This window comes from Crocodylus porosus, unplaced genomic scaffold (genome assembly GCF_001723895.1).
Source record: "Crocodylus porosus isolate Cpor-Errol unplaced genomic scaffold, CroPor_comp1, whole genome shotgun sequence".
NCBI lineage: Eukaryota > Metazoa > Chordata > Crocodylia > Crocodylidae > Crocodylus > Crocodylus porosus.
In genome coordinates, this window is record NW_017728912.1 from 23,485,909 (window position 1) to 23,621,578 (window position 135,670).

General features: G+C 45.0%; 2 protein-coding genes across 12 annotated transcripts in view; one reads left to right on the forward strand and one right to left on the reverse strand.

Moving 5' to 3' along the window:
• Positions 1-7,589: 7,589 nt before the first annotated feature.
• Positions 7,590-103,880, reverse strand: CSGALNACT1 (chondroitin sulfate N-acetylgalactosaminyltransferase 1). Of its 6 annotated transcripts, none has more exons than XM_019534157.1 (11): positions 103,510-103,685; positions 102,925-103,011; positions 59,857-59,940; positions 53,407-53,496; positions 40,598-41,525; positions 22,944-23,160; positions 21,601-21,702; positions 16,953-17,131; positions 16,366-16,460; positions 11,929-12,010; positions 7,590-9,506 (listed from the first exon to the last, which is right to left on the reverse strand). In XM_019534157.1, the coding sequence occupies exons 5-11, from the start codon at positions 41,229-41,231 to the stop codon at positions 9,217-9,219; spliced, it is 1,599 nt and encodes a 532-aa protein (XP_019389702.1). In that variant the 5' UTR covers positions 41,232-41,525; positions 53,407-53,496; positions 59,857-59,940; positions 102,925-103,011; positions 103,510-103,685; the 3' UTR covers positions 7,590-9,216. The 6 variants fall into 6 exon arrangements, 5 of the variants coding, with proteins under 5 accessions (XP_019389702.1, XP_019389705.1, XP_019389704.1 ...); XM_019534160.1 differs by lacking the exon at positions 103,510-103,685 and adding an exon at positions 103,419-103,501; XM_019534159.1 differs by lacking the exon at positions 103,510-103,685 and adding an exon at positions 103,200-103,407.
• A 21,934-nt stretch (positions 103,881-125,814) lies between these two features.
• The window catches only part of INTS10 (integrator complex subunit 10), a 61,644-nt gene continuing 51,788 nt past the window's right edge, over positions 125,815-135,670 (forward strand). For 5 of the 6 annotated variants that reach the window (XM_019534166.1, XM_019534163.1, XM_019534167.1 and 2 more), the window contains exon 1: positions 125,837-126,001. In XM_019534166.1, coding sequence (XP_019389711.1) covers positions 125,873-126,001 — 129 coding nt within the window. In that variant the 5' untranslated portion in view covers positions 125,837-125,872. Of the gene's footprint in view, positions 126,002-135,670 lie in introns of all 6 variants that reach the window. The other variant, XM_019534165.1, reaches the window with a different exon arrangement.

A 135,670-nucleotide genomic window follows, 5' to 3' on the forward strand; every position in this document is an offset into this window, starting at 1 on the left:
GTATTCTCCTTCCCTCCTCATGACTCTTAATAACTCTTCATCTGTGGCTATCTCTGGTTGGTCTCTCTCTGTGGTCACACATCCACGTAGCTTTCCAGGCCTTCTAATTTGGTCTGTTCCCCCAAAACCAGGATTCGGGTCTCTAGATCGCCTCCTCCAATTTCTGACCACCTTCACAGTTAGAAAGTTCTTCTTAATCTCCAACCTAAATTTCCCCTGCTGAAACTTAATGCCTTTGCTCCTAGTCCTGGCCCCCAGGACAAACATCCATTCCTATCCTCTTTATAATCACCCTTCAGGTATTTGAAGACTGTTATCAAATCCTCCCCTAAATCATGCTTCCCAGGCCTCTAATCATTTTTGATGCCCTCTGCTGACCTCTTTCCAATCTGTCTAGATCTTTGTTGAAGCATGGAGCCCCAAACCAGGCACAGTACTCCAGGTGAGGTGTCACCAGACTGAATACAGAGAAAGAATTACTTCTCTTGATTTGCAAGAGACATTCCTGCTAATACAACACAGTATGCTGTTGGCTTTTTTTGCAACAAGAGCACACTGTTGGGTCATATTCAATTTCTTCAGCTATCCCTCAATATGAGGATGATGTCTGCTGGTGTTGGGATGGGGATTATTGGTGAGTTTTAAGATGGCTCAAGAGTCCAATCCATGCTCTGCAAGTTTTTCTGCAAATATGACAAGTGGTGCCTTCAGGGCAGGGGGGCACATGTTTTTTAACCAGGTTGTTGTGCACTTTCCTCCTTTGCCATTTCTCGGCTTCCTGAGCAAGACGGTTCTCTTCAAAATGGGCTGTAGCTTGATGTATGGTGCAGCACCACTGAGATCTGTTACCAGCCAGCACTTCCCAGTCTGTAAGGTTGATGTTGCCTATAGGTGGATTAATGGACAGACCAGCTGGGCCCAGGCCCAGGGGCCACTACCAATCAAGGACTCCAAGATCCTCATCAGCTGGGAAGTGAAAACCGCAGGTTTAAACTTGGCACTGTTTTCGTCTCCTGGCAGGGAGACAAAAATGGTGCCAAGTTTAAAACCACAGCTTTTGCGTTTGCTTCCCTGAGCAAAGCGGGGCCCCACCACCAGTGGGGTGGGGTAGGGCTGGGAGTGCTGCACCGTGCTCGGGGTGGGGAACACACCAGGAGATAGCCCAGCCCAAATTCACCTTAGCCCCTGTAGCCACCCCTCCCAGCGCCACCACCCACCCGCAAAGACACATTATAGAGCTCCTGTGGCCGCATAGGACACAGCTGGGAAGCAGCTCCCTGCAGGTAAGCATAATAGGGGCCAAGCAGGGAACTAGACAGAGCCACAGGCAGCTTGTGGCAGGGTGGGGTGGGGGGTGGCATCCTCAGAGTGATCAAGAGTGGGGGAGGCAGGAAGGAGGAGGTCCTGGGTGGGAAAAGTGTGTGTCTGGATGTGCGTGTGTCTGCCTCTGTGTGTGTGTGTGTGCACGCATGCCCAGCACTGTAGGGAGGGGCCGGGTCAGCCCAGAGAGCTCCCATGTGGGTGGGAAGGTGCCTCCCATTTTCCCCTTGCCCAGGGCCCCAAAAATCCTTAATCTGCCTCTGATGCTGCCCTTCTTAAGGTATGCATTCAGGGTGTTCTTGTAGCGCTTCCTCTCCTCCACAGGTCCTCTTGTGAGAAGAGGACTTGCGTTGAGAGAAGAGGACTTGCTTTGAAAGATGAGTGTCAGCCATTCGTACACAGTGACCAGCTTAGCAGAGTTGGTGGTTCATCATCTTTGCTTCAGTGCTGGTTATGTTAGCTGCAGAGACGATGATGGCATTGGGGCAGTGGTGTTCCCATCTAATGCAAATGATCTTCATGTGGCAATGCTGGTGAAACCATTCCAGGCATTTAAGATGGCTTCAATATGTCACCCACATCTCACACCCATACAGGAGTGTTGGAATAACCACTGCATTGTAGACCAGGATCTTAGTTTCCATCTGCAGATCTCAGTTGGTAAAGACACGGCAGAACAGTTTTCTGAAGGATGCACTGGCGCAGCAAGTCCCATGTTTGATTTCTACATCAAGACTGACTGACTGGGAAAAGTGGCTGCCAAGGTATGGGAAATGCTTTGTGTTTTCCAGGGGTTCTCCACCAATGGTAATATGTGGGGGCAGAGGGGTAGGTTGTACTGGGGCAGACTGATGGAGCACCTTTGTCTTCCCAATATTAAGGAAGAGTCCCAGGCTATGATAGGCACCTAAAAAAAGGTCAAGCATAGACTGTAGATTGGTCTCAGTGTGCACAAGGATAAGACAGTCGTCAGTGTACTGAAGGTCAGTGATGCCAGTTTTGGTAACTTTTGTTTTGCTGTGAAGGTGCCCAGGTTGAAAAGCTGACCATCCATTTGATACTCAACCCCAATTCTGGGAGGAAGGCAGTCATGGATGAGAATCAAAATCACAGCAAGACAGATGGAGAAAAAGGTTGGGGTATTGATGCATCCTTGCTTGACACCAGTATGGATAGTAAATGGTTTTGTCTCTGGCCCATTGCCCTCCATCAGACTCAACCATTTTTCAAATGCAGGCGTCTGTGTATCCTGCATCATTGTCTTCTCGTGACACTAGCTTCTGTGTCAGGAGAAATGTCAGGCTAAATGTCAGCGCTTGATGTTTCTGGTAACTAGCAGTCTGCCAATAACTCCATATTTTGGGGTAATTCCAAATTATAAGGCACGTTTGCAAAAACGCTCAGCAACCACAGCTGGAGCTGGATTAAAAACACAAAACAAAATACAACAAAAAAGCTCCTTTCCCAGGTAAGCACTTATTTGAAGAGGCCAGTGAAAAAGGGGTACATTTGAAAATCTGGCCAGGATTACATGACGTCCATAGATCTTTGGTTCTAGTTGCAAAAACAACAAAGACTCATTTCTATAGAGACATCAACAGCCCAGAACCATAAAACAAGTTTTGTTTACTTGTGGGGCAATGAAGATACTTCACTTAATGAGTTACCTTTTCAAGAGATGACGGTAGAGTCAGAGCTTTAGACCCTTTGCATAAGCAACGCACCTGCTAAGATACTATAACTTAGTAGAGCTCCACTGAAGTCAGCAATACCTGATGGACAACAAGGGCAGAGATTGTGAGCCAGCCCATGTAGTCTGGGCCATGTTTCCAGCTACTGTAAATTGACATGGCCATTGGTGATGCATAGGGGGTGCATGTGGGTGCACGTGCACCTCTTGAGAGAAGTGCTGGTGGCACTTTTGGGCTTGCGGTCAGCACTTTCTTAGGACAGCTTGCCACAAAATAAAGAAATGCTTCAACTTTGATGACCCACTTCTCACTCACTCACTGGTGACTTATAGACAGCAATATAAAGTAAATAATAAGATTTATTTGCATGTTTATATGCATGCTTTTTAAGTGTACATCGTTTTTCAGCAAATCCGATGATTTTTGAACTTCCAGTACCATAATTTCATATTTAAGGCCTGGCAATGCTGCTCCTCCAGAACCAGGGCCTCAAAATGAGGGTGAAGTTGGATCCTTATTCACAGTTCCTGGTTACTTTTTTCAAATCTGATCTCTACACAATTCCAGGTTGTCCACAGTGAATTCAAAACACGACAGAGATGGAATTTCATCACCAATGTATATTTACTAATAAAAATGTAAAATAATATGATGTATCAAGTACATGGCCTTAAATAAGGAGCTGAGTTTAGGCTAGGATTGTGGGGCACAATCCTAACCCCAGGCTCTGTTAAAGGGGCAGAGATATTGTCGTAAGGGTTGTGGCTCAGGGCAGCTGCCAAGCCCTTGCCTAGGAAGGAGAACCATCCGCCTGTTCTAGGCTTTGCTAGAGCCCTTGCTGCACACAGTAGCTGCTGTGACATCATGCTTTGGAGAAGTAATGAAAGGAAAAAGCAGCACTCAACTTACTGCAGTTTTTAATGGCCCTATTGGAGCACCTGGGCCTGCAATACAGTATTGGTCTGGATTAAAGAAGCGGTGGTCACCATTTTGCTCTTGCTTACGCAGTCTGGTCAAGCTGAAGTAATGCAAAGATACTGGCAGCTGAGAACTACATGGGTTTATCACATTCAACACCTCTGTCAAATCTGCTGCAGCTGTACACAGCATCATAGATAATGAGGGTTGGAAGGGACTTCAGGTGGTCATCTAGTCCGGTGGTGTTCAACCCTTTTTGTACCAGGACCATTTGTAAAAATTGATGGCCAGTCCTCTTCACTCCCAACCCAAAGCCCCCAGCCCCCCAGTGTGTGGGGCAGGGGGGCCTCAAGCAGCCCCTTGCAGGCTGGAACTCTGCCAGCCTGCAAGGGAAAAAAAATAGTTTCTGAGGTTTTTCCCCTTTAAAGGAGAATCCATTTTTAAACTTTGTCTGTGACCCTTTCATATTCTTATGACCCACTCTTGGGTTGTGACTTCATGGGTTGAGAAATGCTGATCTAGTCTAACGCCCTGCTCATGGCAGGACCATCCCCAGCTACATCATCCCAGCCAAGGCTTTGTTTACCTGGGTCTTGAAAAACCTCTCAGGATGGAGAAACTACAACCTGTCTGGGTAGCCTGTTCCATGGCTTTGCTGAAGTGAATGCAACTGGTTGGTTTATTCCAGCAGAGGAACTAGGGCCTGCTGTAATTTCAGGTTTCCCTAAGATTGCCTTGCTGTCAAATCTGCCCCCTGCTGGGGTTTCTTACTGTCTTGTGACTAAGTCACACCATGAGCCTCAACATCTTGAGATGCTCTTGCTTCTCTTTAAGCTGAATATGATTAAATGGTCAGCATGGTTGAGATGATCTGTCCTCTCCTATGCCCTACCTCTCCTGTGTGCCATTGGCCTCAGGACAGTGTGTGCCTATGTATCCAGAGGAAAATGAGAGGCTGGGGTCCACTACAGAGGCTCCGTCCTTTAGCAGGGATCTCCTCCCAAGCATGGCTGCTGTTATGTACACTTTTAACAGAGCACCTTTCACATTTTCCTCCAGTCTTACCTGGGGCCCTCTCCATTTACTACGGCAGAGGTCAGGGCTTGCAGCAGAGCTACTGTGCCTAGCTTCTAAGCAAAGAGGCTTCTTGCACCAAAATAAGCAGGAGGACACAATCAAGCCCACAATCCCAAGGGTGTTCTCAGATATCAACAGGGTAAGGGGCCTGGACTGGCTCCTTATGATCAAGGGCAGGTAGATGGGGGTTCTCGGGAGGTGGAGGAAGAGCACAGGCAAAACTGCACATTACCAGCTCATGAACTGCATGTGTTCTGGGTTGCTGCTGCCTATAACTGTGCTTGAAAACCTGCTACCGTTTCACATGGCATCACAGGAGGACAATTATTATTATAAGAACAGCAGACAAGGATCTTTTTTGCCTCCTTCCACAGACCAACCCTACTGCATCTCTAACTTTCTCTGCAGTAGGGCAGGCTGCAAAGCCCTTACCTCTGCTGTAATTAATGAGCAGCCATTCTATAAAAGAGCACCATCCTAGAGCACTGGCTGGCTCCCATCCTTATGTATTCAATCCCATCCCTTTCCCAATCAGGCTCTGCATTGTGAGGGCAGTGAGCCAGCAAGGCAGAGGCAGAGTGGAGAGCTGAGAATCTGAGCAAAGCTGTTAAAAGCTTAGCTTGCTTTACCCTAAAAAGGGATGAAAGAAAATATTGCTACATTGGCAAGGATGGGCAAATATGAAGTTTTACGTATACCCAGGTCTGTCATAAGCACACAGCATAAGGGGGAGGATGGCCCATAGGACCATATTTCTCATGGGAGTGAGGATGCAAATAGACTTGCAATGAGTCGCATGTATTCAGACCCTTTTTTGGCAGGATGCAGACCCATGATATATTTGCATATGTGTAAGTTATACTGGTGTCTGGAGCAGACAGAGGACTAACTCTCATCAGATACATGTCCACAGGAGTTACTATTATGACAACTTGCCATGAGGTGGCAGGCAAGCCAGCAACAGCTTCTTCACATTGAGGAAAAGAGCTGGCCTGGAATGAAATCCACTAGCCCTGCTGAGACTGTCTAGCGCTGCACACCAATGTGTTGTTAGTCCTCACTTTTGAGGGGTGACTTTATCCCAGAGTGGAAGGACTCTAGGACACATTGAGGTCTGTAACTCATTTGTCCAGTCCCCATTTTTACTGTTGCAAAGACAAAATGCACAGGTGCAAACGTACTAAGTATCCGTACCTTCAGATGCTGCACCTACTTTCAGGTCATTTTACTGAGCCTGGGGGTGGGGGGGGAAGCAATCAGTCTTGCACGAATGAGCTATGTACAAGGGCTATGTTCAAACAAGTCTCTTCCTGTGTCCTCTATTGGTGTATCAGCATTATTTCTATGATCTCTTCATTGCTTTGAAAGCAGGATGTGTTCTAGAGCTGCCATGCATGGGTAGAAAAATACCTTTTGTAGAGCCTAACAAAAGGGAGCTTGGATATTCTTTTCATAGGTAATGTACTTTTTACAGAAATTGATATTTTGAATACCTAATTTGAATACCATATCTTTGATCCACTGGATACCAACATACTCTTCAAACAGGCTAAATCTGGGGTCTTAAACCCTTGAATCTCTATAATTCAGTGGGTCTAGAGTACAATAATGCCTGGTGTTCTCTAAGACCTTTAGGCTAGGGACACAAGTTACACATAAACCGGTTTAAGTCATCAGAAACTGGTTTAAAGCTGTAACAGAACAGTGCACATAAACCAGTTTAAAAATAGCTGAAACTGGTTTAAAATAAACCTGGTTGAATGTAATATCAGACTTAACTGATTTGGGCCAAACTGGTTTATGGACCTTCTGTCCCAGATCCCTTCCTGTTTTAAGTTAAATCAGAGTCCCCCAAAATCCCAGCATTTTGCAGCCTGGGCTGTGCTGTCTGCTCCAGAAAGCAGCGCTATCCTTGCCCCTCTACTGCCTAGCTGGAGCAGTGAGGGCTGCCTGACAAGGGAGTGGGGGGGAAGGGGTCAAGCCCAGCTAGGGATGCAGCCCAGTCTACAGGGTCGGGGGACCGGCCCCCTCCAGGCAAACCCCAGCTGCAGTCTAAGGCCAGGGAGGGGAGTTAAACACCCCTTTGCCTGCTCAAACTTACTGCTGACTGCAACTATGGACTGACTACAAATCCCAGAGGCACCTGGAAGATGAAGTGATCAGCAACCCTGCAGAGTCCTGCTGCTGTAAGTCTGGACTGCAAATCCCAGACACCTCAGAGGCAGCAGGAAGAGGAAGTGATAGCACCCCCAGCTTCTGGCCTGAGTCACTGCAGGCATGTGGCTGCACATCCTGAGTTAAAGGTAAATGTTTGTTCACTTCTGTTTCAACTCAACATGTTCAGCTTAAACTAACCTGCAAAGACTGAATAAATTCAGTCTGAGGCTCTTTGACTATCTGGTCTTAGATTTTATGAAAAAAACATACTGTTCATCTCTAACAAGTTAAAAAGAGACAGACACTTTTACTGGCACACAGTATACCAAAGGAGTATGTGGAATGATCTATTTTTAGCTTGCACCTTCTGCAAGAGGGTGCTTCCAAAGAGTTAATTATCTGGGTGGTATTTCCTGTTGCACAATATCAGTATAAATCATATTTTATTCACTGTTCAGTGCTATCTTGCATTTTCCTTCACCTGACTTTCTACAGGATAACAACATCACATCATTACAATGCAGCTGTTTTTCCCAATGTCCTGAATGAATCAGAAGCTAACAAACAATGAGATCAGAGTCAAACACAAGATAAATAAGCAAGCAGATAACTACCCCATGCACCCAGTTTTTGACTAATAAATATTAGAACCGGAAAGACACAGCAGTCAGCGTTCAAACAATATTTATAATAGTAATAGGACATTTTAACAATGCAGTAGGAAATTGTCAATCAAAAAATATTAAAAAGTATACCAGTTTCTTGGAAGTACTTAGGAACGCTGTCAGAGGATCTAACATAACAGGCTCTAAATTCTTTCACAAAAACATTTTTCATATTAATTTAAAAAAAAGAAAGAAAGCCTACTATGACTTGAGAAAGACATTACATTTGGTTTATACTGAATACTTTGGTATAAACAAGTCACAATGTGATCCCTCATTCATTTTGGCATCTATAACATTCCTAATTTAAAACTTCTTGCTAAATTAAGATCACAAAATGGTATTTGTTTCCTTTTCTGAGAATGGAAAGTTTTCTCCTTCTTTTCCAGTGCCCAGGTGCTGTGTTAAGAGCACTCTGCTTCCTATCAGTGAATCTCTATCTATATATCAGAAACAAAGTGTGCATTTCAGCTGCAGGGCAGATGCTTAGCAAGAGACACATTTGGATACAAACTACTTTCAAAATATCCTTGAAGTTGTGCTATTTCTTAATAAGGCCTGAAGTAGAAAACTTAAATACGCACAAAAGAATTCACCAGCAAAAAAGCTCTCAAAAAAAAAAGACAACAAAATGAGCATGTAGAACAGAACACATAGTACCAGTTTAGTCTGGATAAAAGTTCCAAGATATGGCTTGACATTTTTTGGTTTAATACAATAGTGGAGTATAACACTATGCTCCAGTATTTGGAATTTCACATTTTATTGTGAAATCTTCCTGGGTTCTAGAAAGCGTTGTCTGAGATGCTTATCTCTATGAAACTAAATGCGAATGCCTCTATTATCCAACATTAAGAGCACCAGTCTCAAATTCTCAAAAGTGACTACTGATTTGGGGCTATCTTCACTTTTGTGACTTTAGAGTGATTCTTCCCCCTCCCTGCCCAACTCCCGAGCGCAGGTGCTCTGCACATTTTGTAAAACTCAAGCCCCTTTTAGTGTTTACAAACATTTACACCCAAGGTATGTTAGAGGTGGACCCATGTCTTCATAGAATCAGGGCTGCTGTCGTCAAGCAAGAATACTTCAATGAAATGCAAATTCTTTTGTTGCTGCACATGTCATGCAAGTATCAGATGCAAGCTACTGGTCTCTGCAACCTTGATTCTCAAGATCATCTCTTGCCTTTGTTGTCAACTCCATAGCAGGAGCCAGTGCAGGAAAGCAGGATAAATGGAAAACTGGCAAACCGTCATAAGACAGGAAAGGAAGTGTACACATTTCCTCACCTCTTCCTGCTGCCAGCACCAACTTTTTAACACTGTCACCTTTTCTATTGAAGCAGCTGCTTTGAAACTTCAAAAAACCCCACCTTTCCCTCTCTGGGCTCATGTCTTTTTACTGATCACTTTTTGTTTCTGTTTGCGTAGGTGAGCCTCTATCTCATGTCTAAAGACAAGCATCCCCAGCTGGCCATGGGAGGCCTCATTCATGGCCTTGGATTGCATACACATCTTGTACTGTTCTGGGGTCAATTCATCCAAGCACTGCTTTTCATGCCAGAGATGGAAGAGGCCCCGCACAGGCGTTCTGACCACAATGAGGTTACTGTGGAGGTATTTGCGGTACAGATGCACGTCTTCTCCTCCCCAGCCTTTGATATCCAGATCAAAACCACCTGGCACAAAGAAGATATAGAAAGTTGTACTCTCTGAATGGAAAAACCCAACAGAGACAGACACATCTCCTGGTGAACTTAATACTGGCATTGTCTCTCAGCCCTTCCCTATAGTCTGTGACTTTCATGCTGGTCTTTAAAGTTGGATTACTTTCTGCCAACAGTAGGAAATGCCCAATTTCCTTGCTTTATAAAAGTCCATTTTCACTGCCCTGTGACAAACAAATTTGCTTTGTTTTCACTAAGCAGCTCTTAAAGTTCATGTCATGTTTCCTAAGTGACAGATCAGCTTAAGGTTGCAGCTGAATTTTCTTTATTCTTGACCTTTGCAACCAGGCACAAAGTAGGGTATTGAGAGCAAGACACACATGGACTCAAGAGAGAAACTGTTGTCTGTGATCTGCACTTATGATTTTCAAACAAGCCCAGTGGCTTCTGTGGGAGGCAGAGAGAGGGCATTCATTCTCTGTGTTCTGGAACAACCTTCCCTTCTGGGTCTGAACTAGTCCCTAGTACTCAGCAAAGCACATCCGTTTGTGTGGGCTGCCCTGAATGAGAGGCAGCTGGGTCCTTGCAGAGAAGGGAGTGATTTACAGAGGGCTGGATCTAGTGGGCAAGCTACTGAGCAACTTTGCATTTATAACAAACAAGCTGAGACCAGAGGGAGCCATTTCAATCTCATGATAGTCTATAGGAATAAGCAGATGGGAATGCCTGGCTCAGCCTGCCACAGCCACAGACCCTCCCCCATCATCATCATCATTACTCAGTGGAGTCCTGCTTGATGATGGGGATGTAGAAGACAGACTTGTGAGGTCTGCCTTTGTGATATGCTCAGTGCTGGCTTTCCTGGCTGCACTCCGCCATCTAGTGCAATGCTGATTCATGGGATGCACCTGCAAGGGATTCCTCTGCTTGCTGACAGCAGCTTTCAGTGGAGCTTTTTGTGCCAGAAAACAGTGCCCGCATAAGCAGCTTCAGGGGAGTTAAGGACTTCCAACTGTTTGGGGCAACTGATTTTCTAAGGGCCTTTAAACTTGCAGAGACTCAAGTAACTGGTGGAGCTCTAGCCAAGGAGTTGACAGCCTGCTGGCTCTATGTCACCTACCCCTTGCCAGTTCTTGGAGGTGGGGGGAAAAGTACTGGGGAAAAAAACTAAAGGGCTGTCTGGAGAGACAGGGGGAAACAGGAAGTAGGCACTTCCCTGCTCCTCCAAGCGTCACTGGATTGTGTTGACTGCATCTCTGTTACTTGGGGCACCCAATTTACTGCCCTGAGACATTTAAACTTTGCCATAGGTGACTGGTTACCGTAAGGTTTCTAAACCCAATGATAGTGGTTAATGGATCAACTCCAATCTTGGCTCATGAGTTGGGGTTGAGATGTGGAGGGGTGGAGACATAGTCTAACCAAGACTTCCTCCAGGGCAGAACTGGTGTTTGCTGTAGAGAGACTTTTACTTGGGACTAGGCTACCACATTCTTAGCTGGGTCCCCATCAGGACAAAATGCACAGCTCTTCTGCTTTCCCAGGCCTTGGCTTTAAGGGCAGAGAGTTGGGAAAACTGTGGGTCACTGGCCAGAGGTGTTACTGCTGAGCCTGTACTCTCAAGGCCCAATCCAGCATCACTACCAACAGAAGCTTTGCTTTGGAGTCCATTGTGGCAATAGCTGCCTCTTTAGGTACAACAAGTTGTTGACAAGATAATGTTAGGTGAGGTTTGATAGGCCATGTTCTAGCCAGCAGAAATGCTCCAGGGACACAATCAACGGGCTTGGGGTTGATTGGCAGTTATAAATGTCCATGACCCTGCCCCTGTTCAGAGATCGCACCTGACAAAAGCTAACCAGTGGGTAAGGTTAGCTATGGAGCGCAGGCCCAGAATTAAATGGGTGCCTGGAGCTCAGTCTGATGGCAATCAGGGCCACCTATCTGCCACAAGAAGTGAACTTAGATGAATCTATTATTTTGCTTTGAAAATGTCAGAGGAAAGCTCTGGATTAGTCAATGCAGGATTTATCCAGCAACTCTTCTCTTAGCCCTTCCAGAGACAGAAGCTACATGGAGACTTTAAACACAGAACTTGGAAACTGCTATCTCCTCAGAACACAGCTCTGACTCTTGATCTCCATTAGCTCAGAGGAACATGCACAGATATCCAACCCAATGGTTCAAGTTCTTACCTGTGTCTAAAAACCCTTGGATGTAACAGAGTGGGTTGGGGAACCCAGAGCACCCTGGAGTAGTTTAGAATAGTTTCAGAGCTGCTCTAAGGTGTGCCAACAACTGGCTGTGACACCTCCCACCATTAGTTGATATGCCAGCTGAGATTAGCAGAGGGGCATACAGTGACTGAGCGGCAAAGAGAAGCTGATCCTATGTGGCAGTGCGAAAGCATGATCTCTTAAGCAAATGTTCTTACCTATGTTGATAAAATCAGACCTGTACTGGCAAGTCATTCCAAACCCAAAGTCTCTCCAAAATCCAGTTTCCTTTTTTATAACCTGGGGGGAAAGGCCATTTATATGTGAGCAATTATATTAACAATTTGAATGAAAGAAAAACATGCCCCACCCCCCATTAGGATGAGGCCAGAATGGGGACTGCTACCCCACTTTTTGGCTACATTCCCCCCCGCCACACACCCATTTTTGCTCCAGCAGATTTCTGCTGGATGCTTTTGCCAAATTACCATTAGTTATGGGAGTTGACACCCCAGTAAGATAAATGTGGGACAGTCCAGCATTTTCAGAGCTATTGCTTCAGTCTGTCTTCAGACTCACAAAAATATCATGGGAGGCACCTTCTAGAGACCTTTTTGTATGTGACACATATCCTCCTGTTATTTTACAGAGTAGCTTACATTTCATGGGAGCTGAATCAGTCTTGGGTAATATTTTAACAAAATCAGTGAACCAAACTTACTCCACAGACAGATGGGGGATGGGGTGATATCTTTGACCGTAAGTTCCAAGAGCACTGCCCAAATAGAGTGATATTGAGTTTTTTCTACAACAGAGTCACTGTAGAAGTGCTAGTGTGACTATTATGTACTGTACCTACTGAATGTACTGTACTAATGTGACTAACGATAGAGCTAGTCTGACTGGCAGAATAATGGCTTAAAATCTTTCACAAATTACCAAATAGCAGGAAAGCCTGTGACAATTATTTGTATTCAGAGAGGCCAGACGTAGTTTAAAATAGCCTTGGGACTACTCTAAAGTGTGGATCCAACCATGTTTCTAAGGTCTGACTCTCAACCTTGAAAGAGCTTGCAGTTTGGACAAAGTAGCCAAGAAAGTGGTATTGCCCCCATTTCACAGATGGAAAACTGAGGCACAGAGTGACAGCCCAACATTTTCAAAACTAGTTCCTTGAAATAAGGAATCTCACAAGTAGCCTAATTTTCAAATGTACAGAGCCACTCAGCAGCTTCACGTGAAGGAGCTGTGGGATGCTCAGCACTGTGGAGATTCTGGCTGCTTATTTAAGCATCTAAATCTGATTAGGAGCCAAAGGCATATAGGATGCTTTGTGGCTTGCACACCAGGGGTGATTGAGGCAGAGACAGCAGCTGAACCAGTAACAGCTGTCATTCTTGTGTCCCCTCTAAGGCAGTGCCCCGAAGCTGGTGCCTCTCTTACCTACCCTTAGGTATGCTGCTGTTAGGAGCCTTGGCAGCTACTTTTGAAAATCTTGGCCTAAATGCCTTATCCAGAGGTTATCTATGACCAAGGTGGGATTTGAAACCTGCATTCCATATCCCAGTAGCTCCTTAACCCTCAGGCCATTCTTCCTTCCCTTCTATCACTCCTTTTCACATATCCATTCATTGCTACCCTTCACCTGTTTTTTCCGTTCTTTTTTCTTTTCTGCATGTATGGCTTTTAAAAGAAAAAAAAGGAACGAGAAAAGAAAAACACTGCAAGCCCATTAGTGAGCAAGAAGATGACGTCTGTCAAGCCTACATTGTAACAGGAAAACTCCATCTCAGTGGCTTTACAGCAAGCTATTTGTATGCATTAGCATTATTACTTCCCATTAGAACTAATGGCTACAGCACAAATCAATTTATTTCAAGGCTTGATGCAGGCTACTTTCTCAGCTGCACAAGTAGCAGGGGTAGGCAGCCAACTCTGCTTGTTTAAATGGCACTTTTCTGGCTGTTTGCCCAGGAAGCAATCTGGCCTGAAAATATGATTGACTAAAGAAAAATTAGGTTGGTGATGTCCCTTCTTTAAATTAAGAAGCTTCTCCAATCTAGGTATCATGTCTGACAACTCGGATGCTACCTATAAATATTTGTGCAGGCCCCACAGAGTGATCAGTGGGATTCACTTTAACTTTCAAACTAAACTCTTTGTTTCCTTTCCTGCCTTCAGTGTTTACCAGCTTGAAGTTCTCTAGTTAAGTGTGCACTAGAAAGATAAGAGCTCAAGTGAATCCCCTGGTGGGAACAGGAGAGGTTTTGTTTGTAATAAACCCAGATAAATTCACATGTAACAACATCATAAGTGTTTTACTACTGTTTAAAAAAAATCAATAAATAAAAAGAGGAAAAAGCTTTTTATCTTGGACATCCTTCAAGGAGTATGGTTCTAAATTAAGCTCCAGTTATACTTTTACAATAGACAGGAGAGTATCCTGAACCTATCTGAGGTTGAGACTGTCAGCCAGTTTGGAATGTATTCGACATGTTAAGGGCAGTGACAGCGGACAAATGCTATAAAATACCATTTTATAAAAGTAAAAGTAAAAGTAGTTATAAGAATACTGACCCTTTTGAGAGGCTTGTACTAATATTAGCATGTTTATAGTACAAAACTGGATGTGGGTGGTTGCTTAGGAGCAGGGGCTTTATGCAGTTGCATGTTAGAGTGGCCTCACAAGTATCCCTGCTCCCCTGCCCCCCCGCCCTTTGGTTTATTTATAACTAAAGTTAACTTGCTGCTGAAAATCTAACTATGGCTCCTCTAGTGAATCAACAACCAGCACAGTGTTCAGAGAGTCACAGGGCAGGAAAGGACTTCAAGGGTCTCTAGTGCAGTGTCTTTCACAGATGCAGGATGCGCTATTACTAACCCACCAGCCTTTGCTTATAAGCCTCCAGGAAAAGGAGATTCCAGAGCCTCCCTGGGCAGCTTGGTCCAGTGCCCTTCTGTTCTTACCCTTTGGCCTTTCTGCAAATCTCTCCTTTTAAACTTTTATCATGGCTTAGCTAGAATGGCTGCCTGCTGCAGTAGGCCATTGCACTCAGTAACCCAAGACAAATCTTGCAGTCCTACCTTCCTATCTCTTGGGTATGAAGTAACTCTTTATGCAGATGACCCCCTGAACAGCTACTGTTTGAGAGCCGCTGCTGAAGCCAGTGGTTACCACAAGCCTAAATGGAGCTGGGAGGTTCCTTGACAATCAATGAGTGGCAGCGACATTAATGCCTTTTTGCTGGCTGGGGTCAGAAAGCTAGCTAGCTAAATGTGCCACAAAGCAAGCAAATGCTTTGATTCAGCAGCTCTGCTGGAAGGGATGCTGCTTAGATTCTGAGGGGTGCCGAGGGAGCCACGGGTGGAGACCTATTTGGGTGGGCAGTGTTTGTAGACAGAGAAGCAGGAATGCACTGATTTTCTGTGTGTTCGTGGAGAAATGGGCAATTGCTTTCTTTCACTCCACCAAAAAGTGCAGCCAGAGTGCCAAAGAAAGAACACTGCTGCTCGACTTTGTCACCCAGACTCTTCCAGACCCTCTATGCTCTACTCCCCCCTCTCCTCAGCTGGAGACATCTTACCATAACTAAGATGGCACACCCAGGGATAGTGTTTAGATTTATAGATGCTTAGAGCAAAGTGGAAAGCAACGGATGATTGACACTAGCAGAGGTTCTGGTCCATCAATTTTAAGGCCAGAAGGGACTGTTATAAGCTTGTAATCTGACTCCTGTTGCACAACATAATGCGTAGCACCTCGCTTGGTGATTTCTGCAGGGTTCCCAACAATTTGTGGCTGACCTAAAGCAGTGATTCTCAGCCAGGATGCCATCAGATATTTGTAAGGCTGCCATGGGGTGCTGTTGTGTCTGCAAATATCTTCACAAGATGAAACCAGAGATTTCAAGTGGGAAGCTATAGTGTCAAAACCATTCTGATCTGTATGATCTTTCTGAGTTCTTTGCAAGAGAAGTGCTGAATTGTTTTTTCTATAGTAAAAAACAAATGAAACCTAAGAGCGGACGTTTTCTGAAGGGTGCCTTTAGTCTAACAAGAAGTGTCTTAAGTCTAAAAATATTGAGAACCACGGAACTAGAGCCTCACTTTTCTAAAAGTGTCTCATCTCAGTTTAAAGACCCTCAGGTAATGGACAAGCCACTGGATTCCTAAGGAAACTGTTGACCAATTACCTGTTTCATCATCTATCCATGAATTGCTATGGTCTTTCCAAAACTCATCCAGCTTAACTTCATAAAACAAGAGGCTGAGAAATATTCAGTTCCCTGTTTCCCAAAGAAGTTAGCATCAACAGGTTCCATCATCCCAAGCTGCCCCGAGGTGGAATTGCTGCGAGTTGATCATAATGTAGCTTCTGGCAGACACACAAGCTGAGCTGAAATTTTTAGCTTCCACACATAAATAGCAAACAAGCTTTAAAATAAAGCAGCACTTTAAACTATTTGACTGGAAAGCATTGCCAGAGAACTCACTGAACACCACAGTCATGAGGGGAATAAATAAACTCCATTTTCAATGTGTCGCATCTCTGTGTACACAGATCAGTGAAATTTCATTCAAGAGCACATCCATCTTTCTGAAGGGGAAATGTTATGTACAGTTGAGAGCATGCATTTTGAGAGCTAGTTACTTACCAGCTGCTGTTCTAAGGGTGGAATAGAATCATGATGCCCATAAATTATACCTGGGTTATATTGGCTGAAAAGAACTGGATAAAACACTTTCTTCCCTAGAAATCACAATAGTTTTAAAAAGAAAGTTATTTGGTACGTTGTTTTATGCTCTCAAACTGCATCTAAAATGTACTCCCCTCTGCTCTACAGGCTCTGGCCTTGGGCCAAGCTCCACTGAATTCAACACAAAGACTTCTGTTGCCTTGCATTTGGGGGGGAGGGAGTTAGACCCACAGTCCTGTGGTCTGGGTGCAGAATGTGAAATTGGGATATAGTTGTACAACATGGCCTGCAGGGACCGTAGAAAACCAAGCAACAAAAGCAAGGTGTTGCTTGTAGGGGGAGCTGAAAACTTTTTACCTTCTCCTTGACTGAAGTATGACAATCAGCCATGTAGGTTCTATACTGTTACACATACCTTAGGGAAAACCCTGGAATAGCTGAAAACCTTGCAATAGCTGAACTTCCCGTCTCCTTCTGCCAACACATAGTTATTACAAAATTAAATACAAATCTGCCCAAATGGGTAAACCTCAGAGCAGTCATACCTGGCTGAGTGTTGAGTCTACAGGTGTTGAGAAATTCAGCTGTGAAATATATATCCACATCACAAAAAAAGAGAACAACATTGTTTCCTTTCCAAACTCGAGCCCCTATGTCTAATCCTTTGCCTCTTGAGAATTCTTCGTTCAGTTGGATGAAGGTAAAATTCTTGAAGTTAGCTGATCTAGGAGGAACAGCCCGGGAGAAGAGGCTTAAGGGATTCAAAGGCATAGCCAAACCTTTGGGTTTCTTTTACCACATACATAAGCAAAATTAAAATATTTTAAATGTACATATTCAAATGTTATGGTTTTATACATTTTTTAAAAATGTCACAACTTGATGATGTTTTTCTGTGCTATACCAAACACCAGGAAATATGGGAAGAGAAACCTGTCACTGTAACATTCAGAATGTTTCTGAGATAATACTGATGGACCATGAAAAAAAAAGAGAACAAGCGTAGGGAGGAGAAAATAGCTCTACCCTCTTTTAATACAATGATAGACTATCTGTTTTAAATCTAATCTGTAAATTTTAACAATGTTTTTTAATAGGTATCGACATACGTTGTTGTATATATTATTGTGTTTGCATCAATGTTCTTCTTGATACCTAAAGTCAAAACTATTTAAAAATTATCAAAAGGAACACAATCCAAAACTCAAGGAAGTCAATGGAAGTCTTGAGGTCAGTCCCAAACCACAAGATAAACCTGTCAATTTTGCATACTCTGTGTTCTATAATATCACTTCTGCTTAAATCCAACCACCTGGAAAACTCTAGCTTGGATTCCCTGCCTGTGATGAGATATCATTTGGCTTGCTATAGAAAAACAGATTACTTCAATACTTCATGTGTGAAAAAGGACTGGTGTGCAATAGGCAGATTAAGATTTCACTAAGAATGACTTAGCCAAGGATAACAAGAGACTTGGGGACTGATTTTCAAACAGCTGCCATGGACTTCAGCTAGAACTCTGTTTTTTTGCCATTCTGCAAATTAGGTATTCATACAATAGGAAAATCAGAAGAAAGGCATTAAGAGGTTAGAGGTCAGTTTTTAAAAAAAAGCTCAGTGTCTTTTTGTAGCCTCCAACTGTGCTTTTCAAAGGCTCAGTTCCTGATCTTTTGGAAGGCTGGCCCTTGAAGGGTAAATTTTAAGGTCTTATGAAGGCATTTTTCCATGCAAAACCTTGAATTAAAACAGTATTGGTATTTAAAAGTCATATAGAGAAATTTTAAAAGGAGAAAATGCAAAATTAAAAGTTTGCCTGAGTGTATGTACTCAGGGCTCATCTACACATGTGCTTTAATGCACATTAGCCTATTTTAATACGCATTAAAGCATCACTGAAAAAAACATGCTCTTTAGTTAATGTGCATTAGGACAGGCTAATGCGTGTTTTCCTACTACCTCACAATGGAGGTACTAGATTTAATATGCATTAACTAAAGAGTGTTAATGCACGTGTAGGCATGGCCAGTATATGGCAAATTGGACCTGATAATAAGAAAGGAGAATGCAGCACAAGCTAACGCTCAGTTTACAGAAGCAAACCAACTCTAAAAAGAAACACCCAGTTAGCACCACCAGATTCTGAAGCATGTTGGATGCCTGAAGCTTCAGATTCCTGTAGCATGTGCCAATGCCAAGAAAACTCCCATCCTAGTTATTTGGAGGCAGTCAAGTTTACTACCACTGGCCAGCACAACATCATAGCCCCCAAAACGGCAAACAAAATCAAACTCCAAATGGTCATGGTCTTTGAAAGCTATACACACTCCTCCAATGGTGGCATGGCTATATATAATATCATCACACAATTATATTGGCATTTGAATGTTGTTATTTGTTCCATTTCCTGTTCTGTAAGGTGTGCCCATTTTCTTCCTGAAACATTTGGTACAAAAACCTGGCATGACCCAAATTTCATGGAAGAATTACAACTATTTTGAAATTCCCGGAAGCATGCCAAATGTGATCAAGTTCCATTATTTTATGGTGGTTAATCAGCATTTTGTTGATGCCTGTTTCTTAATTCACTAGGCACTAATTAGGGATCAGCATACAGAAGGTGCATAGTGACTAACCTCATTAGATAGAAGAACCCAGTATGCTATTAATTCACGTTTACAAGAGCCTTAAGTCGAATGCTTTGACATCCCATCTGTGTTTGACAGTAAAGTTGCTGTGTCATCATTTGTGAGTTGCAAGTGTATCTGCTAACTGCAAATGGTGCTATTTTTCTCCTTTTAATTATCACTTGGCCTTTGTTAAGCATCAGTGTAGCTGGAGCTGTACAAGACAGAGGAGTACATATTGTCTGTCTCAAGGAGCTGATAAAATAGGCAAGCTAAAAACAGGTAATTGCTTACTGAGAGAATGCAGTGATAATCATTATTAGTAGCTTGTTAAAAATGCCTCTGGGATGCAATCTGGAAAAACATGGTGCTTTCTTATCAGTCATTCTGAACCAGCAGTGTAAGGAGGATTCTGCTAAACTAACAAGCTCTTAGAAATAGGGAATCTATCATATCTGGTACCTTTCTGGCTCTCAGCACCAGTGAATGTCACAATTTTTAATGCATTTTTCTTCACCATCCCTGTGACATAGGTTAGCACTGTTATCCCCATTGTGCAGATGGAGAACTGAGACAGAGAGAGTCAGAGGCAAGGAGACAAGATCCTTTAAAGTGTGACTGGTAACACCAGAGGCCATGACCTGAGATGCTGGAGGCAGCTGGGTGGGAATGGAAGGTGGGTAAGAGCAGGTGTGGAGAACAAGACTGAAGCAGGATCTAGGAAGTGAGGCTAGGAATATGCAGAGTCAGGAAGTTGCTCCAGGTGTGAAATACATTTTGCAGCTTTTTAAACTGTCCTTAAGCCTGTGTCAAAGCCAATCAGGTAAGACAGCTAACAGAAAGACTGGTCAACCCCAGCTGGGACTGAACAGTCCATTGTGGTTCTTAGCATGTGACTCGTTGATCTCAGCACCAGTTGCGGGGGTTCAACCCCTGCTCTACTGGCATCTTCAGTCTGGCTTTGCTGCTGCTCCCAAACCTAAAGGCTAGACTAACTTTCCTACACTTCCCAACTTGCAGCCTAGTCCAGTGGTCTCCGAAGTGGGGTGCTCAAGATGATCCATTGGGGTGCGGGAAGAAAATATTAGAACTTCAATTTATATATATATTTATATAAATATACATATATTGAGGGTGCATACTCAAAAATGTTTTACTGATGGGGTGTGCGAATATAAATATACATATATTGGGGGTGCGTGCTCAAAAATGTTTTACTGATAGGAGTGCGCGATCAAAAAAGCTTGGAGACCACTGGCCTAGTCCATCAAGCAATTTCACCCAGGGTATGGAGCTGGGATTTTGGCAGCATGTGGTGGCAGCCAGGTTGCAAGCAAGTCAGCAGCAAGTTGGTGGGAGGGGAAGCGGCAGCGGCCTGGTTGCATGCAGCATCCTCCTTTGGGCTGAGCTGTGTTATTTTGGACTGCCCCTCCTAAAAGGCTGGTAACCCTGGAGCTAGACCATCAGAGCACACAGCCATATGGACCATATTGTCATTGATAACACTGTCAGAGAATGGACTACAGAGATGTGCTCCCTGGCGATACTATCAACATTTTCCAAAATCCCATTTTATGCCAAACAATATTTCAGCATGCTCTTATGAAAGAATAAGCAACTCGTCCCTTGAACAGTACAGACTATCATAACAGTGCCATAAACATCTGCCATATACGTGCCCAGTGATCTCAGTGGAACAGTGCTAATTTGCGTTAACTCAGGATTTGGCCCTGTGCAATAATGTTCATATATCCATAGGACAATAGTGTTGTTTCCTCCACTTATTCAAGTAGCACAAGCTCAAATGAGTATAGAGTATCCATCTAAATCAGGACAGTGGGACATTGATCTGTATTCAGCAGTTCTGACCTTTCCTGTTAGCTCATAATACAAGTAGAGAAAAGGCAAAGGGCCTTTCACCAAGTGTAGAAAATACTTAAAGTTAGGATTTTCAAAGGGGCCTCAAGGTATATCAAATCAGCAGAGCACTCCATACCAGTACAGTAAAACCAGACCCCACAATGCAAATAAGTTACAGCAGTAGAAAATACAATTTTGCTAGTATAAATGTGTCTACAGTAGGTGTTTTTTGCCTGTAGGAGCTATATCACTCAAGGATCACACCTCTTCACACCCCTGGCAATGTAAACTAGATTGACACAAGCTTGGACTTGGCCTTAGGTTCTATTACAAATCCCAAATTTTAGGGTCTCTCCAAGTCAAACTTCAGCCCCAGTTGATAAAAGCCGTTTACCTAAGGATCAGTGAAATTCAGGGCTGATCATTTCCAGACTGATCATCATTTCAGCTGTGAAGTGGAAGTTACATTTTGCTGAGTTCATGAAATGTGCCCCAGAGCTAGAAATGCCAGTGTTGTGCAAGCACAGGTGGGGAATTCCCAAGGTAATGTTATTTTAACTGACAGTAAGTGAAGGGCAATGGTCCTTCCACTGCTGTTAGCGCCTTCTGACAGGGCTGGGGAATGGAAATCAAATGGATGTCTAGTCTCTGGTTTGTGGGTCCCCCACTGCATGTGACTAGTCATGTTTCAAAAGAGGACCATACTTACCTGGAGGTGTTTTCCAGTATTGCTTTTACCTCATTCATTTGCTCTTTTCCAAAGTAAACCACAGTGAGATGAATTTTCCCATCTTGCTGAATGCCCATTTCCCTAGAACAGACATAACAGATTCATGAAGGTTTGCTTTCCCAACTGATGCTCAGCATATTTAATTGAGATGGCAGGTTGATAATGGGAGTTTTCAGGATACACTGTCTCTTAGTGTAACTCCACTGAGAGAGAGAGCGAGACCTTTGCACCCAGACACAAACATGTTGTTTCTCTTATAATACACTGGCAGGATGGGGTGTCATATAATTTATAGTGGTCTATTAACCAGGAGAGAAGTATTATTACTAGTTACCTGTGTTATGATTTCCAAACATTGAAATGGCCCATCCAGCCACATGGAAGTCAGTGTGAAGGCCACTGGCAGGAAGCCAGCAATTATGTGGCTAACTAGTAAAGCCAGCAGGTGCTACCTCAATACTAAAAGGAGAAAGGGAAACTTGAAGAGGGGAAAAAAAAAATCACATGACTTCATTTCTACTTCTTCTGCATACTACAATCTCTAGTTATGCCCCTGAAAACCAGGTAAGGGAGATCTACACAAACAATTCCCACGGGTGAAGAAATCAAGCAGCTAGTAATTTCTGCATCTCTCAACATTTGAGTTCTTCTGGACAGCAAAGTTATTTGGAAACCTCACAAACTTCTGACTTATCAAAATGCAAACCTTGTAGCTGGCCAGGTTATTATTAGTTCACACTTGGCAATGCACCTTAATTAAATCCATTCCTGCAAATGCCACAGCCGCATTTTAAGGACAAGAAAATAAAAAATGAGCTTTGATCAAAAGTAGCAAGGAGACAATATCCTTGAGTTCAAGAACAGTTTTTATTGTTTCTTTGTAGCTAATCATCTGTCCTTTCACTGAGGAGCTTGGCAAGCTGTCTGGGGATAATAAAATGACCCCTGTTTTCTAGACAGTATTTCTATGGAGTGAGATTGACACATGTATTGAAGTGTCGCTGACAAGTGCTTTCTTCCAGATGGAAATACTGAGTTTCAAATGGGATAAAATGTTGAGTACACATGGCACCCACTTCAAAATGATTGATAAATGCTATATAAATCCTTCCACTGGTTTCCACTAGTAAAGCTAATTGCAGTTTAGGTGCAATATTATGTTTTTCTAAGTGACTGCCAATGAATTTCTTCGTAAGAAAGTAATTTGAATTTCGGCAAAAAATAGGATTTTTCACTGGAAACATCCTTGGTATTTACTTTAACTGCAACATGCTGTCCAAAAAAGAAAAATAGCTATTATAGAGTCACAAAATAAAACCCACCTAAAATTTTGCATAAATTGTCGGAACTTGCTGGTTCTTTTGGCCAACGGAACTATGACGTTAATGAGTGTGTTGGCCATGTTGATGTTTTCATTCTTTACTTTCATGACGGGACCAAATGGTCTAAATAAAACAATTCGTTTGAATTCATGTTTCCTGTCACCTTTGAAAGTCAGCTCATACAACGTGCCTTTGTCTTTTTCTGTTCGGTAGATGCCTGTTGGAAATACATGAAAAAAGGAAAATGTTAGTATAATATTCAACTCAGGAAGAAGCTGCAGTACCAACTATTCAATACTATTCATCTAACCTAGATTTGACTAAAGATAAATGAGACATCACTTTTTCCAAAACGGGATGTGCTATAATTCCTTCACTGTTCGGAGTCAGCTCTCACCATCCAGCAAGCAGACAGTCTTAGACTGAGGGATGTGATCTGTCTAACCCCTATGAAAATCTGGCCACATTTAGCTGTGTTGTAAGTACCTGAATGCCATGACAATAGATCTGGCTATATATTTGTTCCTTACTTTTCAAGAGGATCTAGCTGCACATAGCATCCAGAACGCTATATCCATTCTGATGAGACTTGCCAGGCTGTATGTTAGGTGCATCCCTGAGAGAAATGGTTTTCTGATTGCATTTTCAGATTCTTTCCTTCTGAAGAATTTTTATTAGGCATCAATGAAAAATCCTGCATTGAAAATGTCTAAGAGACCGTTCCTAGCAGCCACCAGAATTTCTATCACTAACCTGAACAATCATGAAAAGACACAGAAATTATTTAATGTATTTATTAGGCATGGATGTCTGTACTTAGGTGACATCCCTATAGTTAATTCAGAGAGATCTGCCTATTGGAGCAGAGACTTCTAAGATGTGAAGACCTGTGGACTTCAGAGAGTACAATAAACTTTTAAACTTTAAATTCCTTTTGTAATGGGATAGGTTAGTATATATCAATGTTGTATTTTAATTGCATTCCCTTACCATGGTGAATTTTCTATTCTTGTCCACATCCTGAGGCACACAACAATAGACTCATGGGGCAAAGACAGAAGTTACATTGTTCACATGATCAGCCCCCCTGAGGTGCTCTACATACGTTCATGGCTGCAGAGTGCTTTTAAAGTGGCTGACTGAGTGAAAAATTAACCCTCATCAAATGAAATGTCAGATAAAGGCACTCTTCTTTAGAGGTGGGACAGCTGGATCAGAGCCCTCCCACCCTGAAGCCCCTGACAGCCCTCTCCCTCCTTCTCAGGCCAGGCAAGCCCCAGCCAACAGCTCACTGCTTCTGGCTTCCCCTTCCCCTCTTCCCTCCCTTCATGCTGATAGCCATCCCCACCTCCCCAAGCTGGAAGCGGGGGGTGAGGTTGGAGAGACAGGATGCCCCTCCCCTGAAGGCGGGTGCGATTCCCCTGCCCCCCCCGACTCAGCAGGTAAATGTCTGTTGGGTCGGGGGTGGGGGGAGGAACTTTAACTCATGGCGCTTTATGTAAAGCACCATGAATTAGAGAGGGGGCCTGCACATCTGTCAGTGCCTATGAAGTTCAAGAGTGATTGGTGAGGAACCTCTGGTATGCATAGTTCTTGCCCAGTGCTTTCTCAGTGAATAGCTTTGTCTGGTACTAAAACCACTGGTCTCTTTCTTAACAGGGGTCGTACACTATGCAGTTGATTGTAACAGTGCTTGGTGGTATATTTCTATTCAAATTCCTGTAAGAAGTTTTCTTTGGATTCACAAAATGGGTGAAATCTACCCGCTTGTGAGGAGCCACAGGAAGTACCGGGCACTACTGAAATTCTAGTTTGAGGCTGAAAGGCAGACACAGTAGCATGCAGACCTCCCCCCCAGCTCACCTATTCTGCAATAACATATGAATCTCCACAATGGGCATTTGAATAAATACATTTGTTGTAGCCAGGCTCATTAACATTTGAATTGTTCTTTCATATTTAATTCTTAAATGTAATTTTCAAACTATCTTAGCAATTACAGTTCACATAAGAGTATGATTAGATTTCTATTTCTTAAAAGAACTCAAGAGAAACAAAACACAGGGATACATAATTGTCTAAAAGAATTCTAATAAAGGCCCTTTTTTTTCTTTTTGTGGGGGACTTGTACACATCACCCGATTCAAATAATCATTTATTATCATGCTTTCTTTTCTGTATTAGTCACTGTCTAGTCCATAACAGTAGTTCTCTCTCACCACACGGCTGCTTAGTTTCCCTGATATCAACTTGTTTTTGTCAAAATAGTTCCAATCAACTGGCAATGGATGTGGCTCCTCATCCTGTTATTTCATTGATATGTTCAGAGAACTTCAAAAAGATTAGTGAGATTATTTTCCTAAGCAGGAGCAATGCTGGTTCATTGCTACTGAATCATCACCATATAGGTGTCCTTTTTGTAATCATTTCAGCTAACTTACTTAGATGTTTTTGATTTGTACTTCCCTGCATCCCTTGTAGCACTGTTTTACAAATAAACACATTTGTGGCCCGATCTTATTCCACCTACTAGAAGCCTAAGTATAATCCTGTTCCAGCCTCCTCAAGTTCCTGAAAAACACTTCATACAAAAGATGGGTGTATCTTCCTCCTGCTTGCTGCTTTCTGTGATGTAAGCTGATGATGTGTTATGAAAGCAGATAGGTCAATCTTTTTTTCAGGGCCTTGAGAAGGATGGAACAGAACACACATTTTCATGTATGGAGAATTGAGGGACACAGAAACTAAGGGACTCATATAAAGGCCACAAAACACATCTATAGCAGTTCTAGGACCTGAGCCCACATCTGAGTCAGGGGCTACTCACTTAACCACAGGAACATCCTTCCTTTCTGCTTTAAGGCTCCCTCAGTTCCCTAAGGAATGACTTGATTACTGTCATCATGACTAAAAACATTACAGATTTTTAATAAGGTATGGGATTTTAGAGAATACATCAAGAGTGAGCCATCTTCTCAGAAGATGAGCCATGGCTAGAAACAAGCCTTACTAAAAAATAAACAACATATCACTAAGCAGTTTCCAAGAAAAACAGAACTTTTTTTTTTAAGTTTGACAGTAGCTAGATATCAAAAAGGATAGCAAATTCTTTTTATTGCTTCTAGTAGATCAACTAGTTTCAAAATTTCCATTTCTCTACAAAGCAGCATGCTTAAGATTTGCCAGAATGCTTTCAGTAAATTTATGCCAAAGAAAACTAATCCGAGATTTTTTAACACCAGGGACGGGCTGCATTGTTAAACATAGAGGAGACTCTGAAAGACACTCAGAAGTCTACTTTGGAAATGACCAAAAGAAACAGCTTTGGGGGAAAAACTGGGTTCTAACATGAAGAAGGTGGGAGACAGAAAAACAATAGGAATACTGGTATAAGAACAGTTAAAACCAGGGAAAATAATCTCAGGGTTTTAGTTTGCCAACTGCATTCACATTCTGAGGACATGGAAAAAACCTCACTCTATACTGCAGTTCAGACAAATTTGATTTCATCCTAATGGATAACAGTCAATGCAGCTTCTCAGATATTTCTTACAGTGCTAACCACAATACAGTTACTGAGTCCTAATGAAATACTGTTCAATGCAAGATAATTATGGACTCAGTCAGCAAAGTAGTTAAATACAGGCTTAAGTCCTGTTGACTGTAAAAAAAACATGCAAAAGTTCACTTGGCTTTATCTTTTTTTCTGCATCTGTGCTTACTACTTACTTTTTATTGCATTCCCTAGCAGCAGTAATTAAGATTGTGTTCACATATATTTCTCTCTAATTTTAGTCCAACCATTTCATTCACTTTCAGAACTAATTTTAAATTTTCATTACAATCTTCCTCATGCTACCTATGAACTAAAATATTGCCCATACGAACCTCAACTCCCTACAGGAAAAGATTTATTCCTTGTCCTGTGTAAGATCTTTATATACCTGCAATGCATATTTGATATCTTACACAGCTGGCTGACTGGTTGTATAGCAAGTTTAGACATTAACTCTAGGCTCAGACATTAACTGTGATTTGCCTGAAAGTCCTTGTGTAAAATCCCAACTACAAAACAATTGCTTATTATGTTCTTACTGACTAAAACCAAAGTCACAATGCTCCTCTTGTTCTTTCTAGGCTCTTGCCCCTATTGATAAAAAGTACGTTCGTTCAGTTGTTAGTTTTTGCTTTGGGAATAGTGTTCTGATGTATTAGGAAGAGTATCAAAACATCTATTCTTATCTCCTTCCTGCATTAAGGTGAATGATTCATAAATATTTTCATCTTCACTTCCCATTGTGTAAATTGGAGTTGCCATGAGTTTTGCCCTGCCCCAGTGAGCAATAGACTTTCATTAACCCATGTTGGCTAGAATCACATTGTACCTAGGACAAAAGGTGTTTGCTTGCTGATGATATACACTAAAAAATGCCTTTCTCTGTTGCCTTTTAACACTCCCAAACCTGGCAGAAACCCAAAGAACATAAGAGAGGAAGGGAAAAAAAAGAGGGGAAAGAATTATAACAACCAGACAGTATGAATCCCAGTATAAAAAGAGAGGCAGCTCAAACATCAGCAATATGGGGGGAATAATTACAAGCAGAAGAGTGGAGATTCTCTTTTATTTTTGAACAAGGAAAATGGAAAATTCCTGCACACGCCAACTATTCCTACTTGAAGTCAAACTGTCTGGAATTATGGAAAGTATTCTCATGCAATAGCAAAACTGTAGAGAAGTTGTTTAACTCAAATGCAAGGAAGTAGGTTTGCACTCTGATCCCAAACACAAGTGCTTCTGTCTAGAAACTGTGGGGGAGGCAGCAATTATTTATTTTAAAACATCTAGATCATACAGCAGAAACATTTCCATTTAACAAGCTTCTGGCAGAAATGCTCTCCGTCCATTAAGAAAAGCAATGAAAACATGGAATGGAGCATAGGGGTATGTGCTAAGAGGAATTCTGATGCAATAATCCACATTCACAATTTCAGAGCAGCCTACTGTTGCCAGTCATTGATTTGGGATTGGTGTGGACAACAGCAGTGACAGATACCAGAGGCAGAAGTAGCTCACAAGACTGAAAACATCATAGTAGCCTAATATTATTTGTTATGTCAGTAAGATCCTGAATCAGCAGAGTATTTTAGTCAAGGGGACACCGACTCAAGTGCTAACCTGGTTTGCTGAATTTGGACTTATATCATCAAGGAAATACCTGGCCTTATTGAACCAATGGCAACATTTCAAGTGATTTCGTGAATATATCTGAATTCTCACCCTGACTTTGACAGCAACTCCCTGTCTTACCTTTGGTATGGTGAGTTCTCTGTTTCCATCTACCCAAGCTGTCGGACACAGAGACTAACCCTATATACCCTACTGCACAGGGTATTGGCAAGCATTCATTTGCTGATGTCTTTGAAGCAGCTTTCAGAAGAATCAGGCTAAAATTTTATTTCTTTAGGTGTAATAATGGGCAAGATTCACCAACAAGTTCCAGCTGATTTACACTGCTCCAAAAGGATACAGCAGCTATAAACCTGGCTTTACTGGCTGGTTAAACCAAGTTTACAACTACTCTGTGTTGGCAGGTAACACAAAGCAGCCAGAAGATATCAGTGAATCAAGCCTGTTCTCAAAGCAGGCTGTGGGTTGCAGCACCTGCAAAGCCTGCAGTCTCAGAGTCAAGTTCTGTAGTGAGGTATGAAGATCCACACTTCAACGTAAAGCTGGTATGCCAGCTCCTCAGTTTCAATATAGGCAAGACAATTGATTTTTGTGCCACGTAAATTATAGTTGTTCCATTTACAAATGACCAAAAAAAATAAAGATGTCACAGAAGCTTTCAAAATAATTGTGTGCATAAAGACATTTCTCCTACACATTCAGATGGCTTTTGTAGCTAAGTCAGGCTGCAAAATCAAACTGGAGTGTAATGATTAGGGACTGTGGATGCAACTGAATAAGCCTGCTGTCCTGATCAGAAGGAAGGAGAAAAACTTTGCTCACTTGAGTGTAATTTAACTCCATACAGAGGGGCAGTAGGTCTTTCATCCACGTTGAGACAGGGGTGCAATTCAACAGCTGCTACCATGACTGAACAGTCCTGTTCAGGATCTTCTCTGCTTGCCCCACATGGGAAAGGGGCTGGAAAAGGTGCCCTAAACCTTGGCTGTCTTATCTAATCCTGGCTGGATAACCATGTCCAGTGAAATCACTCTCTCTGCAGTCAAAAAGATGATAAGGAGACAGTGGCTTATGCAACTTGGAACATTCACACTTTGATGGATAACCAAGATGCCAAAAAACCAGAAAGAATTGTCATCATCTCTAGGCAACTAGCGAGATACAAAATTGACACTGCAGCTCTGAGTGAGACAAGATGACCAGATGAGGGTCACCTGAGGAAAGAGGGTGGAGGCTATACCTTCTTCTGGAAAGGGAAACCAGCACAGGACAGATGCATTTACAGCTTTGGGTTTGTCATGGAGAATTGGCTCAGTCAATTATGAAGGTCCCTGTGGGACATTAACAAATGTCTTATGACCTTCTGTCTTAAGTTCAATAACAACCAGTATGCCACCATCCTCAGTGCATACACCCCAATGCTTAATGCTGATGATTATATTGAAGACAATTCTCCAACCTTGACCAGGTATTAATACTCAGAAGGAAGACTAGATTACTCTCCTTGGTGACTTCAACACCAGAGTTGCACATGACTTGGAACTTTGGAGTGGCGCAATTGGGAAGGAAGGAGTAAGGAAACCAAACCAACACATCCTCCTTCTGAGCAAATATGCAGAGCATGCATCAAGAACACCTTCTTTAGACAAAGTAACAAATACAAGACCACCTGGAGACACCTTCATTCTAAACACTGGCACCTCAACTGTGTTATGGTTAGAGTCCACGATCGAATTGATATCTGTATCACATGAGCCATATGAGGAACGGATGACAGCTAGACAGATCACCATCTTTTCTGATCCATTATGAACATCTGGCTTGCTCCAAAACACCAAAAACAGTCAAAAGCAATGTCAAAGGCTCTCAACACCAAGCCTCTTCGACACCTGAAGTTCTGTAAGGATCTCCAACAGTGTCTTCATGAAAAGCTCTCTGCCCTGTCCACAGATGAAGGTAACATTGAGAAACTCTGGAAGGGTTTTAAAACTGCTGTCACAGCAGACAGAAGTGCAGCTCCCAGCTGGAACTCAGACCAATTTTTGCAAAGCCTTCTGAGGCAGACACAAGTTACAAAAGATGCTACATTTTGAAATATCTTTATCTGATACTTCATGAAATGAGCAGTTTGATTTTCACCAGATCAGCCATTCTGAAGCTGTCTGCAGTGGTGCACTTATGTTTGGTTACAGCTATAAACTCCTTTCTGTGGTCAGATTGGGCAAAAATTGTCACTTCTGTCTGCACCCATATGGCCTGTGCTGAATCTATTGAATCCATCAACACCAAGATTGGTTTGAAGAGAATGATGCTGAGATCCAAGCACTCTTCAACCAGAAGAGAAGAGCTCATTCTGCTTGGCAGATGATATCTCATCCCAGCAGAAAAAGGAAATGTATCAGCTCCTCAAAGCTGAAGCTTAAAGGAGGATCAGGGACATTAAAAATCAGTGGTGACAGAAAACAGTGATCCTCAAGCACCAACTTCACTGGACCACTCATTCTGTGTGGATGCCTTACTCTCAACTCCCAAAACAAGTGCTCTACTCCCAGCTTAGGAACAACTCGAGATCTTGCGATGGCCCAAGGAAACACTACAAGGACACATTGAAAGCCTACCTCAGGCAAATGAATGCTGACATCAAGAGATGGGAGGAGCTAGCTTCCAAACAACTTCAATGGTGCTGCAACCTCAACCAAGCAACAGCCCATTTCAAGGTAAAGCATCTTGATGCCTACCTTGCTGGGGTCATCTCACCTCAGCGGTCTTTCCTGCTCAAGTGCAGAGGGGCAGGACCTGATGATCTTTTAAGGTCCCTTCCAACCCCTAACATCTATGAATCTTCCTCTCAAAGCGGAGAAGAAAGAGTAGAGGAGGAAAAGAAGAGAAATCCTAGCCTGCAGCCTACTCTCCCCCGTGGAAAGACGTGCAACTTCTGTGGGTGGATTCATGGCTCAAGGATTGAACTCTTAAATCATCTCAAGACCCATCAATGAGCTGTGATAGAGATTATACCCAAATCAAAGAATTGCTGATGATGCCTCAGGTTCCTACCATTGGTGAACATCAAAGCCAATGGGGGCCTTAATTAATAATATATTAAAAATGAATTATATAAGCACAGTATAGCAGCTTTCCCCATGGTTACTTTCAGTGGATTAGATTCTGCCTTGCCCTTCGTTAGCTGTGCCTTGGGGTCAGGGTAGACTCCCTGATCTTGTACAGCCTGTACATTGGCCAAATAATACAACAGCAATGAAGACAGAGTCAGTGACAGAGCAAATCCACCCTATTCTGGTCTTACTTATATCCCTGCAATTGGGCCTGCCCTCTGCAATAACTTGAAGAAATCAAGGAAGCCAGATAATCTTTCCGTCTTGGGGCCCTGCACCATGGCACCAAGGTACTATGAAACACAAATACACTGATTTGAATGTCCTGCCCCTCTCCAACCCAAGGGTGGCAGCTTTGGCATGGTATATAATGGCTGTTGTGAAGTCGAACTGGATTCTTGGTAGACATAAATAGGCATAGTCTTGCTAATGGAAACGGAGCTTGTGACAGGTCTGTGCTTTGGTCCCTGCCTCTTTCTGCCCATATTCCCCAGCCTATTCCACCTGCTACTCCTCACCTGCCCTGATTTGATGGTGATTGGTATGTATTCAGAGGGAGGCTGCCCTTAAGACCAGGGTAATCCTTTCCTTGGTGCCTTTGGACTATTTTTGTGCCCTCCTTGCCATCCCTGTAGCCATGCCCACACCTCACTGATGACACTCCATCTACCCATTTGTAGGGACTCTCTTCCTTAAGCTCTCTTTCTCTCTGCCCAGAATCAGCACTGGACCTCTCAAGCCCCAAACCCTGGTCAGGTTTCAGCCTTTTTAGTTTGTTTCAAATTTGGCTCAGGTCCACTATTTCTGGCCCTGGCTCTCTTGATCTCAGCCCTGCAGCAAAGGGTGCCTACCACATACCTTGCTCCTTGCCTCTTCCACCCTTACAGCCACTTCCAGTCCTCCAATCCTTTAACTCAATTCCAAAACACAGAATCAGAACCAAAAGGGTTAATCCAGTTATATGCTATTTCCAACCCTCCAGGGTTACAAAAAAAAGGTTGCTGCTATCTGGATCTGCTGAGACTTCCTTCCTCAGCTCCCTGGAGTTCCTCTCACTGGAGTTCCTCCAAGCTAGAATTTTCCTCCCTTCCCAGCTCCTAAACCCTGGCTTTATTTGTCACCTGGCTGCTGTCCACTTGTTGCTGCTAAGCTTAATGGGCTGCCTGGCTTGCCCTGCTTTGCAGCCTTTCCTGGCTCTTTAGCTGCTCCTGGCCTCCAGACTTGAGTCTCTTTTGAGCTACCTGCTGCGTCCCCTTCCCCCTGTGATTCCCAAAAGTTCATCTCTCAAAAGGGGTCAGCCTCCCTGTCCACTTCCCCTGTTCCAGGCAAGTAACGGGGCTTGGGTTTCCTGTTACAGAGCTCCACTTATGCATACTGGCTGAGACTTTGACCTCTGGTTTGGATGCTTTGCAGCAACCTCTCTGAAGGCGGGTTTTGCAGGACATTTTCACAATGGTTTAGTCCAAGCTTATCTAACTGGCAGCCCACAGGCCACATGCATTCCTGAAAGAATTAACCTGGGGCCCCTGGGCTCCCAGTCTGGCTGCCATTCCCCGCAACACCCTCTGGCAGAGTCTTTGGAGCTTCCACTCCTTTCTCCTGTTTCCACTTCCTGCCTTCACCCCTCGGGATGATACAGCACCGAGGGAGCCTGTGACTGGGGGTTCAGGAAGACCCAGGGACCCCATGCAGTCTGGGAGCACATGTGCAGTGCCTTGAGGGTGGGATGCCCGCCACTGGTGCAGCACGGCAGAGAGAAACCCATGCAGCACAACACGGTGTGTGGCCTGCACAGCAGGTGTCTAGAGGGCCTGTGGCCCTCAGCCAGTATCAAGTTGGAAAGCCCTGGTTTAATTTTTTCCACAAGACACAAGCCTGAAGCATCTCTTTTTTTATCTGCAGGCCCTTGACAGCTCTTTGTCAGTACCTTTCTTGTCTTATTTGCTAGCCAGGAACCATATGATTGCCAGCTGGTGTTTGTATGTATATAGAGTCCTGGCCTCTGACTAGGGTGCCAAGGCTCTGTGTGCTAATGAAGAATTGTAGTGAATTTTCAAATGATAAATTAAACATTTACAAACTGGGTTCTGGGCTGTGAAATAAGTAGCTCAGGGATGAGTTTTGTTTTAGAGGCAATACCACTTAGAGTGGGCTGGGTTTAATTGGCACTGATAAGGCCAGAGGGAAGAGCTGCAGGGATTCATGTGTTACAGCCTCCCAATCCACTCTTCTAAATGGCATCTCAGGGACCCCAGGAAACCACTGCAGTCATTTGAATGTCATGGTCTCCCACTCTGCATTTTATACTGCCATGACCAGTGAAGCAAGCAGCAAGGCAAACCACTGCTAAATAAAGCTGAGATGTGTTGCCTTCTCCACTCCCAGGAACATGTTAACTTTGCCTTTGCCAGTCAATATCAGATGAAGAAAGCCAGCCTCAGCAAATAAAGAGCTATGGGGTCCAGAAACTATTCAGTGTAAAGGAAAGCACCAAAGATGCTTTTGCCTGAGCTGCCAGGCTCAGCAAACTAAAGTGGTCACTCTGGAAAAGGCAGGAATGTAACCTCTTCTCCAAATGTCATCTGCAAGGCCACAGCACTGGTGCCATGATCAAGGAGACAAATTTCTTCTCTTATGTTATGTTCATCTGGGTTAATCAGCCTTGCAGCTTCAGTCTCATTTACAGGCTATGGCATTATACAGAAAAGGGCATGCAGCAGCATAAATGAAGTGAATCCAGGACTATTATATTACAAGCTGCTTCCTAGCACTCTTCTTCCACAGTTCTTCACCATCAATGAATGAGTAATGAGATCAATTGGCTGCAATATGCCCTCCTAGGTTTGGCTCTCTGCTACTGCAGCACACTTTCCTGTGGGCTGGAAGTTACCACACAGCAAGGATTACTCTGTACCCCTGTGTAACAGGGCACTGGGCTGTGCCTATTCCATTAAGAGGGCAGGAAGCCTGAAAGGCCACTTGCAGGTGATGAAAGGAGTTGATTAAGGATTCACCTGACCAGCAGCAGGCCAGGCTGGAGCTATATACTGCATTGGGCCTGAAGTAATTAGGCAGTCTCACCTTGAAAGTCATAAAGACAGGAACTATTAGCAGCAGAGCTCCTAACTTGATCACAGGACAGAGCAAGCAACCCTGCAGTCCAAAGAACAAGAGAAAGATACCTGGGATAGACAGGGGTTCATTTATACAGGCAGGTGGCCTTGATTTCATGTTAGATCCAGAGAAAGTTTGGGGACTGCCAGAGGGCCTAACTGTTTTATTAAGTTGTACTGATGGATTAGCCTTGAGCCCTGCTGGGACTGAGCAGGCTGAAAGGGACTGAGCAAGATTAGAGGGTCTGAGAGCCCAGAGAAGGGTGCAGAGCCAGACCAGGGGGCCCAAGAGCCCAGAAGAAAGGGGATGCACATGGGACCAGGGGGCCCAAGAGTCCAAGAGGGCTGAATGTGTAAAGCTAACATTATGAGTGATAACACCCATGAAGCATGGGACATGGTGTAGGGAAGGGTAGAGCCAGGCACTAAGCCCTTAACCCTACAGGTGCTAAGAGGGCCTGAGTAACTTAAGTGCCCAGCTGAGATTAGCAAGGTCCAGGAGGGACCTGGTATGACTTGCACACCTTAAGGCTCATTCTAAGGCCCATGGGCAGCCTCCCTTACATAATCCTCTGTAAGAACAAGTGGCAGATAAGCAATTAAGGGAGCTCCACCTTGGAGACTGAGTCAGGCAGGAGCTGCCCAGCCACCAGAGAACATCATGGCTGCCAACCCTGGGGCTCAGATTTGCCACACCATGTCTTCTACATTCATACGTGCTCCCAGAGTTGGATTATCCCACATCTCTTTATAGCTGGGCACATGCACAGTTGGCTGACAGCCTAGGGGGAAAAACCCAAAACAGGCTCAAAGAATGCCCCATTGTCTTGTTTATACCAGTATAAAGTGAAAATAAATCCAGTGATTTCAGTGGAGTTCTTCCTAGTTTGTATCAGTATCAACAAGAACAGAATTTGTTCCTAAAAAGAAGAGGACAGGAATACAAATGCTGCTCTGTCTTGCAAGGAGGTGATATCTAGTCAGGGTCATCTAGCCCAACCTCCTGCATAGGTGGGGGATTCACTGTTCCTAAACCAACCCAGGCAGATGCCCCTCCAGCCTCGCCCTGAAAACTTCCAGCTAAGGCAATTCCACAACTTCCCTGGGCAGCTTGTTCCACTACCCTACAATTCTAACAGTTAGGAAGTTTCTTTTTTTCCTGAAATGTAATCTAACTCTGCTTTGCTGCAATTTAAACCTGTTGCCACATGTCTTACCTGTAATTGGGCTCCCTTGTTCCTCTTACAAAGAAAGAAGGGGAAAAAGAGAAGGGCCCATTAAGTGGGACAAGTTAGACTGAGATAACCTGCAAGGATATGAGAAGGGGAAAGGGCAGGAAGTCCCAGGCAGTGGAAGAGAAAGGAGCTGAGCCTAGGTCACAGTGATTGTGAGCTGGCCTGGGGAAAAGTCAGAGCTAGGAGAAACCCAGCCAACATGGAGTATGCCTGAGAGAGGCCAGAGCTAGTGAGAGCCCAGCAGAAGAAGACCCAATACCAGATCAAAGGTATGGTGAAGTGCAGGGATGGCTTTAAAATGGAGTTAGGAAGCCACATTTCCTAAGAGGCCCCACAGATCCTTGGTTGTGGGATGCACTTCAGCCCCAAGAGCATTGCCATCTCTTAGGAACTTGAGCACTGAAAGAACAACAGGTCATGGGAAGTGTGTTAGATAAGGAAGCCAGGAGACAGATGTGGACTTAATGGGGGCCTCACAGGCTGCACCTCAGCTGGAAAAGGTGACATTGCTCACTTACCCCATGGCAGAGGGAGTTTTTCACCCTTCTCTATGGCAGCCTTTCAATATATGAAAACTGCTATTGTGTGCTCCCCCCACCCTCCAATCTCCTTTTCTCCAAATGAAGTATACTTAGATCCTTCAATCACTCTTCATTTGTCTTCCATTCCAACCTCTTGATTATCTTAATTTCTTGCCTCTGCATTCTCTTCAGTTTTCTCTATATCCTCAAGATGCAGTGCCCAAAACTGAACACAGTGCTCTCACCAAAGCATAAACAAGACCAGGCAGAGCAGCACTCTCACCTCCCATGTCTTGCCTACAATGCTTCCTGCAATGAAATCCAGCGCTGCTTTTGTTTTTGTTACAGCAGATGCACATTGCTGTATCTGCAATGCAGAGAGACATAAAACACCACACTGGGATATGGAAAGGGCTGCAATAAAGATTAACAGATGTAGAAGCTTTCAGCAGAAGACAAACATAAAGGAAACAGACAACAAACCCAAGCAAACATCCAGGGACACCTGAGTCTTCACAGCTGCTATGGGCAAGCCTCTTAAGAATTTGAGGAGTGTGGGGGACACGTCTCCAGTCTCCTTATTCAATGGTATTACATGGGGCCCAGACCCACCATGAACACTGAGAGCTCATAGCTCTTCATATAGGCAGACACATCAGTCTGACCTATCACTTGTAGATGTCTCTGTTGAAAAAGCAAAATGCAGCCTGGAGTCAAATGTGTTTTACTAACTAAAATGCACTAAAGAAAGAAATGGCCGGATCTCTACATTCTGTCAAAATAGGCCTCCACAGCCTCTTCTAGGCTCCTAGACCCAGTTAGGTCGTGCTAGGAAGGATCCCATCATGATGTCCCAGAAATTGTGTTTCAGCAGCTAGCTGCTGTCCAGTTTTAAATGGCTGAAGTGATAGAACAGCCCTCTAGTGGCTGGGGAATGGACTTGACACAGTAGAGGTTGATATTTAGCATCATGGGCGTAAGGCTGTGCGAAACAGAAGTGTTTCGTTTCAACCAGCATTTCGACGTTTTGACAAAACAGTGTTTTGTTTCAACTTCTGTTTCAAGCTAAAATGTCTGTTCCATTTTGTTCCATCAGAGCGTTTTATGGTTTCGACCCTGTTTCAACGTTTCGCCCATAGGATATAATGGGGAAGGTTGAAACATGCTATAACTTTGTCATTTCTGGCCAGATTTGGATGAAACTTCCAGGAATGGTAGCCCCTTCTGAAGGCATAATGCATGCTAAATTCCAAGAAGATAGATGCAGGGGATTCAGATAAAATTCACCCCACAATCTTGAGAGCAAAACTCATGTCATGTGTATGTATTAAGCCACAAGGGAGTCAAAACTGCAGGGATGCTATCCCCTACTGAGACCACAAATCCTGCCATGTTTCAAGGAGATAGGTGCAGGGGGTTCAGAGACTCTGCACTCCAAAATCCTGAAAGCAAAACTTGTGTCACGTGTAAGTGTTAAGACACAGGGGGATCAAAGCTGCAGGCTTGCTAGCCCCTGCTGAGGACACAAAGCCTGCTAAATTTCAAGAAGACTGGTGCAGGGGTTCTGGGGGAACTGCACCCCAAATTCTTGAAAGCAAAGCTCATGTCACGTGTATGTGTTAAGCCACAGTGGGCTGAAAACTGCAGGGGTAGTGGCCCTTGCTGAGGCCACAAAGCCTGCCAAGTTTCAAGGAGATAGGTGCAGGGGTTTGGGGGAAACTGCACCTCAAGCTGCGGACAAGCAAAACTCGGGACATGGGTGACACTGTGTGTGTTAAGGCGCAGCAAAGTGAAAGCTGCAGGGATAGTAGCCCTTGCTGCGGCCACAAGGCCTGCCAGCTGTTGAGGAGATCAGTGCAGGGCTTCTGGGTTCTGAGGCCCTGCACCTCTGGTTGCTGACAGGTAAAACTCGTGATGGGTGCTTGTGCAACTGTGTCTATCTTGGGGCACTGGAGAGGGGGTGAGGAATACTACTGCAGGCCTGGCTGCTAAGCTACTGTGTTACCAAATCATAGTTCACTCAGGACCTAGCTACTACATAATGACTTAAGAGCATGGATTAACACCTACAAAACCAGGACTAGGGAGAAGAAATAATCAATACAGACAATCAACTGCCCCAACACAAAGACAGTCAGTTGTACAAGCACCCAGTTCATGAGTTTTGCCTGTCAGCAGCTAGGGGTGCAGGGCCCCAGAACCCAGAAGCCCTACACCTATCCCCTTGACAGCTGGCAGGCTTTGAGGCCACAGCAGGGGCTATGATCCCTGCAGCTTTCACCCTGCTGCGCCTTAACACACACAGTCACCCATGTCACGAGTTTTCTTGTCCACAGCTTGAGGTGCAGTTTCCCCCAAACCACTGCATTTATCTCCTTGAAACTTGGCAGGCTTTGTGGCCTCAGCAGGGGCTAGCATGCCTGCAGTTTTCAGCCCACTGTGGCTTAACACATACACGTGACATGATTTTTGCTTTCAGGATTTTGGGATGCAGTTTCTCCAAACCCCCTGCACCTATCTCCTTGAAATGCGGCAGGCTGTGTGGCCTCTGCAGAGGCTAGCATTCCTGTAGTTTTGACTCTGCTGTGGCTTAACACATACACATGACACAAGTTTGGCTGTCAAGATTGTGGGGTGAAGTTTCTCTGAACCCCCTGCACCTATCTTCCTGAAACTTGACACACTTTATGCCCTCAGAAGGGGCTACCGTTTCTGCAAGTTTTATCTAAATCTGACCAGAAATGACAAAATTATAGGCTGTTTTGAGCTTCCCCATTATAGCCTATGGGCAAAACCTTGAAATGGCAAAACATTTTGACTGGCCTCATTTCGTTTCGAGGCTGTTTCAAAACATGTTGAAACAGCATTGAAACAAAACTGGTGGTGAAATTTCGGATAGCCCTAGTATTCAGCTCTACCCCATCTTACTTCTCTGATTTTGTTCATATTCAACTCATCCCATCTGCTTTACAACAAATGCTGGGTTAAATTTACCCCTCTTGGCTGCTTCTCCCATCATTCCTACACACCATCCCATAGGCATGAATACCATCCCTGAGCAGATCCATAAGGCTGCATACTCTCCTCTGTTGCCAGAAGTAGAACAGCTTGAGAAGTAGCTAGGGAAAGCAGAGCAGGGCTTATTCCTTTTCTTAATGTTAACATTATAGCAGGGCCGTAATTTTCAAAAAAGGCTAAGTGACTTAGGAGCCCAGCTCTCAAGAAACACCCTGAAGCTCCCCTGAACATCCCAAACAAAAAGCAATGGCATACATACATGTTCTTTCAAACTGATCACAGTCCTCTCCCTAGTCCCAACAGGTCACTCACCCTGTGTGGATGGAAACTCTTCAGGGAAGAGATCCTATCTATCTGTCTCTCAGCAGCTCCTCAGCAGAATACCTTGGGCCTTCCACAATAGCTACACTATCAGGTGTTTTCATCACAAAGCCATTGCCTCCAGATCTGGCACACACAGGCATTCCTGTTGGCAGTGGCAACCAGGAAGTCCAGAATGGGCAGACACCTTAATAAGTAATTCTGCTATGAAATGTGATCTAAAGGCAATGTGTCCCAATGAATAAAGGACTAAACAGGACAACCTAGGAGAGCTGAGTTTTATTCCAGCTCTGCCACTGGCTTGTTGGGTAACTGCAGGCAGGTCACTTTGCTTCCCTGTGCCCCTTCTGTCACATGGGTATAAGGATACTGATCTCTTGCAAAAACCTCAGAAAGACCACAACAGGTCAGACTGTTCTGGACATTATGAATTTCTACCGGGAATTTCTGGGTTTACCTTGTCTATCACATATGTGTTTGTTAGTACTGTGCATCACCCGTAAAAAGTTTTCCAGATTGAGAATCACTGGTCTAGAGGTTAACCCTGTGCATCCTTACAAATAAGGAATGTTCTGGGGGGAACATTTGACCTTTTTCTGATTTACACCTGTGCAATTCCATACTGTATTCAAATTCAAACACATTTTAGGTGAGCAACTGCAGTCATTAGAGTCTGCCTCTGGTGTATCTTGCAACTTTATTGTCATCATCACTGAAGTTACACAGGTGTAACTGAGAATACACAAAGGGACTGCAGGGGGCTAATGGAGAACAAAGCAGAACTTGCATTTGAGATGTAGTTATCAGTGTGCAAACCAGCATCCTTTCTCCAAAGCTCTGTTGGCTCTGAAATTCTTCACTAGAGTAAAAACCTTTAAATACACACAAACCACGGATCTGTGAGATAAAAACGTTCTGATTTTACCACATCATTTTTCGAAGAACTGTGCATTAAATTATCCATGATCCCTGTAAGAAGCTCCTTTGAGTCACAGGGACAGTCCTGGGAAACTATGACTGATGCTTCCTGAGGTCTATAGGTTCAGTGGTGAGAATATCCCTCTCCCCATGACAGTAACATCAGAACTTTTCGTCAACCCCAAACTGACTCATTCACCAAGACTCTTGGTCCTCCAGATACAAACCTTCAATGAAGTCAGAGGCTGCATACAGACGATGTTTTGTATTGCTGTCACCCTCTGGGCTATTTAAAGTCTCCAGTGCCAAGTCAATGGCCTCCACAAGCTCATCTCGCTTGTCTTTTCTCACAGGCTTCTCCTCAGGGTGGCGTGTCAGTCCTGTCTCCAACTGGTACACCTTCTGCAGAGTAAAGCTCTCAAAGGGCACAGCTGCATACTCTGTGGACAGCTTCACGCCTGCATGCACCTCTGCTTTGTCAATCTGGGAATGCAGGAATGCCAGCAGATCAGTCTGGGTTTTCTCGGGGTTGCTGCGATCCAGCCCCACACCCAGTGAGTCAGTGTAGTGGTCCTGCACATTCTTCAGCTGCTCGCTCCGCTCCTGGAGCTCATCTTTCAGCTGTGCAATTTGCTTCTTCAGGCTGTTGATATAATTGCGGTGCTGCTCTTCTCGCTCCTGCAGCATAGCCTGGTAACCCTCCTTGCCTGTGGGGCTGTTGGCCCAAGGGAATGCCAGCTGTTCATCATCTCCCTTTGGTGTACAGGCCAACATGTAGACAAGGGATACAGCACAGAAGACAGCAACAAGCAGGCCAACCAACCGAGGAAGCCATGCAGTCAACCCTCGCCGAAACATCATCTCTCGGGGAGCTGCTTTGAGTATGTCAGGACCAACATCACTTTGTATGTCCAAGCGCAACAGCTCCTGTGCTTGAAGTCATCTTAAATAGATGCATGTGTGCACACAAGTTGCTTTACCACCTTCGTCCTAACATGCATGCCTTGCTTGGATATTGGGCAGAGTCTTGCGTACTCTTGACGGTACAAAAAGCTGAACTATGAAGCAGAGGCAGTGAGCCAAGTGATACCTGCCACTCCTGTCTATAACTCCCATTGTAACCTGATCAGCTCATGCGTGTTTGCAGAAAGTGACCTGAAAGACATACGACAAAAACCAGTTACACAAACACATACTCTACAAAATCAAGTCAGTGGTTTTGGAGACAAGGGTTCCAAGGCTTTGCGCACATGTGGCGGCATTTGCTATTGTCCCTTTCAGGCCTGTCTAAAGCAGCTCAGACTGTTGTAAAGTACTTCCACTTTGGATAGTGCTAAAGCTGAACATAAGGCCTCATCCAGGAAACCCTATACATACATCCTTAGCTTTGAACACATGAATGGTCCCATTGATTATGAACAACTGACCTGAGCTTAGAACTCTACTTTCATACATCCACAGCAGTCAGCTTATAGCTAGATCTTCAAAAGAGCAGAGTGCAGATTTTCCAGAGAGCTTAGCTCTCATGTACCAACCTAATCATGATGTTTAAAAAGGCATGGCACCCAGCAGTTCCCACTGGGATTCTTACAGGAAAGTTTCCCAAGCTGGGCGTTAAGGTCTTGAAAATCTAGTCCCATCTGAGGGTGACTTTTGAATGCCAATCCCTGTAACTGGTCTTCATGACAAGTTGCATGTCATATTTGTAACTGGAGGGCAATAAGCAGATCTGGGTGGAATTTTCACAAGTGCCATGCAATTTAGTCCCATTGAAGGTCAACAGGTGCTTTGCATGTAACCAACTTCATTTCTTTCAGTACACCCATGCCATATAGGTAATGATGCCCCAGAATTTTCATTCTAAGCCCTTGCTTTCAGTTGCTGATAATTTTAAGAAACTTCTACCTCTTCAACTTATATTGTGATGTTTTCCATGCCTGGTCTCTTTCTAAGGCTGAAAAATATAGAAGGTTTGAGCCAGTGGCATAACTAGGACAGGGGAGTAGGGCAGCAGGCTGGAGCGCCAACTTGGGGACAGGGGGAAGAAAAAACTAGCTGCTGCTGCAGCCACTTGATCATGATTGTCATCATGGCAGCTGTGGCAACCAGAAGTCATCAATGCCCCCGTGTGTGGTGGCTGCTTCAGGAACCTGGTTGTCTTCTTACGCTCTGGTTTGAGCAAAATGGTTCAGTCATTTTTGAAAACAAGAAAAGTGAAACACAAACACATGTGTGCACATCTATCATTATGGTTAAAAAATATTGTGAATTCTTATAACAGAGGCAGAGTAGTCAGAAATAGGAACTGATATGAACTGTAGAAAAGATGTGTCTTTCAGTGTTTCTCTAAGACCAGTTTTTAATTTCAAAATTAAAGTGCAAGTAGGAGTGAGATGTATATAAATTGAAACAGCAGGACTTCTTAACAGCAGACAGAGAGTGAAGTTCCTTGTTCTGCCACAGAACAGCTGTGTGGTCATGGGCACATTACTTCTCTTTGTACCTCTAGTCCCCCTTCCATTTACTGTCAGTCTTGCCTAAACAGAGAACAAAACTCTCTGAAATAGAGGCTCTCTCTTACAAAGTATCTGTTAGATGCCTTTCATAATGAAGATACAAGCCCAAGGCAGGCCCACAGACAGAATAATAATCTATCACTCAAAGTTTTGAATCAAAGTTGTTTTGCAGTATGCACGGCTGATTTACAAATCAAGGGACTGATGCCACTGGAAATACTATGAACAGGGTTTAGTCCATGTGGCTAAAAGTGTTCTGAAAGCTTCACATAGCATTTTCAATCACGTGACTTTCAAGGCTAGTTTCATTTTTGCTAATCTGATAGTGTCTAAAGAAAGCTGTTCCCATTCATATATATACATATCTCTCTATGACGAGGGGGAGCAGGGGGGAAGTCTTTGAACTGCTCAGTGTTTATCTTCCATAGTTCCTTTTGAAGTAACTCTATCATCAATTGCATCAGAAGTAAAGTTAGGCCAATGCTGAGCTGTATTAAAAACTCCACTCTGAATCTGCATGGTTAAACTCTCAAAGATTATGAACTCAAAGTGAGCCTTAACACCACTCCCCTGTGTATATGTGTTCTGATAGAGCCTTTGATTATAAGTAGCAGGATCAGTCTTCCTATTTATCCCACCCTCCCTTCAGCAGGTGGGCTGAAGTGGTGAAGGTGTCTGTCTCACTACAGCTCCAGAGGCAGGAGTTTCAGCCTTTGTTTGGATTCACTCCAAAGGCTGGCCTCAGGTAACTGTAAATGGGTTTGGAGCCATTCAGGCTAAGGACATCATGCTTTTAGCTAAACAAACTGGCACATCTAAACCTTTCTAGCCCACTAAGTCACCTGGGCTTAGATAAATATATTTTCTCTGTGAGAACTGCTCCCCTCTCAGAGCCATTTCTATGTCTTTGTTCAAAGCCCACTGAATTCCCTGAGACTCCTCGTATGAACTTCCTCAGGCTTCTGGATGTCCGTCTCTCTAATGTGGTCCCTGGTAGGCAATATTGCAGCAGCTCTTTACTCAAGTGGCAGGGCCTTTAATGTCGATTAATATCTTAGCAGCCTGTGATGTCACTAAGAATGAGGGTTTGTTTAGGGAGGAGGAGTTGAGGGGGCTAGGGAAGGCTATAAAAATCCAGCCTCACTTTTTCAAAGTGACACTGAACTGCTGCTAAAATATTTATAATATTCCCCAGAAAAAGCCAGTGGTTTCAATGGAGAATTGTTGCAGTAGAAAAAAATATTCAGAGCAGCAGGAAGAGAGGGATGAGAAGGGAGCTTGCAGTTCAAAAGTGTCGTTGCCTTTACTCAAAAACCTCTTCTTAAGGCTGCCTTACCCAGCTAGCTTTCAGCTGGCCATAATCATCTCTTGTTTAATTGCCTTCTCTTCACCTCCCCTGAAAATGCACGTACTGTTCTCAGCGCTGTCAGGATCATAACACCTCTTCAGTGTTTTCACATTTGCCAACTGCCTACATCTTTAATCTGCCTTTTGTACAGTGAAAGGCTGTTGCATAGATGCCTCTTATGGATGCCCCATGAAAGCTCATCCCCTGAAATGCAAGGGAGCTTTTCAAGACATGGAAATTAATCTAGAACATAGCTGGCAAGGGGACTGCAAGAAGGCAGTGTAGTGTATAGTGAGACGAGATCAGGAAGTGGTAGGATGTCCTGCATAAAACACTGCTGCATATATATGCTTCACTTCACACAATTAGTCCATTGATTGTATTAGCAGAGGCTGAACATCAGTGAAAGGAGTAGTTGTGCTAGCAGAGTAAAACTTGAAATTGCAACTCAATGGCTTAAATAAATAGTTTTATTTTTGAAAAACAGCATTAGGCTTAGACTTTGGTTAAAGATCTGACCTTGGTTAAAGATCTGACCTTCAGAGATGCACGCACGTGTGTGTGTGTGTGTGTGTGTGTGTTCATGTGCATGTATGTGCTGGTTTAGGGTTACCTTGTTCTCCTCATCCCCCTTGCTTTCTAATTGTTAGTTTCATTTGTCTCTTGTTCTCCAAATACACCTCAACGACACTGAATAATCTGAACTACTTCATTCTACGAACCAGCACAGCAATAAAAAGAGAAAAATGGATGTTGCTGGAATTCCAGGTTCTTACACCGGTATCATAACAGCTGGGGGTGGTGGATCAGCAAGTGGGTGCTTGTGGGTGTGATTTCTTGCCTACAACATGTCACATGCAACAGCTTCCTTGACTAGCTCAGCTGCTGGAAAAGCCCCACTAAATTGGTTTAGGGTGACAAACATTATGCTTTGATATGTTGCTTATGTAGCTTTCATGCTTCTGTCTGATATAGCCATGGAAAATGCAATGCCTCACTCACTGCTTCTGTAGCAGGATGCTGTGGACTTGTTTCAGAAAAGACAGGACTTTGGGCCATGAATCCTCTCATGTGCTCCAGAAAAGAAAATCTGTCTATGAGACTGCTCATGACTTATCCCCAGCACCCACTCTAGAGCCCTCAGTCTCTGACAGGTCTGAAAGCAGACATTACAGGGTGAATCTGGAGCAGCCCCATGGACAATTTTCCACTTCTGAAGTAGACTTGAGGAGCAGGGCATACTCTGTCTCAGACTTCCTTAGACCAGCTGCTGACAGGGTATAGATAAGTCCTACCTTATGGGCCACAACCCTTGGGCTTAAAGCAGGCTATGTAGACCAGCCGGTACCTTCTGGGTGCTCTCCAGAAAGTGAGGTTAATAACAGATCATGGAATGTACTGAATCTCCACCTAGGGAAACATTTTGCTTACCAAAATGCAAGTGCTATGCTTAAGGAAGCAACAAAGGAACACAGAGGAACCATCCTGGGTTAATGGGAGCAGCAATATCCCCAGTCCATAATGGCACACACACTTGGCCAGTAAGAACACATAGGGATGTTAGCATTGATACTCCTGCCTTTTGCATGTGGACATATGTAAGGAATAGACCAAAAAAAAGGGTAAAAAACATTTAAGAGAAGCTGGTTACACAATACCCCTACAGTCCAGAATTCTTTCCAGGTGCCACCATTGAATGATTCCTTCTGTGCTAGCAGTACTTTCCAGCATGGGCAACTGGTACCTCCCAAGTTTGGGGGGCACCAGATCACCGACGAGGGGGAGAGTCTCCCAGCAGCCGATCGCCAGCCAGGGGAGAGGGTGAGTCCCCCAGCAGCCAATTGCTAAGCCAGCCACGAAACTGGAAGTGCACTTCTGGTTTCACGGCTGGCACTTCCAGGGGGTACTTGGCTAATCTCAGGGATTGCACATGCACCTGCTGCACATTGCCAGTGTTTTCCAGCACATGGTTAGTGGTTAGCAAAGACTACCAAATGCTGTAGCACAGACACCTCAGTGCTCAGGGCACAAGTGCTAGCCAACTTGGAGAAGGCAAGGCCTGATACAGTGAGTCTACGGATCCAGTGATGGGGTAGCACAAAGGGCATCTAAAGCAGAAACAGACATGAGGTTTCTTGAAAACCACTGAATTCTGGTGAAAGGTGAGGGGTCTGCTGTAAGCTATGGCAGGAGACATTTGAGTCCATTTATGGATCTCTCACATCAGACTCTTTCAGGGACGCAAGTTTTTTGAATGGATGTGGTCAGGTAGCCTCTATGTCCTGAAGAGAGTCTTGCTGTAATGGATTTCTGGACTGGAGCTTTCCACAAAAGTTTTTAAACACAGCATAAAGTCACAGGACTTAGACATGGAGAGGATATGTAAAATGATCTAGCTGAGTATGTTGTACTCTTCAAAGCCTCAAAAATCACTTTTGTGTCTTCTCAGTCTTACCTTACCCTCCCCTGTATTCACAGATTTAGTGAAGGGCCCATCTGGGCCATGTGCAGTAAAGTGCTGCTCACCTAGACCTGGGCCAGTATGACTGGGCCTTAGACCAGTGACCCAGGACGGATATCTTGGGGAAGCACGTCTACTGAATTCTACTAGAAATGAGTTTCCTGTGCTGTGACTTATCTGAATCAACCCTTGCAATGGAAGTGTAACTTTCATTTCCCATGAGTCCTTATACTGGCTCATGGGCTAGGGATAGACATTACGCATAACCTGGCTTAAGTGATCAGAAACCGGTTTAAACCTTTAACAGAACAGATGTTCTGTTCTATGTCTAACACAGGAGGTATGTAGTCCCACTAAGGGAGATGCCTTACTTGACTTGGTGCTGGCCACAGGGAAGGACTTGGTGGGGGAGCTACAGGTACAAGGTAACCTAGGGGATAGTGACCACTAGTTGATAGGATTCACTATCCGGCATAAAGTGGGAAAAACAACTAGTAGGGCAGTAGTGCTAGACTTCTGAAAAGCCAACTTCAATGAGCTTAGGAGATTGGTTATGGTGGGACTGAGAGGTAATCTCATCTGTGAGATGGGAGTCCAAGAAGGCTGGGAGTTCCTCAAGGGACTGATCCTACAGGCACAGAGGCACACCATCCCAGTGCATGTGAAGGGAGGCAAAAGAGCCAAAAACCCTTCTTGGCCGAGCAGAGAAATCCAGGAGAGCCTTCAGAGGAAAAAAGATGGCTACAGGCTGTGGAAGCAGGGGGCAGCCACCAAGGAGGAGTATACCTGCTTGGCTCATGCTTGCAGGCAAGCAGTGAGAAGGCCAAAGCAGATACAGAACTCAGGTTGGCAACAAAAATTAAGGATAACAAAGAGTCCTTCTTTAAGTACATAAGGGGCAGGAAGAAGGTGCAGGGTAACATAGGGCCACTACAGACTAGGGCAACTTGTAACTGATAGGATGGAAAAAGCAGAGCTCTTAAATAATTTCTTTGCTTCTATTTTCCTGGACATGGATAAAAATGCACCTCCCAGTGAGTCTTTAGTCTGGAGTGAAAGTAATACCAATCCACCAATGGTTAGCACTGACCTAGTGAAGGGGCACTTCAAAGGGTTGGATGTATTTAAGTTAGAAAGCCCCAATGATCTTCACCTAAGGGTACTAAAGGAATTGGCCAATGACATAGCACAACCACTGGCACAACTGTTTGAGCGCTCATGGCACTTGGGACAGGTCCCAGAGGACTGGAAAAGGGTCAATGTAGTCCCTATCTTCAAGAAGGGGAGGAAGAAGGACCAGTGGCCTAATTATAGGCCAGTTAGCCTCACCTCTATTCTTAGCAAGACCTTAGAAAAAAACATAAAGGATCACATTTGCAGTGGGTAACTCAATGGTAAGGGGAAACCAGTGTGGGTTTATAGCAGGAAGATCCTGCCTGACTAACTTGGTCTCTTTTTATGACGAGGTCACAAAGTGCTTAGATGCAGGAGCGGAAGTAGACATTATTTCTCTGGATTTTAAAAAGGCTTTTGACACAGTGTCGCACCCAATTCTTGTGAGCAAACTGAGTAGCCGTGATGTGGATTTTCTCACAGTAAGGTGGGTGAAAAACTGGCTTACGGGATGCACCCAGAGAGTGGTGGTGGATGGGTTGGTTTCTCCCTGGAGGGATGTGGGCAGTGGTGTCCCCCAAGTCTCTGTCGTGGGACCAGTGCTGTTTAATATCTTCATCAGCGATTTGGATGAAGGTGTTGAAAGCACCTTGTCCAATTTCGCTGATGACACCAAACTATGGGGTATAGTAAACACAGTGGAGGGCAGGGAGCAAACTGAGGCAGATTTGGATAGACTGGGAAAGTGGGAGGATCAGAATAGGATGTAACTCAACAAGGATAAATGCAAGATGCTGCACCTGGGGAGAAAGAATCTCCAACACACTTATAGACTGTGGGGTACCATTCTGAGTGCCACAACAGTGGAAAGAGATCTCGTAGTCCTGGTTGATGCAAAAATGAACATGAGTTGCCACTGCAATGAGGCAATAAGCAAAGCTAACCACACTCTTCCTTGCATCAGCAGGTCTGGGAAGTGATAATTCCCCTCTATGCGGCATTGGTGAGGCCACAGTTGGAGTACTGCATCCAGTTTTGGGCACCGCACTTCAAGAGGGATGTGGATAACCTTGAGAGGGTTCAAAGGAGGGCTACTCATATGGTTGAGAGCCTGCAGGTAAGATGCTGTGAAGACAGACTGAGGGACCTGAATGTCTTCATCTTCCACAAGGGAAGGCTGAGAGGCAATCTTGTGGGTGCCTACAGTCTCATCAGAAGGATCAGCAGGGAATAGGGGACACTCTGTTTACTAGAGCACCCCTTGGGGTTACCAGAAATAATGGCCACAAACTGAAGGAGAATAGATTTAGATTGAACATAAGGGAGAAATTCTTTATGGTAAGGGTTGCCAAAATATGAAATGGGCTTCCAAGGGAGATGGTGCTTTCCCCTACCTTGGAGATGTTCAAGAAGAGATTAGACAGGCATCTGGCTGGGGTTACTTTACCCCAGCACTTTTTCTTGCCTAGAGCAGGGGCTCAGACCTGATGATCTACCAGGTCCCTTCTGACCCTGGAAATCTATGAAATCTATGTTTAGTGCAAATTAAACCAGGTTGAAAATGGCTGAAACCAGTTTGAGATAAGCCTGGTTGAATGTAGTATCAGACTACTATTAACTGATTTGGCTCAAACTGGTTTATGCAATGTCTGTCCCAGACCCCTTGCTGGTTTAAGTTAAACCAGACTCCCCCAGCATCCCAGCATGCTGTCTGGACTGGGCTCTCTGCTCCACAACAAAGCTGGCCCCTTCACTCTGCTCCCTGGCTAGAGCTCTGGCAGAGACTGCAGGCATCTGCCTGGCTTCCCCCTGCTCCCCTGCCCCTCCCCTCACCATTTCCTGCTAAGTAAGCATTCCTTCATCCCCTCTGCCTTACACAGACACCTTTCAGCATTAGCTAGCAAACTATATGCTGGCTACGGGTCCTGTGGCAGACAGGACAAAGGCAGAATCAAAGGGTAGCTGGTAATGTCCCTCTGTTGTTTTCTTAATGGGGTGATAAACACTGTGTTATCAATTTCCTGCTGAGCTGGTCAGGAGACGGGGGAACCCCTCCCTAATCAGAGCATCTTGCCAGGGCCTGGCCACATGCCCCTCTGTGCAGTATTGTCGAAGGGAAGGGAGGGCTGCTCTAGCATCCCCTGTTTTAGTCTGAGCCACTGCAGGCATGTGTCTGCATTTTTGAGATGTCTGTATGGTTACGAACTGATTCAGCATAGCCAGGTTGGACTAACCTGCAAAGACTGAATCAATTCAAACTCAGGCTTTTTGAATCACTGTCTCTAGCCATGAAGTTTAGACATTTTATCTGAATTGCTCACTTTAGAGTATTGTTCTTGTTCTTTTCTTTTGGGCAAGATAGCAAAATCCTTACACACTTTGCTGAGCTGTTGCATAATGTGTTGTGCCACTGAGATCACTGCTGTGAGTAATTACTAATCAGCTGGAGTAAGAGCTCACCATCTGGCCCTCCATGAGTAAGGCTCTGTGTACAGCACTTAGATCCATTCAATTCAGAATTAAACATATTCCATCTACTGCTTAGACATGTAGGGCCATAGCCTCAGCTATTGTAAATAAAAGTGGCTCCATTGATTTAATTGGCACTATGATGATTTGCACCAGCTGATCTGTGTTGTCCTATGCACAAGGACTGAAATCTCTATTTTTCCATAAGCTGCCATAAAAATGCCTGCGTTTCACAGCACTCAGTATTGCATTAAGTAGCATTAGTCTATTTGTAGCAGGAAGCATTAATACAACACCCCCAATTGTGTGTTAGTCAATGGAAATGTGAATGTTCTATGTCAATTTTAATAACTTATTGATGCAGGGGCATTTTTATTTTTACTGCATTCTGTCAGCCTAAGTCAGAAAAGGGTTGTTTAAAACCAATTTACTGGGTGTTTTCCATATTCTTTAATGGACTGTCTGCCATTCTCAGAGCTGGGTGCCAGTGTGCTCTAAACATAGGTTCAGATTATGTTGCACTTACGCACAATGATTAAAACCTTACACTGTGAATCATCCCACCAAAATCAGCAGGTCCATTTTTGGTGTAAAGCACTATTCAAAGCAAGAAAGGGTGGTGAAATCTGGGTCACAGTTTGTACAGGAGGAAATATGGATAATCCATTCCAATCACTATTGCTTTCCAGCACCTGGACTTTTAAAAGTACCTAAAGGCCACAAGGCATTTGTCTCTGGAAGTTAAAAAAAAATGTAGCAAGCCACATACTGGGCTGTAAATACCAAAGTCAGGAATCAGAGAAATAAAAACAAAGTTTGAGCTGGATGCTGTACCCTCAGCTTCTTCATGGGGAGGGCAGCAAAGTGTGAGTGAAGAGCTCTTGTACCTAGGAAAGAGAGGGCTGTAGGAACCACAGTTTGGCAGCATGGTCCTACTGTCATTAAAGGGCAGAGGGTATCTTCTGCACAAAAAACAGGGATGAGGCTGTGTGGGGCGGAAATCAGTTGAAGCTTTGTTGCTTTTGCTCTACAGAACACAGAGGTCCCAGTGAAAATGTGTGTGTTGCTCACAGGTGACTTGAAGACTCGGAGCAAACAGAAGATGCATGACATGTCCCTCCAAAGAAAGGGGCTGGGCTCTATCTGATTCTGTATGATCTTCCCAGCAGATATACTGGCTGTATGAGCCATAACCCCCCTTCCTATGCCTGTACAATGACAGATTCCTTTCTCTTCCAACCCTGCCAATGGCAAGTCTCAATTTGTGGGGTATGGCATAGGTTCTTCTTTCTTTACACCATGAGCTCTGTGTGTCCAGGATCACTTTTTCTTCCATGTGTGCAATGCCTGGCACTAAGGGGCCCGGATTAGCTTCCCTAGGCATTTCCACAATACAAATAATACCATATCTAGTTTAAAGTAGCATGTTGGCTTATGTTATCCCTCCAAAGCTGTCAAGTCCACCCAAAGGGAAGCATTGTCAGTGAAACTATATCTATTCCACAAAAGATATGAGGACATGTGAAACCTTCTCTGACATGGGGGCAGGGGAGTATGGACTCACAGCATCTGTGATACAGAGACTTGTTAAATATTTTAACAGGTTCAGTGATGCCATCCATACAGTAGCTGCAGTCTCGTCACAACTCAGCACTGGCTGGCTCTGTTACTGCTGCAAGTAACTGCTGCCAGTCCCTTGCTTTAACTCACAGAACCTGCTGAGATCCTTTAAAAAAGGCTTGGGATAACAGCAGCTATGATTAATTTATGTGTGGGCGTGTGAAATATCTCTACCAATGAGCAGCTCACATCAGAATCTCTAAGTAAGAGCTTTTGTAAGACCATAGCTGTGTCCTCCCTCCTCCCTTACACACACACACCAGCTAATTTTACTCACACAAAACTCAAAAGGTCTAACACTGAAAAAGGTCCTAACCCTTTGAGCATCTGGCTTTTTGCTTGAACTTTTAAAATTTCCTAACCTACTGCAGAGGTCCTATGCACAATCCTAATACTTAAAATGTTAAGGGCTTGATTCTGGTACTCCTTGGTCATGGTGAACTGCACTGTGCTCTCCTTATTTCAGTGGGGCAATTTGTGGAGGAAAGCACTATTCAGCATGAGTAATGAGACTGTAATCTGGTGTAACAGGAGGAAAAAACAGAAAATACCTCCACTGGGTGTGAGAAACCTTCCCAGGCTTCTCCTTGCTGACTGATCATAGAGAGTAATAATCCTTGAAGAGAATCCTGTCTGTCTTGTCTGATTTATCTAAATTGCCTGTCCAAAGGTGAGGGATAAGAATTTGAACAGAAGGAGAATAAAGAAGAAATCCCACTGATAAATTTACTGGACCCTCATTCTTCTCCTTCAGATACCCTTTATAGAAAGACTCTTCATACAAAGCTTTTCTGTATCAATCTGCTTATTAATGGTCTCAACATCACTTCATCTTCTTGAACTAGATCCCAGGAAATGGCTCCTGTTAGGTCTTCATTCAAACACTGGTGCAGAGACAGTTGGCTAGATCCTCAGTTTGTGTAAACCAGCACAACTTCACTGATGTCACTGCACTACAGGTTTACACTGACTGAGGGATCATATCCCTTGTCCTTCCACATTAGCTATAGAAGTCCCATGTGCATGTTTGAAACTATATAATAAGAGTTTTAGTTTAGATAACATGAATACATAGCCTAGACTGCTTGTCATAAAATGCAAAAACGAAATAGCTTCCACATTTTTAACTGCTTTCTCAGTCATCCCGGCCTTTTTTTTTTTTTGTCTGCCTGAAAGCAATAAAATAAATAAATCTGTTTTCTATCACAAATTTGTTTTTCAGAGACATTTGTTCCTGCTAGCAAATTGCTCTTTTTGCAAAGCAGTAGAACATGTTAGACAAGGTGCACAAAGTTATTAAAAAGACCTTTGGATAAGAATATTGATCTCTTAGTGCCATGCAGCCAATAGATACTACTAATCATCTGCACAGTTAAAACTCTGCCATGCATGGTTAGGAATTAACTCAGCACCTAAATGCAGGTGCAGGATTATTATGAAAATAAATTACCCAGAACCAAAATATAATATACTACATAGCATGCTTTTGGAGAAAAGATAGAAACTTACTGCTTAGAAATCTTCTTGCTCTTTTAATCTTGGGTTCCAGATTTCTTCACCAGTAGAAAATCTCATAATTATGTGTTGCCCTCTATAACCCTAAAGAGAGAGAGAAGTCTGTTGTTACATATGCGTGTTAAAATGCTCTGGAACTGACTCCTCCCACAGAAAGACAATTACATTGTTCTCTTCCTCTAAGCAAAAGTTATAGTGGAGTCTCTCTCAAATAAGTTGTAATAAATATTTAAATGTGGTGAAACCCCACAAGAGTATCATTAGCCATGGAAATATTATTGCAGGTTTTTGTTCCACTGATGGAAAATGGAAGTAAAAAGGTACTGGTTTTAAATTTAGTATAATGCTTTCTAATTCTGAGCGGGAAGAGTCAGTGTAGAAAATATTTTGTTTTCGTACACCAGTATGCTTTATATGCTTGTGCTACAAATGTAATTGGTTTCCCATTAGTGAAATAGGTCTGTAACTTTAGCTAGACTGTATTGTCCGCTGCATAGTTTAAGATCAGCTGATAGTTCTAAGGCCATGAGAGCACTGTGGTCAAAGTGTACATTTAGATGCAGGCCAAATCATTATTAAAGCAATTCTCTGCCACGCTGCACAGCAGCAAAGAACAAGAGGCAATCTGAAAGTGTGCTGCCCATTATGGGTGACCTTCAGTAAACAAGTGGCAGCTGTATTAAATATCAAAGCCATGTTTCGCACTCATTGTTATTATTTCTCTTACAGAACTGCCACCTCACATGTGATTATTGAAGAAGACAATCCCTACCCCAAAAGAGCATATAATCAAGGTAGATATTTGTTTATAGCTTTTGCTCCATCCAGATAAACCAGCACTGGAATGCTGCAAACTAAATAAGTCTTAAAGTCAAGAATAGGTTTACACCTCCCCCCCAAAAATAAATAAACCCAAAACATTTCTGGGTACAAGACTTAAACTCTAGCTGGAATCTACCAAACTTAAGGTGTCCCATTTTGCTTCTGGGTGTCATACGGGGTCCCACCCATCTCCCTCCTACACACCAACAATTTCAACACATCAGTTACTTCACAAAATGAGCTATTATTTGATCTTAATGACATGCCAAAACAACTCCTACCACACCAGAACACTTTTGTTAGTAAAAGAATCAGCTGTTTTCCACCCATCAACCCACAAACAATTGAATAATGTACCCTGCCTTCTCCCTGATTTTAGAATAACTACCTCTCAACATCTGTACTAGTCAGGGAGAATTGTTTTTTCTGACACTTGCATTTTTACCCTTTATTCACACTTTCTCTGCTAAACTCTCTGAAATTCAGTGCCCTCGATATATACATCCCACAGGTCTCAACACAGTTTTTAGTCCTGCTGTTCCTGGGAGACTTCCAATAGGTAAATGTCATTGGATACCTCCAGAGGAACTCTGGAAGCCGAGGGTCAAATTTCCACTACTCTCTGGGAAACCCCCATAATTTGTCAAGGGGTGTTCCCACGACTCACCTGGCACTTGCTTCATTTCTATAGTATGTTTGCAACACAAAACACTAATCAAACTACAAAAGTGAGGGTTCATTCAGCTTTCTCCCTATAGTAAGCTGCAAGCAGCTGAAACCCAATATGGCTCCCTGAGCCACAAAGAGAAGTTGAAACCTACTGGATCCTCAGTTTCCAGAGATAGGTCTTTTAGCTTAAACAGTAAATATTTTTGTTTTAAGATCCAGAGAAGTTATGTTCAATCCCTGCTATCAACAAATCCAATTCTACATACAATTTCTGAACAGGCTTTTCAGGAAGCTTCAGCCACTTCATTCATTCTCTTTCTGCCATACAGTGTGTGAAATCGCATATTCTATCTAACCCCAAGGCAAAGATCCTTATAACATAGAACAAGTGAGTATGGTTTCCTCTGAGGTGCCATGCTTCATATAATGCCCATTTCCAACAAACAACCTCACGCATGCAGCTCTGAGATACAGGCTGTTCCAAAATTGTTCTGAGCCATTATTTATCATGTTACTTTTCACAATCTGTATTTTGACTGACCTGGAATTTAGCTCAATAGTTATTCTGGATGTGTTCCAAGTAAATTAATAAACCCTCCTTTGCTGCCAATTCTAGAAATGAGCACTTTGCTGAGCTGCTGCAGTTTGAGATGTCTGATTGCCATCCATCTTGGAAAACTGCAGAGTCAATCCCTTTGATTTGATTTCATGTGGGGATCAATACACAGGTGCCATCTCAACTTCATGCACTTGCCAAAAAGGGGGAGCTTAAATCCAAGGCCAGTGAACCTTCTGCAAATGGGAGGGCAATCGTATTCTTAGTGCAATGGCAGCTGTGACTGTAAACTGACCAAAAATTCTGCATTTTAGAGATGACTTTTGTCATTAGCAAATAGCATGTGCCCATCTTGTAGGCTGTTCTTGTTCCATTAAAGAACAATACTTTTGTTACTTACTTCCTTTTGGAAGCTAAATCAAGTATTTCTTCTTTACAAAACTAAACCAGGTTTAAGAACAAATCCAGCTACATAGGTGTTTCACATTATGTGGATGGTCATTGTGGACAGAGCTGGGATATGGATGTTTTAAAAACAACAAAAATCTTTGTGCCTCTAATGGTTAAGCTTTTGGGCATATTTGGGGGCATATTTTTACTCTGGTTTTCAATGAGATGGGGTATGTCTACCGTGAAAATAGGATATGCACACCCGTTGTCCTTTTATTGCCTCTGACAAATGTTCTGTAGTTTTGTTCTACTCTATTCTCCTCTACAATTTGATTCTACGTAGGGAAAGGCCAGGTGAACTCTCTCAAGGACAGGAATGACGTCCTATTTAAGACTGAGGCATGATGGTAAATCAGAACTGTCGCCAATAGAAGAACCTAAAACCCATCTGGGGAAACTGTTATTCATAGTACATCCTCAATATATGTCTTAATGGTGTGTAGTTTTTATACTAATAAATTAGAATTATTACTAAAATTGCATGTACTGAGTCAGTGAGTTTTATGCCAGCTCTAGGGATCCTGCCAACTCCACATTATCTGGTCTTTAAGGGTCTGTGTCAGAACACAGATAAAATCTGGAATCCTAAGCAAACCTCTAAGGCCAGGGCTTGCGCCCTGATTCACTAAAGTACTTAAGCATGCATATAATTTTAATTAGGGAATATTTCCCTGAACTTCAATGCCCTTTGTGGTAGAGGACAAGCTACTCAAATATAATGCTATTATATATCACAGCCTTTCTCCACACTTGGATGAACGAGGTATGTACATGAAAATGCATTTCATAAGCTAAGCCCCAAAACAGGAAAAACTAACTACTGCAGTGTGTTGTGAGGAATGTCACAAACATGTGCTACTGTTTTATTTATAGTTGGTTTAGATAAGTATCAGATGACAATCAATTATGTGCCATCATATTAGTATTTCAGCTGGAGTGGCAAAAAAAAAGAGCTATGAAAGGCAACTGCCTTGAAAAATGCTGTTATGTCACTTTGCTTTATTGCTTAGCTTAGCTTTAAAAATCCTGTTTGAAAACACTCCATGAAGAGCTGTAAGAAAAGTTACAATGGCAGTACTGGGCTGGGTTCTCCAGGCCTTTTAAACTGGCTGAAGATTTCTTCTGTAGAATTCCCACTGTGTTGTGAGAAGCTCTGCCAGGGCAAGGCTGGCACATGTAGTTAAGCAGTCTCCTGCACCATCTGCCTCCCCACTCTGTTCTCACTGTATGCAGGAGTGGCGGTACTGAGGAGACATACGGCATAATGGAGCTCTGTGCCCTGCCTGAGTTAGAGAAGACTGTCTGCTACTCTAGCTTCCACTTGGGCTAGGCAGTTTGGCGTCAAGGAGCTGCAGCTGGGTACCTGAATGTACCACTGTCCACTGCATACAGTGAAGAACTGAAATGGAAAAATGTAGAGACAGCCTGTTAAACACACTGTTAATTCTAAAACCAGGAGTACCCAGAGCTAAATAGCAAGGAATGCAGACGGGATAGAAGAAGAATAACTGTATCTCTGCGTATGAGGCAAATAGCATTTTTCAAGAAAGGGCTAAGCAGGCACTGATGGGTCTGAAGGTTACTTACAACTTAAATTACCAAATCAACCAATTCTCATTCTTCTGGCTATGAGCTAATCATACCCCAAAATCAGGAGGTATTTTCCCTGTGTTGCAATATTGACACAGATTGCACAAGTTTTCACCCTCCTGTCAAATATCTGGAACTTGCAGTTGTCAAAGTTCAAGTCTGTGGCTGCCATGCCATTTTAGTATGTCAGTATTGACTAAGAGGAGGAAGAGGACAACCTACGCTAACTGCAGCATCCTCATTCCTTTGATAGATTTCCCCTGGCTACAAAATCACAAACCAAGCTGGTCCACTGCTCCATGTTTAATTCGTGGATAAGTTTGTCACTATTCTGGGTAGTTCAAAAATATGACAACAGTAAATCTTGAGCAAAGCCCTTAAAAACTGATATTTAGGAAACCTCTGTTACTTTAGCTCAATAGTTTTTCTCTTTAAGGTTCTAATTCCCAGAGATATGGTTAACTTCTGTAGACTTTTTCTAAGGTTCACCTAACAATTAAATCTTGTCTTTAACACTTTCATGGCAATGTGGAAACAAGCAACCTCTTCCTAGCAGTTGCAGAAAGGAAAAGGTAAATCACAAGGGTTGCTGAAGTACTCTTCTCAGGCAAGGTTAGCACGGAGCAAAAAGAAAAGTCCTCTGCATTCAAGACTCTACAGTTTGTCCTTTTCATTTGTTGATTCAAAGGGTATTCTTGTTTTTACATAAATACAGGAACCTGTTCGTTCAATACACATGACTACACTGCAAAGACAAAGGGAATATTTTACTGCTAACTTTTAAGAATGAACATGATTAGGGAGTAAAGATTTCAGAAGTATTTAAATAAGGAGTAGAACTCATAATTGGAATTTCCATACCACAAGAAATCCCTGCATTTTAAATGCATTTTTGTTCTGAATTAGGATGACAACAAACAAGCAAAAAGCTAATACGTCTTGCAAAGCAACTGTTTTTTTTTAAAAAAAGGTAAGTTTGGATCAGCTGGACTTTTTTGCTTCATTAAAATGGATATATTTCATCTTTATTTGCTAGAATGTTACCATTTGTATTACACAATACATTTGAAACTGAAAGTTGATTTTAAGTGAAGATACATCCTCAGCTTCTCTTTAGCTAAAATGGAATGTTTCAAGCTCACTGAAACACTTTGTTTTGGCTTTTTTCCCAAAATGAAATCTTGTCAAAATATGTGTGTGTCCATGAAAAATACAAATTTGGGGGGAAATGACATGTTTCCAATGGAGAGCATTTTTGACCACCTCCAGTAAGCAGCCAAAATCCCATTATTAGAAATGACTCAGACAGGGAAGAGTTTAAGTATATTTGAAAGTCAATGGGATTTAGACTCCTAAGTAACTATGTCACATCTGAAATGGGATTTAAGCTCCTAAGAAACTTAGGTGCTTTTGAAAATTTTATCACAGATCAAATACATATAATGTACTATGCTAATACTGGCCATTGCTTTGCATTCCCTGGACTGGTAGTGCCCTTGTTCCTCCTGCTCTCGTCCTGTGCCCATTGTAGGTTTGTAGTAAAAATACTAAGTTTCTTATGGAATGTAAGATAGTGCTTTGTAGCTAGGGTGTGGATGGGTGGGAAACCAGTGGATGTTCTTGTGGACCCAATTCGGGTAGCTGTTTATTAGACAGCTTCCTGTGGGCTCAGGAGAATGGACTCAAAAGCCCACATGGTCCCTTGCCATGCGATGGTCCCAATCTATAATCACATAAATGGCTTACATTTTAGCTGAGTACCAAGAATTTGCAATTTCCTAACTTACTGTCATCTGTCAGTCTCCAGACTACAAAAAAAAATCTATAACTGCAGTTTTCACAATGAATTTTAAAAGCTGCTGAAATTGTCAGTTATTCAGTGGGGAATCTGTATTAAACCTCAGTAGTTCACCCGGACGTCACCTTGCTTCACTAATCCAGACCTCCTTCCTCAAAGAAGAAAAGCCAATTTCCTTCCTCCAGTAATGACTGGAATGTATTTTTACCATGTAAAACAGGACAAGTACATTCTGCCATCAAGTCCACATTTCCTGAAAGGCTTCTATGAGTGAAGCATCTTACAACTTTAAATCATGAACAGAAGTGGATGCATAAGCAATATATTGCAAACACACACTCAAAAACCAAGCCAAAGTGCCACGGGATTTATAATTCCACTATAAGAGAACTGGCTTGGTTCTGTTTCGCAATGCAGCCTCAAAGTGGACACAAATCCAACTTTTTTAGGACACTTACCCTTCTAAAAGAACCAATTTCCTGGAATAAAATACATATGCTTAGTATTTCCAAAATTAAAACATACAGGGGAAAAAAGCATACAAATAAGTACTACCTACCAGAATTGTTGAAGGAAAGAGATTTCTTTATAAGGTGGAGCATCGTGCTTGCAAGTCTTTGTTTCTGTTCATATGGAAACCTGCCTGCAAATGACAGCATGTTTTTTATTTAACGAGGATTGGCTAGAATGTGTGCTGGCACGGCTGTGTAAGCAAACGGAGTCAGAAAAGAAGTGATCGCCACTATGCCAAAATAGATGTTTTCCCTTTTTTAATACAGTTTTTCTGCAGCATGTAAAATTATACCATTTCCAAAGCAAACTCATGACAGCTTAAGTCAGAGAAAAAACAGCTAAATAGCTGCTCCCTTTTCAACTCCGTTCAAGAATTCATCTGTTCTTTGGTCTGCCTGCTTTTTAAACTACCAGCAAAAACTATGACCTTTTTCTATGGCCTGTAAAAAAACACATATTCTCATATTTGTATTCATTCTCAGGAGGGTGCTTGCTGGGACTGTGCTGCATTTTATTGATTACAAGGACAACCATTTAGAGCTCTTCCTTGCATTTGTGAGCACTTATTCCTGCAATTAGTCCCATTAGTTTCAGTAGCACTGCCTGAATAACTGCTCAGCTAATGAGTAAATGTGAATAAGGGTGAGTAAGGGCTCCACAGTCTGGATCCTAGATTTTATCAATGTGTCAGTATTTCCGAGGGTAACATTGTGGAGAACAGAGGGAAGAGCTGTATTATTTATTATGATGATATGTACCTCAGTTAACCTGTTTGATGGTATTCTACCTACCCAACGCTGTTGAGAAGAGCAAGCAGAGAATGAAATAATGGCCAAAGATGACCCTAGGGAAAATACTTCAAGGATCCTTAAGAGAACAGTGAGAATGTTATTTATTGGAAAGCACCTATGAGCCTAGCTGAAACCAGGTTTACAGGCTTATTTTTCCTGGACTGGGGGCTTAAGATCAAAAAGGACACTGAACATTAAAAAATCCTGCCGCGACAGGAGGGGGGAAGGGCTAGTGGTCAGCAGCTGCTTTGAAACAGATGCTATGGAAGAAGGAATGAAACAACAGCATGCAGCCAGCCCAAAACTAGAAAGGATAAGGTATAGATAAAGCTGGGGCTTGTAGGCCTTTTGTCTTTGAACCCCTTTCTTTGCCTGCTGCATACCTCTGTGTAAATAAAACCCACTTTGCTTTGAAAGATGCATTTCACGTCAATCTAAAGTGAATTCTCTTGCAGGGACCAAACCCAGCGGGATCTGCTTGTAGACCCATAAGAGCAAAACAAGGGACCTGCCTGAATCTATGGACAGGTGTTATATTTGAAGCAAGGATGCAGATGTACATATCTGATGAATAGTTGGAAAAAAATGTTTTGCAAGCTTTCCGGTGCAATCACCCTTCTTTCTTTCATTGCTCATGCCTGGACTCACAGACCCCTGCCCTTGTTTATTTACTTTGTTGCGATACATACTTGTTAAAAAGATCATGGACTAGACTGTACGGGCAGGCCATAAGCCCAGACCTTTGGGCCAACCTGTAGGGTTTTTACTGCCTCCCATTTGTCACCCACCTCATAAGAAATATTTCTAAAAGTCTTTCTTTCTTTCCTTCTTTCTTCCAAAAACTTGCAAAAAACTTTTTTCCAACTACTTAGTTGGTCTTATAAAAGATACCCAAAGAACCTTGGGTGCCTGTGTCCTTAGACCAACACAGCTACAACCAAAACCCCAGTATACCTGATGAAGCACTTAAAAATGTATGATCCACTTTAAAAATGGTCCTTGAGAAAACAGGAGCATCTCTGAAGCATTTCATTGTGAAACACTTCACGTAATGTTTGCATACTGCCCCAAAGAGTGGTTGATTGGTTGGACCCCACCCCTGAGAGAGGTGAAGGAAGCCAAGCCTGTCAGCTAAGTGGTGTCTCAAAGGAATCACATGGACCACTGAAGTGCAGCTTCCCCTCATCCTGTAACCATGACAAATGTGGGAGACATAAAAGGAACTCTTCTTGACAATCTGGGATGATACAGAAATTCAGGTAGTGATTCATCTGCTGGCTGTCTTGTCTCTCATAGTAGATACTATTTGCTTTAGGGAAGGGTGGAAGAAATCTTGGAGCAGACAATTACAAAATAACGGAAGATTTCTTCCTAACCCATCTCAGTTAGGGGTTATTCCCTGGACAATAATATTCTGTATCCTTTCTAATATCAATAAGTAAATACATAAATAAGCCAGCCCAAAGTTGCCCCATCCAGTGTGATGGTAGATATTCCATTTTTATTTTAAATCCTCTTGTAAATGTTTCCCAGGACCACCCCTAGCACTGAGATAGAATATTTGCCATCCTCTGCCCCTGCAGCATAGCCTCAAAATTGAATCAACAAGAGTCTACAGGCAACCCCCTCTTAGTGCTCTTAATTGGTTCCTGAAAAACTGAACGTTAAGTGAAACCAAAAGTATTTGATGACCCAAGATGGCAACCGCAATTGTTTTTCATGACCCAAAATGGTGACTGCAAGCATTATGCTTGCCGAGCGCTATGTGAAACCAGGTATCAATTTAAAATGAGCATTATAGCGAAATACCGCTAAGCAAAACTGCGTTAAGCAGGGGTTGCCTGTATTTTTATTAGAAGCTCAACTATTTCAGCCTAAAGCTCCCACACAACTCATGGTTTCTATCATCTGCTCCTATTGGCTTGTAATTTTTCCAATTTAACTCTGTTCTAGCACCTTTTAATTTTTTTTATTCTTAAGTTACACTCTAAACATTGAGATGACAGGTGCAATAGAATACCTTTTCTTAAAAGAGAGAAGGGGAGGGAGGAATGTGCAAACCAACAAATAATCATGAAATTTGGACAATCACATCCAATGTATTAAGAGCACATAACTCTTCCTCATGTTGCTAGCTAGATCTTTCTGAGGAGCGTGTAAATAGATGTCTATCCTACCTTTTTTCATTAAAGTTAAGTCCATGGTGAAGCATTAGTGCCAATACACCAGGTGGGTAAATTTGCTTTATCCATCCTTGCCAGAATGCACAAGCCAATAGTGGAAGAGTCTGACTAGAACATCCCTTAAGCTTCTTTATGGGCTAACCAGACCTTCAGTTCAGTTGTCCAGGAAAAAGCAGGACAAGGCAGATAGATAAAAATATATAAGCAGTACATGGACTATGTACATGATGTCTTCCTCATTCCACAATCTCACCAGCCAGAGTATTTAAGCCAGTGAGGAGAGCAGCAATTTAGTGCTGTGACAGGCCATCAGTAAATAACTACCCAGGAGCAAAAAGGAAGTGGGGGTAAATGGTGATACCAAAGATTCTCAATAAGTCACAGTGCCTCCTAGGACTACTTCTGGAGTAATGTAACTTATACATGGTCCCTTGTGTTGATATGTGCCTGATATCAAGATGTAGCTCGGAGATGCAACTGAAAGCAGCAGCAGCTGTGTTACATGCAATATTCCAGCAACTATAAGCAACTCTTTTGTTCAGGAAATAGCTTACTTAAACTGAAATAGTAATAATAAAAAGGTAAAAATAGGAAGGCAGAGGGAAGAGAAGATTAAAGAAATAGAAGTTCTTCCCCCGCTTGAGTTTTTGTATCTATGTCCTAACCCTTAAAAATTAGTTATCATTTATAATCAATTCCATGCATAAAGTAATATTTAAATTAGACAGTAATCTAAGCTAGCAAGCAGCTTGCTAGCTGAAGAGTCATACATTTATCCATTATCACAGGGCTAAAAATAGAAACCTTCTGAGAAGCTGTTAGAACTGCACTATATGGCATATTCCAGTAAAAGCAAGCTTTGGATAAAAGAGCAAAATGGTAAGGCTCTAAAGACAGCAGATGCTTAATTAACACGAGCCTATCCTGGTATGTGTAGTGGCCCAAATTGTGCCAGTCTTACCCACAATTCATAACTCAATGCTCTGTAAGTACCCTCATGGTCTGGATCCATGAGGCTGCCCTAATCTAACTTTGCACTTACATAAGCAAGGAGCAGACATACAATGTAAATCCCTACACTGAGGACACATCTACACATGCAAATAAATCAGGAGCAATTTATTCTTAAGTAAACTCCCCCAGGCACATGTGTACATGTGCAGGGATGCAGGAGAAGATTTGCTGCTCCTAGCAGCAGAGTGCTCCCACTCCTGTCAGCCCTGCAATGGGCCCCTGCAGCAGCCAGGTGGAGCTGTAGGCTCCCCCTGGGCACTAGCCCAGGGGCCAGGAGACAGCTGTCTCCTGGAGGGTGCTGGGACATTGCTCCCTGATGTCAGGGCAGGCTCTACCACCAGAGCGGACACAACATCCCCCTACCTCAGTAGCAGGGAGCTCCCAGCCCCTCTTCCGTGACTGTGGGGCCCGGGCTGGGAGAAGCTTATCTCCCAGCCTGAGCCCTACGGTCACAGGAGCCAGGCTGGAAGTTCCTTCTCTCCCAACACCAGCTCCGCATTCACAGGGCTAACACTGGGAGATCCCCAGCCCCCCGACGGCATGGCTCACTGGTAAATCATGAGCTAATAATGACTGGTAAATAATGACTAATGAACCCCTGGCACTTCCTCCCACTCACGGCATTGGCCCTGCAATCATGAAGCAGGGCCTGGGAGCTCCCTGCTGCTGTGGAGGGAGGACATTATGCCCAACTGCGCTTCTGTGGCAGAGCCCACTCCAACAGTAGGCAGTTCCCAGGGGCAGGGAGCAATCTCCTACCCCTCTTGCCCAGCTGACCAGGAGCACATTTGCTCCCACTCAGGCATCTACATGTGAGCTAGTGCACACTAAGTAATCTTGATTAAATTTACTACTTGCATTTGCAGGTAGCAAATTTCTTCACAATTAGAGCCAATTACTGCACAGTAAGCATCTACACATAGATGCTTACTGTGCAGTAATTAGCTCTACTGCATAGTAAACTGTTTCATGTAGACTCACCAGTGTTAACATACTCAAATCTGATGTTGCTCTGAGAGAAAAACTGCTGTAAAAATACACTGGTATAAGTCAGCATGGTGGTCACCCACCCACTGACAGTGCAGCAGCCACCTGCGGGATCTCCCCACTTGCCACAGCCATGCTCCCACCACCAACAGTGCTGCCTCCTGCATGAGCTCACCGTGCCCCCCCAGCCTCTGGGGGAATGCAATGTTCATGTTATCAACCTTTTTATACTTAAGGCGCCCCTCAAAATGCCAGCTTTTAGTTTTCTCTAATTTTTTTGACTACAGAAAAATAATTCCAGCAATTTTTCTGCTGCAAAGAACTCAAATACTTCAATAGGCCAGAATGTTTTTAATGCTATGGATTCTCTGGATTTATCTTGTGAATCATGTTTGTACATCTAACAAAGTTAACATTGCATGGGCCCATGACACTTTTGAAAGGATTCCAAGGCACCCAAGGGTGCTACAGCACCCTGGTTAAGAATCACGTGTCTAGTGATATTTGCAGTAGCCATATGCTCAAAGCAAACAGGTCATTGCCCATATTTACTCATGTATAAAATGGCCATGAATATAAGATGGCCTCCCCAATATTTAGTCTATATATGGAAAATGTAAAAATGTTATATAATTTTCAGGTATAGAGTCTAATTATTGGAGGTTTGTCTTGTGTTTGTCCCCCTCTCACTGCTACAGCAGAGGAAATAAATCTGGGAGGGCCAGGTAGCCCTAACCCCTACCTCCTCCACGAACGTCCTCTTCCTGCAGCCCCTTCCCCCCACCACACACCTTCCCTTACTGTCAGACCATGTTCTCTCTGAGCACATGGAAGTAAGAAACACATCTGAAAAAAAATAATTTGAAAGAAACATAGTTGTAGCAATTTACATACAGTGCCTATAGACTTAGATCACACACAAGTAATACTCTATAAACACATTTTTAAGTAGCACTTCTGTATTTATTTGTATATAGTACAAACTATGCATGCTCTTAGTCCAGAGCCAATAAGCTCATGATTTACCATACAGTTAACTGGGCTGGGCCCCAGCTGAGTCAATAGGATTTCAAGCCATGGTGAACCCACTGCCTAGCACTGCTCAGTATGTGTGTGTACCCCACACAAAAGATCCATGGACTAATGAACCCCTGGCACTTCCTCCCACTCATAACTGGAAGCTGGGGTTCTTGTTATGAGTCCTGGGATCTTCCAAAATTTATATGCAGATGAAGTATAAGACAACCTGGTCCAGCTTCATCTCATGGAGGGTGGGGCTACACTAACCATATGTGACAGGCTGAGAGAGGGGGCAACAGAGGGGTTCTAGGTAAACTGTTTGGGGACCCATTTGTGATGTTTGCCAGACACTTAAGTAGGAGTACACCGATAAAGATTTTCTTGGCTGATATGCAGCCCAGCAGCTTGGAGAGCAGCCTCCTGCTGGTAAGTCTTCAGGGGGGAAGTGGCATGGGGGTGCAGATTAAGGCCCCCCCATTGAGAGAGGAAGTAGGGCAGGGGCAAATGTTGCCCAGCCAGGGTGGTGAATGTGACCCCAGAGCCTCAGGCAGCAAATCCAAGGGGCGTAGGATGGTGGGGAGGGAAGTCAGCTCCCTCCCACTGCATGGGGTCAGGGTTTGCATCAGCCTCTTCCTGTTGGGGTGAGGGGGGCTGGGCTGGGGCTGCACTTAGGGTGATTGGGGGGTGGGGTGGGTGGCAACAGAACTGGGAGATGTAGCTATGGGGTGGGCTACAGCCACCCCAAAATTTCCCATTGCCACCCCATAGGCACCCCTCCCAGCACCACCACTGCCTGCCCCACCCCTGCCCATCCTAAGCACAGCCCCCCTGCCAGAAAGAGGATGGCACAGCCCATGGCCCCAAGCCCACAGTGGGCAGACCACACACAAATCAATGGGACACATGCCTCCCCTGGGAATGCACACAGCAGCACGGAGCTGCCCCCTCCCCACCCCGGATGAGCTGCCCGTGGCTCCCGGGTTGCATTCACCACCCTGGCTGGGCAGCGCCTGCCCTTGTGACTGCCCCACTCCCTCCCTCACTGTGGGGGCCTCAACCTTCCCCCACTCCTAGGCCCCTTCCTTTCTCTCCCTCCTGCCCCTTCTCCTCCAGACTTACTGGCAGGATGCCTTTTTCTAAACTGCTAGGCTGCAGCTGTGCACATGTACATGGCATTTATCAGTGACATTATCAGCTACACCAGTCAAAAAAAGATGATTGCCAATAATGTTAATTTACCTTTTTTTTCCATAGCTTGTAGAGTCGGAAGGGACCATGAAGAATCATCGTGTCCGACCCCATGCCCCAGGCAGGAAAGAGTGCTGAGGTTATATACCCCCAGCCAGGTGTCTATCTATCCTCTTCTTGAAGACCTCCAAGTTAGGTGAGAATACCACCTTCCTTTGCAGACCATTCCAGATTCTGCCCACCCTTACTGTGAAAAATTTCTTCCTAATGTCTAACCTGAATCTACTCTCCACTAGTTTGTACCCATTTTCCTAGTTACTCCTAGAGGTGCCCTGGTAAATAGCACATCTCCAATTCTCTGTTGTCCTCCCTTGATAAACTTCTAGGTGGCTACAAGGTCACCCCACAGAGGTCTCTTGTGAAGGCTGAAGAGATCCAGATCCCTCAAACTCCCCTTGTAGGGTCTTGCATGGAGGCCACTAATCATATGAGTGGCTCTCCTCTGAACCCTCTCCAGATTCTCCACATCCCTCTTGAAGTGCAGCACCCAAAACTGGACACGGTACTCCAACTGCAGCCTGACCAATGCTGCATAGAGAGGGAGCATCACCTCCCTCGATCTGTTGGTCATGCATCTGCTAATGCACAACAAAGTGTGATTGGCTTTGTTGATGGCTTCATTACACTGCCAGCTCATGTTCATCTTGGAGTCAACTATGACTCCAAGATCTTTTTCATCTGCTGTGCTGCTGAAGAGGTCATCCCCCAACCTATAGGTGTGCTGGAGATTCCTCCTAATTACATCCTGTTGTGTTCTGCCCATTGATACAACCTGTCCAGATCGGCTTCTCCAACCAGGCTCCACATGCTGTGCATGAATAAACTCTGAAGCTGATTGCTTCAGAGTTAATTGCTCCCAGACACACAATCAAATGGCGTGCCTGGAAACAAAAAACTCTGAATCAATAAATGCTAATTGCATGTGTAGATGTGCCCAACATAAAGAAAATTACATTTGTTGACTTAATATAGACCTCCCATTTTTGCTAAAAATGGGCTCTTAGTTCTAAAACGTGCAGTATGCAGCTACATGAATTCAGGACATTGCTGTGTCATGGGAGATGTATGTGTGCTAGGACAGGAAGAGGTTAACAAAATAGACCTCACAAGAGAAGAGCCACCTGGCAGAAACTTCCTAATTTGATAACTCAAAATCTGAGGACACTCTGGACACAGTTAATTAGGAACAAGCCAAAGGAGGCAGAGCTAACAACTCTCTGGAGGATGAGAAAAGATTGGCTTTAAACTGCTGCTTTCCTCAGAGCAATCAGATTAGGCGCTCTTCCCTGAGCCCCTTGACTGTGGCATATGCATGCACAATCCGTTGTTCCTTAAGGCTAGACCCTGTGACTTGCAAAGAAAAAAAACCTATTATTCATACTCATGAGAATTTGGAAAAATTTGGTTCTCTCAGCCAAATCAAGTTCAGTTTCCTTTGGAAGAATGCCACAGCCTCTCTTTAAAAAAGACTATTGCTGTAGCTGAATTCATAGCCAAACCTCAGAGATTTTTGAGTATGGGGCTGTCAAAAAACCTTAAAATTCTTTATATTTATACACATGTTGTATGTACAGGTAAAACATGCTTATTGAAAAGGGCATCTTTTGGCCAACATGCTCTTTGAAAAGGGCATCAAAACCAGCTTTCCTTCCACAATTCTTCCCCGGCTGATCTCCTTGCTGGTACTTATAATTACTTGATCCCTCTCAGCTGGGAGGTAGCTTATCACCAGAGATCCAGGTTTTCTCTGTTTAAAAATCCCAAATTCTCTGATTAAGAAAAACCCCAAATCCATGTTTTTCCATGACTAAAATGAAAGTCCACTATATATATGCCTCAATCACTATAATAATTTAAATTCTAAATACCTATATATTTTGATGTTTGATTTTGGTTTTTTTATCATGGAAAATTAGAGCTACCCCTGCCCCCTTCACTCACCAAGATGTGGGTCCAGCTATTGATGTCTACCATGCTGCTTTCTGGCACTGGGCAGCCTTGATATGCTGGTGCCCTGCCCATGCCATTGCCCCTCACTCCTAACGCACAGTGCCCTGGCCCTGCTGGTGCCTCTCACTCTCAACCAACAGCCCCCCTCTCCCCCCTGCTCTGTCAGTGCCCCTCAGTCTCAACCCACTACCCCCACCCCCAGCCGCACAGTATGGGAGGAAGGGGGTGGGTATGTGGGGAACAGGGTGGGTGTGTGAGGAAAGTGGGGTATGGGCACAGGCAACGTGTGAAAAGGAGTGGGGAAGCACAGATAATGGGGTGGAGGGGGCAGTGGGACACAGGCAATGCTTCAGGGTGCACAGGTGATGTATTGACGTGGTGGGAGGGCATATGCCCCCAAGATTTCTGCACCCCCCAGTGGGGAATGGGGCTGCAACTGGGCTAGACCAGAACCAGGCAGGAGCTGCCTCCCCAGCCCAGTGAGACCTGGTGTAGGATGAAGCGCACATCACCATGGAACAAGGTGAGGTGCAGCAGCACTGAGTTGTGCCCCCCGCTGCTGCTGGGTAGGCAGGGGGTGCCTCACCTTTGTAGCCATTGCAGTCATAGTGCACCACTGGGCCATGGAGGCAGCTCCTGCCCAGAGCTGATCCCGCCTGGCTGCAGCTCTGCACCCTGCTGTGGGCACAGAAAACTAGGTGGGTGTGTGCCCCCCTCCTGCCCCATCCTGAAACATCAGCTGGGCCCCCCAACCCCTATAGGCTTATCTGGAGGGAACTGTGGGAGCTGCTCTCCACTGCTGCCTGGCTGCTATGTGCATATGTGTGCGTGCACACATACACATGGTGCCCCCTGCATCATAGTCCCCCCAGCCCCACGCAGCCCCTTGCAGCCCTTTGCAGGCTGGAACTCTGCCAGCCTGCAAGGGGAAACCTGCAGTTTCCTGCATTTTTATCCTTTAAAGGAGAAAATCCGCATTCTTCTGCTTTTTTCCACGGCAAATGAAAAAACCCACATCCCTGCCGATCAGTGTACTCTCAGTTTCCTTTAAAGCGCCAGCCACCCCAAGGCTGGTTACTGCACCCCTCACCTACAAAAATAGTGCATTAGATCAAGATAAGTTTGTTTCTTGTATAGCATAAACACTGACCATTAAAGTCCCAAGTCTATTCAATAAGAATTTCTGCTAATATCTAATACTAGTAATATATATATTTATTTGGAAAGGAAGAAAAATGGAAGATAGATTGGGAAAGCAGACTGAGGACTAGAAACAATACCTGAGTAGGAAATCAAGTTAGTGAGCGAGCTTACAGTGAGAACAATGCTGGAAAGTTTCAGCCCAAAGGAGACATTTTTGAAAGAGGCCTGAGCTAGTGAAAACAGTGGATTAGAAAGGAAGCGGTTACATACAGTCCTAACTTTTACAGGCTCTGTAGTCAATGAACACTGCCCTGTACAGCAGGTAGAAAAGGCCAAATCTAGTAGGTACTTCTGCTGAAAAGAGCATGTGCAGTTCACCCAAATCTCAGATCCTTTGTTTAGTTAGTACTCATCAAGGAGATTAGAAGTGGAAAACACTCCTGCAGGAGCAGTCTGAAAGCTAAACTGTTTCCAGTTACCATGTGCCAGCAACACTAAAGAACCTCTGAAATGACAGCTTCCCATTGAAAACATAGGGGTCAGATGTAATGACAACACTGCAGTACCTCTGCTGTATGCGTTATGCTTATATACCAAAGCCTCAGCAAGTACAGCATGAAACAAAACAAACAGAAAGGTGAGAGTGCACAGAAACAGAATGCATCAGTCTCTTTCTAGTTTCTTTCCGTAAACAGATTGGTTCTCAACATTTCTTTTCCCACTGGACTATCAGCCCAGAAAAGCCATAAATCTAATGAGCTGAAATGTATTTATGCTCACAACCATCAGGACCTTATATTTGTTGTCGTTTTCCAGAGGAGTGGAAAAAGAAAATAAGAAAGCAAGGCATTAATATGAAGCACAGACAACATCTTGCATGAATGAACCACTGGGAAAAAGTACATTTTATTATTAAATGTCATATTGATTTATTGGGGAGGTCTCAATTTCATCTGAAAGAGAAAGAAAATTGCAAAAGATACTTATCAATTCAAAGCAGCAGAGACGTTCTGAATAGTTAATCACACACTACTCCTTGGCATTGGTTCACAGAAAGGTATCGTGTCAATCCAAAGTACCATAGCACTGGTAGCAACTGAGATTAGTGAATAATTATTGGGCAGCAAACAGTCCAACAAGGTGCCAGAGACAGGAGTCAGCATTATGTAGAATGGTCCTCATCCAAACTTGACTGGAAGTTACTGTAATTGGACATTTTCCTTGATTTATATACTGACTTTTAAAATGTCACATCTCTAGCAGTAGATCCACAGGTAACACCAGAACATCACGTCTGAAAAGTGCTGGAAAGGATACAAGCTCATTTTCTATTTCTATTATGTACATGTACTCCACATTTACCAGGAAGCAGAAACAAAATCTTAAAGACTGATTACTAAATACATGTCATTTAAGTGGAGCCAGTCAAAAAACAGGTTTTGTGTATGGAGAAGAATAAAATTATTTCTATCTAAGAAGGTTATTCCAGTAGAAAAAAATGAAGCATAGCCTAGATTTTCTAAAGTGACTGGTAATTTAAGGCATAATATCCTTTCAAGGCATCTCCAGTTGGGTATGAAAAATCACCAGTTACTTGTGAAAGATCATCTGTGCGCTCCCCCAGCCCTTTGTTCTAGCAGCAGGATGTTCATAACTAGGCTCTGAGCTAGATTCTCAGCCTCCTGGATTGACAGAAGCAGGAAATACTGCAAAGATAAAGTTCGTTAGCTTGTGAGTACAGGGCAAGTATGGCTTGTGTAGCTCTTGAGCATTGAGAATAGATGACACTTAGTCCTGACACACACAAGAGCAAAGGGCACTCAGGCCCATAAATCAGATGAAGAGGTGATGGGACACCTTTGAAGAGAAAAAAAGAAACTGTGAGCTAGACAAGAGTATGAGGTCAGGGTTGCCATGGGAATCACATTCACCTTTGATTCCCACACACTTCTATTTGGAGAATCCATTCCTAGCATCTGACAAAGTAAGTTGTTGCCTATGAAAACTCATGCCTCTCTGAACAAGTTAGTCTCCAAGGCCATGTCCAGACATACAAGGGTGTGAGGTTCATAGCACCAAAAACCTTTGTGGCACCACAAACTGCACTCAGTGAATGGTAAAAAATAGACCACTTGCAGCACGACAGCAAAATTTGCTACTGGGATTTCTGGGTAGCAAAAAAACACCCGAGTAACAGAAGCAGTACAACACACGCCCAACAAGTGTGCGCCAGAACAAATGGAGGATGGGCCATCCAGCATAGGCAGAGGAAGAAAAAATTATTTTGGGAGGGGAACGGAGAGCATGTGCCCCAGCCCCCTCACCACTGCATGTATGCGCTCTCTCACCGCTGCGTGCATGCCCTTCCCCACCCCTGTGGCAGCTGCCTGGAGCCTGCGGCCAGGCTGCATTGCAGCCCTACCCACTGCCCCTTGTTTGGGGGAGGGCTAAGCCCTATTAGCCCCCCATTTCTGCCGCCTATGCCAGCCAGAGCAATGCTCTGGCTGCCAGCCAGGCCTCTGTGGTGATGAACTTGTGCCCCTGCTGCTCCAGGATGCCACCAAGGCACTAGATAAGACTGCTAGGCCAGCACCAGTGCTGGCCTCAGCCTCCAGCTTTCCCTGGCTGAAGATCTGGAAGAAGCTGGGAAAAGGCAATTTGCCCATTGCAGGACAATTTGTCCCACAATGAAGTGCACGTCCAGAGGCATGCACCAGGGCAATTTATACTTTGCCATACACCCCAGCTCATCTGGAGATGACTTTAGGTGCCACCCTGCCCTGCCTTCTGCCAAACTTCTAAGTGAAGTTAACCTTGTAACTCAAAGAAATGAGCTGATAATGTGCTCAAAAATACACTGAGTGTCAAAGCCTTGATGCAGTTTGAAAGAAAAGAGCTGTAGTGAATACTCTTGATTCTTGCAGGAGTTTGGGTGCCTGATCTTGCAGCCTGGCCATATGATGCCTAGGACTATTTCAGCTGGCCTGTGGAAAGAGATTCACAGAAGGACAAGACTAGCTGAACAGCAGCATCAGGTTACTCTGAGCTCCCTCTCATCAGAGGCAGAAATGCCACACCAGAGACCTTGGAAGAGGGTGAGAGATGGCCTCAGTGCCATAGCATCCAACCAGAGCCCTTAGCACTTTGACACCACTGATCTAACTGTCTAGATGCAGTTAAAGAAAGTACCCTGGAGACCAGTCATGATTTGCAGAAGGCTGTGAGTGACTGCGTAAAGCTCCTGAGCTCATACTGGTTCCTGGAATCCCCATCCCTGCCTCTAAAGGAAGGAAAATTTTGGAAGCCTAGATGTGAAGACTTCTGAAAGCCTGGATGGTGTTGGGGCCATGAAAAATGCAGGCAGAAAGCTATTGGTGCTTCCTGCTACGGTCTTGTGCAAAAGCTCTCCCTAATCAGTTGTACTGGAGCTCAGTGCAACTGAATACACAGAGGAGAGTGCTTGATCAAGCCTCTGAGGCAAGAGTGCCAAACATCTGGAGGGGAAGTTGCCATGCTGGACTTGGCAGAGAGGAGCTAGGTCTGTGTACTAAGTCACGGTGCTCAGGAATCTTGGCGGACTCTGCTTCTGTCTCAAAGCTTTATTCTTCTGGGCATGCCAGGCTGGCTTTTTACTAAATTAACAGGAGTCTCTGTCTCTTCTCCTCAAGAAGGGCTCTCCGGTGCTCAGAACAGAGGGGGTGAAATCTGTTATAGATCAGGGCAAATGGTGCCTGGAACCTCCCTGAGTCTCTCTTTTGGCACTCTTCCTAAGTGACAGGCCAACACTGCTTCTGGAGTGGGACCCTGTGGTCCAGGCCACATTAGACTGGCTCAGTGGACTAAAACATCCCTTGTTGCACCACCCGTAATTATCTCAGCCATCCTAAATAGGCTCCAGAATTTTCTCTAGGAGCTTATGATTGGTCTGGGACTGTGAATCAGGCCAGCTTCATCCACAATAAGTATAATTTATTTATTCAAAGAAATTGAACAAGTGCAAGGATTAAGTCTTGCCAGCAACCAGTGACAAAAACAGCCAGCACAGCATTAGGACCTCTGATGAGCTGGTCAGCCCCCAGCCAACTTGCCTGATTGACTTTGGCCCCAGACCTGTGAAAAGCCCAAGCAGCTATATTCTGGCTACTCAACGTATCTCACTTCAGGAACAACATCCTGACCTTGTTCACCTCCACCCCCAGTTCCCAGCTTTTGCCTGGTCTCCAGTTCTTACACAGTACCCTTCTTCAGCTTTCTGGTTCTGCATATCTTCCCCCAGTATCATGGATTCCCTGGCACCTAGCCTCTGGTACCATCTTGTCCACAATGTCTAGAATATGACCCCAACTTAGTTCTGGCTTTATACCCTCTGGGTTCCTGGCTCCTGACTGGTCTTTTGATTTTCTCCTGACCAGAGTTGGCTTCAGCCACTCTCCCCAACTCCCTACATCTCAGTCCTAAAGCAAGGAGAGGGAAACAAGGTCTGGACCATAAATGTCTCTATGCAAACTGAAGCCTCAGACTGAAACCCTAATCTTTTCTTGAATGTTTAGCTTGACTTATCCCAATCCCCCATTCCAAGTCTAAGACTAGTTGGTATTTCTCCAGACCACCCCCTATGCCCTGTCTGTTTAGTAAAGTCAGCTTCTTTATTAAACCCAAAGGTTTTTTCTTTGAGCATCCCACCAGGATTTCCCCCCACCCCACCACCATTGCCAACCAGGGGTGAGCAGCCATGAAACTACACCAGTATTGCTTTCCCAAGTACAGATGATGGGCTATCTCTCATGACTAACCACTTTCCAGGCTGAAGTGGCTTTCCAGTCAGGACCTGGGAGGGGAAAATGGCAATCACATAGCAACTAATGCAACACCAACAAAAATTAGCCCATAATATTCATAAAGGTCAAACAATCATCTTATCTACTCATCGCAATATCTACAAGTGAAGTTTATCACCTGCCTGTTATGGCTAACCCCTAGTTGGACAACCCTATGAACATGACCATCCAAGCACTGTTTAGCTGCATGGACTTCTTACCTGTCCTCTGTCTCATTAAAAAAGAGAAAAGCAAACCTCAGAACACAAAAAGATTAGATGCTGAAAGTGTGTGTGTGTGGTGGCGGGGGGGAGCGGGGTGCGCACAACTCCAGAAGAACAAGCAGCAGGTGTTCATTAAAAGAAAGCATGTCCGAAAAGACTCCAATCCACTGAGGAGTTAGAATGAGGAAGAAGAGCAGCACGAGAGCTGCTTTGTTAAAGATAGGCAAAAGGATACTGACTGGAAGACTGGGAGCACAGAATTTATGTCCATGATAAGTGCAAAAGATCATCCAGCAAGGCTTGTGTCCTGCTCTCAGCAGGAGTCGAAATTATAGGAGCAGCAGCAATTCTGCTGGCCTCGTGCCAGGAAACCAAGGCCCAAGAGTAGGAATCCCATGGGATGGACCTTCCTAAAATGGTTTGATTTCAAAATAATTAAAAATTTGTTTGCATTAAGCAAAAGTAGAGAATACCCACACGGAGACAAGATGGGAAGGAAGCTGCAGCACGAACAACAATTTTTGCATGGACAAATGTGAAGGACCAGGTACTAGAAAAAGCCAAACATGAGGAGGAACTGATCCTGGGAGGAGTAGGAGCTTTTTATTTCCTCAACCAGAGCAAAATTAAGAAAGATCTGAATAGGTAAATCATACCACAGCTGTTGGGGAGAGGCCTCTACTTCCCTGTCCCAAATAGCAGGCAGTATTGTAACAATAACTCTAATTAATGCATTTTGCACAAGTGAGTTTTGCCATTTTACACTAGTCATGTTTATATTCCTGCACTGCAAGAGCATTGTTGCAGACAGCAATACATGGTGCAAAAGAGAAAATGCGCTTAATTAACCTTAAAACTATAATTTTTACAGCTTTGAACAGACAGTTGATAAGCTAAAAGAAGCAATGTAAAATACCTAAGTAGAGAAGTACTTCAGTCCTGTCCCTTGACTGAGGCAGTTTGCTGAAAAGACTCATAGAAGGCATCGTTGTTCACTGTAAAAACTTGGTTCTGCTTCAGATAGTTTAAACACCAGAGTTTGAACAGAGTTTGAATTGGATTGGTTCATGGTGATATTGCATTGTCACCTCTCCTAAGCTGTTCTCTTATTCCCAAACATCTCAAAGTTCATTCTGCCCAAATAGAAGGGCTAAATCCTATTCCATCTTTGTGCACCTAAATGACACTCAGATCACCACATCATGACGAATTTTACTGCTTACGTACAGTTTGGATTCTATTTCTACTTATGATAGAATAGGATTGCCCTGTACATGTACCTGCTGGAAATAAAACTGAGTATACCCTGACTGGTATCTGAGGCCACTATCCAACAAAACTCCTATGTGCATGCTTCATTTTAAACATGTGAATAACCCTACTGACCTCAACTATTCTTCTCACATGAAGTTGATACATGCTCAAATACTACCAGGCCTTAAAGACCTGGTAACATTTTTACATAGAGCTGCTACTGACCATATACTACTAATGAGTTTGGTCAGTGAGACTTCCACAGAAAGAAAGGACTGGAAAAATAAACTCAGGCCATCAAGTCCAGTCCCACAGGTTTCTAGCCAACCATTCATCCAGAGTCTTAAAAATCATCTAGTACAGCTCCTCTTATACACCACAGCCACAAGGCATTTTATAGAAACAATGCTAAAAATGCCTTGCAATGTGCCACAAATAAAAAGCAAGGGAGACAGGAGTACCACCAAAGCTTTGCCACTCTTATGACAGAGAAGTTATTAGGTTACTATATTCTTAGAGGATCCCAGGAAGATGATCCCAGCCAGGACTAGACAAAGGCATCCTCCCCCTACTCCCCCCCCCACAATCCATGCTAATCCAACTTCTGGAATACACACAGTAGGGGCTTCTCTATAGGTACTTTACATTGGTGCAAATCCAGATTAATGGATGTAAAAAGAATTGCATCCATACAACATAATTCTTCAGTTACTAGCAAACTGTTTCAAAGGTTTATTAACAGGTTAGAATTAGGAGTGATTTCACACTGGGATGCATTTCAATCATGATCACATCTGTGCACCTAAGTATTTTATCAGTCTTCCAGCTCCCTTCCCACACTGCTGTGTGCCTTGCGCTGACCAGCCACAGTAATTACTTCTATGGATTCTACTGCTCTGGTTTATGGTGACCCAACTTGATGTGTCAGCCTGAAGCCATGTTGCATGACACTCTCTAAGAGAAAACATACCTAGCAAGGCCACCAAGCTTAGTTTTCTATGCAATTGACCTGCCTGTGCAAGACTGATTAGCTACTGGTGGCTATTTGGGGCTGCAAGTCTGTGAAGATGGCCACACACTTCTAAACAGCTAAGGAAACTTTCATGTCTGTGTACAGTTCAGGGGTAAGGTCCCAGGAACGTGTCCCTAGTTGTCCTGAAGGTGTGTAGTCATTCCAGATCTGAAGCAAAATCCTATTCCACCAGTTGGTGCTTAGTTCTTGAACCTAATACTGCAAAGAATGAATCTGCTTAGCCTCAGCATCCTCTTCCTCATCTGCATTCTCATTCTCCTCTTGGTGTAACCGCAGACAAGGAAATGAATGCTGTAGCCATAGCTATAGCAGCTAGAGTTGCTCAATAGTGTGATGATTGGATTGCAAAGTTGTAGCCATCTGTGAGTGACACATCAAACACATCAGCACAAGCTGCTTGAGATGGCTTATTGGGCTGTTCCATCCATAATGATCTGATAGCAGTTTCGAAGTGATGAAAAGTTTGATGATGAGAGAGGAATCATAGGATTTTTAGAATATGACTCTTGATACAGAGGACACAGAAGTTTCCAGCTATCAGCCACTAGACATCCTGTCATGTGCCATGGAACCAATCCCACAATGCACAGTGCAAAGAAGTATAAAATACCCACCCACAATCCTGAGCACATATGTCACAGGAAAGCCCCTTGTGTGGAAGCAAAGTAAAAGAATAGCTATCTGTTTGTTTGGATGCAACTATTGGGTGTCAGTGGGTACATCTACATGTGCCTGTGTGGTTGCACCACTTTAGTACCTGTAATATGAGGTACTAGATAAAAATGCACAGTAGCAACCAAATTTTTTGGTGATGCTTAAAGTGCAGTAGGCTAAGTCTGCTGCCAGTGTTAGGCTGGAATAAACTAATTAACTCTGTCCTAAGATAGTACAGTCTGGGACAAGTACTATCTTCCGGTACAGTAAATAACTGCGATTAAATTCATATATAGACTCTGACTGCAGGCATAAATTGTGCCTGGTCAGCCCAGTTAGCAGGGGGCCACGCTCCTGCCTGATGCCTAGCCACATGGCTCAGCAGCTTCAGGAGCTTTGTGGCCCAGGCAGCTCCTTTGCCACTTGACACTACCATCTGCTGCCTAGGCCTGACTCCCCCATACCTCCTGCCAGCTCAGCCTGGCTCCCAAACCCCGGACTGGGCGCCACCACCTGGCACTGCCACCCACTGCCTCCCGAACCTGCTGCCACCTGCTGCCACTCACCACCACCCACTAGAGCCTCCTCAAACCCGTTGCCACACACCAAGCCTGCTCATAGCCACCACTGTGTCTGGCCCCATACCCGCTGATACCCAGGGATGGGGGCCCAACTGGATACACAAGGAGATGGCTGAGCTTGTTGCCACCTGGGGAAACACTGAGGTCCAGTGGCAGTTGGCCCAGCACTGGAACCAGGATCGGATGGCTCTCCTTGAGTGCCCCTGGCACAGCTTTACGAGCACTCATAGTGCTCTGGGCGGGTGCCGGACGACTGGAAGAGGGTCAATGTGGTGCCCATCCTCAAAAAAGGGAAGAGGGAGGACCTGGGCAACTATAGGCCCGTTAGTCTTACTTCAATCCTGGGGAAGCTCTTTGAGAAGATTATCAAGGATTATCCCTGAGGAGCAGCTCAAGGAAAGTTGGACCTGGACCTGAAATTTGGGGGTTTTTTATAACTGTTTACAGTGTACATGTTCTTGGTGGTTGCACTGTGGGCCTGGGGTTTGTGGGCAGCCACCCAAGTGCCCTACTGCAGGGGGAAGGGTGGAGGTCTGCAAGCACCTTGTGGATATGGTGCCTTGGCCACCGCTGCCCCGTGTGCTGCTCACCCAGGTCTTTGCGGCGGCTGGCTCATCCTAGCCACCACTGCAGCTGATACTTCCAGTGCCAGGAGTCCTTGGCACGCCATGCCCTGCCGGCCCAGGCCTTGCAAAAGAGCTTTCCCTGGGCCTCATAGATGTTGTATAGCACTCAGGCCACAGTGATGATTCAGGGGATGTTGGCTTGGCAAACTTGCAGTGAGGAGTGAGGGTGCACCAGCAGTTAGGTGGAGGCACCCACAGATGCACCTGACCAACAGGAGGCTCTGGGCCAGGCACTTGTTGAAGTGTGCCTTGCATCAGTTGAGGTGGCCAGTGTAGGGGCACATGAGCCATGGCAGCAGTGGGTACATGGGGTCCTCAGTAAGGAGGGGCAGGATGGTCACATCACCCAGCTGCATGTCTGGGACTCCTGGCATGAAGCAGTCACTCTCTACCAAGGCTAGCAGGGCAAACTTCCAGAAAATCCGGACATCATAGGCACTGCCAGCCCAGCCTGTACAGATTTAAATAAAGGCCCCCCAGTGGTCCACCATGGCCCACAGCACTATGGAATGGAAGCCCTGCCAGCAGTAGTAGGGGCAGTCCACCCAGGGCAGGCAAGTGATGGGGATTTCTGTCCCATCAAGGGCCCTGATACACTGAAGGAAGCCAAGTGCTCAGAAGCCCACCACCACATCTGGGGAGGCAGTGATCTGGAGCACAGTGTTGGCCAGCTTGTCCTGGAGGGCACCTCAAGGATGGCCTCCCCAGTGGTTGCCTTGCTCTTCACAAACAGGTGAGCAACACAGTGCAGGCTGGCAGGCATGGTGAGCTTTTCAGAGTGGCAATGGCCACATGGGTCTCTGCAGGGAGGGGCTGGTGCATGGTTGTGGGCTGCTGCTCCAGGTGCAAACTGAGCTGCTGAACTAGTTCATGGAATGTGGGCTGGGTCATGCAGAATGAGTCCAGCCACTGGTCATCATCCCAGGTATGCAGGATGACACAGTGCCACCAGTCCCAGGTGGTGGGGTGGGCCCAAGAAGTGGTGGACAAGGAACACCATGAGCTCGTGGATGCCAGCCTCATCAGTGACTATGTAGCCATCATAGGCATCACTGCCAGGAACTGGGAGGTGGACCAGTGTCCAGTGGTGGATGGCCCAGCAGCAGTGGGTGCAGTGAAGCACAGGCTGGGCCAGAGGAAGGGTGGACAGGACAGGGTCAAGGGCCATCAGAGTCAGGCAGCCATCAGCATGGGTCTGGAGCACAGCTAATGCGCTGGCAAGCAGAAGGGCATGGTGCCCGGCCACTGCTGCCAGGTGGAGGACGAGGAGCAACCATGGTGTGCTGCGCACAGGCTCTCCAGACAGCATCCTGAAGGGTTGTGTTAAGTAAGCTGCAGACTTCTTGGGGCCAGAGAAGAGTGTGGCAGGGGAACAAAGTGTGGTGCAGCTTTTTAAAGAGCAGGGCTAGTGCCCAGGCGGCTGTGGGCAGCCTCAAGCTCCCCCTGGCTGCTGCCCTGAGGCAGAACATGGCACTAGTGACCCTAGCCTAAGCTGCTGCACCCCGGCTCAAATTGCTGTTGTCCCAGATGCACATGTAGATGCTGCATCTGGGAGTAGTTTACTCCAGCCCAAATTGATTCAGAGTTTATTAGTCAAACTAATTGCATGTGTAGATTAATTGCTTTGTTTGTTGTGCAGGGACCGGGACTCCCCCACCGAGATTCAGGATGGACTCAGGAGAGACTCCGCCAGGCCTAGGGTCAGGGAGGACTGAGTTAGAGAACGTCTGGAGGGGCTGAACGTGTTCAAATCACCAGGTCCAGATGCTTTCCACCCCAGGGTGTTGAGGGAATTGGCAGGGGTTATCACAGGGCCCCTGGTACGGCTTTACGAGCACTCATAGTGCTCTGGCTGGGTGCCGGACGACTGGAAGAGGGTCAATGTGGTGCCCATCTTCAAAAAAGGGAAGAGGGAGGACCTGGGCAACTATAGGCCTGTTAGTCTTACTTCAATCCTGGGGAAGCTCTTTGAGAAGATTATCAAGGAGCACATCTGTGAAGGGCCAGCAGCAGGGATGATGCTCAAGGGCAACCAGCATGATTTCAATAAGGGCAGGTCCTGTCAGACCAACCTGATTGCCTTCTATGATCAGGTCACAAAACCACTGGATGCAGGTGTCGCGGTGGATGTAGTCTTTCTGGAATTCAGGAAGGCTTTTGACACCATCTCCCACCCTATCCTCATTAAAGCTAGGCAACTGTGGCATTGATGCCTACACAGTCAGATAAACAGCATATTGGCTGAGGGGCCGGACTCAGAGAGGGGTGGTGGACGGGTCATATTCGACTTGGAGGGATGTGAGCAGTGGAGTCCCCCAGGGCTCAGTCTTTGGGCCCACACTGTTCAATTTCTTTACTAGCGACCTGGACAAGGGTGAAAAGCACCCTGTTTAAATTTGCAGATGACACCAAGATTTGGGGTGAGGTGGGCATGCTAGAAGGGTGGGACAGGATATAGCTGGACCTGGACAGGTTACAGGGGTGGGCAAATGATAATAGGATGGGATTCAATACTGACAAGTACAGGGTGCTGCACTTGGGCAGTAAGAACCAGCAGCATACCTATAGGCTGGGGAACTCCCTTTTTGAAAGCACAGTGGCAGAAAGGGATCTTGGAGTCATTATCGATTCCAAGATGAACATGGGCTGCCAATACAAGGACACAGTCAGTAGGGCTAACTGTAACTTGTCCTGCATCCACAGATGCATCTCAAGCAGGTCCAACGAGGTGATCCTCCCCCTCTATGCGGCACTGGTCAGGCCGCAGTTGGAGTACTGCGTCCAGTTCTGGGCGCTGCACTTCAAGAGGGATGTGGACAACATGGAGAGGATCCAGAGGAGGGCCACTCGCATGATCGGGGGCAGCAAGGCAGGCCCTATGAGGAGAGGCTACAGGACCCGAACCTGTTCAGGTTCACAAGAGAAGGCTGAGGGAGGACCTAGTGGCCGTCTATAAATTTACTAGGGGGGACCAGCGGGGAATGGGAGAGACTTGTTCCCCTGAGTGCCTGGGGGTCTTTAAGTGGAGGCTTGACAAATACCTAGCTGGGGTCATTAGAGCCTAGTTTTCTGTCCTGCCCAGAGCAGAGGGTCAGACTAGAAGATCTGCAAGGTCCCTTCTGACCTGACATCTATGAATCTATAAATTCCCAACCCACAGCACTTTGAGCCCTGCTGGTGCCCCTCAATCTCCAACCACAGCCCCCTATCCCCCCTAGCCCTGGAGGGGCCCCCCAACTACTAGGGCTACCAGGGACCTGGGTCCCACAGCAGCACCTGAGCCTTGGTTACTACACGTGGAAGACGTGGCTGCTACAGCGGAGCAGAGCATGGAGCCTGGCTCCCCTTCCCCCATGGGCAGCATGGTTGGAGTGGAGTCCATTAGGGAGGGGGGTGAATGCAGGCTGCCTGCTGCCCTGCCCAAATCCCTCCCTCACTATGGGAGCCTCAATCACCACCTTCCTACTTCCCCTCCTCCCTCCCACCAGGCTGACCTGCAGGAGTTACTTTCCAGGCCACCTGGCGGCCATGTGCATGAGTACGTGCCCATGTGCACACAGTGCCCCCTGCCTGACCGCCCTTCTCCCACTCCCACAGCACCTTACAGGCTGGAACTCTGCCAGCCTGCAAAGAGAAACCCACCATTCACCGTGGTTTTTCTCCTTTAAAGGAGAAAATCTGGGTTTTTCTCCTTAAAATGAGATGATCTGGGTTTTACCATGTTTTTCTGTAGCGAACAGAAAACCTGGATCCCTGATCATCACAAACAGTATCAAGAGAAATTCTGTCTGCCTCAGGCACAGTGAAAATCAGGAACCAACAGCTGGATTTGCTTGTTACAACTGCAGTGGGAAGGCAAACAAGAGAAGGAGTGATCATAACTAAATGTGTCATAACTAAAGCTTTTAGCTTGCCACAGTAAATCAGAATCAGGCACCCCAGCTGGCTTTGTTTAATGGTCAGATAATTGCACCATCAGTAACGTTTGCAGTTATGCCCAATAAGGGAAAAGGGACTGTAGCTAGGCTTTGACTTGAATCCTTCTGAATTTAAAGCATAGTTACTTAGAAAAAACACAAAAACAAAACCCTTCTTCTTAGCAAGGCCTTTATGTTAAGTTTTGTTAAGTATTGTTAAGTTTATGCTGGTTATTGGTTCAAATGAGGCAGACCTTCAGCGGATTAACAGTGAGATAGTTCAGTTGGCACCACAGTGATCCACAGGAGCTGAGGAGGTGGTCCAATGGATTCAACAAAAGAACCCACGTGTCACCTGCAGTTTGCTGTTTGGGTAACCAAATAACCCCAAACACAGGATGCAGCAATGAAGCTTCACATGCATGAGTTGTTCCCCTATAAGCCTTCCTTCTGCAGAGGCTTCTTTAGCTCCTGTGTCCCTTTGTGTGGAAATGTTCCTTTACTTTATAATGGTCTGGATGACAAGGGGCAGCTCCTTACTCAGACAGACAAGGGGCAACTACCTTACCAAGGCATCAGGATGTTTGGTGGTCCTCTCTCAGCTTCTCTAACCTCAGCCCAAAGGGCATGCCCAAGGGGAGCCCTATGACCCCCTCTTTGGTTGGTTTCGTGAACCACACTGGCTCTTCCTTTCATTGGTGAAACAGAAATGAAGAGCAACAAGGGCAAGATGCACTGCCCCAAGCACTTCTTCACAGAGCCCCAGGCAAGGTTCACTGCCCACTCCACCAATCAATTCTCAGGCTTGCTCCTTGCTAGGAGTCAATAATAAAATATCTTGCCAAGTGCATCTTTGCATGAGGGGCACAGAGTGACTTGGAGCAGTGTGGGGGTGACCTTCTCTGCTGCAATATCAACACCCTGCTGCAGCAAGTGGAAGACAAGACTTCCCCTTGTGTGTAGATCTGGGCAGGAGTCTTAATGGAATTTTTTCTTTGTTGGAAAATGCTGGTTTGTGCAAAAACAGAAACTTTTCAATTAAACATTGGTTGGGAAGAGTTTCTTAGCTCCAAGTTGGAATTTCTGGTCAAAGCCAAAAAAGAAACAGATACCTCCCATGTCAGAACAGCAATGGTAGGAAATCACGTGTGATGAAGGAGACCCAATTTTGAGTCCTTGATATAATGAACATTTAATTATCCATACCAAGTGGAAGAGCTCCACCTACCAAGGGGGACTGAGGGAGGCCCATACTCAGTAACTTATCTGAGAGGTAGCAACTGGGTCAGCACCAGGTGCCACCTTTGTGAGGAAGGCGCAAAAATAGCTGCGATAGCAGAAGTAGCTAAACCTGCCACTGTGATCAGCACCCAAATCAGCACTGCTTTGGGTGTCATGCAGCTTCTCTGGGCATGAAGCTTTCCAGTTATGCCTCTGCCCACACCAGAGGAGCCAATAGCTTGGTGTCAGGACACTCACCTAGGATGCCCTCAAGCAGCAGAGAAGGGACCTAACTCTTTGTCTCCCCCTCTCAGGTGAGTGCCCTAATCCCCAGGTTGTTCTGACAGGGCCTCTCTTGTTCTCACTTTCTTTCTTACTTTGCAGGAAAAACTTCAAAAAGTTTTGGTTTCACCCTGATGCAAAAAAAAAAAAAATTTGAAAACTCAAAAAGCTTTTTGAGACAGGAAAACTCTTTATTGCCCAAGCTATACTTGCAATATGATAGTTTCTATGCACAATATCTCCAATATTACTCCTTTATCATCCTTTTTCATTTCTCTGGCTGAGCCAAAAGAGAGAAAGAGCTAGTAAGAGCCTTTGCAAGAAGCATTAAATTTAATCTCTCATGTACTTAAATGTATTTATACCTCCTATCCCAGTAGTTCCTTTGGCTTTAGAAATATTCCCACACAAAAAGCAGAACCAACCTGAAGTTAAAAGTGAGAGAACATGATAGGTCTGGGCTCACATTTAACAAGCACCTAAATGATTCAAGAGCTTAATTCACTTTTGAAAATGAGACTTAGGCACTTTTGACAAGTTTACTCTTGTGAAAAACAGGAACAACATTTTTTGAACCTCTCCTCCTCCTTTTTACATTCCAAATTTGCATTTTTACATTTTTAAATTAGGAAAAAATCCACCCAGCTCTTGTATATGTTAGTAAACAGAGGGTAAAAATGTTAAAAGATACTGCAATTACCCCCAAAACACAGATTACAGCCCCAGAAAATTTAGGACTGAGATTAAACATTAAAAAATCTGAACATTGCTTCATCCTAAATATGAAGGGAGCAAAATTCTAAGAAGGAGCTGCATAAATCTGGGACTGGTGACTGAAAACCAAAGCCTGGTAGCAGATATAACTAATACCAAAATACACAGTCTCTGAGAAAATTGGAGGTTAATTAAACCTGAACCACTAAAGTCAAAAAGTATGTTATTGCTAACTTCAGCAGGAGCAGGTCACTCTTTCCTTAACCAATGAGAGAATTGATTCACTAACATTCAGCTTCTTTGAGAGCTGTGCTGCTTCTACAAAAGTTTTAAAGAAACCCATTAAGTACTTCCTAGATCAAATGGTAGGCAAGGATTCTGGAAATTACATTTTTGCTCCAAAAACTGCAAGGATGTCTGGTTCCCTGTTGATAACCAGAGTCCGTAATCAAATATTATATCATGAGGCAGTTTTCTCGTACCAATTAAGTCATTCCTTTTCTGAGGGTTTTCTATTTTTTTAAAATTTAGAATCCATCCTTCTAACAAAGCAAGAGAATAGGCTCTGATAGCAAACTTCATCTTAAATACAATTTGAGCCTGAAAATTGACCATTGCAGTGGCACCGATTGTCCCATGTTTGTCATCCCTCACTGATGTACTAGTACAAAGCTGGTCTTTCCTGACTACCTCCCTGTGGGACTGGAGAGCCAAGCTGCGTTTTTTCTATCTCACACACCATGACGAGAAATAAAAACATGAGTTACGTCTGTATACACCTCATTGTCTTAAGCAATGCTTTTAGTAACTCATGGGCAACCTCATTGTAGGCTTCCGGCTGTACACATACTCCTCCTGTTACTCATCTTCCTTTCTCCATTAAAGCCTTTTCCAACTGCTCAAATCTCTTCTGAAGCCTAATCACTTCAGTTGACTCTGTGGTTAAGGAGTTCTAAGAACATGGAAATAACATTCATGAACTGGTGGACTCTGGACCATTACAAAGGAAAAATATATGGCACAGTTAATAGGCAAACTAAATTCATCTGAGAAGAGAATTGCACTGTTATAAGAGAAACCCAATGATCTGAAATTACTGATCAGTATAAAAAACACGTACATCACTGGAAAACTAGAGGACTCCAAAAAACAGATTGTAGCAGCATTATTCAAAATCCTGCTTTTTCAGGCTCTCAGCCTAATACTGTATTTTCTCTCATACAACACACACACCTTTTCAGCCGCAAGAAATTTGGGTGTGTGTATTAAGCAGGAAAGCTGATTTTCTGACCAGGATAGAAACACTCTGCTTTGATCTGTGTTCCACAATGCAGCAGCTGTAGCATTGCTATTCAGACAGCTGGGGAAGCCAATTGATTTAATGTTTCATTGTTATTTACTCCAGAGGTGTTAACTATTATCTCTCCTTTTTAATGGTCTGGACACTCCATGTACTACTCTCCCTATTTCACAACCTTGAAGACTCTTTAACTCTTTTCAAATCATAGATCATCCATTGAGACCAGTCTTTAGCAACAGCTAGGGGTTCAGCTTTAGCTAAGGAGCAAAGGGGACGTCTACACATCACCCTACAACAATGTAGAGATAATGCATGTCTACATGTGATCGCCATCTATATCACCATAGTGGCATGTTCTCTGAGTATAGCATACTGCTACAGTGACGTACCAGCAAAATCTAACCATGTGCCATGCATATGGCACAGTAACCACCTGTACTGTACTGTAGCAATGTCACCATACGGCAACGTGTAGATGCACCCAAAGAGAGGATAAATTAGCTGAAAATTCAGCTCTATCCATGCTCTATGAAGCTATAACTCTGAAAAAAATGGCCAGACTACCTTTTTGGGCTGAGGCTTGAGTTTATAAACCTAAGCCTAGTGATAAAAATCACCTTGAGCTTGTATTGTGTGTTAACAACTCCTATGAGTTGATAGAGCCACATTGTTATATGAGCTTACTGAGCTGTCCAAGTCCTACAGCCTCCAGAAAACTACAGTGTCAGCAGGAAATGGAACTATATGTAAGAAACAAATAGATATAAAGCCGTTGCATTTGGTCTTGGAAAGATGTACATGTTTTCTTAAGATAGACCCATATACCCTAATTCATGATTTGAAGCAAATTGTGATCTGCACAAGTCTGAACTACATCCCCAAATTGACCTGGCAGGAAGCATGCATCTACATGTGCAAATACTGCTGGATGGCTTTAAACTGCAGTAATTTACTGCAGAGTAAACCCACCCTAGTCAGGCATCTACACATGCAGGCATTTGGAAGCATATTTGCTCATCCTGTTCTGCCCACCTGTAGCAGCCAGAGGAAGCTCCAGGCTCCCCTTGGGTGCTAGTCCAGGGGCTGGCAGGGGGTACAGGGCCAGGAGACTGCTGTCTCCCGACAGGAGCTGGGAAATTGTTCCCTGCCCCCCAGAGCTGCCTGCTGCTGGGGCAGGCTCCAGTGGTGCAGCCTGGATTGGGACAATGTCCCGCTGGCCCAGCAGCAGAGGTCTCAGCCCTGGCTCCTCAATCAGGGTCAAGAGTCTGGAAAAGAGCTTTGAGGGAGGGGCAGGTCCCAGCCCACTGCCCCAGTCTGCCACTGTGGCAGCTAGCAGTAAGCCCCAGGTCGGGTAGGAGTTCATCACCCAGCCAGGGGCTTGCTGGTAGCTGCCCCACCCATGGTTTAGAGCAGGAGTCTGGGAACTGCCCCTCCCCCAACAGTTCTTTCCCAGCTCTGTGCCTCAATTGCCTGATCAGGGCACAGGGCTGAGATCTGTTCCAGAGCCAGAAGCTCCCTGCTGCTGGGACAGGGGGCATTGTCCTGGCCTGGGCTCTACCTCGAGAGCCCATCCTGGCAGCAGCAACTCCCAGAGGCAAGGAGCAATCTCCCACCCCCTGCTGCCTGGCTGACCAGGAGCAAATTTGCTCCTGATCAGCCATCTACACATGCCTTACTGCACAGTAACTACATCAGTAGAAAATTAACCATGGAGCAGAGCAAATTACTGAACAGTAAGAGTCTGCGCATGTAGATGGTAATGTTTTTTGCAGAGTTATTTGCTCTGCTGTGCAGTAAAGGGTCTCATGTAGATGCGCCTGGGGAGTGTTAACCTATCCTTCATGTCTTTCCAAAATCTCAGGGTCCCATTCGTCCTAGGATGTGGCCACCTTACCTCACTCCACTAGTCAAGAATGGCCCCCAGAGACTGATGGATCATTTTGACCTTGGGAGTTTCTTCAGTGGCAAAGAACTGTGGCTTGCAAACAAACCCAACCATATACCTGGAGGAAGGGGCATGTTCAGGGATACCAAGTATCCCAGCAATTTATTTGAAATCCCTTGGAAACTAAAGTAAGTTAGAGCAACCTTCTTTAATTTACTCTAGCTTGCACCTCTGGTGGAGTGTAGCTTCACAATCAAAGAGGCACAGAGGAGGGTTAAACACACACAACACACACAGCATGTAAGCTGTAGGATCCTTCTTCTTTACATATATCTGAACCCCAGGGCCACAGGCCCTGTTCATACTCTATGGGCATTTACTTAAACTCTTTTCTTTCATCTCTGAGATTATATAGCTAAAGTGACCTGGCATCTTAGTCATGTTACTTTCAGAGGATTGCAAAATGAAAAGTTGTTTCCTTCTCTCTCTTCTAATCTTGAGAAGCTTTCCTGTCATTCCTTTTGCATTATGTAAGTGCTTTCCATTTCCTGAGAAAAGCTTACAGAGAGCTGAGATATTTGGGGGGCAGCTCATTATTTCATTCACGGTAATGTGTATTCAGTGCGGCTACATGCAAGGAAACCATAGAATCTCACCTCTGCCTTTTATCTAATATAATCACATTCCACCATCCTACAGTTTGGAAGATAGATGAAATTTTGTTTTGTACCTACGTAGCCATTCTGTACGTATGTGGCTAAAAAAAAAAATCCACCATAGATTACTAAGCCAGCAACCATCATTTTCATAGGAAGTGGATCAATCCCAAATATGTCTATTCCTGCTTATTTTAAGTTGCTAATATTTGAGCATTCAAGTGCATTGTATATTTCTTATAAATCTCTCCCAAGGCAATTTTGCACTGGACATTACTGTATATCTTGTCAATATCTGTTATAACCTTTGTGGGAACTCACAATTGCTTTCCTGATTACCAGATGGTTTCATTTTCATGTAAGTAAAAAAGGAAAATTGAAGGTATTAAGTGTATTTTAAATGAACCCACTGAAAAAATCCAGGCTGGTCAGCTACATGCTTCCAAGGACTATTTTAAAAAATGTGGGGCAGAGCACTGTATTCCAGTATCTTGAGCTAAATGAAACTCCCTCAACTTGCCTACATTAGGGCTTGTGGCACCAACAAAGCTGCAAGGCTGCTCACCTGATGCACAAGACCATGGATATCACTGCAAAGACCCCTTGTGAAGGCAAGCCCTGAGAGAGAAGGGGCCAGTTTCTCTGGTTTGACCAGGTTGTACTCAGCATAGTACACTAGCAAAGGTTGTTTTAGGGTGTTTAAGCTACCTTTATACCCCTACAGATCCTAGGCCTGGGCGGGTCCCCAATGTACCTGACCAGTCTCATCAGTAGTGCTTAGCTTTTTAACCCCATGGGCCAGAAGAACGAGGTGGAGGCAGTCTGCAAGCTGTATCAGAGAGTGGGGGCCTAGCACTGCCCCCTCCCACTCCCTGTGCACTGGGATTGGGTCCTGAGGACATGGTGCCACCTCCTCCTGGCTCCCAGGCCCCTGTATGCCAGGATTTGGCTTCATGGGCCTGGCCGGCATTGCTCCCACCCAGCCCTGCATGCTAAAATTGGGCTCTGGATCCAGTGTACAGGGCCTGGGGCTCCCCACAAATCTGATGATTTGGCAGCTGGGAGGGCAGTGCTACTGCTCTCTGTAACAAGGAACCCTAGCCCTGTTACCAAGAGACAGGGTGGTCCCTTTAAATCTAGAACCTTCCAGTCACAGCCAGCCAGTCAGGTAGGGGTTAAGGCTCAGGCCTGCCTGCCGGTCAGGTGGCAGGAAGGGGAAGGCCAGACCCCTAGAAACAGCAGCAGAGAAGACCGGGGGCAGCAGAGAAGGGGACTCCCGATGACCATGGTGCCATGACTGCAGCCTCATCCAGAAAAATATGCCATGCTGTGAGCCAAAGGACATGATTGTTGTGATCACTATGTTTGTTAAGTGGCCATGTTTGGCAATCAGAAAAAGTTACACAGAGTTATGTAACAGTTGCTAGGCAGACTATAGTTGTTTTTCTGCCATCAGTGTAAGAGATAAGCGGTAGCTAGAACTTTCCACAAGGCGGAGTCCAGCGTCAGTCAGTCAGTGCCATGGGCCTATCGAAAGGTGCCTCACACAATCACACCACTGCACGTCACCTAAGCTATAAAAGGAGCCTGCACCTGATCGTCAGGGTCCTTTCTGCGTCCAACGGACTTGGAACGATTCACGGCAGATTAATACGGACATGGCTCGGCCTTCGGAGTGGCCAACCGAAGGAGGACGCAGAGACCCACCTGATCCCAGCGACCTGAAACCCCAGAAACTATTCACCAGCCAGGTTCATCGGTCTCGCGCACCATTAGGGCGCGTGAGGCGTGGTGAGTTCTAGCCGCTGCGCGCCTACGTTGATATTCAGTAATAAAAGCTACCAAGCCTGTTCACTGTTCTCCCGCCTATTCGTGATCTGTGGTAAGCCTGACCAGGGAAAGATCCTGCAACAATGATCACCTAAAGTTAGCAGGCATGTTGCCTCTCCTATTTTTTATTATCATTTTTGACCATAGAAGCCTGTTTTGTGTTGAATGTTAATAATGCTGGAGGACTGGGGAAGGAGGAGGACTCATTGGGGGCCCACTGCAGCGTGGGTACCCCAGCACCAGAGAGTGCACGGTATTCAGGGGTGAGCAGACCCCAGCGCCAGAGAGGAAGCAGTGTTCGGGCTGAGCAGGCCCCAGCGCCAGAGAGGGCACAGAAGCCTGAGTGAGTTTTGAGAGCTAGAGCCCTGGAGCCAAGCCCCCATTAGTGGGTTGTGTTTTTTTGTGGCTGACAGGGCTAGTTAGAGAGAAGGGGACAGCAGCTGAGACCCCAACATAAAGAGGAATTTATAAATACCATCTGCAAGGCTTGGCTGCGGTGTAGGGGAGAAGCGGAGCTGCAGATAGCGCCCCCTGGCATTGGGGCAAAAAAATGGGCAGCTTCCTGCCTAATTAAGATCATTAATTAATTGACAACAAGACGTGGCAGGAGAGCAGGTGGGCAGTTGGCCCAGAAATAGGTGGGTGGGCCAAAGAAAAATCGGCCCCCACAGTATACCCCCGTTATACTCTCCTTCTGCCAGATTTCCAGAGCCACGGAGAGCCCCGTGGGCCAGATGGCATGGAGCCACAGGCCAAATCTTGCCCACGGGCAGATGTTGAACACCCCTGGTCTACATAATATATACTCCAGCCCTTGTCCTTTTAATACTTATTTCTAATGCTGAGTGTTTAATGAAGACATCAGGCACATGCAGTGCTTTCTGATCATGCTCTCATCAGCATGGCTGAGATTTCTATGATTAGACTTTCTCAAGTGAAGCTTTAGAAGCAAAATATTTGAAATCGCTTGAGTAAGTTCAGAGTCTAATGCCATTTCCAAGAGCAACATGAACTTGCTTTAAAGATACTGAATCATGTTCAATTTTCAAATAAATTCCCCAGCTTTTTTACTTTCTAGTAACATAAATTCAGCCTGGCATCAGAATGATGAAAGAGGATCTTTCCAGTCCCTACAGCATCATTAATCATATTAATCATGTTGCATTCCAAGTCAGGGTCTCATTTGCCCCATACAAAGCAGTTCTTCCCAGTATGCTCATTCTACCATCCAATGCAAACCCTTTTCCCCAGGGACTGAGCCAAGCCCCATAGCAATCAAATGGAAAGGCTCATTGCCACTGAAGAACTTGACATGGAGCAGGATGTTGACACAGGTAAATGATGCATTTGGTAATAACCCAGATGCTGACTGGTGGGTATTCTGTAGCAAAACTGCCAGATGAGAATCCATCATGCCGATTTGTGGGGACCACATTAGGAAGGTGACAGTCTTGGTGGAACATCTAAAGTACAAACATGGGAAAACAAAAACTCCTTGCTAGTGAACCTGTCATGGGAGAATGAAATCAAACCATCATAGTATCCTCCAGCATGTGCCAAAGTGGAAGGCCATGCATATATAAATCCCAATGGGAGATCAGACCTGCAAACTGTATGACCAAAAATGTGGCAGCAAAAGTGGTTTAGAATCAGAATTAGGTGCACCCAGCTTTGTGAAAGAAGGAACAAATCTTCTTAAACAGCCAATCCAAATCTGAGTCCAAGAGGGGGAGTCACAAAAGCTGTGGGTCATGAGAGAAGGGAGCATTCTTGTTACAACTGGATGCTAAATCTCATAGTTCATGTGATAACAAAAAAACAAATAAACAACATATTAAAGAGTAAAACTCCCAAGCAGATCAGTGATATGAGGAGGCATCCTGGATTCATACAAACAACATCAGGAGTAAAAGATCTTTTGCCAGGTTCCCAGGAGGAGGGAATACTTATAAGCAGAAAAAAGAAGATCTTAGAGTTACTCAAGGATTGAGTGCTCACTTTAAGAGCCAAGGATTATTTACAGGATATCAACCTATCTGAGGAAGAGGAAAGAGTTCTTCAGTCATGGGTTCAACAGCATTTGGTGTGAGAACTTTAAATTAAATAACATCAATGGATATTCTCTTTGTTTTCTGGGAGAAATTATCCCTTCTATATTTAGCCAGAAAAAAAGAAGATAGCTTCAACAAATCCAAGAGGAGGAACTAGATGTCAAAGAGAGCATGAAAGAGAGGTACATACCTCTGGTACCGGAAGTTATTTCAGACAAAACCTAGTCCATAACATGCTCAACAAAAAAAATAGGTAAAGTGTGAGGTCCTACTTGGGGAAAGAGTCACAGATCAAGTGGGAAATGGATTCAGCATTTAAGGAATTAGGCTTCTTTCTTTTATTAATGAATGCAGACAATGAATTTTTAATCCTGTCAAGAGAAATTAGTAAGATCAAGAAATGATGAATAAAGCCACTCTTCATCCTGAAAATCTTACCCTAGGCGATCTTCATCTTGCTGACCTCAAGGGAAAAGCACTGTCTAAAATATATGGCTCACCATGGATATGACATTCAAGAATGCCAGTCTTTATTGATATCAAAGACCAAGAGGGATTGAGAGCAACGAGAAACTTGAGACTGGTAATAGTTGAACCTATCATGTGACTTTTTTTCTCAAATATTAACAAGCAGAATAGTAAAAGTTTGTCCAATTAAACATGAGACAAAGAAGTTTCATTGATGCCCTAAGCTGCTCAGAAAACTTGATGATACTACAACTCATCAAAAAACAAAGAAAGAAAGAGGGTAAGTCTCTGGGAGGTTTTGTTTTTTGTCAGTATTTCTAAAGCATTTAATTTTGTGTCCCTTAATCATATCTTATGGATCTTAAGAAGATATTAGATGAACAAATTATAAACATCATAAAAGTATCTTACAGTAATATTATCATCCAGTTAGACATCCATAAGGAACTATCATCCCATAAATGTATCACCATTAGAGTCAAGCAGGATGAACCAATGTTGCCCTTCTTATTTAATATAGCAGGAGTCACCCAACTAGAATCCAGAGGAAATGGTTAGACCTATAATAACAACAAATTAACAACAATGGCTTTTGCTAACAATGTAGTCTTATTAAGTGATACTTGGAAAGGGATAGCCAAGTATATTCAAATGGTTGAAGCCTTCTGTCAGCTGTCAAGCCTGCCGATGCAGGTAAAGAAGATGCAATGGTTTTTTATCTGTCCTACTCATGGCTCTTGTGTTGTGAATGACTGCAAGCCATAGATGATTGGATTAGATATGAATATGATATCACCTGGATAAACTGGAAAATATCTTGGTCTTACAATAGATCCTTGGACTGGTGCCCATCAAGAAGAATTTGTGAACAAGCTTGATCATTAGCTTTTTAAGTTTGGTAAAGCTCCTCTGAAACCAACATGGAAGCTAGAGCTATTGAATATACATGTCTTACCAATAATAATTTATCAGGCCAACCATTCTGGGTTAAGGAGTATCATCCTTTCTGCAATAGATGCAATAGTTAAATCCTGGCTCCACTTTCCTGCATGCATGTGTGATAGCTTATTATATTGTAGCCCCAGAGATGGTGGACTGGAACTATGAAAATAGTTATTCTATCCATCCAAGTTGGCTTGCCAACTGGTCATATCCTTTAATTCACCAAATAGCACTGACCAACAGCATAAGCAAAGGGTTGGCTGCTGGCAGGAAAGAGAAAGGAATACCAAGTGTGACTGCCCCAATTTCATTATGGTTACATCCTCTGTGCAAGGTAATGATCTGGACCCACTGAATTGGAGACATCTACACCTATAGTGAAGTATTGAATTCTGAGAGCGCATATATGAACAGTTCAATCAATAGACTAAACTTCCACTCCAAGGCTGTGGCACTGAGCATTTCAGAAATAATCCTATAGGTAGTGACTGGTGAATGAACTATGACGGCATCCAGGAGAAACATCTACTAGGTGCCCTAAGATTATAAGCCATTGTCTATCCCATTAAGGAGTTTCTGGGTCATAGCCTAGATACTAGGGCCCTGGTTGTCACCTGCAGGCCCCAGCTTGAAAACCTAATGACCTCATCATTAATGACCTCCAGCCCTTCTTGGAAAAGGAAAACTGTTTCAAGATAGCTTTTGGGGACAAACTGTCCTAGCTTATAGACAGCCTATGAGTCTCAACCAGTGTCTCTCAAACTAATGAACTCCCATCCTCACTGAGCTACTAGGCCTTGCAGTAGACCCAAATGCCTACTGTGTCCCCCCCCGTCAACACAGATCACATCATCACTGGACCTAAAAACAAGGAGTACATCATCTAAGGTTCATTCACCTTGAGCTCTACCAATGTCATATACACCATCATCTTCTTACCATACCCCTCTGTCACCAGTGGACAGAGAGGGTGATCTCTACATGTACAAATGAATGAACACTGATCTGACATCAGCTGTACAGCAACACAAAAGCCTATGGCAAAATGCTTCAACTTCCCTGGACATTCCATTGCGGGCCTCAGGATTGCTGGTCTCAAGCAAAACAAAAAATTAAAAAGCAGTTTGAACAGACAGCTGAGGAACAAGAAATCATACACAAACTGGACTGTGTGAGGTATGGTGTCAACAGGGACTACAGATTCTTATCTCATTTCCTGGATTAACTTTTGTGACCCACTTTGTTCCTATGGGTTAATCAGTTGTTTGCTTTTCTCTCCTAACACTGCCCACCACCATCTCTCTCTCTCCCCACTCCCACGTTGTCTTTTGTATTCTAATTTCTCTCCTTATAGTCTTCTTTCTGCACCTCCTTGCACTGTATACAATGAAGCATTTATATATACACATACATAAATATATATATATATAATTTTATTATTCTATAAAGTTGCATATCTACCCTGCCTTCTGACTGACTTCAGAGTAATATGGCTAACTATCTCTCCCCCCCCACAAAACTGTAGGTACTGCAGGATGGAAAGAGAAAAGTGCTCCTATATTGTGGGCATTTATCCAGTTAGACATCCATTCCAAGATAAAGAGATGCCAAAATAAAAATACATAATAAACTCTGCAAATTGGTAGCATATACAGCAAAAGAGCACAGCTGAGAAGTCTACAAAGAACCCCATCTCAGGGATAGAGATAACAAGCTGAAAACACCTGACCTGTTTTTTGTGAGGGAGAAGGATGCCATCATACTAAATATGATAGTTCACTTTGAAAGTAAATCAGGCACCTTGTCAGAAACAGCTTTGAAGAAGGTATCAAAAAAACAGGACTTTACTATACAAGGACAGCAATTGACTGGCACAGACAATGTTACATGTTTTGGCCTCCCACTCAGTGCAACTGGCAAACAGCCTGAGGAGAATGATAGACTCTTGGGTGCCTTGACCGTCACTGGCTCCAATCAGAGAAAGTTTGCTGAGTAGGAGAGCCCTACAGTAGTCAATTGATACGCTTAACATCTTTTTAAGATCAGGCAAAACCATCATTGTCCTTGGAACACAGAAAGCCTAGAAAATTCCACTGAGACCTCATTTAGTTTAAGAATAATTTGTGAGAATTGTATTTACATGATGACATCACCAGACTTGACCACCTTTGGTTGGACAGGCCACCAGGGGCTTTCCCCAAATACGCGCAATAGGTGCCCACAAAACTCGGTTCAAATTTATCCAAGTGCCTCATCATCTAATTAATAATGAGTATGAAAGGAAGAATGAGATTCCTACTGTCCCTATCTACAATAGAGCAAAATCACAGCCAAGGGAATGGCCTTGGCAGAATCACTGGTGAAAGAAGATGCTGTTGAGCTTGACTCTAGTCTGGCACTGTATAGAGACATGAGTGGTGCAGAGTAAGTGGGAATTCCTGAGGCTGCTACTGTAATACCACTATTTTTTTGTTCTTTTTCACTTAGTGAGACAGGGGGCAAGGCGCAAGGGGCTTCTGCTTTTGGCTGTAAGGCACCTATGCATGAGCGCAGAAGCTGTTCTGACATGTGCATTGGAGCAGATTCAATTAATCGAGCCTGCTGGATCCTGACAATTGCTGTGCTCCAGCAGCCTCCTGCATCTCGTATATCAACATCCCCATGCTTAAAAATGGCAGCAGAGACATTTGAACTAAAGTTCATCAAACAACCTTTAGTTCAAGCACCCCCACCACCATTTTTAAGAGCAGCGTTGACACTAATTCAGGAGACATGGTGGCGATTTAATTAAATCGGCTCTTGGAGCCTCTCTAATTAAAATACTGCCCACCCACCCCCACACCACCCCCCAGCCCTCAGAGCACATGTAAAAGTGCCCCAAGTGCCACACATGGGCAGGGTGCAACCTATTCTGGGGACTGTGTCAGATGGGGTATCTGAGTGAGGAGGTACATCTGTCGAACTATATGCCAGGTGTCTTAAGGTGAGCTTCAGGGAGGACAGAAACCTCCCACGTGGCAGAAAGGCAAAAAGCTTGCTGGATCTTGATTTTTCAGTATGAATACAGACCATGAAAGCAGGGCCTCATGATCCTTCTTATTTTGGGGGTCTTAAGCAGGTGTCAGAAGAGTTACCACAGGGATAACTGGCTTGAGGTAGCCAAGTATTCGTAGCAGTGTCACTTTTGATCCTTCACTGTCACCTTTTCCTGTCATTGCAAAACAGAATTGACCAGGTATTGGATTGATTGTCCTCCCATATGGAACATGATCTGAGTTTAGTCCATCATGAGAAAGGTTAGTTTTACCCAGTTGCTGATGTGTTGTTGCAATAATAATCCTGCTCAGTTCAAGAGAAACCACAGGCTCAGACATTTGGGCTAGGGACAGACATTCAAAAAGCCTGAGCCTGAATTCATTCAATCTTTGCAGGTTAATCCAACCTGGCTAGCTGGAACCAGTTTGTAACCACACAGACATCCCAGAAATGCAGGCACATACCTGCAGTGGCTCAGGCTAGAAGCAGGGTGGGGGAGGTGGGGGGAAGCACTAGAACAGCCCTCCCTTCCCTTCCATAGTGCTGAGATGAGGGGGGCATGGCTAAGCCCAGGCAGGATGCTTTCATTAGGGAGGGATTCCCCCCACCCTCTGGCCCCACCCAGCCCAGAGAGCATGCCCAGATGCTGGGGGAGTCTGGTTTAATTTAAACCAGGAAGAGGTCTTGGACAAACACTGCATAAACCAGTTTGAGCCAAATCAGTTAAGTCTGATAACCAGGTCTGACAACCAGATTTGTCTCAAACCAGTTTCAGCCATTTTCACGCTGGTTTATGTGCACTGAACCTCTGTTTTGCTACAGATTTAAACCAGTTTCTGATCACTTATATCAGTTTATGTATAATGTCTGTCTCTAGCTTTGATATATGTACTTGGTTGAGCCAATAGAGCAAAGCTACAACTTGTGGGATTATTACTGAACACCTTATGACTGAACAACTCTAAATCAAAATCCCCCATAAACATAATGCTATTGCAATGCTCTGGAGCCTCAGTTTGCCTCAGATAGCCAGCTGGGTCAAGGTTTTGTATGTAGCAGAGCAGCTACCTTGCTGCGATCTAGTGAAAGTCAGTCCTTGATTCAAGCTTTTGTCTTAGATCCCATATTACCACCTCTCCCCAGTTAGGGTTACCATCCATACCTACCCTACCCAGGAGTGGGCAGAAGCCGGAGGAGGGAGGCAGGGTGGCAGGGAGGTGGCTGGGGCAACCCTCATGTGGGTAATGTGGAGCCATTCTCCTTCCAAAAATAGACATATATATTTTAAAAAACAGGTATTAGTCTGGAACAAAATCTGGGTGGAGGAAAATTATTGACTCGACCTGATGATCTTCCCAGGTCCCTTCCAACCTACAATCTATGAATCTATGAAAAGGTTGCTAGTTTATACAGTTGAACTGTGTATTCATTCTGATACTCCTACTAAATGGAAGAGTTTAGAGTTTGTTCAACTTTACAGGGACAAGAAATAATCTACAATCCTCTTTGTCAATCTCACTGTCCTCTGCTGTAATGAGAATCAGATCGACATCTGAATAAATTAATTTGCCCCTGACCTGCAATTCACCTTTCAGACTAGAGAATCACAATTGGTATTTCAGAGAGAAAAAAAAGTCAACAGCAAAGTCTTTGCCAGTTTCAACATTAATTTACCTAATGCACGTTGCAGAGTCATCATTTTATTAAGACTGCCATCAGTTCCAAATACACGTCTGGAAGAAGGGGCTGCAATGAGAAATAGAGAGAAGACAAAATGCGAAGACAAGATGTCAAACTGAAGCCTTAATCTGTCCCTGGGCAGTTATTAATTACTGCTGAGACACATTTTAAAATTAAAGACTGGGTGAAATACAAATGATTCTTGGAACATTTTTTTGGGGGGTGCGGAGGAGGGTTGCTATTAATCTTTGTGTTACAGTTGCACAGAAATCTTAAAGAAGCCAAGGCACAACACAAGGGATAAAGGTCCTGCGATCAGACAGGCTCATGGCACCTCTTGAAGCACAATTGCCACAATACTGCTGGAGCAACATTGCTGTGGCTGAGGTGAGACTGCGCGTGTTAAGTAATAAGTCAAAAATCTTTCACTGGGACTTTTGTCCAAGTCTTTCTATAAGAGCTCCTGTTCCGAGGAAAAGTTTGTAAACAAATGTATGAACTAACAAAAAGCCATGAATTTCACCCCAGGCTTCAAGCAGCATTGTAGACTTATGGCCTCCCTTCCCCCGCAGAAAGGAAGAGAGGCATTTCTCTAGCCTGATTATTAGTAGTACCATAATGCCAAGAAGTGCTAACAGAAATCAGCACAGCACTATTTTTTGCACAAATCTCTGAGGAAAAGAAGCGTCTATTCCAAGCACTTGCAGTCTAATAAACAAGAAGAACAAAGGGTATTGGAGGAGAAGTGATTTACCCAAGGCCACCTTTCAGGTCAGTAGCAGAGTTAGCTCCATACCCCAGGTCACTGAAGTCCCAACCCTTGTACATGCCCTCCCAGTCTCCTGCCCCTCCACCTCTGTTTTATATTCTCCAAAAAGCACTAGAGACAGGCACACAGCTCCATGCAACCCTCTTTTCCAGGATGCCAAAGTGGCACAGGCAGCCTCTATGTATGGCAAGCATCAGTTCAGGGAGGGGATAGGCAGCAGAGCAGCAGATAGGGCAGGAAGCATAAAGCGAAGCAGCAAATTGGAAAGGGAACACTTGCCTGCAAATTGGGAAGGGAGCACATGCCTGCAGTGGCTCGGGTTAGAGAAGCCAGGCAGACCCTACTGTTCCTGCAGTCTCTGCTGAAGCTCTGGCTAGAAAGCGGGGGGCTAGGTCAGGCCTGTTCTCTGGAGAAGACAGCACAGCCCAGCCCAGCAAAGCATCTGGGATGCTGGGGGAGTCTGGTTTAACTTAAACCAGGAAGGCATATGGGACAGACTTTGCATAAACCAGTTTGACCCAAATTAGTTAAGTCTGATACTACATTCAGCCAGGTTTATCTTAAACCAGTTTCAGCCATTTTGAAACTGGTTTATGTGCACTGAACTTCTGTTCTGTTACAGGTTTAAACCAATTTCTGATCACTTAAACCAGTTTATGTGTAATGTCTGTCCCTAGCCCCCATGTGGGCTTAAAATGGGAAGCCAACTTCAGCATTTACTCTGAAGCAGCTCCCGTTGTTCCATCCTGTCTGCACAGCTATCTGTTTTCTCACAGGCACATGCTTTGCCCTGTGGTTAGCAGCCTAAACACACTGCCCTTTGTAAGGCAAGTCCAATTACACCGTAAGTCTAAGGTATTTCATGACTCCGTGAAGAAGGCATTACTGGCCCTGCATGCAAATACTACTTTTGTCATGGTGGGAACGTGTAAAATGCAAAATAACGCACAAACGTTTCAAAGAATTTATTGAGAGGGAGAAACCTATTTGTGTGTGAGGGTGCTTGTCTCTGTGCATAGTGGTCCTGATCTTGTTGCCTTCTTTCTATTTAAGCAAACAGAAGCAAAGCAACGCAAAGCAAAATAAACAGCATTTAAAGATTCTGATTTACCTGGTGAAGATTAAAATGATGGGGAAAAAAACAACCTGATGTTACAGATCAATGCATTTCACAGCCAAGACAAAGTAGCTAGGCGCCAGGGACATTCTCCATCCCAACCACAGCAACCCACAAAATCCCCTTGAAAAGGGAAAGGCCCTGCCGTGAAAGGGTCTCCGTAGGAAAGGTAATGCAATACCATACACCGTTCATTCTGCTGAAAATTAATTTGATAAAACGTGCCATATTTTATCACTCAGTTGTTATATGATGTGTTTCAAGATTTAAGGAAGCATAGTTGAAAGTGAGAATGCATTGGGAACAGGTTGGGGTGATAAAGAATTTGTGTATTACCAATTGCAAATTTAATTGTGCATTTCTAGATGTTGTAATCTTTGGAGTCTAAGAATGTTATGAATCCCCTCTTCCAAAAGTACATGACAGAAAGGGCCAAAAAGATTTGGCTTGATGATGGCTGAAGGAAGTGCAGGCTGAATAGATTTGTATTTAATCTTTTAATTAAGTTATTCATGTAAGAATATAATAAATGCTTATGGTATCAAATGTTTTATCTATATGCTTAAAAACAGTTCTTTGTACCTTTTAAGTCCTTCGTTAATCTTCTCAACTCAGAAAATATCCACAGACACTAAAAGCATCTTTTTGTAGCAGAGTTAATGCAATTCAAAATCCATAAAGACAACTAACAGGGATGTGAAAAAAGCCTTTGAAGGACTTCCAGTATTGGAAACTTTCTGAATCAACCCATCTCTACAAAATAACATATCTAGGTTGAACTAAACTTCCCCTGGGTGAGAACTACCATGTGCCATTTCAGATGGATTGTTCTACTAGTGATGAAATCACAGAAATTGTGTTTCAAAAATCTGATTTATTGTAATGGGAAGCTTGCTACAGTCTTAACCATGAAGGAACAATCAGTCTCTCAGCAATGCTGGCCAAAGCTTAAGTTGTTTGAAAAAAAATTAACAGTTCTTTAGCTCCCTGGATGGTAATCATCACTCAGGCTAACAGCCACATTCCTACAATTTTTATTTTTACCATAATTGTATAGGGCGAACACTGCAGCAACATTTTTCAGCTGACTTGGTCTCCATAAATATTTTGATATTTTGGAAATTATATACTTCTTCATATACCCAGAAGACATTAAGGAGAAGGAAAATCAACAGCTTGATAGGATTATTATTTTCTGTGTTGCCCTTTGGTGTACCATTAAAATAATGTCCCTGGTAGAAACTGCATTGTGCATGTTCTAAAACAATTCAATTTAATATAAACCCTCCCTGAAATGCATGATGGTAGAAAAGTGTGCAATACTAAAAATAAGTTAAACTCAGTTTTACAAAGTTCATGTGAAAATTGACCAGCCCAGGCAGATAGCAAACACTAACCAACACTTCATATCATGACGATGATAATAAAAAATAATATTTTATTCATCGTCAGGAAAAAACCTACTCCTGTGAAATGAATGGGTAAATTATGCTAGTCCACAGAAGTGTAGAAAACAGTATTGAAAGTGTAAGGTTTAACAAGTCTTACAGACGGTAAACAGTTTAATGATTGACTTGACTGTTTATCTGCTTTTTAACCAAATAGGGAAAACAAATGCATTACAAATAAAAGGAAGAGCTCTATAAATATAGTGAAGATGACAGAAACAATGACTGTATCTCAAAATTAATTTCTGAGACAGGAGAAAAAGAGTGACTTACCTCAATGACAGGTTGGAAACAGGCAATAATGATACATCTACATCCTTCCTTTTCAGGGTAAATAATTTGAGTTCTTTCAATAGAAATCTAAAAGAAAAACAAAAGACAATTGCAAATGACTGCCTTCCCTGCAGTGTCTGTATGAAGTAGCAATATGCTTCTAAATATATCCTGCTAAAAAGAAATAAGCTGTTAAACAACAACTCAAAAATATAATTAGTTTAATAAAGGAGCAAAAGAAATTTGTCATCCTTAAAATCCCCTGTAGAACTTACAAAAATTTAGGTGGATCAAATCATACAGTATATAAATGGCACAGGACCAGATTGATTCTTGGTGTCACACCACTGTTCTCAGCAAAACAACATTGATTTGGCCCATTTGTCTCCAAGATGAACCTGATCAATTAATCTTGCAGAAAATTCACTCCAAACCACTGAAGAGCAAAAATTTTCACTAAGAAGTTAGCCTCCCATTGGCTCAAATGATACAACCTTGCTGACTTGCCTTCCCCTTGCAAACTCCAGGACTTGCTAAAGCAACACTTGAATGTTAAATGCTTCGGTCAGGAGTTCAGCTACTGACCTGCAATGAAAGCCTTGTGTTCAGCTCCAACGTTTCCTGACAGCAAACAATTTACAAAAAAAAAAGGCTTCATGGAATGAACTGTTAAAAAAGAAAATCCTCTCATAAGCTTTCCCTGAGGGGAAAAAAAGAATCCACAAGCTTTAAATTGGCCAGGCGGATTTAAGAGGAAGCAAAAAAAAAAAAAAAAAAAAAGCTCTCTGTTGCGTCAAAGAGCCCAGTGTGCAATAGGAACACTGAACTGAGTTGTTAAACTGGCAAGCCCTGGCTGAAGACAGCTTTTCAATATGCTCTCAGCATCCTCTCCTAGGGCTGGCTGGATGCAGTCCCACTCCTTTTACAGTGGGTGTATGACTTCAAGAGGCAATCTCTCTGAAGGAGTTTCTAGATGCATGCCATTCAACTGGATTTGCCATACAGTATGAGGGTAGTTACGTGCACACACAGGCTTGTAGGACGGTAAGCATATATAAAGGTAGTTACACACATTCAAGCGTGAATTCATGTATAAGTGTATGGAGAGAGGAAATGCAGGTATACTCCAACTGGTGATCAGGTCACTGATTGCCTGAAGTTGAAGAGAGCAGGCTATTGATAATTAACTGCATGGAGAAATACCTAACCCATCCTACAATGGACTCTTAGAAAATAGCGGAGGATTTCACTGTACTTAGCAGAAGCTTTTCCTGCATGATGAGAGATTTTATAGGCCATGGTCCCTAGAATCAATGTCCAGCACTTGTTGGCTGCAGAGAACTGGCTGGTCACATGATTCAGGCTGATTTTGTTTCTATTATAAATGTAAACTCTGAAGCTTGTAAATCACTTGAAAATTAGATGTGAATTGAAATGCTTTTACTGGGGGTCACTGCTGATTAAGAGAATGAGTCATCCTTATGGATCAGAGTGAACATGCAAGTGAGAAGAGCATAGCTTGGGTGGGTAGCAAGCTCAGGGAAAAGGAAAACAAGTGAGAAGGCAGCATGTGTAGTAAGGAGAAGAGGATCAGGCCACATGGAAACACCTGCAGGGGAAGCAGAAGAGGAGGAGGACCAGAAGGATGAGAGAAACAAAACAAAATGTGAAAGCAGGAAGTGGATTAACCTCTCAGAGCATGGATCAGACTAAAGGCAGTGACCAAGGCACAGCAAGTTCTTCCTGATTGTTGATTCTTTTTCGGCATCTTCTATAGTTGCGACAGGGATAACGTGAACTTGACAGTGAGAGAAGGCGATCACAAACAGCAAGAGAGGTGTCTAGGACACAGTCTCTGTTCCAAAGGAAATCTATATTATGAAAGAGACCTTGACAAAGGCACAATTCCTTCTTTGGCTGCTTACCCTCAAATCCTTTAAGCTTAGAGTACAGCTCTACTCTGAAAAAGGATTTTAAAAATGGCCTGGGGGAGGGTTTCTCCTCATTGAGCCTCAGTAGATTTCTGGATCAAGCCTGGCCAGTTTACAAGCAGAGATGGTTTCTCTAAGTGCCAGCCCTGCAAAGTCAGTCTGGGTTCTTGGAGTTCTCTCCCCTTTGAGCATGTCTACATGTGAATTTAACCACACCTAAATTTAATGCACATTAGGTTAATATGCATTAAGGGGGTTTAGGTAGGCGTTTACAGGTGCAGGTGTTACAGCACATTAACACTGTATGTGGACTGACTTAGGACTAAAATTAGTCCCAAGTCAGTCCACACACATGGCATTAATGTGCTTTAACACATCTACACATGTATTAATGTGCTTTGGCTATTTACACCAAATTTGATACCTGCATTTGCAGGTATCAAATTTAAGCACAAATAGCCTAAATTCACCATTTTAATGTGAATTAAGGGTGCACGTGTATAGATTTATGCCCTTAATGTGCATTAACTTAGGCTAATGTGCATTAAAGTATCATGTGTAGAAGCACCCTTTATACCTCAAGGAACAATCCATATTTAGCAGCTTTCATTATGCCATCTGTCACACTTGGTCCAGCTCACTGTGTCTGGGTAATTAGCAGAAGTGTAGCTGGGCAGTTCTGCACCCAGGGCAGCAGCAGTGCATGGAACAGCTATGGTGGCTTAGTGGCCACTGCCACCAGTGGTGCCAGGCCATCAGCAACAGCAACGGCAAGTTTTGTGCAGGTAACTCATTTCTGTCAATGAAGTTGCAGCAGTGAAACTGCAGAGAGAATGCAGCAATTAACAGTTAAGTCATTTATGGGTGCAAAAGGGTAAGAATCCACCAGACCTGACTGCAGCTATACAAGGCAAAGAGAACTAGCAAACAATTCAACCTTTATTATAGAAAGTGCAGCAGTGATGCCATTCATAGGACTGGCCACATCTTCCCATTAAAAATAAATGTTTTCATTCACTTCTCACTTTGGCATACTTCAGCCTGACTGACTAAAATGTTTTGTGCTTGCTCTCTACCTGAGGCTGAACTTTTCTAAATTTAGGCCCATAAAGGTCATTCATTTCAGCATGGGGTCAATGAATAGTGTGTACTTTGCATTATGTGAAAAAAAAAATCAGGCTGGATTTGATCAGCTCTAGTGCACAGAGATCTGGAATTTGGGGTATGAAGTATAGGGCTGTCTCTACAGCCAGAGAAATACCTTGAATTCTCCCTTGTACAATCTATTCAGCTTTGACCAATTTATACACTACAGAAAATCTCCATTTGCATGTGTATCCTAGCCCACTACACTCCTAATAAGCATTTGGACAGAGAGGTAGACCCCGCTGTCCTCTGAGCATTTGGGTCAGTATCTCCCTTGGATTTCCGACCTCCACTTCCCTTTTCCTTTGGCACGTCTTCCATTTGTCCAACTGAGAGTCCTCAGTTCCAGGGCGTAGCCAATCTAGTTGATCTCAGTCTCTGCTGGCTGCTCAACCTCTGCCAGCACAGACAGCTGATGCTACCGCACATAAATGGGCATATGTCTTCCCCTATGCAGGACCTTCCCCACATGTATTGCTCCTTCACTATTACATGTACTTGCCTTTCTACTGCTGGGAGGGCAGGAGTGAGCCAGAACATCCATTGGGCACTGTGTGATAGGCTGTGGATGCATTCCTGAGAGGAAAAGCTCACCTTGAAACTTCCCCACGTGCTCTTCCTTAGAGAATCCCAACCAGTCCAAAATCAGATCCCTTCACAGCCTCCTTAATGATTTCTGCCTCCATGCCGTGTGGCCAGCAAACACTTGGACCTTCACGTCCCATGTATCCACAAATGAACTGGTAAAGACTTCTCCAACTGAGCTAGTCATATCTGACAAGTTTTCTAGTTGATCACATTACTATACATTACTCCTTTGAATAAGAGTGGGACCCACTATGCAGCTGTCAACCAGTCAGCGGCACTGCAAGAACCTCCCACAAAACAGCAAGGGCCATTTGAACAGGCACAGCCAAAACTAATTTGCAACAACACCCAGTAAAGAGCAACAGCTGCTTATCAGAAATTTTTCCCTGGGAACATTTTTCATACCAGGTATACAGATGACCCTCCCTACAATAACAACAGTCACTCGGAAGCAACATAACATGAGATCACTAACATGTTGATATTAACCGGTGTTGTCTATACAGAGCAACCTGTCCAAGTTCACAGGTGATACCAAGTTATGGGGCAAAGTTAACACACCAGAGGGTAGGGAATGGATTCAGGCAGATCTGGACAGGTTGGGAAATGGGCAGAATGGAATAGGATGCAGGTCAACAAAGACAAGTGCTGAGTGCGGCACCTGGGCAAGAAGAACTACCAACACACTTACAGGCTGGGGCATGACCTTCTCAGCAGCATAGCAGCAGAAAGGGATCTTGGAGTCATAGCTGACTCCAAGATGAACATGAGTTGTCAATGTGACAAAGTGATCAACAAGACTAACAGCACTTTATCATGCATTACCAGATGCATGACGAACGGATCCAGGGAGGTGATGCTTCCCCTGTATGCAGCACTGGTCAGGCCACAGCTGGAGTGCTGCGTCCAGTGCTGGGCTCTGCGCTTCAAGAGGAATGCGGAGAATCTTGAGAGGGTACAGAGGAGGCCACTCATATAGTCAGAGGCCTATAGGCAAGGCCCTACAAGGAGAGACTGAGGGACCTATATTTCTTCAGCCTTCACAAGAGAAGGCTGAGAGATAATCTTGGGCTGCCTATAAATTCACTGGGGAGGGCAGCAGGGACTGGAGATGCTCTATTTACTAGGGCACCCTGTGAAGTAACTAGGAACAATGGCCACAAATTCACAGAGAGCAGATTTAGGTTGGACATTAGAAAGAACTTCTTCACAGTAAGGGTTGCCAGAATCTGAAATGGGCTTCCAAGGGAGGTGGTGCTCTCCCCAACCTTGTGGGTCTTCAAGAGGGGACTGGACAAGCACTTGGCTGGAGCCATCTGACCCCAGCGCTCTTTCCTGCCTAGGGCAGGGGTTCAGTTTCAATGATCTACTGAGGTCCCTTCCAACCCTAACATCTATGAATCTATGAATCAATTGGAGTCTCTCCAGTGATTTCAGTAGGCTCTGGACCAGGTTCCTAAGCTATAAAACAAATGGTTATTAGAAACCAGAAGACATAAAGCAATTTTCTCAGCTTCTGCTTTCTGGTGACAAAAATGTAAGTGGGGAGGTGTGACAAACCTATCTGCAGGGGGCCCCCAGAGCCCTGAGTTTCTCCCTGCTGTACTGCCTCTTGTCCCAAGGAAAAGACTAAGGTTGTCCTGGGATAACTCCTAACCCCCCACAAGCCTCAGCTCCATTGTCCTTATACTGGACCCCACAGCTGCAACAAGGGAATCGCTGCCAGTCGGTAGGATAATTAAGGGTAGGAGAGAGGGTCATCTGCCCCAGGTGCCAAGTTAGGAAGGGTGCTGGAATTGTCCACCACCACCAGTGAGCCCACAGCCTGGCATCATACCCATGCTAGGAACTCTAAAACAGCCCTTGGCTGCTGCTCCTTTTAGAGCAACATCTGGGACAGGGAATGCCTGTGGTGGTGGCAGCAGCAGCTCAGCTGGAGATGGTTTAGAAGATCCTGCGCCTTCTCAGCTCTTGGGACCATACAGTTTTCCACTTTCACAGGCCTGCCCTAGGCACTGACTCTGCCCTGGGCACTGACTCCGCCTTGGGCACCAACCTTTGCTGCCAGCTCTGCCAGCTCCCCTTTGGGCTGTGAGAGAAATGTTAGGTCACCCTTTCCATAGAAGGGGCTAGCTGGAATATCACTTATTCAGAGATCATTCTTTCCACAGTAAGGAGATAAAACAGCAAAATGATTTATTAAGAAAAAACTTATACAGACAAAACTGATCATAGGTTTGGAGACAAAAGTAAAACAAGAAAAGTTTCTTACCTTCTTCACTGTCTATAACCTAGTGCTCTTGAGAGTCCTGCCAGTGTTTGTAGAGATAGCCTTCCTGCTGAGTCTACCAGCCCCGGCTGCTGGGGCCTTGGACCCTTCTTCAGCTTAGAAAAAATTATAAATACCCTGATGCTATCCTAGTTAGACTGTAAAAAGACTCTAAAGCCCTCTTCCCCCTCCCCATTAGCATTATTCTAAATGCTTGTGAGTCACCATAACCCTCTAGAAACCTCTGGTCACCCTGCGGTATCTGGATTTCTTCTGGCTGAAGGGCCATTTCTCTCAAATGCCTTTTCTATAGAGTTGATTTCCTCATTGCAGGCAGACAATGCCTTGGGAGTCTGCTAAATATCTCACTTGATTATCTTCTAGTTACATCATAAAATTATAAAGATACATTTATAACAAATTCTGTAATACATATAGATATGAAAATGACAAAACTGAACTAGCTTCACACTAGCTACAAATAGAGGCTGAATACCATAGAAGTAAATCTAATTTGGGAAAATATTCATCCGTGACACGTGATGAATCCTCAAAGGCAACTCAGTTTTGGGGTGAATCCATGACAGGAGATCTGTCGTCTTTCTAGTTCCCTAACAGGTTTTCTTATATCCTGAAGACTTGTGCTAAACAAGGGAGAAGACAAACCAGAGTTAACCCCTTATTTTTTGGACACCAAATATTCCTTCCATGGAGCCCCACTGTAGGCTTCACACACCCAGACAGACACAAACCTACTTCTAGCCAATAGTTGTGGAGGCTGCACCTGACTTCCAGCTCCCTGCTTTAAGACTGAGGGATATAAATAATTTAACTATTCAGTTCCTCCTTCTCTCTCTTTCCAACAGCTGGAACAGACTGCTATGAGTCAGTGAAAAACTACTGTACTTATTGCTAGTAGAAATTGGCTATTCCTTCTTGCACATACACCAGACTCCTTGAAAATGGAATAGTTCACTGAATCTTTGAGCAACCAACGCTTGACCCTAAAAAGCTCTTCTAAACATCATCCTATCTCCAACCACCATATTCCTGAGCAAAGTAACTATAGAACTAGCAACCATTGGTATCAATATATACCAGCCAACATCTTGCCAACATTAACGTCTCTGAAAATTCAAACTATACCATAAAGTTGGTGCCAGCAGTATGCAAAGATGACTTCCTCATAGCCAAAGGCATAGGTAAAATCTCCATGCTCATACTGCTAGACCCCTCTGACACAGTGGTCCACAAGGCACTGCTATCTTGCCATATGATATCATAGGGATAGATAGCCCTGCACAACCACTGCTCTGTGTGTGATGGGTAACTACTCCTTCTCTTTGAAGGCCCTCACTTGCAAGACCCCAAAGGGATTCTGTCTGCCCTGAGAGACCACTAGGACTTATGGAGAGATAATGTGGGCTTGGCTCTGAACAGTATGCCAATGGCATTCAACCTAGTTCTCAACTCATGCAACCACTACCAATACTAAAATATCATACTTTGGGCAGAATATCAGCTCTTGGATGAACAATACCTGGTCCCACCTTGCTGTACAGAGTTGAGACATGGAAAACATACAGGAGGCATCTAAAGTTGTTGGAGAAGTACCATCAGTGCCACCTGCAGAAGATCCTCTGAATCCAGAGGGAAGACAAATGCACTAATGTTAGCATCCTCCTACAAGAAAACACCATGAGTATTGAGGCAATGATCATCTGATGGCAACTTCATTGGCCCAGCCCTGTCATCTGGATGTTCAACTTCAGAGTCCCAAAGCAAGTTTTATTCTCCCACCTCAGCCAAGGCATACACTCAAGAGGAGGGCAGAGAAAGTGCTTCAGGGATGTCCTCGAGGCCAGCTTTAAAAAATGCAACATTGATGTCAACACATGGTAGACTAGCACCCAGGACCACTGAAATGAAGGAAGAGTCTTCTTCAGGGATCTCAGTACTTTGAAACTTCAAGACAACAACAGGAGTTGGAAAAGTGAGAGTGGCAGAAACAGCATGTTGTGGACCAAATCAAGAATCCAACACCACCCACCCCACGTGGAAACATGTCTGAGCTGCAGTAGAGTCTGTTGATCCTGGATGGGCTTCATCAGCCATCTTTGGACACACAGTTAAGACAATCATGGAAGACAATCAACCTCGACTGCAAGGGGTTGCCAAAGAAGAGTAACACCTGGCTCAAATTGAGCCCAAAAGAAGGGTAAGTTTCTGAAGAACTGGATAAATCCTTCTCTGTGCTTTCAATAGAAAGTATATAGATTCATCAAAGCTGCACCATGCATAGGGAGATTAATGCATGGGCCAGCTAGGCCTGGGTCCAGGGCCCCCTGCCAAACAGGGGCCCCCAGATTCCAGGAGGATAGGCATGGGGAGAAGGGGGGCAGCTCAGTGCAGATGAAACTGGCGGCCAGGCCAGGGCAGGCCAGGCATGCAAGATGCATTGGGCTGTGGCTGCCAGGTACTGGGTGGGGGTCAGGGTGACGAGGCGCGGGGCATGACCATGACAGAGTCCTAGGAGCAGTTAGAGCTGCCAGTGTCAGGGAGTGAAGCCAGGCACGGTGTGTAGCTGGGACCTGCCAGCAGCATGGCAGCCCCAGTGTATCCAGGTCCCAGCCCAGCCCAGCCAGAATCCTGTGCATTTGCCAATGACTGCAGCAGCTGGACTGAGCCACAGCAGGGTGAGGGGTTGCCTCCAGATCTTGGTCCATGCCGCATGCACCCCCAGCACTGCCTGGCCATGGTGCAATGTTGTGTGGGGCCCTCTGTGACTGGCCCTGGGCTCCAGCTCCAATGGAGGCCCAAGGGGAGGGGGGAAGCCGCGGCTCCTGCCCCGAGCCTAGGGGACAGTACATCCTGCTCCAGCTGCTGCTCTTGCTGTACCAGCTAAGGACAGGGCTCACGGCTGTGGGACAGGGCACAGGTCAGGGTGTTCCTAGGCCATGGGGGCAGGAAGCCAAGTTGTTTGGGGAGCAATAAAACTTAATCTGCCTCTGCCTGGAGTCTTGCTAAGCTTGGATGACCAAAGAGCAGCAGTTTCCAAAAATAATTTTTTCTCTTCTGTCTTGCTTGGAAAGCTTGCCATATCCTCCTGGACCAACTTCATAGTTTCATAGTTGGTAGGGTTGGAAGGGACCTGAGCAGATCATCAAGTCCGACCCTCTGCTGTGGAAGGAAAGAGTACTGGGGTCAAACGACCCTGGCAAGGAGTTCATCCAGGCTCCTCTTAAAGACCCCCAGGGTAGGGGCTAGCACCACTTCTCTTGGAAGTTGGTTCCAGATCCTAGCCGCCCTGACAGTGAAGTAGCGTCTCCTGCTATCTAGCCTAAATCTACCCTCTGCCAGCTTGTGACCATTATTCCTGGTCACGCCTGTTGGTCCCCCCTGACTAGTTTGTAAACGGCCACTAGATCCCCCCTCAGCCTTCTCTTGTGGAGGCTGAACAGGTTCAGGTCCCTCAACCTCTCCTTGTAAGACTATAGTCATGTTGATCTATGCATGCATCAACTTCAGGTTGTATTACTGTAATTCACTCTATCTGAAATGGAATGTGAAAATGATACATAGGATCCAGCTGGTTAGGAACATGGTCGCCTGCCTTCTCTGTGGCCCAGGCTGCTATGAGCATATCAGGCCTGATTTTTAGTCCTGTCACAGGTTTTCACTTCCCAGTCAGCTTTCCATGCAAGTTTAGGGCCTTAGTCCTAATCTACAAAGTAATAAATGGAACTAGCACTAACTACATTAAGGACTGAAACTGGATTTATGAACCATTACAATGACTGCCTTACTTTTGGACACAGGAAACCATAAAACCCAGGGCAAAGCATGTGAGACCTGGGGTCAAAATCTTTTCAATAAAGAGGATGTCAACTACAGGACACATATCCAAGTGAATTCAAGTGGATCCAGACTCTGAGCATCTTCACAAATGTATACAAACTTTCCTCTTTGAAAAAGCCTTTCCACTGTAGATGATGCTCACAATATGAATGCACCTATCTATTCTCAAACTCTTCCACCTATAACCCCCTGAAATATCAGAGGCAGGAGAAACTCTTTGCTGTTCACTGGGAACTTTACTGCCACTATTGATTTTATGTGGAAGTCACTTGGGGCATGTCTACCCTGCTTCCAATTGTATTCTACCTCCCATTAAAATAATGCTGGGTAGGATGCCAACAAACACACTTGGAACTGAAGGACTGAGTGTGGCTCTGGGAGTCTTGTAGGTATGTCCCAAACAGAAAATACATTACCATTTTTTGGCATTTGACATATACAGAGTGAGAGCCAATGGGCTTGGACGTGTTTTCATAGCGGCCCTCCCTGACATGGTTTGAAGGAGTCTAGACATTTTCTCAGATAACACGGTGATATGCAGTAGGGCTGTGCAAAATTTCGCTGACTTTCATTTCAACACTGTTTTGATTTATTTTAAGTTTGAAACAGCAGAATCAAAATGAAATGAGGGCAGTCAAAACATTTCAAAAGTTTCAGAACGTTTTGAGTTTTGAAGCTGAAGCTGGGCTTGTCTGCAGGGAAACAAAAAGTAAGGAGAGGGAGGGGGAAGAGGGGGGAAGGACACAGTGAAGGTGTGCCTTAACACACACACTGGAGAACAAGTTCCTGCAGGAGAGGAAAGAAAGGCTCTGTCACAATTTAGATGGCTGAGAGGCTGCTGGTGCTACTGTGCTGCTGTTCATTAAGTTATTATTTTACCTGTTGTTATTTAAAATGGTGGACCAGAATGAGGCTTTAGGGGAGGAGGAGTCCTCATTGGGACACACTACCATGTCATGTAGAGGCCCCATGCCAGTGTGGGCACGCCTTAAGACACACACACACGCATAGACACACACATGCACACACACACACAGTCACAAGTGTCACAAATTTTGCTTGTCAGCAGTTTGAGGTGCAGTTTCCCAGAAACACCTATACCTATCTCCTTGAAACTTGGCAGGCTTCATGCCCTCAGATGGGGCTGCCATCTCAGCTGTTTTCATAGACATCTGCCAAAAAATGACAAAGTTATAGGCAGTTTTGTGCTTCCTCATTATAGCCTATGGGAGAAACATTGAAACAGCATCAAAACAGCAAAACAGTTTCAATGAAATGAAATAGTGCTTCAAATCTAAACGAAACTCGAAATGATACTGTCCTGTCAAAATGGTGAAATGAATCTCAAAACAAAATGTTGCTGTTCCATGCAGCCCTAAAAGCAGCAGTACAAGGGCAATGCTAGGAAGATGATTCATTTCTTGCCCAAGTGGCATGAAGAAAAACCTTCCAAACAGGAACTTAGTACAGTCAATGTTTATTTGCGGCAATACCTGGTAAAAGACCAACAATCATTTACCAGCAACGTTTCCATGGGGAGCTTGTTCCATACCATATTGTCAGATGACACTCTATAACAGCAGCAGCCACTTAGGGGCTTGACTGTATAAATTAATGTCTTCTGGAGTTTGTAGGCAGCTTGACATAGTGGCCTGGAACACAATTGTTCCCATTCATTTCAATGATGACGTGTTCACCCTGGAGCATAATGATGACAATATAAAAGTCAGCATTTGTTACTATTGGTTTTTAGCAGAAGCATACAGTTACCCATCAGTGTTGAATCTAGTGATAAAAGGGACTGAAACACTGGTACAGTTGACTGCTGGCAAATATGCTGAGGGATGAAGCTAGAAATGCAAATTGATGCGGACTTGACTTAATATTGCACCAGATATAACAGCAAATTTACCCATAACTTGGAACCTCCCAAAACAGCTAAGCTCAATGGGATTTATTAAGGCTGGCTTTTCATCCTAACTGAAATATCAAGGTTCTTTGTGTTTTGGACAGATTCTTAATCTTATTTGAACACTTTTTTCAACCTGCAAACAACTAAAAGTGTGCATCATCTGTTTTAGAAGTAGCACTTTCACATCCTATACCACTGCACAATTTATTCTGAAGCTGAATAAAATTCTATTCAAACAATGTGTGTGGCTTATAAAGATACATTGTTAATTCACTGCTCACATTTTAATATTTTGTTGCCATCATTTCTTTAGTTTCTGGGGCATTATTATTATTATGTGTTAGTTCTCTGGGTTTATAATACATTAGACAAAAGCAAGTAAGTTACAATCAAGTAACCACAGACCTTTTATCTAGCAATTGATCAGCAAACAGCAATTCCATTTCAACTACTCTTAGTGCTGTTTTACAGGGAAAAAAACAATATACCTGAAAATAACAATGGGCAAAGTTTTGCCTGTTATTTTTCTTTTACTATTTTATCCCTACATACATACATACATACGTGTGTGTGTGTGTGTGTGTGTGTGTGTGTGTGTGTGTAGTTGTGACAAGGAACTTAGCATGCCTGTCACTTTAAGAAGGAAAGAGGCTGCATGAAAAGCAGCCTACAGGTGTGCCAGGGGTCAATTAGAGCCACCTGACCAGAAGGGGATGGGGCTTGAAGCATATAAACCCATGGCCTGAGTGGGTCAGGAAGTCTGGCCCTGAGAGCCATGGGGAGAGGAGCTCCTGGGTAGCAGGGCTGCAGCAGGGCTCCTGGGTAATATCTGAGCTGGGGTAAGAAACTCTGGAGGTTTGAGAAATGGACTAAGAAGAGGAGGATGTCTCAACAGGACTGGGAGTAAAGAGACCTGGCAACACAGAATAGAGGGTCTGGGGTCCAGGAACGGTGAATGTCAGCAGGGTCATGGAACCTGACAGTCTCACTGGCTAGGGGCAGAGCCCAGAAATAGGGGCTGAAGGCTGAGGAGGGCCACAGCTGAAGACTGGCAGGGCCAGGGACACCCATGAGTCTCAGCTGACCTAGGAGTGGGGCCTGACCCCAGGGAGAGGGACCAAAGACTGGGGGCCACAGCTGGAGACCAGTGGGGGAAGGAGCCTGTATCCCAGGAGGAGCAAGGACCAGGGCTGGGAACAAATAGCCCAGAAATGGTGCATTTCAGCAGGGCTGGGGGACATAGCCTGAAAGGGGTATTAGAAACAGCAGAGAGAGAGAAAGAGACAAAGGAGTATCATCTGCAAGGCATAGGCATGGTGTAAGGGGAAACTAGAGCCACGTTATAAGCTGATAAGGCAAAGCAGAGACACTTGGATACCAACATGAGACTGGGGATCTCTGGGGCATCTTCCATTTCTAAAGCTCTAAGAACAACAAGGCATGGCAGCCAAGGTGTATTACTATCTGCCACCCCTGAGGAGTAAGGGTGGAAGGAGCAAGCCTGAGGAGTGACATCAGAGCAGGGGCTCAGAGGCCACCAAGAGGCATCACAGCCACCCCGGAATGAGTGTCTGTTAAAGTAGTGTGTGCATACGCATATGCATATGTGTGTGTGTGTGTGTGTGTGTGTGTGTGTGTGTGTGTGTGTGTGTGTGTGTGTGTGTGTGTGTGTACACATACTTTTTTCTTTCTTTCTTTGTCCCTTCAACACAAATGGCAGGGCTTTGTGAAATGATTATATTCATGTTTTTAGATGATTTTTCCTCTCTCCATCTTACTGAATGTTCAGTCCAGAGCTGCAAATAATAATAACTAAATGACCCACTTGTGTTCCTTGTGTTTTGAGACCTGGGTATATGCTCAAAAATTTCATATACAGTTAATCTTGGTTAAATGGCCGCTCCAAGGGGAATGCAAATAATGGCAACACAGTAGCAAGTATTTTCTTAATATAGTAGTAACTATTTACTTGATAAAACTGCTAGGCACTGAGGGGATTCAGAACAATAGCAAATTAAACCACAGTGCCCAATGTGGTCGGCACAGGGCGGGGTGAGCAAAATATGGCCCACAGGCCAGATCCAGCTCGGCAGGTAACTGGATCCGGGCCACAGCTGCTCCTGCAGCAGTCTGCATGGTGCCAAGCCCTGCCCACCCATGCAGGCTTCTGCTGGCACCTAGGGGGGCCATTACAGAGGACAGTCCAGTTGTCCTCTGTCCTCTATTGATACAAAACCGGACACATTTTTGTCCTCTATTTTTCTGTTCAAGCAGCTTCAAGAGAAAAATAGAGGACATAAAGGCATTGGGTTTCATATCAATAGAGGACAGAGCAGCAGAAAACTGGAATGTCCCCTATGACGGCCACCCTACCGGCACCCATGGCCCAGCCCTGGTGGGCACACACAGCTTTGAACAGGGCTATTCCCAGTATGGCTGCAGCCAGGTGCCACTCTGCTCTCTCACCTTCAGCAACATCTCTTGCTCCTAATCTTGCCCCTGCCACATGACAGTGCACTGATCCAGAAGGGCAGCTTCAGGTGGGCGGCTCCTGCCCCAGTGCATGGGGCTCCAGCTCCAGGTACCAGAAAGGTGGCTAGGAACTAAAGCTGCCTATCCACCTGCCAGGAGTGGTGCAGTGAAGCAGGAGCTGCCACTGGAGGCAGGGGAAGCAGAGCAGCATCCATCTGGGTGCAGTCACACTGGGAACAGCCCTGCTGGAAACTGCTCCTGATCTTGCCCCTGCTGTGCCACACTGCTCTGGGTGGGCAGGCAGCCTCAGCCAGGTGGCTCCTTGCCCAGCATACTGGGCTCTGGCTTAAGCTCCCAGCCACCTTCCTAGGAGCTGCTGCACTGGGGCAGGAGCTGCTCAGCTGAAGCTGCCCACCCACCCAGAGCAGTGTGCTGCAGCAGGGACAAGATCAGGAGCTACTCCTGGAGGCAAGGGAAGCAGAACAGCACCCAACTGAGCTGGGCTGTGGGTACCAGTGGGACCATGGTGTGGGGTACCTGGGTGCAAGTGGGTGTGGTTCAGCCGTAATGGGGCAATGTGGTTAACACCACCTGGCGAGTGCTGCTGCATGTGTTCCCCACCGCACCCTCCCTATTCTCACCCATAGCAGGCTCCTGGGATCTAGCACCCAAGCTGCCCCCTTCCTACACACACACTTGGCCCTGTGATCCCAGCCTTGCCCACCGCTCCCACTCCTGAACACTGCTCCCTACCCACCCACAGCCCCATAGGAAGTTTTGGTGAATTGTTGTGGGTGGGGGAAGGGGGAGATGCTGACCTGGCCCATGACAGCCATTCAAAACTCTCCATGTGGCCCTCAGGCCCAAATACTTGCCCACTCCTGCCATAGGGGAACTAACCAGAGTTCACTGTGCAAGTACAGGCAGCATGATCTATTGGCTAGGGCACTGGAGTAGAAAATGAGGGACTGAGTTCTACTCCTGGCTTTACCATGGACTTTGAGCAAGTCACTTCACCTCTCTGCATATCTGTTTTTAATTCCATTCAGTCTTCTGGGCTTCTGGTAAGCCAGGGAATTTGGGGATAGGACTAATGGGGGATGGGACCTGCCACAGGATCCAGGGCCCTATTGGGCATGGGGGGTGAGTGAAGGCTGTGTCAACACAGCCTCGGTCACCCTTCAGCTGCTTGTAGGTGGGCCTGTACTCTGCCACCAATTGGTCCATGGCTGCTGGCTCCACTGTCACCATTGCAGCCACTAGCCTCACCACTGTCACCACTGCCTCTGAAGAGGCCTCTTCAATGTCACAGTCACTGAATCTGCCACTTCTACCACTTGACCTGCAGATCTGACCCAGGATGAATTCAACACCCTGATCTATTCTTATGGCTAACTCTTTGGAACAAGTTTTCTCTCTTGCTCTGTGTTACAACAGTGCCCAGCACAAGGGGGCCCTACTGCAATACAGTAAATAATAGAGTTCAGCAGCCCAGCGTGCTAAAGGCTAGCATACACCACTGTCAGTGGAAGCAAGCAAGACTTCATTGATTTTTATGCTTTTTATACTACGTGGGCCCTTGACCTCAAGGGAACAGAACTGTACAAAAAGCACATTTTTCTCTTTCTCAACTTATGAATTAGAAAATAAACATATTTCTAATAAAAGCATAAAAGTTGTCTGTGTTGTCTGGCTGAGGAAAAATTAGGAAAGGTGTCACCTTCAACCCACAAACGGATAAAGTGAGCTTTTGTCCCAGCTAATGGTTCATCCACATAAGAGGATAAGCATCTACTACTGCTCCTTGGGAACAGACTTACTCTTTCAGCTCTAGCAATAGAGGCTTGTGGTTTAGCAGCAAAGGTTTCTGGGATGAAATCTTACTGTTGACATGAGTTAGGGGAGAGTTGCTATTATCTGTTTAACCCTGGACCCCAAAGAGAGTAACAGGGGGAGTGTCTACACATGCATATTAATGTAATGTAATCAACTTCAGCACTTATTACGCCAGACTTTATTGCTCTTGGGCACCAGGTTTACACGTATGCCTAGGGCTATAGCACATTAAGTAGAGTTGGGGCAGCTCTGGCTGGCAGAAGGCCTGGCAGGGTCACCCTGCCACCCTAGAGCTACTCCCTCCAGCTCAGTGGGGATGGCTGGGACACAAAGGTGCTTCAGTGTGGGGGCTAGCCAGCAGGCAGTCCTCACACTAAAACACTCTCATGTTCCATCAGCTGGTGGAGCATCTATCTGTGCACTGCTGCAGAGTAAAAAACTCCACAGTAGGATAAGACTTGTATTTGCAAGTACAACCCTGCTGCTGAAGTTCATTAGTTTACTCCAGCCTAAAAGGGGTGCATGTGTAGATGTGTGAAGTTTACTGTGGAGCTAATTATTCTATGCGGCGGTAAACCTCTCATGTAGAGTCACCCAGGGAAAATCAAATTATCACCTCACAAGCTGAAAGAAGAAGAGCAAAAGAATAAAAAAGGGAGAGAGACAAAAGAAGCAAGATGGAAAAAGAGAAGAAAAGTTTTAAAAAACAAAGCAAGTAGAGAAAAGCAGTTCTGCCTTCTGCTGTTACTTCAGAGCTCTCCCACACTCCATGCCCTGCATTATTTATTCAGTTTGCCAGCTTTCTGATGGCTAGAAAGGCCATTAAAACAGCTGGGAATGACATTTTCTTGAAATCAAATGTATTTGGAAGCAAGTGATATTTCCTTCCCACCCCTGAACGGAGGCTTGTAAAATTTTAAATCTGTTTTGACACAGCCAGATTGGAGTTAAAAGATTTATGAGAATGTAGAGTAAAATAAAAGTGAGATTTCAAACAAATTTAAACACAAAACACACTTTTAAAATCTGTAGGGCCTTTATTTCAAAACAAGCTTTTGTTTTTACGACTTATTGAATAAAGGTGCTGACCCCAATACAGAACTGAAAACAAAATTCACTCAATATGCTAGAAGAATAAAGTGCGTCATATACGTGAGCAACTGAGAACTGGCATTAACATAATGGACCAAGGGGCCAGGTTTTCAGGGTACCTAATTCCCATGGATTTCAATTGAAATTAGGACATAAAATACCTTTAAAAATCTGGCCCAGAGTCATTTAGGTAGCACATGGTTAGCTCTATGCCCATTTTTCTTCTTTACTGTTGTTTGGTTGTTTACTTGTGTGGGACTCTGAAGATTGTGAGTAGCATTATGAGAAGGACACAGAGAGAGTGAAAAGGTAGAAAACTGAAGAAATGTGGATGTCTGAGGAAAGAGCCGTCTGGGGACAAGCAGCAATGATTGTGAATCCTATGAGAACAGAGGCTGGCTCTTTGTCCCCCCTCTAGTGGACAGATATGTATAAGCAATGCTTTTTAATTAATATTGGGTTTCTGAATCCCTAATGGTGGTAGTGTAGAACTATCTAACTTAGCTTTAAATAAATGATCTTGTGTACCAAAAGGAAGCAGTCAGCCCAGAGCTCAGTGTGGCTTAATTTAATAAGTCAAGAGAAATAGCTTCAGTAGTCTCCTACAGCTTGCGCTGAAGCCCATGCTACCAAGTGGGCTTTCCCATCATACAGTGCCTCAGGAGGCAGTGCAGAGGTACAAGATCCACAAGCAGTGCATCTCTGATGGATTTTGAGGACTACATAGGCTCTGGGGGGGGCAGGAAAACCTGGTCACTGCATAGGTGGAATGAAAGGCAATTAAAGGGTTACCTGGGCATCTCCTGTCAGTAGTGCTGCCTGCCTATGTTTCCTCTGTGATATCATAAAAAAACACTTAACAATGATTTAAACACATGTTCATCTGCACTTCTTGCCTTTAACTGCACAACATGGCACAGTGTCAGAACTGGCTGGAGCCCACTGCCTGACAGAGAAGAAAACAAAGGAGAGGTAAGTAAACAGATTGTAAGTAAGATTTGCAGAGAGGGTAGGGTTTGTCCCTATGTTCTCAGCCACTGGAACAGCCTCTGAAAAAGGGCTGCAGAGAGAAATTCAGATGGACAAACACCTAGAGCGCTCCATAAAAAAAATATTTGGGGTGCACATACCAAAATATGGAGCATTATGACCAGCCCAACTCCAGGACCTCAGATATTTCTTTAGCCAGTGCCCTGCATCTCAGAAGTCTTGGCTTTGGGAAAGCAGTGCCACATGAGGAACCTCAGTGTAGTAAATCGACATGTGACCACTAGCCTGCAACCTCTTCCATGCCAAGCAAGCACTCTACCACTTGAGCTAGTTCCCCCAGCTGTCAAGCCAGGCTTGCTGCCGCAGTGCAGGATTCCCACAGGGCTGGTGACTAGCTTGCCTGACTTGGGCTTGTCTTAAGTACACTCCTGCTAGGGGAAGACTTTTGCCCCTGGCCACCTAGCTCAGCTGGTTAAAGCATGGTGCTAACAATGCCTAAGGCTGTGGATTTGATCCCCACACTGGCCACCCTGGGCTTTTACTACTGTAGTAGCCAGGCAGGCATACCCTGGACCTGTAGAACAGGCTTGCACATGCAGCATGTGAATCCAACCCAGTCTCTCTCATTTGAGGCCTGCACTCTACTTGTTCAGTTACTTCCCTGCCTGGGGTGGCTTTCCCCACCACCACGGTAAGCCTTGCTTTGGCAGCACTCGCCCAGCTGCCAAGCCCGGCCTGGCACTGCAGTTCAGCAGTCCCATGGGGACAGTGACTAGCTTGCCTGATTTGGGCTAGTTTGAAGCTGGATCCTGCTCAGAGCACCCTGCACCTACCACCAAGATGACAATTCAGGAATCCCAGTCCTCAGGATTCTGCCAGCACCTAGCAAGCAGTCGAGCAACCCATGGCATTTGTTAAGATGCTTGACTTGACAACCTTAGTGCTCTTTCCATGTGATTTGTTCTTGTACATATTGCTTGTATATTCATGTAGCGGTTTAGATGCATCTGATGTCAGTAACAGGCTAAAGAAGGTTATTTCCCTTTAAAGGAGGTTTGGTGGCCCCCAGGTGATGAGGTTAATGGGTCTCAGTTTCAGTCTCCAGTTTAGAAGTTAGCATTTTCCACTTATATCATAGGTCTGCAAAAAAGCTAAGATCTGCATGGGCTTTGGAGCCTGAACTAGTCCTGTTACCCCAATAGGCAGAATGGCCATCCTCATGTAAGAGCTAAGGCTGTCTAGGAGGATAGTGTGCTTGGGGAGCCTGCCCTGGAGATGGATCCAGGGCTTGTTTCAGTGCTAATCCAATACCTTTCATGGAGCAATAGATGCACACATGGGGCAAGGGGAAGGGGTAATGCTAAGGTGGTTTAGCTTTGCGAAGCCTTCTGCAAGGGTTTGGGATGGGTCCTCCTTACTGATTACTAGACAAGGATACTATCATAGTCACAGCAGCTGTGAAATTGTCAGCTCTTCATTTCACCATGGCTAGTCATTCCCTTGGGGCTGATGCAAATGGAGTCCCTGAGGGCTGGGAGCTCTTTTCAATCCAATTCACTGTTTGCTCTGCCGTAGCCAGGGCAGCATGGGAACTATAATTGAAAAGTTTACTTGAAAGCTAAGCCTGGCAGCAGCTAAACATCCCAAACTGGTTCCCTCTGCTTCTCTCCCCTGGGCTTTCTCTCCCCTTGACAGAGGTAGCTTTCCTAGGACCTAGAGCTCTTTCTTACTCTCTTAGGTTCCACTGGAACCCACAGTGCAGCTCGACTTCCCAGGGATTCTTCCATGTCTCCTGAAGACAGTGCCCTCCTGCATCCCAGATACTGCGTGCCCCCTATTTCCCTGCTCCACATACAGAGCCCCTCCCCATGACAGTGGTGGCCATGAGCCCAGGCAAGCCCCTGCTGCCTGATTCCCATGTATATCTTGGGTTCCTACAGGGGTTTGCCTCCTGCAGCAGCCACAGGGGCTGGGGCAGGGGCTGGAGGTCTCCCTTGTGCACTAACACAGCTCCATCACCAGCACAGCCTGGGCACTGAGCTGCCCCCCAGACCACCAGCTTCCAACTCTGAACTTGAGCTTAGTGTTTAGGAGACCCAAGATTAGACAGAGGGGGAGTCTATCAAGACTAGTGAGGCCTGGGGGGCATGTCTTTGACTGCAACTGGGGTGTGTCTCTCTCTGTCCCTTCTCCTGATGGTGATGGAGTCTCTCTGGGCAGAGAGTGGGTTTGAGGGCTCCTGCCCTCTCTGAGAGATAAGAGCTGACCCTGATGGGGGTCAATGCTGTGGGAGGGAGCTGGGGTATGTTTGAGTGGACAGGGGCACCTCTCCTGCAAGCATCAATTGGCTCTGCCAGGGCAGGAAGAGGCTGCCTAGGCCAGGGCCACACCATCACCACAGCAATAGGGAAGGCTAGGGTGGAGGCCAGGCCATCCCCACAGCAACAAGGCTGAGGAGCAGCGTTGCCAGGCCTTAAATATGAAATTATTGTACTGGAAGCTCAAAACCGCTGAAAAATGAGTGTACGCTTCAAAAACATGCAAATAAGGTGTCTTCTTATTTACTTTATATTGCTGTCTGTAAGTCACCAGAGAGCGAATGAGAAGCGGGTCATCAAAGTTAAGACAGACAAGGTTCTTTGGGTGAATCTGATACCTTTTATTAGACCAGCTTAAAAAGTTGGAAAATAATTATTAATTATTAAGCAAATTATTAAGGTTTCAGGTTCAAAAATCCTTCATCAGGCTAAGGAAGTTTCTGCAGTTGGCGTGTGCTTTTGTTGGATGGAATGAAAAGTAAAGAAGCCAGAGGCTGAGCTGGTCTGCGTACAAGACAGGTAGTCAGTGAAAATGTAGACTGAGGACTCAATGGGTGAGAAACACGCCGGGGCGGGGAGGAGGGGAGAGAGAGAAGGGGGATGAATAGTGGAGAGATACCTGGGGAGTCAGATGTCAGGCAGGTTATAATGCGTCATAAATCCAATGTCTGTATTTAGTCCATGATTTCTACTATCCAGGCGGTTGATGAAGTGGAGTTCATAGGCTCGTCTCTGGGAAGTGTTTTGTAAGTTTCCTTTGAGGATCAGGACTGAGAGATTGGAAAAAGAATGGTTTTCTTGTGAGAAATGTGCCCCCACAGGTAACTGGGTATTCCTGTCTTTGATAGATTTCCAGTGTGCATTCATTCAGGTGCGCAGTTGTTGTTTGGTCTCTCCTACATATTTTCCATCTGGATATTTGATGCATTGGATGAGATATATTACATTTCTGGAGGTGCAGTTGTAAGATCCAGGAATGCTGATGGCTCTGTTGTGGGGTATAGTGATTGTGGGGGTGGTAAAGATGCGTTGGCAGGCTTTGCATTTCTTGTCACGGCATGGTCTGGATCCTTTTGGTGTGTTCTGGGCTTGAGGAAGTTTGCTTCTGGTGATGAGGTTAGTGAGGTTCGGTGCTTGTTTGAAGGCTAGGATGGGTGGCCCTTGGAAGATCTTTTTAAGAATAGGGTCTCTTTCTAGTATGGGTTGCAATTGTTTGAGGATTTTCCATACAGGTTCGAGGGAAGGGTGATACGTCATAACCAGCAGTGTGCGATTTGTGGGGGGTTTTCTTCTGTATTGCAGCAGTTCCTCCCGTGGTATCCAGGTGGCTCTTTCAAACGTGTGATCTATCTTTCTGGAGGAGTGTCCTTGTTGGGTGAAAACCTTTTTAAGATTGGTGAGGTGGTAATCCTGGGTGTTCTCTTCAGTGCAAATTTGGTGGTATCTGAGAGCTTGGCTGTATATTACAGCTTTCTTGGTGTGTGCAATCACCCAGTTACCTGTGGGGACACATTTCTCACAAGAAAACCACTCTTTCTCCAATCTCTCAGTCCTGATCCTCAAAGGAAACTTACAAAACACTTCCCAGAGACAAGCCTATGAAATCCACGTCATCAACCTCCTGGATACTAAAAATCATGGACTAAATATAGGCATTGGATTTATGACACATTATATAACCTGCCTGACATCTGACTCCCCAGGTATCTCTCCACTATCCATCCCCCTTCTCTCTCCCCCCACACCCAGCCTGTCTCTCACCCATTGACTCTTCAATCTATATTTTCATTGACTACCGGTCTTGTACGCAGACCAGACCAGCCTCTGGCTTCTTCACTTTTCATTCCATCCGGCAAAAGCACACACCAACTGCAGAAACTTCCTTAGCCTGACGAAGCATTTTTGAACCCAAAAACTTAATAATAATTATTTTCCAACTTTTTAAGTTGGTCTAATAAAGGATATCTGATTCACCCAAAGAACCTTGTCTGGCTACGTCCTTAGACCAGCACTGCTACAACCTACACCCCTATATCATCAAAGTTAAAGCATTTTTTTATTTCGGGGGAAGTGCTGACTGCAAACCCAAAAGTCAAGTAAGGCTCCCTGGGAGGGGCTGGGGTTTTGCATCTGCTGCATCAACGAGCGGCCTCACGCACGACACTACATTTTGAATGCTTTTACTACTTCTGATCACACATGGCACCAGGGCTGAACTCACTGCACCCCCTAGTCCCCGCCCTCTACCTCACACCCCGCCTCCCCGCCCGGACCCAGCCTCGCGGGCCAAGCTCGGTGGGACGGAGATAAATGCTGTCACCATGGCGACGAGGGCGGAGCAGGCAGGCAGGCCGGAAACCCCTCTGCTGCCACCAATTCAAAAGGCGGACGCGGCTCCCGATTGCAGCGGCAGCGGTGACGTCGCCACGTGGCCCGCAAGGCCCCACCCCCGCCTCTCCCCTAGTCATTGGAGCTGAGTAGGGAGTGCGGCCACTCGCGCATGCGCGCTGGGTCTCCATGAGGGAACCGGCGGAAGATGTCGGCACAGGGCGACTGCGAGTTCCTGGTGAAGCGCGCCCGCGATCTGGTACAGGGCGACCTGTGGGCGGCCAAGGCCTGGCTCATCACGGCTCGGAGCCTCTACCCGGCCGACTTCAACATCCAGGTCGGAGCGGCCGCCACAGCCCCGGCCCCTCGCACCTTTTCCCGCCCTGCTTCGCGGCAACCGCTAGCCCCGCCCTTTCCCCGCGGTGGGGCGTGAGTGTGATGGAGGGGCAGGTGCCGGGTGCAGAGGCAGGGCGGAGGCAGGCACAGGTGCCGGGTGCAAAGTAGGGTGCTGAACCTGGGGGGAATGAGAGGATGTAGGGGAGGTGCTGTGTGCAGAGGTGGAAGGCTTCTTGGGTCAAATGGCAGTTTGCCCACTTTGAGGCTGTCAGGGCTGCCACTGCTGCTTTACTAGGAGCTTGGACCGGTGGGTCTGTCTAAGAGGCTTGGGATAGGGATGCTCCAGCCTCAGGTAGGGCTCATGCTCAGCATGACCCACCCAGATACCCTCAGTGAGGGCGAGGGCACCTGGTGGACCAGCCTATACTCCACCCTCATTCCATGAGCTGCTGGGGACCTCAGCTGGCAGCTCCTCATGGAGCCATCACCAGGGCCATGTGTCTGCCATGTTGTATGGGCACCTGTGACAGCTGCCCTTTCCCTCTCCAGAGGGAGACCCTGGCACACACCAACCTCAAGTGCACCAGGCTGCAGCCTCATCACTGCCTCCAAGAGCCTTCTGCTGAGGTTCTGGCTGCCCCCTTGCTCCCTGCACTGCTGTGTTTATGCATTCCCCACCAGGGGCCACACCAAGTCCCAGGACCTTCTCTTGGCTTTAGCCAAGCTGCCCATCCATTTGTCCAGAAAAGAAGCTCTAAACCAGAGGATCCCCCGTGGCCATGGGGCCATCTTTCTGTCCCTCATTTGTTTGCATCTCTGGGCAGAGTTTCACTGGGCATTTTGTCCTCTGCTTCCTTTGTCTTGTGGGAGCTAGGCGAGGTGCTCTGCTTCATATCTCCCCTTGGGATACTTGTTGTTAACCTTTGACTTTCCCTTTCCATCCCTGTTATCTCACTGGCTTTCCCTGGTATTTAGTTGTTATGCATTCAGTCAGTTGCCTTTTAGAGGGTTTAGGCCCACTGTTTCGTTGTATAACAGATAGGCCTGTGTCAGGCAGGAGTGGGGCTGGACTAGATGATGTCTGGAGGTCCCCTCCAGTCTTGCTTTGTTATTTCTGTGACTTCAGCCTAGTCACACAGTTATAGTTGAACCTGAATGGTTGAACTTGTCAGTTTCTGATCGGAGAGAGGTACCTGGCCAGGTTAGGTAGGCCTTAAGATACGAGTATGCCTTAAACTAACTGAATTGTAGATGCATCTGCTTGTGGGAGCCACCTCTCCCTTCATCTCTGAGCCAGTCAGTCCAAGGGTGTCAGACTCACCTTGTGCCCCAGACTGAACTGGGGGGCTCCTTGCAGGTGGGATCCAGCCTAGGATACAATGTGGCTCTGGTTGGGGTCATATAGCAGCAGCTCCTGGACAGGGCAGTGACAGGGCCAGTGGCCAGGGAGGTAGTGCTAAAGTGGTTGCAGTGGGCAGAGTGGCCAGAAGGTGAATGGGGTTGTCTTTGCCTCATTCAGCTTTCCTGCTGCTGGTTGCCACAGCCACTGGGGCCCAAGGTCCCTGGATTTAGCAGGCCCTTGCTCCTGGCTACACTCCCCAACTAGCAGTTCCCTGCTGGCAGTTTCATAGACATTAGGGCTGGAAGGGACCTTGCAAGATCACTGGGTCCAGCCTCTTTCCCGAGGGGCAGGAAGTCAGCTGGCATCAGTTCAGCCCAGCAAGATAAGCATCCAAGGTTTTTTTTTTGTTTTTTGTTTTTGTTTTTAAAAGGTATCCATAGTAGATGCTTGCATCACATCTGGGAGGGAGTCTATTCCTGACTCTGGAGGCTTGGGCGGTAAAGAAGTTTTTCCTTATGTCCAGTCTAAAACAGTCTTTCAGCAGTTTGTGACTGTTAGATCTTGTCTTCCCTTGAGGTGCCCTGGTGAACAGATAGACATTTTCCCAGTTCCTGATATACACCCTGATATACTTATAGGCTGCCACCAAGTCACCCTTCAGCCTTTGCTTCTCCAGGCTGCAGAGTCCCATGCCTCTCAGCCTCTCCTCATAAGGCCTGTTCTCTTGACCTCTAATCATGCACACAGCTCTCCTCTGGACTCCCCCAAGCTTCTCCACATCCTTTCTGAAATGTGGAGCCCAGAATTAGATGCAGTACTCCAGCTATGGCCTCACCAAGGTTGAGTAAAGTGGGAGGATGACTACTTGGGTCTTGCTTGAGATGCACTGGAAGATGCAAGCCAGAGTTTTATTTGCTTTGCCGGCCGCAGCATCACATTGGTGGCTCACGTTCATCTTGTGGTCAGTCATAACTCCCAAGTCTCTTTCGGTCATGGTGCTAGTGAGTGTAGCACTGCTGAGCCTATAAGTATCATGTGGGTGTTTTCTCCCAAGGTGGAGCACCTTGCATTTCTCCGTGTTGAATTGGAAGTTAGTTCAGACTAATGCTCTGAGTTAGTCTATAAGGTGCACCTTTACCCTGCCTATGCCTTAGTTCATGATGTGAGAGTCTTGTCCTCTAAGAAGCCCTGATGAGCAAGTGCCCCTTATACCCTGCCTTTGGGATGGCCAGTATCCTTTTTATTTTCATAGCTTCATGGAAGGCACAGCCACAGTAATTTAAACATTGGACAACTCATAATCAGCAGGAGGTTTTTTTGTTTTTTCTTGCACTAGGCAAAAACTCTAAAACCACACTTCTTTAAGCAAGAAGCTTACTTCACTGAGCCTTCTGCATAAGTAAAAATTTGATTCATTTAGCACTCACTGCTTTCCAGAAAAGCTAGGTTTTGTCTCATGCTTTGTGCATCCCTTTGCACTTCACTGGGGATGCTCAGGGCTTCAGAGCAACATTTGTCTATTTTGAGTTTACTGAAAAGTAAACCATGCAGAACCAGTCCATTGGCACAGAATCCTGAGTCCCACCTGTATAATCTTTTCAAGCAAAAGACAAAGGTTGTTATCCCCTTTATAGGCACTGTGACATGGTTTTCTTCTACAGAGGATGTAAGAGGATCTATAAATGAGGTGGTTTAAGAATTTCCATGACACAACTGCTTGTTTAAATTGTTTACTGTGTAGCTGAGCTTTCACTCCTTGAGGCTGAGGTTTTCCAAATTTTGTTTCTCTCTCGAGGCAGTCTTTTTCCACCCCCCCACCTCAAGATTGAGCAAGCATCTAATGTACCCCTCATCCCTCTAATGTTAGTCCTTTGCTCAGGAGATCTGAATTTCCCTACCGGCTTTGTCATCTTTTTTGGATTCACAATCCTAAATGTGTACTAATAAAAGTCAACCTGGGCCTGGGGAAGCAAGTCATCCCCTAGTGGCTCCCTGGCCCCCTCCTTGCTTGCTCCTTCTGGCCTCTCAGGGTCCCACCCTGTTGTCTTAGGTCCTTCTCTGGGCTGAGGCCCTCCTGGCCTTGGCCCACTTTACTGTAATCTAGCTGGGACCCTCTGCCTGAGCTCCACTGTCCCAGGACCTTTTGGCTCCTGGGCCCCATGGCCCTGGTCTTTTCTGTCTGACATCACAGTCCTTCTGCCAACAGTAGTGCTCCCCTCCTTCAAAGGGGCTGAAATCTGGGGTGCCCTTGGCACCTTTTTCAGTGGCTGCCTCCACCTTTACAGGCACAGCCCAGTCCTGCAGTATTTAAATAAAAGTGACAAAATCTGGGCATCTGCTGTCAAACAAAAGGTTTCCTACCCTGGGTCAACACTACACCATGCAACAAGCCACAACAGAAGGCCCCCAAATACTTATCTTTTGTTGTCTGGTGGTGCAGAAGCTTCCTTGCAGCTTCCCTGCAACCTGGAGTCCTTTGTCCTTGGCCACTTGGGCTCCTTTCTTCCCTGGCATCTTGCAGCTTGCAGGGCCAGACTGCCCATTTTGTCAGGCCTTAGGCTTATATGTCTCTCTGGATCACCTGACCTAATACTTCTGCTCAGGGCCTGTCAGTCACTGACTGGTGCTGGCTGCATCTGAGGCAAATGGCCATTTTATTTATTTATGACTGCCACCATCAGTCAGTTTGTCTGGAGGCTGGAGCTGACCAACTGAACTGTGGCTCCCTCTGTCCTTCAGTGATTGGGAAGGGACCCCATTAAAACCCTTCCCTCCCCCATTCTTTTCCCAGGCTTATAGTCCAGCTGTTCCTGCTGGCTCACTTCCTTGGTCTTCCAGGAAAAGAAGTCTGCATTGCTGTGCTGTTTTCCTTGCCAGTGCTCTATGCAAAAGTTTAAGAGTTGCAGGCTTAAGCACCAGTAGGTTGACTGGGAGTTGTTCCCCTTCATCCGGTGGAGCCACTTTAAAGGTATGTGGTCCATTGCTACTGTGACTTTCTTCTCCAAAAGGTAATAACAGAAACTCCTCACCGCCTACTTTCTGGCTAAGCATTCTTTTTCAGTGATGACATATGATCATTTGGGGTGGGGGGAGTGGGGTGCAATTTGTGGCTGATATAAGCTACTTTCTGGATATTCTTCCCTATTTTCTTTTTTGCTAGTACTTCCCCTGCAGCCATGTTGAATGTGTCAGCTTGCACCAGAAATAGTCTTTTGAAGTCTGGTGCATGTACCTCTGCTTGTAAGCATAGGACATCATTTACCTCCTGGCAACTCTTTGGTAGCTTCAGGAGTCCGTTAGACTTTGTTTGGGGCTGCTGCCTTACCTCAGGTAGGGGTGTTGTGAGATCAGAAAACATAGGCCCTGTCCAACAATAATAGTTAGCTAGGCATGGGAAGGCGTGCACCTACCTTTTCATACATGGCATAGGGTAGTCCTCCTCCAGTGCTTGCTTTCTGTCAGCCAAGGGCTTCATTTCCCCGCTTTCCACCAGGAATTCAAGGTATTATGTTTCCTCCTTGCATAGGGCGCACTTTTTTTTTTTATGAAAATGGACTTAATGAAGCATCCATTCTTCTAACATTGCCCTGAGAGCTTTCAGGTGTTTGTCCCACCTCCATAAGAAAAGTATTACACCATCAATGTGAACAACCATATAATCTTAGTAGGGTGCTAACATGTGATCCATAAGCTTCTGAGAGATAGCCACAGCTCTCTGCAACCCAAAAGGTATTTGGGTGAATTCATATAAGCCCCATGAAGTGGTGAATGCCATTTTCTCTTGGGACTAGCATTCTGTGAGGTCTAAAGTAGAGATGAACTGAGCTCTTCCAATCCTTTCAATCGGGTCCTTTAATTCGTGGCATGGAATAAACGTCACATTTGCTATTTCATTTACTTTCCAAAAATCCACACACGGGCATCTCATGCCATCCTTTTTTGGAACCATTGTAATGTGGCTTCACCACTTACTGTGCATCCTGAATGGTACCCCTGGCTGACATCTGACATACCTCCTCTTTTACCTGTTCCTACAGATGCTGAGGAGCACACATCCAGCCCTCTCTCGTGATTCTTTTAAGGATTGCTGTTTGGTGCTTGACTAGCCTGATTAATTCTGGTTGTTTGGTAAAGATCTCAAGGAATTCTTACACTATCAATTCCATCTGAGTTCATTTAAGCATCTGACAGTTGACCTCCCAAGGCTACCAGGTCTCCACTCCTTTGTTCTCCTTCCTGGGGTCCCAACTCTGGCTAGTCTGGGTAGGGTGCTACAAACATAACTTCCCTCTCCCTCCATGTCTTCAGCACGTTGATATGGTACATTTGGTGGGTTTTTCTTCTGCCTGGCTACCACACTTCATAGTCTGTGGGTCCTGTTCTCCTAGTGACCTCTGGTGGTTCTTGCCATTGGGCACAGGGCCATTGGTTTAGATGTCTCATCTGGAAGAAGGACTAGCACGTAGTCTTCCAAGAACTGCCTTTCCCATTCCTGGAGGTTGTATGATGTGGCTGGCAGATTCTTTCTTGTGGCTGCCCTGGCCAATTTGAACCATTCCTTAAGCTGCAGCACATGCTTGACCAGGTTCTTTGCTGACTCTTCCTGTACCCCCCAAGCCCTCCTTAATCAGGTCTAAAACCTCCCATGGCTGGTGCCCATGTAGTAGTTCAAAGGGGAAAAATCCAGTTGACTCTTGAGACACCTTCCAAAAGACAAACATCAATGACACCAGCAGTGTATCCTAATATCTGGGATCCTTACCTATGATCTTTCTAAGTATTCCTTTCAGCGTCCAATTTGACTCTTTCAACTAGTCTGTCAGTTTGTGGGTGATTATACTGATGTCTGCAGTCTTTCAATACTTAGTTCTCACATGCTCTTTCAGACACTTGAGATGTAAACTTGATCAATTTGCTGCCTTGATCAGTCAGTATCTCCTTTGGCACATATTTTTCAGTAACTCAGCTGCAATCATTGGTGTGCTAATCGCCCTAAGGCAGGGGTGGGCAAATGTGGCCCATGGGCCAGATGGAGCCTGCCAGGCCATTCTATTCAGCCCTTGGGACCCTAAAAAATGTAGAAAATTAATATTCATCTGCCCCTGGCTGCCTGTCATGGGGCCCTCGATGGCTTGCCAGAACTCAGTAAGTGGCCCTCAGCTTAAAATAATTGTCCATCCCTACCCTAAGGGGGACTATCTCTGAATGCCTTATGGCATAGTGTATCTTGGTGTAGGTGTATTACTATCTGGCTGTGCTCTTTGTAAACAGTCCTACAGTGTATATAGCCACCCTTTCAAATGGTTCCTCCATTAGTGGCATTGGCAACAGTGGGGCTTTCTGAGATCCCTCTAGGTCTGTCCACTGGCATTCTGGCCAAGGCCTGTAAAAAATCTAGCACCTCCTGGTGAATCCCAGGCCAGAAAAACTGGAGGAGAAGGCAGTCTCATGTCTTGCCACTTCCTAATTGCATCTTCTCAGAAACCTCTATGCTTTTTAGCATGGCCTCCTTTACCTTGTCATAGTCTGCGGCATCTGACCTAGGTAAAACTCGATATATAACATGGACTTCCTCTACTAGCAGTATACCCAATTGTGGGACCCATGCTTGTTTCTCACAGTGGGCGGCTGTGACAGTCCTCTCCAGTTCGTCTGTGAATGCTTCAGGGTCATCTTCCTTGGTCTGTTGCTGCAAGACCATGCTGTGGCCCTGCCTCTGAGACTTCCTGTATTGTAGGTGAGCATTTTTGCTATTGCTTTCTGGTTTTCTATGACCATCATTTGCAGGGTTTTGGCCTGTTGAAACTGCAAGTGCATCAGGCCTTCTGTCTTTGTTCTCCACTTCTGAGCCTCTCATTAGCCATAGTTTGCTGCTGAGCCAACAGCCGTATCAGCTGCTCTATCTCCATTCTCTATCCTAATGAGCCTGGCAACTCACACTTGGCCCAAAGGTCCTTCATAATTGGCAAGGTGGGCAACTCGCCAACAGTGCTGCCCAGTCAATGCATCAGTGTAGTGTGCCCAGTGCTAAGATGGCAAAATCAATCCCTGGTGGCCACTTGGACTCCATGTTGCTTGCCCCCTCTGGCTTCTCAATAGGGGTGCAGTGATAGAGATTTTTTGGGCCCATACCAACAGCCAATTTTTAAGGAGGCATATTGGTTGATACCGATCCAATTTTTTGATACACAGCCCAGGAGTTTGAAGAGCAATGTCTGTCTGGTAAGTCTCTTGTGGGGGAAGGGGCATCAGGAGGGTATACACATTGAGGTGCCTGTGGTGAGGGAGGGGTTGGGCCTGGGTCAGGGTCAGGTGCTGGCTAGTTGGGGCTCATGCGGGAGGGGGCAGCAGCTTCAACCACTGTGTGCACCCTGGGAGGGAATGGGAGGTGTGTGCCTTTGGATCTGTGTGGGGTAAGGGCAGGCTGCTGCTGCAGGCTGGAACCAGGGATATGCTGGGCTATTCCTGGTGGGGGGGCCTTGGCCCACTTTACTCTAGCTGGGTGTTTCTGCCCAAGGTTCAGGATCCTGGGCTCCTTTTGGTCCTCGTCTTGCCTCTCACAGGCACTGGGCTCCTTGGCTGTAGTCTTTCTATCTGACACCACAGTCTTTTTGCCTACAGCAGCGCTCCCCCCTTTCAAAGAGTAGGGTAGGGGTGGATCTGGCCTGCCAGGCAGTCTTATCCAGGCCGCAGGTGCCCATCAAATAATTGTAACCCACGCAGCCTGTGCGCCTCACTCTCACCATCGTGGGCAGAAGGATCTGGCCTGGCCAGGCCAGCAGCAGCTTCTGAGCAGGGCTGCTTGGCTTCCCCACTGCTGCAGCTCCTGGGGGAGCTGCTTGGCTTCCCCAGTGTCCGGCTTACTCTGGGAAGCAGGTAGGGAAGCAGTGGAGGTTGAGGGGGAAAGGGAGTGTGGGGCTGGAGCTGGCGGCAGCATGGACCCCATGCCTGGGAGGTGGTGGGAGCACAGAGCTCAGCAGGGCAGGCTGTAGACATAGGGGAGGATCCTCCACACACATACCCCATGGTGCACAGCCCCTGCCAGCAGCAGGAGTTGGCATGTGCTTGGGGCCTATGCAGATGCTGCCACATGGCTGTAGCCAGCACTGCACATGGTGGCAGGGAGCACAGCCAGGTTGGCCTATGTCTTGCATGGAGCTCCGCACAAGCACCTGCATCTCCTTCTCCTGGCATTTGTGCACTGCCAGAGGAACCTCATGCAATGGAGCCAGCTGCCATTCCCGCTTCCTGCTGTGCAGATCCTAGGACTCCGCCGAAAGTAGAGGGGAACCCAGCCACCTGCTTCCTGTCGGAGCCCCAGGACCTGCACAGTAGGGGGTGGGAAAGGCATCTGGCTCCATCACATGGGGCTTCCCTGGTGGCATGCGAGTGCTGGGAGCTCCACATGTGCTGTGGGGAGTCCCATGCGATAGAGGCAGGCTGGCCTGGCTGTACTCCTTGCCAGTACATGCAGCACTGGCCAGAGCTGTGTGCTGTCGGGCAGCAGCATCTGCACGGGCCCCAAGCACGCACTGCCTCCTGCTGCTGCTACTGCTGGCAGGGTGTGTACACCATGGGAGGTCCCCACACTCCTCCCCACCCCCTACAAACACCACACACCCACACCCTGTGCTTACAGCCCCCTCACATATACACCCCCCACATCTCCTACACACAACATATAAGAGTAAGACTTGATTTTTAAACTATTATGCTATCACCTCTATCTACAATACGCAAACACAAATCATGATAAAAATATTTTTTGTGATAGAATATGTTATAGTAGGTGTTTGACATTTAGAATATGATTTTTTTTTTTTTCTGGTTCCAAGATAGCAATCCTCTCTTGCCAAAAGGAGTACTTTGGGGGAGGGGGTGGCCACAAGGGGGCAAGGAGAGGGACTTCCAATGGCAAAGGTCAGGTCTTGGGGCAGGACTTCTGGTCCTAAAATGATGACCAAGGGAGCGGAGCTATCCTTGTGGCCCTTCACAGCTCATCAAAACTGGTTAAGCAGCCTTCCAGCTGAAACTGCCTACCCCAGTCTAGGACCTGGGGTGCCCTTGACATCCTTCTTGATGGCTGCTTCTCCTACACCCACAATCTGGTCCAGTAGTATTGATGCTTAAAGCGGTTTGTTTCTCTGGAGGCCACCAAAATCACAGACACACACTCATTAGATGGCACAAAAGGTGTATTTGCAAATAGGGTCAGAGCAGAGTCAAAAACTCAGATTACTTTGAACCCCCCAAGGAGTTTTGCAGGCTGTATTTATCTTTTTCCTCCTGGGCACGTGTGCAGAAACAGGAACTCTTACAGCTCACTTC

Bases quoted from the DNA above. Each gene is read 5' to 3' on its own strand.
- CSGALNACT1 (XM_019534161.1), bottom strand. From the start codon at position 41,231: ATGATGTTTCGGCGAGGGTTGACTGCATGGCTTCCTCGGTTGGTTGGC. The intron at 21,703-22,943 runs GTGGGTTTTATT...TGTCTGTTCTAG, and splicing joins CAATTTATGCAAAATTTTAG to GGAAATGGGCATTCAGCAAG. The intron at 12,011-16,365 runs GTAAGTAACTAG...CTTTCCCCCCAG, and splicing joins CACCCTTAGAACAGCAGCTG to GTTATAAAAAAGGAAACTGG.